The sequence below is a fragment of the Camellia sinensis genome, unplaced genomic scaffold (assembly GCF_055761805.1).
Source record: "Camellia sinensis isolate YWXY unplaced genomic scaffold, ASM5576180v1 Unanchor3, whole genome shotgun sequence".
In the NCBI taxonomy this organism is placed as follows: domain Eukaryota; kingdom Viridiplantae; phylum Streptophyta; class Magnoliopsida; order Ericales; family Theaceae; genus Camellia; species Camellia sinensis.
The window spans coordinates 273709-417887 of record NW_028129178.1 but is presented as its reverse complement, the minus strand read 5'-3'; the positions used below and the strand labels follow the sequence as shown (position 1 = coordinate 417887).

General features: G+C 36.6%; 1 long non-coding RNA gene and 1 pseudogene across 1 annotated transcript; one reads left to right on the top strand and one right to left on the bottom strand.

Moving 5' to 3' along the window:
• Nucleotides 1–57016: 57016 nt before the first annotated feature.
• On the top strand, nucleotides 57017–95651 carry LOC114300172 (xylulose kinase 2-like; annotated as a pseudogene).
• An 11133-nt stretch (nucleotides 95652–106784) lies between these two features.
• On the bottom strand, nucleotides 106785–107915 carry LOC145816146 (uncharacterized). The gene is made up of 2 exons (XR_014358570.1): nucleotides 107186–107915; nucleotides 106785–107094 (listed from the first exon to the last, which is right to left on the bottom strand). It is a non-coding gene; the product is annotated as an uncharacterized LOC145816146 (long non-coding RNA).
• Nucleotides 107916–144179: the final 36264 nt, after the last annotated feature.

The window sequence follows — 144179 nt, the reverse complement described above, 5'->3', positions numbered from 1 at the left end:
TTTAGCAACAGGCAGCTGAAAATTCATATTTTTACTATGCAAGTCAATTAGATGTGGATGAGAGGATTACTAATATTTTTTGGGTTGGCCATAAGATGATTACAGATTATGAACTTTTTGATGATTTCGTGTCATTCGACACAATATTTCAAACAAATAAGAAGTATTAGTCACTAGCTTTATTTACTGGCTTTAACCATTTTAGAAAGACATTGATTTTTGGTATCTCATTATTATATGATGAAACTATAGCTTCGTTTGAGTGGTTATTTGAAACCTTCTTGCATGCAATGTAGGGGAAAAAGCCTTGTAGATTTTTCACATATAGCTAAGGTAATATTTAAAGTCATGCCTAAAATTTTCCTTGGATTGTACACTTTTCATGTAATGCAAAATGCTTTGAAGCATTTATGGTACTTGTATAATAGTAGCTCAAAATTTGGTAATAATTTCAAAGCTTGTGTTTTTGGATACGAGGATTAACATGAGTTAATGAAGCTTGGGATTCTTTGATTGATAATTACAGCTTGCATGAGAATGTGTGGATGAAGAAGACTTGGGGGGAAAAAAAAAGAATAGTGAGCGCACATATACATGAAGCATTTGTTCACCGCAGGAATGTTCATAGCAAAAATGCGAAGCACCCAACTTAGTGAAAGGTTGAATGTAGCATTAATGACGTATTTAAAAGCTAACCATAACATTGTTCAACTCTTTACCCACTTCAACCAGATTGTTCTAGATAAGCGATATGAAGAAGTACAAGCTAGATATAATTCTAGACAACAATTGCCGAGAATGAAGTTGAAAAAGTCTCACATTTTTGTAACACCCCTACATAACAATAACAATCCACCTCTTAATATTCAAAGGAAAAACAAAAATTCGCATGATACTAACCTTTCATTGATTCTATTTCCATGTACAAAAGATGACATATGCATATATATATGTATATTCATAAATCCTAGACCTTGAATCTATAGCATATGATATGTGCAAATGAATGGAAATAAAAGGAAGGGAAAATAAGTTAATGCCCTAATGGCTACATCTTTCCAAGTCTTTGCTTAGGTACAACAAAAGTGAGTTAAACTACATAGAAAGTCCAATCCTTGTACAAAATAATTACACAAGCTATGTCCTCCCAAGCTATGTCATTGGTGGAGGCATATCATCAGCACCTGAAACTTGTTTTCCGCGTAGCGTGAGCTCAAGCCCTGTAAAGATACTTGAACAAAATGTATGAAACTTATCAAAGTCATAAGGTGAATGCATATGTATGCCATTTTCCAAACATTATGATTTCTCTTTTAAACCAATGCAATGTCTCAGTTATAAGCATATCAATTCTTAAAATAATACTTTTTAAATCAGAAAACAAGGCAGCGGATTCAAAATATTGGGAATCTCTAGGTACGTGTCTACCAGTAGGCTATACAAGCACTACCAAGGCCATTTTATTGGTGTAACGCCCCGAAATAAATGACAACAACCCATATAATACGTTAGTAAAATAACAACACATGATGAAATAATTATCTTCCATTAATCCCAATTACTTGTACAAAAGGGTAATATATGCAGGTATACATTCACAAGTCTAACCCTGAATCTATAGCATATGTTACATGATAAGGAAATAGAATGAAAGTTGAACAAATAAGGAATGCCCTAAAGGCTTACAGCTTTCCAAGACAGTGTTTGGTTACAATAAAATGGATTTAAATCCAATACAGTTAAAGCCGTAGGCTTGTACAAAATAAATACAACAAAACAACCAAAACGAAGCTCTTGCTTCCAAGTCCTCCCAAGCTATTGCCTTGGCGGAGGCATATCATCAGCACCTGAAATGATTTTCCCACATAAGGTGAGCCAAAGTCCAGTAGAAATAATCCAATACAGTATATGAATCTTAATAAATATATAAGGTGATATGCATATGCGATACCCGTGCCAAAATATTTTATATTACTTTCCTAAAACCATGCCATGCCAGGGTTATCACAATTATGAAATCATTTCCTTTACAATAAAAAACAGGGCAGTGAATCACACATTGGGAAATCTCAAAACAGTTCCAACCTTTTACAGAAATTTCATCCGCAAGAAATCGTAAATCGGCACCCATGTAAACGTAGGCTCTGCAAACACTACTATTGCCATTTCACAGAAATTTTGTCTGCGTGATCAGCACCCATGTATATGCGTAGTTTTTAGGACTTTCACTATGGATACTCAGGCGAACTTATTTCAACGAGACAATCCGTACTTTCCAAATTCACTCATTTTCTCAACACGATAAACATTTCCAATGCATAAATATAAAATAATTGTTGATCCAAATAGATGAGAGAATAGTGTCAATTTTCCTAATTCTCATGTAATTTCTACAACAGTCATAGTTATTCTCCACCGATAGCCCAAAATAGGTATTTCTAAATAGATAAACAATTTTCAATAATGGTAAATTTTCCAAATTTCAAGATGTGAGTGATAATACATATCCAACTCTACCATCATCATCAATATCAACCCAATTCCACATTTCCAACATCAAGTTCATTTATCTTTTCAAATTCAACATTTCATATATTTAGGGTAAACCCCCATTTCTTTATAAACCAACTAGCCTATCACCCCTGCTATGCACGGAATAATTTTAGATATTTATATTTGTTTGAGATTTTTTTTTAATATGTAAATTATGTTTTTTTAAGATTTTTTATAAAAATAATTTAACAATCTTATCACTAACCATAGTGTATGAGACAAGTTGAAAGGGGTATTGTAGTAATTATACACAGATTGTATCTTTAATTATTTGTATGAGGGGATTTTAAATGCTGATCTGGGGATTTTGATCAAATTAATAAATGCAGGCATGTGGAAAGACATGTGGATTGAAAAAAGTTAATAAATGTAGATCAGGAAATTTGACCAAATCAATAAATGCTGAGTTTTTTTTTAAATAAAAAATTTTAAAAATTTAGATTGGGATATTAAAGCTCTCACAGGCCTTGGGGGTTAAAAGCCCCCTTTTAATTAATATATATACTAGCATATCACCCGTACTATGCACGGATTGTGTTTACAATTATCTATATATGTGAATTGCGATTTTTAAATTTCTTTTTTTTTTAAATGCCTTCCTTTTTTTTTCTTTTTTATATTATATTAAAGCTTAATATTTTGATAATAATTATATGTGTTAAACTTTTCAAGGAATTAAATGTCCTTTTTTTTATTATATTATATTAAAGTTTAATATTTTGATAATAATCATATGTGTTGGACTTTTCAAAAAAAAATTTATGCTTGTTCTTAATGCATTAAAGTGTTATTATGAGGGATAATAGTCATATGTGTCAGGACTTTTCAAGGAATTCACATGTGTTAGATTTCAAAGAATATTTTTTATGCTTGTTCTTAATGCATTAAAGTGTTATTATGAGGGTAAGACTCGGGGGTTGGGAGAAATTAATAAATGCCAAGGGTTTTTTTTTTTAAATAAAAAAATCAAGAAATTTAGATTGGGAGATTGGAGCTCCCACAAGGCTTGGGGTTAATAATCCCCTTTTGCTTAATATATAGTATAGATTTCAATGGTAAAAATCCACTAATTCATCATAACTTAACAATAAATACATTTCCTCAATCAATTCTAGCAATCCGTTTGAAAACAACTCTTTCGATTTTTAACCCAAAACTCTAGATTTGTTCAAAAATTCTCAAATCACAATATTGTTTCAAAACAAAAAAAACTAAGTTAAAAATCATAAGAAAGTATGAAGAAATTCTTACCTCAAGCTTAGAAGATGAGAGAGAGAATGGAAAAACTTCAAAAACGCCGAAACCCAACTTTGTTATGATTAAAACGAAGCTCTAGATAAGCTCTACCTTTTTAATGAAGGGGCTATGGTGTAGAAATGGGTGGATCAAGGTGAATTTGTAGAGAGAAGGTAAGTCTTAGAGAGAGAAGGTCTCAAGTTAGGGTTTTCAGAATGTTTAGAGATATATATATATATGTGTGTGTGTATGTGAAAAAGGGACCTAAAAAATGACTTTTACGAACTGATATACGCGCAGACCGCTCGAGCGTAAGAAGTATCTCTTGAGCGACCAGACACAATAAGTGCGACCGCTCGAGCGCACAAAGTGACTGCTCGAGCGAAGAATGCAAACTCCCAGAAGTTTTACAAATAGAGGACCATCGTTCGAGCTCAAGAAAGGCCGCTCGAGCCAACACCGCTCGAGTGCAAGAATGACCGCTCGAGCGTAGAATGCCAACTCTCAATAGTTTTGCAGGCCTGCAAAAGTATTGAAAGTTCTCAAAGATCGCTCAAGCGCAAGAAGTGTCGCTCGAGCGAAGAAGCCAAATTCTGGACAAGAAACATTTTGAAAAATTAATTCCCGACCTGTTCCAAAACACAACCAAGACACTCCAATAACGAAACTCAATGAGGAATAAAGAGAAATAAGACATGAACAATTGTGTAAGACAATAAAACTCCGATCCAAAATATCAAATAGCTCGGGTCTAAACCAAAATCGTTATAATTGGTAGTAACCGGAAGGATCGGCACCTAACCGCACAGGTTTCTAGACTTTCACCAAGGACACACAGGCTAACATAATAAACCATAACCACATCCCCTAACCAGATTCACCAAGGTATATACCCATTTTTCTTAAAACAATACATTTTCAATATTTAAGTATGAAACAATGCTCAATGCAAGATATATGAGTAATTAGTTTCAATTAATCGTCATTTAATTTGTATAAAAATCAAAGCTATCCTCTACCAATAGTTGTTGCATGCCTAGGGGGTACCCGTGCGCGCTAAACAATTTGGATCCTCAATTTCTTTAATCTAGTCTCATGAATGCAATGTGAAACATAGATGAGAGTCCAAATTTGGCAATTTTTATAGAAATTCCATTTTATTGTAAAATTTTTGTAAAAAAATGGACTGCATCACCAGATCTCAGAGTCGCTACCTAATATTCTGGAAAAATTAGAAAACCCATGACTCGTGCCAAGGCCACTATTTGTCATAACCAAGGATGCTTGGCTTGGAACCTTAGGTATGACACAGGAAGGTCATTAATTGAGCACCCCTACTCACCCGATCAAAGATTGTCCTCTACTAAACCATAATATGAATATTCCCTGATTAAAATCAAGCTCTCAACGAGCTCTACCTTTTTCTTCAAGGAACTATGGTGGAGAAATCAATGGATTTGGGTATATTTAAGGTATTTAGGCAAGAACTAAAGAGGGAGAGAGTGAAGAAATTAGGTTTAGAAGTGTTTTAGAGGAAGAGAGAGATGAAAAGGTGACTGAAAAGGATTTCCCCCCGATTTGATACACGCATAGACTGCTCGAGCAACTAAACCACCATTCAAGTGTCAAACACAATAAGTGACATCGTTCGAGAACACAATGACCCTGTCCCAAAAGTTTAGACCTGCAAAAGACCGCTCAAGCGAAGAAAAGACTGCTCGTGTGAAGATCATCCTACTTCTAGAAGTTTTACAGACTTGCAGAAATACTGAGAGATCTCAAAAACCGCTCGAGCGACCAAAGCATCACTTCGAGCAATCAAGAAAAGCAATGGATAGCAACTCTTCTAAAAAACTAACTCCCAACCTACTTCAAATATAACCAACAATTCTAAACAACCAAACTCAACTAATAACAAGATGATAAGGTATAAACAACAATTAAAGGTACGGAAATTCTAGATGTAAGAGCATAAAAAGGGTCGGGTCTAAACCAGAACCATTATAATTTTCATCCATGTTGTGAATTTGTACACCCCTCTTATCTTTGACTTATTCCGTAATGAATTGGACATGTCCGTTTGTTGTCAAGTGAAGTAATGCCATGAGTTAGAAGGAGAAGTTCGGTATGTGATTAGCTTGTATTGTAATGATAGAAAGTATATTACGGAGGGTGATATGGAAGTTAATGAGTAGGAGGAGACAAAAGTTGTCAAAAAATTCATTGTACTTGTCAAAAGTTTGAGAACTTTAGAATTTTATGCATTTAAAGCACTTGACAGAATGAATGTTATAGAAATTCCTGAGAGGTACGTATTAGGTCGATGGGGATTAGATGCAAAGGATGGCGAAATTAAGGAGGCAAAAGTTGAAGTGGATGAGAATGATCCCGAGTTTGTGATATCGACATGTTATAGGGATCTTTGTCCTAAAATGGTAAAGCTAGCAACTCAATCATCTATGTATAAGTCTGTCTATCAATTGGTTGATGAAGGGATTACAGAATTGTGTAAAAGTGGACAAGATGATGGTATCATTTGGTGATTCAGGTGTTTGCAATAATGGAAGTAACATGGATGTGAGTGCTAAAAATAAGATATGGCTAATCCTAACTTTGCATGAGTTATGGATTTTTTTTTAAAAAAAAAAACAGAAAGAAAAAAGAAAAAAAAAATGTTGGACAGAATGTAGGGGTAGATTAAAACCTTGGCATGAGAAGACTAATAAGACGACAAAAATTATTTCACAACTTATCCACCTTAGTAAGCTATTGTTCACCTACTTGATTTTATTTTTTTCTTTTTGACTTATGCAATATACTGATAAATCTGTTACGATCTTTTTAGAAAATTGGCTGATCGAGTGACACTTTAAATGTTCAAAGTTTCTCTTTATGCCACTCACATGTTAGATTTTATTTCTTGTGTTTAAATTTTCTTATAATAGTATATTTACTTATAATGTTATTTTATGAATTAGGATGTTGGGATATCCTATTGGGCACAATTAATAAAGGATAAATGACAAATACACCCTCTAAAGTTTGCTTAAAATACAGATTACCCTTTGTGGTTTGAAAAATTGTAAATACCCCCTTATTAGAATTTTTTATTTAACATGATTAACTAAAAAAATGAAATTCATAATTGCTCTCCTATACAATAATAAAATTACCTAAATTATTAATTGAAACATATTTTTAATATCTTTAAAAACTGTTAAATGACTTGATGATTTATTAATAAAATGAGTGATTTGTTAAGAAATTAGAAACCTCGGGGGCGCGGAATGTAATTTTCAAAATCACAACGGCAATTCATATTTTAATCAAATATCAGGAGGTGTACTTATAAAATACTCATTAATAAATTATGGATACAATATTTTCATGGATGATACTAACATTCTATATTCATCAAGTTACTCACAGTCTACGCCTTCACAAGTATCATGTAATTTACAAACTTCTTAGATATGCAATTTTCTTTAGTTTGTAATGTAGTTTGTTTTAAATAAAATAATAAATTGATTCTAATATATTCTTTCACACTCATTAATTTTTATTTTTTCAAGAGATGTCATTTGATGGAGAAGAGCACAATCCCATGACAGGCAAGTCATTGTTAAATAATGATATCTTTTAAAAAAAAAATTTAGTCATTCGCAACCACTCTCACAAAATTGAAATATAGTTATTTTATTTTATTTTTTTACTATGATTCTTAGATAATGGTACCTTTTTTTTAAAAAAAAAAATTGGATGTTCCAAAAGAGCTTTATAGAATTTTGTTTGAGGCTTAGATTTTTTTTTTTTTTTTAGTATTGTTTTGGATGGACATGTTGTAGTTTTTGACATAAGTTGATTACATTATTATTATTTTTTTTTTTCTGGTCGTTGGTTTGATAGATTTTTTTGTTTGCTCTTAAATCTTTTTTTTTTTTTTTGAACGACCTTGAAGTACTCACTTTTTTCTTTTTCTTTTTTGTTGTTATTTTTCTTCTTGTTTGGATGAATAAGTTCAAACAAAATATACATATATATATATATATATATATTTTGTTTGATGACACCACTTTAAATAACTAGTGTACGTAATATTTATTAAATATTGATGGTTTGCATAAAAATCATTCCTACTTGTTTCAAAGATATCTGTAATAGGAAAAATTATTTATAAGTCATATTAGGGAGACTTATGCTACATATGGTCTTACTAAAAAATTTATGTTTCCATAAGTCCTGTGTAAAGTTTGTTGACACATTTACCCTCAATATTAGTTATTAATATCATAAATAATGGTAAAACCATATATAGAAAATTAAATATTATCATAGATCATATTTATATGAATGTGAATTTGAATTTCAAAATACACATTTGCGAAACGTAACGTGACACGTACATAAACGTAACGTAACGTGACACCTATATAAACGTAACATAACGTAACACCTATATAAACGTAACGTAATGTGGCACGTATATAAACGTAACGTAACGTGACACCTATATAAACGTAACGTAACATGACACTTACATAAACGTAAGGTAACGTGACACCTACATAAACGTAACGTAACGTGCACGTTATGTTTCGCAAACTTACTAGGTTTTTGATTTTTTAAATTGAATGTGATCTACGGTAACATTTAATTTCTTATATATGGTTTTGCCATTATAGTGTATAATAGTATATTAATACCATTTATTTACAACTCATAGAATCTTGTGGAATATATTCATATCTAAATAGGACTTGAAACTCTATAAGAAATTACACAGGACTTAACATAGCATAAGTGTCCGAAATAGGACTTATAAATAAGTTTCCCTTTGTAATAAGGTAACAAATAATATATATTACCTAATATTAATAAGAGTACTTACTTGTAGTAGCGGAGCTAGGAAACTAAATCGGAAGGGACACTTCTTGATTACAATTTTAATTTTTTTCCATAACCAATAATAAGAAGATAATAATAATTTTTGAATTAAATTAAGCACAAAAATTTAAATAAATTATTACAAAAGTATTTCATAAAATTTTATAATTAACTTCGACTAAAATCGAAAAGAAAATATTGCGTGTAACTAGTGTATCATGGATAATATAAAAACAATCATATATTTAAGTCTTAAAATAAATTATGTAATGGTAAGATAAATCAAATTTTTACAAAATTTGAATAAAAATTTCATATAATAGTGATATCACGTCATTATTAACATATGATATCACCAACCAATAGTAAAGCAACATATGAAGGGTAAACTCCACATGCAAATATAACTAAAACTCTTAGTAATTTTTACATATATATAGTGAGATTAATTATATTTATATATCAATAATGATGGATGCCTCTGTATTGAGAGATTTTCATAAAATTTTTATTCATAAAAATATAATTTGTTGTAGTCACTTCATTTTCGATAAAACAATCACTATTATTTTTATAAATTTAAAAATGCCCTTGACATTTTATTCTAAATATTATTTTTGTTTAAAATTTTATTTATATACATATGTAAAAAAAAAAATCAAATATAAAAAATCTAGGGGGGGCACGTGACCCCCTTAGGCCCCATGTGGGTCCACCACTGGTTAATTGTGTAGTGGCTTAGAGCATCGCCAAATCACCGTCTGTATCATCATATGAAGGAATTTTACCTCCAACCCATCTTGTAAAACCATCTCCAGAAAGCGAAAGATGAGTTGATTCTCCAAATATAGAGAAAGAATGGGAAATCTCCACAACACTATTTATATTTTTAAATATCAATTTTGTACTCAAAACCTTTCCTTTTAATCATATCAATCTTCTACAATCATATCATTTTGTATTTTTAATTATACGTTATAATATACAAATAACTTTTAATATTTATATTTAATTTTTATAAAGTTGATATCATTAAAAAGAGCGAACTCATACTTTTAAAATGAGTCTAATATTAAATATATTTAACAAAAATTTTAAAATTAAATATTTATTAATGAATAAAAATTATTCATTTTTTCTGGAAAATATTTTGGAGGAAAATTTTTAGAGAAGAAATGAAGATATGTGATTGAAATTTGAATGAATAGTGAGATAATCTATACTCTATATTCACTATTTGAATAATATATATTTTCATCCTTTAATTGAAAATATTGAGCTGCAGATACTCTTATGACTTTACTCTCTTCAAGAGGTCCACGGTTCAAAACTCCATGGCTTGCAACAAAACTGATTTAGGTAGTCCATAATTGTAAATGGATGTGCCTCATTTTGTGTGGAGAAATGTATATATATATTAAAATAAAATTAAAAAAAAAATCGGCTTCTCTTTAATTGGGAAAAAAAATAATTTTGTCCAATTGGGAATGTAATTCACTTTGATAATTTAAATTGTTTATTTTGTATGTTATTAAATTATTTTAATAATTTTATTAGATATACTTTAAAAAAAAATAGACGAGCTATTTCAAATTCATGCTTGTCATTTATTTTTAAAAAATAAATCAGATTAAATCATTTCCGTACAATTATATGATCAATGTTATTATTTTTTTTTATGAGTATCTATACATAAGAATCTACAAAATCTAATGAATTACAGAACAAGTAACAAACATTTATAAAGAGCAACAACCTCACATAGGGCTGAGCAACCAAGATTAATTCATTATTTACGGTTTCATAAAAATTGGAACTAAACTAAACTATTAAAATTATGGAACCAATCCAAACCAAATCAAACTATTAAAATCATGGAACCAATTCGAACCAAACAATTTAAACATAGTTCGATTCAGTTTAGAATTACAGTTTCACATAATTTGTTCACAAGAAAAATCATATAACATTTTTAAAAAATTTCAACCTATCGTAAACAATAAAAATAATAATAACATTTCTATCAAACAAACTACTCTCATAATATTTATCAGTTAAGCAAACATTGTTCAACATTAATCTGTTATGATTTTTCGAAACATAAACATACACATTGTTCCATCATTAACATTAAAAAAATATAATATCTAACAAATAAACATATATTGTTTAAGTTATACAGTCCAGTTTGCTTCAAATCCAGAACCTTGGACCTAAATCTAGAACCAATCCGTAGAGACAAATTTTTCAATTTTTCAAATCAATATTGAATTATGAATTTCAAAAATCAAACTAAACCTACCAAATTAGTTTGAACCGCTTCAATTTACAAATTTTCGATTTCCTAACCTAGCCCTACTTACAATTTGTCGTCTCTAGAGTTGTTTTCACATGCACAAGATGTGATGTTTAGAATCCTTGCTATTTGTGCAATAATTACTATTATAGTTTCAATTTTCCTTTGTTAAAATAATATCTATACTATAAATTAGTAAAAAAGGGTTTTTTAACGCCCAACGCCTATAGGCGCTTCAATATCTCAATCTAAATTTTTTAAATTTTTTATTTTAAAAAAAAAATCCCTCAGCATTTATTGATTTGGTCAAAATCTCCTGATCAGCATTTATTAACTTTTTTTAATCCACATGTCTTTCCACATGCGTGCATTTATTGATTTGGTCAAAATTTCTTGATCAGCATTTAAAATCACCTCAAACAAATAATTATACATACAAATCGTGTATAGTTACTGTAGTACCCTTTTTAACTTCTCTCATACACTATAGTTAGTGATAAGATTGTTAAATTATTTTTATAAAAAATCTTAAAAAAACATAATTTATATATTAAAAAAATCTAAAATTATAAAAAATCTTAAAAAACATAATTTATAAATTAAAAAGCATCTAAAACAAATATAAATATCTATAATTATCCCGTGCATGGCACGGGTGATAGGCTATCTATACTATATATTAAGCAAAAGGGGGCTTCTAACTGCTAAGGCCTGTGGGAGCTCCAATAAGCCAATCTTAATTTTCTAATTTTTTGTTTTTTTTTAAAAAAAAAAATTAACCTCAGCATTTATTAACTTTTCTCAACCTACAAAATTTTTTGACTTCTCTTATAATTACTGCAGTACGTTTTCCAAAACAAATAATTTGAATATTAAAAAAAATTTAAAACAAATATAAATATCTATATCTATATGTATCTATTTGTTTATATCTATCTCTAACCCACAAGTTTTGTGGGAGTTCCAATATCTGATCCTTAATTTCATAATTTTTTTTTTATTTTTTTTGAAAAAAAACACTTAGCACTTATTAAATTCTTCTAAGTCTTTTTAACTTCTCTAATTCACACACTCTTTTTAACTTTTCACATGCCTATTGTAAACAGTGAGTCTCCTTTTCGTTTTCTTCTGCTTGACTTCTCACTTCTACACTTTCAACTTCAGTGACCACGTATGCAAACAATAAGTCTTCTTTTTGTTTTCTCCTTCTTGACTTTTCATTTTGTTTACTGTCTTAGTATTGTAGTTAGATAGCGCATAAAAATATTTGTGATTTGTCTAGCGAATAAAAAATTATAATTTGATTTTTTAATATGATTGAAATTAGATAAATATAAACCCTCACAAAGAGAAAAATGTGATTATAATTAGTTGAATGATTCTTTTTTTTAATGTGATTGTAGTTAGTTTAATAGTTCTTTTATTTATTTATTTTATTATGGGAAAAATGTGATGTGATTGTAGTTTGTTTAATGGTTTTTTTTAATGTTATTTAATCTTTTTATTTACTATTTTAATTTTATTTTTAATATGATTGAAGTTAAATAAACATAAACACTCACAAAGAAAAAAATGTGATTGTAATGTGATGTAATTATAGTTTGTTCAATAGTTTTTTTTTTTTAATATGATTGTTGTAATCAGTTCAATGGTTTTTTTAATGTTATTTAATCTTTTTCTTTACTAATTTAATTTTATTTTTAATATGATTGAAGTTAGATAAACATAAACACTCACAAAAAAAAAAATGTGATTGTAGTTAGTTCAATAGTTCCTTTTTTTTTTTAATGTGATTGTAGTTAGTCAATGGTTCTTTTTTTCATTTATTTTTTTTTATTATGGGAAAAATGTGATATGATTGTAGTTTGTTCAATGGTTCTGTTTTTTTAATGTGATTTAATATTTTATTTACTGTTTTAATGGTTTTTCTTTACAATTATTTATGAAAAAAAATAATTGTAGTTAGATAGCATAAAAATATTTGTGATTTGATTTGATTTTTAAAGTGCCAATTATTGATAATGATTAAATTGTATTTTGAAAAAAAAATTGTAATTGATTTTTTTAACTCACTGTGTTTTTTGAAAAAAAAAATTATTGTGTTTTTTTAACTGTCAATTCACTTAATTTGTGATTTGATTTTTAACTCACTGTGTTTTTTGAAAAACAAAATGGATTGTACTCATTAGGGTCACATAATATACCAATTATTGATGATAATTAGATTGTATTTTGACCCCCAAAAAAAATTGTAATTGATCTTTTTAACTCACTATGTTTTTTGAAAAATAAATTATTGTGTTTTTTTAATTATTGATGATGATTAGATAGCATTAAAAAAATTGTGATTTGTATGATTGAAGTTATCTCCTTTTGTTTATAATTTTATTTTTTAATATGATTGAAGTTAGATAAGCATAAACATTCACAAAAAGAAAAATGTGATTGTAATTTGTTCAATGGTTCTAAATAATCTTTTTTATTTACTATTTTAATGGTTATTTTTTTCAATTATTTTTTTTTATTATGAGAAAAATGTCATTGTAGTTAGATAGCATTAAAAAAATTGTGATTTGTATGATTGAAGTTATCTCCTTTTGTTTATAATTTGATTTTTTAATATGATTGAAGTTAACTCACAAAAAGAAGAATGTGATTATAGTTTGTTCAATGGCTCTAAATAATCCCAATATGGATTTTCTAAATTTTTTTATTAAAAAAAATAGCATTTATTAATTTGGTCAAAATCTCCTGATCAGCATTTATTAACTTTTTTCAATCCACGTGTCTTTTCACATGCCTGCATTTATTGATTTGGTCAAAATTCCTTGATCAGCATTTAAAATCCCTTCATACAAATAATTATAGATACAATCTATGTATAGTTACTGCAGTACCTTTTTCAATTTCTCTCATACACTATGATTAGTGATAAGATTGTTAAATTATTTTTATAAAAAATCTTAAAAAAACATAATTTATATATTAAAAAAATCTAAAACAAATATAAATATCTATAATTATGCCGTGCATAGCACGGGTGATAGGCTAGTATCTATACTATATTTATACTATATATTAAGCAAAAGATGGTTTCTAACCCCCAAGGCCTGTGGGAGCTCCAATATGCCAATCCTAACTTTCCAATTTTTTGTTTTCTTTTTTAAAAAAAAATTAACCTCAGCATTTATTAACTTCTCTCAACTCACAAGACTTTTTGACTTTTTTCATACTTACTGCAGTACCTTTTCTAAAACAAATAATTTATATATTAAAAAAAATTTAAAACAAATATAAATATCTATATCTGTATCTATCTATTTGTTTATATCTATCTTTAACCCACAAGTTTTGTGGCAGTTCCAATATCTGAACCTTAATTTCTTAATTTTTTTGATTTTTTTTTGAAAAAAAAAACTTAGCACTTATTAAATTCTTCCAAGGCTTTTTAACTTCTCCAATTTACACACTTTTTTTAACTTTTCACATACCTATTGCAAACAGTGAGTCTCCTTTTTGTTTTCTCCTACTTGACTTCTCACTTCTACACTTTCAACTTCAGTGACCACATATGCAAACAGTAAGTCTTCTTTTTGTTTTCTCCTTCTTGACTTTTCATTTTGTTTACTGTTTTAATATTGTAGTTAGATAGCGCATAAAAATATTTGTGATTTATTTAGCGAATAAGAAATTATAAATTGATTTTTTAATCTGATTGAAGTTAGATAAATATAAATCCCCACAAAGAGAAAAATGTGATTATAATTAGTTGAATGATTCTTTTTTTTAATGTGATTGTAGTTAGTTTAATAGTTTTTTTTTCATTTATTTATTTTATTATGGAAAAAATGTGATGTGATTGTAGTTTGTTCAATGACTTTTTTTTTTTAATATGATTGTTGTAGTTAGTTTAATGGTTTTTTTTTCAATGTTATTTAATCTTTTTATTTACTTTTTTAATTTTATTTTTAATATGATTGAAGTTAAATAAATATAAACACTCACAAAGAAAAAATGTGATTGTAATGTGATGTGATTGTAGTTTGTTCAATGTCTTTTTTTTTAATATGATTGTTGTAGTTAGTTCAATGTTTTTTTTAATGTTATTTAATCTTTTTATTTACTATTTTAATTTTATTTGTTGTTTGGGATGTCTTAAATAAGTGCACTTTCTGACTTTTTGGACTAAAAAGTTGAGAAAAAAATATAATTGTTTGGGTTAACATTTTGCCTTTTTATGAAAAAATGTGTATTAAAAAATTGTATAAATTAGTGTGTATGAAAAAATTAGGATTGAGAGTTGTGCAGCCGTACTTTTTGACTTTTGGTGAATAGTGATAACTTTTTAACTTTTTGAGTAACTTTTGACTTTTTTGGCACATGCCAAGCTTGGCCTTAATATGATTGAAGTTAGATAAACATAAACACTCACAAAGAAAAAAAATATGATTTTAGTTAGTTCAATGGTTCTTTTTTTTTTTAATGTGATTGTAGCTAGTCAATGGTTCTTTTTTTCATTTATTTATTTATTTTATTATGGTAAAAATGTAATGTGATTTTAGTTTGTTTAATGGTTCTTTTTTTTTTAAATGATTTAATCTTTTATTTACTGTTTTAATGGTTTTTCTTTACAATTATTTATGAAAAAAAATATGATTGTAGTTAGATAGCATAAAAATATTTGTGATTTGATTTGATTTTTTTCTGATTTGATTTTTAAAGTACCAATTATTGATAATGATTAGATTGTATTTTGAAAAAAAAAAATTGTAATTGATTTTTTTAACTCATTGTGTTTTTTGAAAAAAAATTATTGTGTTTTTTTAACTATCAATTCACTTAATTTGTGATTTGATTTTTAACTCACTGTGTTTTTTGAAAAACAAAATGGATTGTACTCATTAGGGTCACATACTGCACCAATTATTGATGATAATTAGATTGTATTTTGACCCAAAAAAAAATTGTAATTGATCTTTTTAACTCATTATGTTTTTTGAAAAATAAATTATTGTGTTTTTTTTAATTATTGATGATGATTAGATACCATTAAAAAAATTGTGATTTGTATGATTGAAGTTATCTCCTTTTGTTTATAATTTTATTTTTTAATATGGTTGAAGTTAGATAAACATAAACACTCACAAAAAAGAAAAATGTGATTGTAGTTTGTTCAATGGTTCTAAATAATTTTTTTTATTTACTATTTTAATGGTTATTTTTTTCAATTATTTTTTTTATTATGAGAAAAATGTCATTATAGTTAGATAGCATTAAAAAAATTGTGATTTGTATGAATGAAGTTATCTCCTTTTGTTTATAATTTGATTTTTTAATGTGATTGAAGTTAACTCACAAAAAGAAAAATGTGATTGTAGTTTGTTCAATGGCTCTAAATAATCCCAATCTGAATTTTCTAAATTTTTTATTAAAAAAAAAACACAGCATTTATTGATTTGGTTAAAATCCCCTGATCAGCATTTATTAACTTTTTTCAATCCACATATCTTTCCACATGCCTGCATTTATTGATTTGGTCAAAATCTCTTGATCAGTATTTAAAATCCCCCTCATACAAATAATTATAGATACGATCTGTGTATAGTTACTGCAGTACCTTTTTCAACTTCTCTCATACACTATGATTAGTGATAAGATTGTTAAATTATTTTTATAAAAAATCTTAAAAAAACATAATTTATATATTAAAAAAATCTAAAACAAATATAAATATCTATAATTATGTCGTGCATAGCACGGGTGATAGGCTAGTATATATTAAAGAAAAAGGGATTTCTAACCCCCATGCCTTGTGAGAGCTCTAATATCCCAATTTAAATTTCCAGATTTTTTGATTTTAAAAAAAAAAAACTTTAGCATTTATTAACTTCTCCCAACCCCCAAGCCTTACTCTCATAATAACACTTTAATGCATTAAGAACAAGCATAAGAAATTTTTTTTGAAAAGTCCCAACACATGTGATTATTATCCCTCATAATAACATTTTAATGCATTAAGAACAAGCATAAAAAAAATTCATTGAAAAGTCCAGCACATACAATTATTATCAAAATATTAAACTTTAATATATATATATATATATATATAAGAAGACATTTAATTCCTTGAAAAGTCCAACACATATGATTATTATCAAAATATTAAACTTTAATATAATATAAAAAAAAGAAAAAAAAAAGATATTTAAAAATCACAATTCAGATATATAGATAATTATAAACACAACCCGTGCATAGCATGAGTGATATGCTAGTATATATATATACATATAAGAAAATGGAGAATGACGAGCTCTGGACCGGTCTAGTTCGTGGATTTTTTTTTATTTTCTTACTTATAATTTATTGTGTCTAGAGTTATTTCACATACACAAGATGTGATTTTTAGGAGAAAAATGCTTTGGACCTCTAGTGGGGGTGACTCCCACCACCCCCACTATTTTTTGATTGACTCAATTTTTATTTTATTTTTATAGTCTTGCTCTCACAGCCCCCACGTGGAGGTGGGGTGCTGGGGGTCCTAGCATTATTGTTTTTAGAATCCTTGCTACTTCTCTCTATAGAAAAAAGGAGATATGGTGGCGTTTTTTTAATGACGTTTTTTAAATGTCACATATTCCTTTAAACAAAACGACACCGTTTTATATAGCTTGACGCACCTCCCCTCTCCCTCTGTTTTGAAACCCTTTATTTTGAATCTGAGATGTTAAACGCACAGATCTCTCTCTCTCTCTCTCTCTCTCTCTCTCTCTCTCTCAACCCTCTCATTCTCAAAGCCCATTTTGAAGCTGAGAATGATTGTTAAAGCCTTTTGTAAACCCTTATTTTGAATCTTCACGCCTTCAAATCGCGCCTCTCTCTTGCTCGCCCCAAATTGCTTTTAAATCCTTGAGAGTGATTTCGATTCAGAGCGATTTTCTTTGAGATTCAGATTCATATAGGTTCTTCTTTGAGATTCAAAGTGATTTCGATTTCATCTCAGAGCGATTTCGATTTTGAAGATCTCTCTCTTGATTTCAAAGCTCCACCGACTCTCTCTCTCTCTCTCTAGATCTGATTTCATCTTCGGCTGTGCTTGATTTCTCAGAGATTCATCTTTGAGATTCAGAGATTCAGATCGATCTTAGAGATCTCAGAGCGATTTCGATTTTGAAGATCTCTCTCTTGATTTCAAAGCTCCACCGACTCTCTCTCTCTCTCTCTCTCTCTCTAGATCTGATTTCATCTTTGGCTGTGCTTGATTTCTCAGAGATTCATCTTTGAGATTCAGAGATTCAGATCGGTCTCAGAGATCTCAAAGCGATTTCGATTTTGAAGTTCTCTCTCTCGATTTCAAAGCTCCACCGCAACCACCATCTGCACCGCCACCACCATTTGCACCAGCGAGGTATTGATTTCTCTCTCTCTCTCTCTCTCTCTCTCTCTCGCTCGCTCTTCCTTCCCATCTCTCTCGATGTGGTTATTGAAATTTTAAGCAAGAAACTACAAGTTTAATCAGGATTTGTGACATGAAATGAATGTGCTCTATGTACATTCTTGATGGTGAGTTGGTGACTAAAGGAGGAAACTTATGGTCTATTTCTGAGATGTTTTTAATCAACATGGAGATGGTACAAGAATTTGTATATTTCTATGAAGCTATCTATGAGGAGAATCCGAATTCACTATTTAGATTAGCTTACTATGAGATGATGCTTTGGATTAAAGTTAATAATGAAGATAAAATAACAGAGCTCTGTGATTATATTGCAACTAATGATGATGGTGACAGACCCAACTTTAAAGGTTTGTAATTTAGTAGATCTGTTTTATTGTTTTTAGCTTGTTTAATGAGATCTTTTGTTATATTTTTTCACAATATTGTATTGAAGGTCACAAGCCAAAGTTGGGTTTGACTGGAACAGGTTTGTGTTGATTTATTTCTATCTCTATTTTCTGAAATAGTTTCTATCTGTGAAATGGTTTTGAAATGATATGATTTTGGTTCTGAAATGTTTTGATTTTTGTAACATATGTTCTTTGATTGAAATGAGTTTATGAAATAGTTTCTATTTTCTGGAATGGGTTTCTAAAATAATTTTATATTTTCTGAATCTAAAACGGATTTTTGAAATGGTTTCCATGTTCATTTCGTTTTTGACAAGAGTCGTGCCAGAGATGGAGATGTTAGATAGGAAAGAGAAGCGGGTATTCCCATCAACCTGGGCTCCTCTGCATGCCTCTCTCATATATATATATATATATATATTTTTTTTTTCTTGGATCAAAGCAGATCAACATGGTTGAAACCAGATGAAGTTCAACATACTGGTAGTTCTATTTGGTAATTTATTCTTTTTTATATTTAATTCTCTTCTTTTTATTTTTGTTGACCTCCAAAATCCATATCCACAAATTATGCACAGTACTTTCTCTATTGGCTACTCTTGATTGCATTAGGTAAAATTGTGGGATTGGTCAAGCAACCAACCATTACGTGTTGCATCTAATAATCCAATAGCTGTATTTGATTTCTTTGAGATTATCCTTTTATTTTTGCTTTGAATCTTATTGTTCAAACTGACTCCAAAATTAAGATTTTGCGGAGATAATTGGGGATTTTTTTGATAATATAGGTTGAGCTTGTAATAATAATGTAAAAAGCTGTAATAATCCAATTCATTAACCCTGCACTTGTGGTAAGGTAAAACTACATGCCTGATTTTATATTTGCAAAAGTGGTAAACTGGACGAGTGATTGTAGAAAATAAACTACATATCCTTGAATTCATTAAACAATGCATGATAAATGCACTTGTGATAAACTGGATGCCATTTTTGGAGTAGTTTTGGCTCACTTTCATATTTGATCTGGTATAGCTTGTTAGTTTGAATTTTCTGCTATCCTTGAATTTTTGGTGCTGATACGTCCATTTTTGATGATGTTAAGCACTGGAAAATACTATCACACCATTCTCGTTCATCTTCTGTGGTCTTCACTTTGTATTCCACTTGATACAGTGAGGAGCACCTAACCACCTTAGAGAGGGGACTTGCTTAGGTGTAGGGCTGGATGCTTGTTCAATTTAATGGCGAGGGATATAGCATAAGTTTTTTGTGTCATGTTTGAGGCGCATGTTAAGAAACTGCTTATTATTTGTGTTCCATCTCTTGAATCAGAACTGATCTTGTGGCTTCCATATCTGTTACGTGATGCTAATTTTTTTTTGTGAATTAGGCACATCTGTGAATTAGTTTTTTGCGTCATGTTAAGAAATTGCTTATGATTTGTGTTCCATTATCAGACACTTCTTTTGGAGGTATGTGTACTAATTATGAAAATAAGAAAAATATTATTTATACTACCATTTACACACTTAGATATTGTGAAAGTACAAATTCAATGTTGCAGTGAGCTTATGAGCTTTCAATTAGAGCAAAAAATTGATAGAAAATTCATTCAAATAGAATAATCATTCAACATTGTAAGGGAATGGTCATTCTAATGGGATGCTAAGTGTATGGACTCATCAAATGGGTGGTCTGAAACATGTTTTCTTATTTCCTACTAAACCAAATGGTTCCTTTTTTTTTTCTTTTTTTTTTTTTATAGATACTTACTAAATGTTTCTTTTAAGATCCAACCATTGTTACTAAATGGAGTTGTTATGATGGATAAATATTCTATTCTTAAGCTGCTATTGAAACTAATAGGTTCAATTGATCAAATGCTTTTGTAGTTTGTGATATTAGTTGAAAAGTCCCTATTAACAATTGAGATTTGGATTGTAGACCCATTGGCTATGCTGCTCTTTGCATCAGTAACCTTTGTTTCTGCCTTCTCTATCTGCTACAGTTACAAATCACCCGATCCAGGGCCCAAGAGAAATCCCTCCTACCAAGAAGTTGTTCGGACGATTTTAGGTGAGAGTTCTAAGTTAGTTAAAATAAACGATCATCACATCATATCCCTTTTTAAGGAAAGCAATTCTCTTGATATTCTATTTTTCAGCAACAACTCAGATCTTTATTTTATAGAATTGCATTGAAACTATCTTTGTCTTCTTTATTTTTGGAGTAATGCTATACAAATATAAAAATTATATATTATTTTTATTTATACAAATTGATTGATGTAGTTGAACCGAGATTGTGCTCATTTCAAAATATAACAATCATTAAGTTGACTCTTAATTTCAAAAATGTCATATCGCCACATCATTCTGTATGCACATTTTTTGTATATAGAATAGACATTTGTTTTTGCTGAGAATGAAGTGTTAACATTCTTATGTTAGTTTTGCTTGGAGTCTGTCATAACATTTTTAGTTAGAATTCCACACCACTATGTAATTCTCACATAAATTTTCCTTAATTTAGAAATGTTTTGTAATACACCAATTTTAAGCAATTCTGATGCATGTCAAAGGTAGCCCATGATCATATGCATACAATGACATTTTTTTTTTTTTTTTTTTTATGACTTGAGCTTTATGATGGTCATTTTAGCATCTCTGACTTTTGTTTCTCTTGGTTGCAACAATATGGAACAATACCGTTGTCTTATTGTCTTATTACTCATCTTTTGTAGGGATGCTATTGTGAGTTTGGGTCATGAATATTGTTCCACCTGAGGCCAAGATCAACACCCTTGGAACTATTTTTGAACATGGATTGATCGGAACATACCAGAGCTGGTAATTAAACCTAACAATCAATTCATTTGCTCTTGTTATGTACAACCAATTCATTTGCTCTCTTTTTGAACGTGGATTCATTTGCTCTCAAATGTGTTGGTTTTTCATTCATACAAAGGCATATCTTATATTGGGAATTGTTTATGTTTTTAGTTTGCTATCTGGTATTGCTATGAGTTGGTAATTTAAAGGATAATCCATCTTTTTTTCTTATCCAATAAGAACATTGTGCTATGTGGAAATTGCTGTTGACAAGGGAACTAATGCCTTCTTTATTTTTGTTTAGTGTAATGTTCCTGACATCAAGACATATCTATAATAAGAAATTAAGCAGAAATTAATGGCATACTCTATATGTTGTTGCAGCAAAAACAAGTCTACAAAATTAAAAAAGATTTGGAGAGTGATTAACCAATAAGTTGGAAATTAAGAAGCATTTACCATCACTACAGCTGCACTCTCCATGTCAACTAATGAAACTTGAAAAGTATTGAAGAGGAAGTACCTGTATGCTGCATTGTCCACAAAAATGTTAGCGGTTGAACCCCGGAGTCCAACTACTAGTTTGGGCTTTTGAGGAAGGCACACACTTGAGTTCACACATTGTTCTAGTTCTATCCCCTGCAGTAACACAACTTAGAACTTGCAAACTTTAGAAAAAAAATGAGGGCTTCGTGTAGGCTGAGTTTGGTTACGATGAACGCAAAGCAACGGAAAGTGTGAGATTCAAAAAAATGGAACTTTTCCACGTTTGCCCCTGTTTATTTTTTCTTTTCTTTTATTTTCCAGAACTACTCCTCAATCATTTCTGTCTGTCCAGAAGTCATTAATGGAAGACCAGGGACTCTGGTAATAGAATCCTTTGTAGTAGATGTGCCTGAGGGAAACAACAAGAACAAAACCCCCCCTGAGGTCTTCTGCTGAAGTGAAAAATAAGGATGGAGTATAATCAAATGCTTAATGTGTTTCTGAATTATTTTGTTTCCAATTTTGACAGAATTAAGCTCTATTAATTTATTGTTCTGCAGATCTAAATTTTTTTATGCTATGGGAACATTATTTATTTAATTTTACATGATTCTCATCTGCCTGTATTGTCTTTGGGTATGCCCTTTTCTTTATATGTATTTAGTGCTTCTTTGCATTTATGTTCTTGGAATTGTAGTGCTTCTTGGTATGTGATAAAATCTTCTTGTTAGTGCTTCTTCAAGTTTTAAGTACTGTTTATAAGTATTGGGTACAAATTCTTCAATTTGTGTTTATTTTGGTGAATCTGATTGTAGTTTATGTTCTGATGCAGGCATGTAGACTAGTGAAGACTACAACTTTTATACTCAGACATGATTTTTGGATATATGTTAGTTTGTGGTTAATGTTAAGACATGATTTTTGGACATATGTTAGTTTGTGATTAATGTTAAAACATGATTTTTGGATTTTGGATATGTTAATTTTGTGGGTAATGGTGATTGGATATTAATTGAATGACAAAGTTAATTAATGCTTCATTACAGCTATTTGAATGGGAGTTATTATTTTATATTAGTGCTATTACAATATTTTTTTAGTTCAATCAAATAAAATTAGCACAATTTCAAAAAGAAAAAAAAAGGGATATGACGGTGTTTCTACAAATGCCTCTTAAACCTTACATACTATGATCATATTCTTAAAAAAAGATATGACGGCGTTTTTCCAAAACGTCGCTAAATATCGTCAGTGACGTCAACCTGTGTTTGGTAGGACAATTGGCGGCGTTTGTAAAAATGCCGCCTATACTAATATCACGACGTTTTTAAAATGTCATAAAGTTATAGCGATGGCTGCGTCCTCTGCGTTTGATGTTAAGCGTCACAAAAAGAATTGGCGGCATTTTTGGCACTTATAGCAGCATTTTTTAAACGTCACTAAAAGTTGAATTTCCTGCAGTGTCTGCAATAATTACTATTATAGTTTCAATTTTCCTTTGTTAAAATAATATATATATATATATATATAAAGTGAGAATGATGAGGTTGGGATATAAATTTACAAAAAAATTTGACATTTTTTTAAAAAAAAAAAAAAAAAATTATATGCAAGTTTTTAGAGTGTCACATATTTGTAATTGTAGAGTAATGGATTTGGAATACTTTTTCCAAGAAGATCTCAGAACAATCCTCCTGTAGGCACCCAAAACAATAACAGCTCTGGTTAGGAGTGCTGGAATTAGCACTCCGGCGATCTAGTTAGTCTTCTCTTTTATCTAGTATGCGGATTAGTTTTTCAAACATACCTGAGCATTGGGTTTTCCTTCTCCTTTAATAGGCCTTTCCTTCTTAGGTTTTCTCCTCTACTCCGTACTTCGACTAGATCTCAACACATTATGGCAAGGAATCAGTGTCTAGCCATGATGCTGACTTGTAATGGCGTACTCGGCTTCTCTTAGAAGATATTACTCTGCTTCATATGTGTAGACGCGCCCGCGTGGGCCTCACGCTACAGTTCGGACTCGATTTGTGTCACGGTTCTAAATCTGAACCAAAGAGTCCAAATCCGGCAAATCGTTTTGAGAAAACAGATTTTGAAAGAAGTGCCAAACATGGACTGCTTTGCCAGATACAGAGTCGCCACCTAAATATTTTAAAATCGGGGAATTTAGGAAACCCTGACTCGGTGCCGAAGGCCACATGTCCGTCATCACCGGAGTTGTCTCGGCTCGGGAGCTTGGGTACGATCGGGGAAGGTCAGCTATGAGCACCCCCTTTCGCCCGGTCCGAAGACCGGCCTCTACTAACCGTGATATCCGTTTTTGAAAACTTTATGTGTTCTTAAACCAATTGTTAGCCTAGAATTACTATGTTATGCGCGCAGCAAACAAGTATAGACCAAATCGCCCAAATTGGAACAAAACATTTCATGTTTGTTTTGAAAATGGTTTGCTACTCGCAAGTAGGCTAAAATGCAGATTTTGCCACCCTCAAGTGGGCTTTTAGAAAAGATGATTTTGCCACTATCTAGTGGGCTTAAAACTCACAGTTTTAATGCATTATTCCAATTTAGGTAATTCAACCTCCATCCACAGGCATTCAAGCAGTTATATCACATAAGTAGCTAGCCTCATGGTAATCATGCTATCATGGCAACATTCACACGCATGCGATATGCTAAAGCATAAAAGCTTATCTAGTACTCCGAGCCGAAACAGAAACTAGTTAGTAATCATATGCATGATCCTAGTTCATGTTAAAAATGGCTAATGCAACACATGCAAAGATGCAATCTAAACAGGCTCGGCTATCCTAAAGATGGCATGTGAAATGCTGCAACTAACAAGTACTCAACTTGGAATTGAAACATACAATATAGTTTGTATGATGTACCGAGCCCGGTGCATGTCAACAAATGCATGAATGCACGCATGCATAGCATAAGGTATGCTAAAATAAATATGCCCTAATCTACCATCATAAGCAGGTAAATAAAAGGGAAGAAAGAAGTGGAGGTTGGAAGACATGCACACACGCACCCACACTTATTACAAGTTTGCCCTCGCTCGGAGGGACCAAATAAATATTACAAATTAATTAACTACGCAAGCTAATTAAATATTACAAATTAATTAATTAATTAACAAATTAACTAATCTAGGAAAACAGGTAAACCGCCTCGGGAAATGCGCCGCCATGCATAAGCTGCCTCTGTTTTCTTTCCTCTGCTCCTCTAAAGGCTACCAAAACCTCAGGACTGCTTCCTTGGACACTGAGGAGTGCCACCGACTGAGTAGAATTGCCACCGGCAGTGTGGTGTAGTCACCGGCACAAGATGAATCCATCGGCTGCTTGTTTACTACCGGTCGGCAATATATACTGCCGGTCGGCAAGGAATGTCTGCAGAACCTACAATTGACAGCAACAGAGTGCAAAGCAAAGCATGGCAGCACAATTCAAGGCATATATGCACCATTCATGTCCCTTATCATGGTAATGACTCAAAGGGGCATGTGCCTCGATTCTCGGACCACCAATCGCGCATTTCCATGCATGATGGCCCAAGGAATCAAGTATGCAACTTTCATGTCAAATGAAATGCAAACCAATCAAACAAACTAAAGCCCAACCTCTATCACATGATCAAGAGGCAAGGCATGCATGCCAATGCAATGCAACCTAGGTATGCAAACAAGAATACAAGCATGCTATGCAACTACATGGCATACATGATGCTAACAACATAACATGCGCAACGCTTTGAAACATGGCATACACAATGCAAGGTGGACTTACACCAATGTGAGTGGACCTCAGCCGCACCCACATCAGTGGCCATAAGATGAAAATGAAGTGCCTCGAAATGCGTGCACACGGGCACGCAAATCGAGGCAATGGCATATGCAATGCAATGGCTAAAATGGCATATAGAATGCAACATGGACTTATACTAACATGAGAGAGCCTCAGCCACACTCACATAAGAGGCCGGTGGATGAAAATGATGTGCCTCGAAATGCGTGCGCGCGGGCACGCAAATCGAGGCAATGGCATACGCAATGCAAATGACATGGAAAATGATATGCAAATATGCCAATGGGATTTCAGCACTGAAATGTGGGGGAAAACAGCCCCGAAATGAGGCGAAAACACACCCGATGCATGGAATAGTCCCGAAATGCGAATTTAGGCACCCGAAATGGCCTATAGCTATGCCAAACATGCACGATATGGACATGGAATGTAAAGACAGAAGCAAGGCAGCCCCAAAATTATCATTTTACTAGTACAAAACATGGTCAAACAGCAAACCAAGATAGGGCAAAACTAGCATGCAAGAAATGGCCCTAAACATGAGATTAAAAAGAAACTCATAGGTGCTGGCCCCAAACAGGTTAGGGTCCTTCAAAAATGTTGAAGAGGGACCCAAAATAAGACTATTTACAGTTTATGGCAGCCCCAAAAACAGTATACAAACATATTAGAAATGCAATGCAAAAATGAGGCTCAAAAGTGGCTATAACATGAGGTATACAAAAAATTCACCAAACAAGAAAATACCCTTAATAAAACATGTTCAGGAGGTCAAAATAAAGCCACTTTTAGTTCGGACCAAGGTCCAAAAACAGCAACATCAGGGGCTTCCAAGACATACAAAAATGGGACCAAAAAGAGGATATAAAGGGAAGTACAACATGGAAGTCCCAAACAGCGTTGAGCCCTTCTTCAATGTTGAAGAGGGGCTCAAAATAAGCCTATTTTCAGTTTACATCAGGCTCTAAAACAGATCACACGCAAGCCAAAAATTCTATGCAAGATTATGGCATTCAAGGAGGATATTGAAGCAAGTGCAAGCTACTGTCCTCAAACAGCAAGAGGTCCTCAATCAAACATGAAGAGAACCTCAAAATATGATGATTTACAGTTTGGGTCGGAGCCCAAAGATGCAAGAAACTATGGCTTAGATATGATGCAAGAATAGGCTAGAAAAGGGAAGAAGAGGACTCACCTTTGTAGACCAATGAACCAGCACCTCTTGGACCAAGTTTAGGTGCTCCTAAGCTTTGGAGAACAGCCTCAAGCTGCTGGAATAGGCGTTGGATGCCTTGTGCTATGAGTTGATGAAGAAATGGCCCAAGAACAAGGGTGTTTGATCACTCTAACACACCCAAATGTAGAGAGAGAGGGAGATATAGAGAGAGAGGGTGATAGATATGTTATATGTATGTATTAGGTCTGGTTTTTGCTGAACCAAAACAATGGAGGAGGATGGCTTCCTTATATAGGCAATCCTAAGCTTCTAAGACAAGCTTCAAAGGGTCAAAGGGGTTTAAAGGGGAGGTCAAGGCTTATTGGAGAAGCTTGGACAGCTGGTAGGCTTCTTGAGGAAGCCAAGATAAGGGGTCAAGGCTTCCTCAAGAAGCCTTGAGCAAAGGGTGCAAGAAAAGGGGCCAAAGGGTGTGCAAAGGGTGCAAAATAGCAACATATATGCACGGGGGAGTGTGCTGGTGCATTCCAACTGGCACAGCTGGGATGCACCAGGCTTGGAGGGTGCAAATGGTGCAAACCGGCCAGAAAATTGGTCGTCGGCCAAAATAAAGTGCCGGTCGGCATAATATTTTGCCGGTCGGAAAAATAGATTGCCGATAGATGATTCCAATGTCAAAAAATGGCCAGTGGGTACGCAAATTGAAGCCCCGGAAGTTAGCTTTCCAATGGCGCAAACCTTGCAACAAAATTCCTCCTGTGCAAAAAGTTATGCCCTTTTTCGTGAAGCCGCGCAGATTCGATCCAACCGGGATGATGCCCGACTTCAACTGATCATATCTCCCCCACCCGGACTTGGCTCTAGGAGATTCTTGAGTGAAAAATGAAGCCCCGGAAGTAAGCTTTCCGACGGTGGTGGCCCCATAGCTAAACTCCAACTGTACAGACAGATAAGCCCGATTCAGCGAGGGCTGCTCGACTCGCTTCTACCCGGATTCATGCCGAACTTCTCCCAAACTAGTTTTCTCCTATCCTTTCCTCTCTCTTTTAACTCCAAACCCTTGAACAAAGTGCTTTGAAGGATTTGCCTCTCTCCTTGCCGAAGAAACTGAATCTTTGCCCTGTACATCTCTCAACACCGAGCAAACCATCAGTAGTGCCCAAGTCTTAAGGGCGGTCAAAAATGGGGTGTCTACAATATGTCCGATGGATGAGGCCCACTGGGTCGATTCGCAAGTTGGGCCCGATGAGATTGGGCTACAAAAATTCGGCTTCCACAATTGCCCCCCGAGTAGTCGGCTATCCGCATAGCCGTATAGTCGGCGAACTCAATTTTGAAAAGGCATCGTCATTTGGAAACGTATTGTGAGTTGGGAATGCGGCAAACGCACTTTTTCAAAACTGTCGTGCCAGAAAAGACATGATAGATAGTGATTGTGGCTTCCCACCTCTTCGTGTTCTCTCCTTATTTAATGCATTTTGAAATGCTTCCACCCTTTCATTTCACCTAAGCTTTAGTGTTGCGCAGCATTCGTGACTTCTAACCCTAAAACTTCTATCGTCTCCCTCATACTCTTCTTCTAGCCTGTGACCCTTTCATTCCCGTCCGTAAGTTCTCTGAACTCCATTTTCTCATTTATTTTTATCGTTCATCCCCTTGTACTTGTTTGTCTTGTTACCTTCACTCCGATCCTCCCATGGCGAATCACCTCAAGGATCTTCTTTTTAAAGATAGAGTCACAGCGTTTCGTCGTCACTTTTTTATCCCTAACGACGTTCAACTGTCATTAGTTGGGGATGGTGAAGTGAACATGGAGAGGGCCGACGAGAACACCATTGTGTTCTCCTTCTTGGCAATCGCCCAAGGGGGTGTCCATTTTTTCCTTTATCTAACTCTTAGATCTGTACTACGGCACTGGGGTTTGATTCCGTTCCAACCCAATGTCAATTTCTACCAAATCATGATGGGTGTGATAGAATTAAACCGCCGCCTCCAACTTGACCTAGGGATTTTGGCCATTCAGTACTGTTACGTTTTTGCCAATTCTTCTGGCCGGCAAGGGCAGTATTTCCTCAGGGCTAAAGACACCAATCACCATCTGGTCACCATGCTTGCCAATTCTGGTAAGGAAGTGGATGACATGATGGTGGCCATTCATGGCAACTGGGAGTTCGGTGAAAGAGAAGATCGCCAAACTCTTATTCCTAGGAGGAAGGGCAAACCAGGTTGCCGATTAATCCCAACTAAGTTTTAATCTAATTCGGCATGTATACCATCTAACCATTTATTTTTGGTACAGGCAATAACCTGAAAAGGTCCCTTACTTCTACTAATGAGTCAGTGCTTACTCAAATCAAGACGGTCCTTGCGTTCGTCGGTCGGCCAAATCTTCAAGGCCAAGGTCGGGTTGTGTACATCTTACTTCGGTACGAGTTGACTTATACCACCTTTTCTGCAGCCGACCATATTCCTATTTCGAGAAATGAACAGTAACTTACGGCTCTCATGTTTCCCAGTTTCGCTTATGTGAGAGACATTGGCGTTGGGGGATCATCCGCCAGTGAACAAGCCAATAGTGAAGAGGCTAACTAAGAAGACAACCAAATTTGTGTAGACTGAGCCGTTGATGCCGAGTTGGTCATCCCCCATGTTGAACGACCTAGAGAATTGCTCTTTGACCTTGAGCAAGCCGGCTCTAGCGAATAAATAGAAATTGAAAGTCCACGAGAAGAAGACATTTTTCTAGACTTGGAAGATTTACATAGAGTCGGCTCAGAAGACATGGTGGGTGAATCCCTCGCTCAGTTTGCCAGACGATGAAACGCCAAAAAAATAGCGGCAAGGCGGAAGGTGGCAAACGTCAAAGAAGACATTGAGGTTCCTCTAATAGCTGAAGTCGTTGAGGCTGAGCTGGCGGAGGAGTTGGCGTGAGATGACTTTGAAATTATGCTCGAACCTACGTTGAAGGAATTCATGATTGAACAAAAGGGGGAGAAGCGTGCTGCCGAATCAGTAAAGACGACCGAACAATCTCTTATGGAAAAGTGGCCAAGGATTTCTCTGCCCCCCCTTGACCTTGCGGCATCGTTTGTATTCCAGCTGAAAATCAAAGGGTCACCACTCATAACCGGCGCCTCCACAATGAAGGATCCTACGGTGGCTTTGGAGGTATCTTGTGGACAAGGTTGTATTCCGCGCAAAACCGAATGTGGTTTCCGTTGTTTTGGCCGCACAGTCGGCTACTTTGGTAAGTGTCCGTGCTCTACATCTTTTAGTTGATATGTCCCATTACTTATGTATTTTTGGTTTTGCACCAGGTCGCCCAGCAGATTGCTAAAATCAAACGTCGCCAACCTGATGCCTTAGAACTGATCAATGCATTGAGGGCTGAGGTGACGGTCGAACAGAGCAAAGTGAAATTGGCTATAGTCGATGTGGCAGTTGCCACCCAAAAGGCTGACATCGAAGCAAAAAAGGCCGAGAAGGAACACGCTAAGGCCATCACAGAAGAAGAGAAAATAAAGCATGTGGACCTGTTACACCGTACTACTGAGGAGTGGGCAAAAGTTGCAGACGCTGCGCTTCAAATGGCGCAAGCAGACTTGGACAAGCTGGAAGCTAAACTCCAACAGGCTTACTCGACCGTGGAAGAAGCGAAATCGGCAGTTGCCAAAGCCTTTGACACCGGAGAGTTGGCCTCTAAAGAACAGTACGCCGATGAAGCTCTGAAGTTTGAGAACAGAGGCTTCACGTATGGTTGGCTTAAAGCCTTGGCGGCGGCAAAAGTCACGCTTGACATGCTTAAAATCTTAGCGGCGACAAAAGTCACGCTTGACATGCCGATTTCGTGCGAACAGGAAGAAGTAGAGCCTCTAGAATCGAATTCGGTGGACTTTTGAATAATGTAACTATTTTGAATCTGGTTTTTTTTTTTCTCGACAGTAATGGGGTCATTTTCATATAATGTGAAATGGATGTAATGACTTCAGTTTATCAATGAAAAATTTTGCTACATGATTCTCGATTATTCAACGGCAAAATGGACTCTGATTAAGAAAACTATGTAGCGTGTACAAATCTCCTTAGTTGGCATGCCTCATCTGTATTATTGGGTACCATGAAGTGATCAAGTGGGTGTCTAGAAGGTATGATGCCAAATAGATTCATATATTTGCCCTTGCCCAGTTGATTGTCTGTTGCGTCGAATATGCGATGGGCTGACGCACATAGATCGTCTTGTTCGGCTTGCCCCATGAGTATTATTGGGCACCGTGCAGCGGTCAAGTGGGGCGTGATGTATCTATTCGGTAACATTCATGTCCAGAAGGTGTGATGCCGAATAGATTCATTTATCTGCCCTTACCCCAGTTGATTGCTTGCTACGCCGAATATGCAATCGGCTGACACGCGTAGATATTCTTGCTCGGCCTATCCCATGCATAGTATTGGGCATCATGCAACAGTCAAGTGGGGCACGATGTATTTATTTGGCAGCATTCGCGTCCAGAAGGTGTGATGCCAAATAGATTCATATATCTGCCATTGCCCCAATTGATTGCTTGCTGCGCCGAATATGCAATCGGCTGACACACGTAGATCGTCTTGCTCGGTCTGGCCCACATGTAGCATTGGGCATCATGCAGCGGTCAAATGCGGCACGATGTGTCTATTCGGCAACATTCACGTCTAGAAGGTGTGATGCTAAATAGATTCATATATCTGTCTTTGCTCCAGTTGATTGCTACTAAGCTGACTAGCCGATTGGCTGTGCAAGCAGCATCGGCATCGAATCGATCTATGTTTCCATGCGTGGCATTTATTTAATGAGGCGTTGGATATGGTACGCGCACAATAAATGCCAAGAGATGTTCGCAGTCATCCGCAAGCATTTTAAATACGCGGTAGTGTGGCTTGTCAAGGAAGAGCATTAGCAGAGGAGAGGGAAGCATTTAGTGCTGAAGAGCATATATGTCAGGGAGAGTATTTTACAATAGCAGAGGAGAAGGAAGAATGTTAGCAGATCTTGGCATCAAGATGACCCACGACCCACGCAATGAAGGCATTGGAGCTAGAGGAGGAAGGAACAGATGTAGGTTGCTTGCTGAGAGAAGCAACCCCCCTAGGAGGGATGAACGCAGTAGATCTCCCAGGACGCAAACCAGGAGAAGTGCAAAAACCACAGGCACCCCATATGCCGTTCAAAATGAGCCTGGTGTGTCGCCCCGTCTGTTGTGTTTTTTGGTCTTTATTGGCAATAAACCAATGACTGAGGTAGATTCGATTGTTGATGATCTAAACGTGGTAGTTAAATTTACTCATCAAAAATTTCCTCCCGAAGTTCACTAATCTGTGGCGATGCGCGCGGACTATGACGTATTCAAAGAGCAGATCCATCGAGCTATTAAAGGACTGTACAACTCTTATAAGATCGGCATGCGTCTTCGAACTGCTCATAAAGAAATTGATTACAAAGACGGACGCATATGGAATCTGGAGCGCCGACTGAAGGAGATGGAAGAACAGGCTGAAAATGAAGCTCGAAAAACAAAGATTGTTAAATTCAAAACAGCCTATGTAGTGCACCCTTTGAAAGATATGCTTGCACAGTGCTTGTTGGACCGTGCCATAGCCGACAGAGAAACTGCAGTCATATTTGCACGCAAAGCCATAGAAACTTAGGCTTACAATAAGGGGTTTTTTGAAGGGAAAACGCTGGTATTGAAAAGACGATGGAGAAACTAGAAGATGATGTATGTCGTTGTGAGAATCGTGGCTTCAAACATGGATGGCTCAAGGCATTGTACGCGGCGGGAGTTGACGTGGCAACCCCATTATACCAAGACTACACATTGTTTGAAGCCTATGACTCCAAGAAGACCGACGATGACGAAGAGGTCGGAAATCCGAAAAAGACTTAGTCAGTATCTGTTTGTAGTTAAACTAGCAAAATATGGTTTGTAATTAGAATGACTAGTTTCTTGTACCCCCTAACATGATGAAAATATGAATTTCGCACTTGTTGACAATCTGTGTTTTCTTTTCAAACTTTAATTGACTTGCTTAGCATTCAGCACTACATGCCGAGTGCGAAAGGCACTCTGAATTCCGAGACTTACGTTGGCCCCTCGTGCTGAACATGTATGCAGCACAAAGAGAGCTCTGAATTCGAAAACCTGCGTTGACCCCTCTTACTGAACATGCATGCATGTCGAGCATGAAGGGCGCTCCGATTTCGTAGACTTGTGTTGGTCCCTCGTGCGGAATATACATGCATGCTGAGCACGAAGGGTGCTCAGAATTCGAAGACTTGCGTTGGCCACTCATACGGAATGTGCATGCATGACAAGCATGAAGGGCACTCCGAATTTGGAGACTTGCATTGGTCCCTTGTGCGAAACATGCATGCATGCTGAGGGGAGATCCAAATTCGGGACCCGCGTTGGCCCCTCGTACTGAACATGCATACATGCTGAGCATGAAGGGCACTCCGAATTCGAAGACTTGCGTTGGCCATTCGTGCGGAACTTGCATGCATGCATGCTGACACGAAGGGCGCTCCGAATTCGGAGACTTGTGTTGGCCTCTCGTAGGGAATGTGCATGCATGCCAAGCACGAAAGGCACTCCAAATTTGGAGATTTGCGTTGTCCCTTCGTGCTGAACTTGCATGCATGCCGAGCACGAAGGGTGCTTCGAATTTAGAGACTTGCGTTAGCTCCTCATACTGAACATGCATGCATGCTGAGCACGAAGGGCACTCCAAATTCAGAGACTTGCGTTGGCCCCTCATGCGGAATATAGCATGCTGAGCACAAAGGGCGCTTCAAATTCGGAGACTTGTGTTGGCCCCTTGTACGCAATGTGCATGCATGCTGAGCACGAAGGGCACTCCTTGCGTTGGCCCCTCGTGCGGAACATACATGCATGCCGAGCACAAAGGGCACTCCAAATTTGGAGACTTGCGTTGGCTCCTCGTACGGAACATGCATGCATGCTGAACACGAAGGCGCTCCAAATTTGGAGACTTGCGTTGGCCTCTCATACAGAACATGCATGCATGCCGAACACGAAGGGCGCTCCAAATTTGGAGACTTGCGTTGGCCTCTCATACGGAACATGCATGCATGCCGAGCACGAAGGGCACTTCAAATTCGGAGACTTGCATTGGCCCTTTGTGCGGAACATGCATGCATGCCGAGCACGAAGGGCGCTTCGAATTCGGTGACTTGCGTTGGCCCCTTGTGCGGAACATGCATGTATGCCGAACACGAAGGGCGCTCCAAATTCAGAGACTTGCATGGGCCCCTCATGCTGAACATACATGCATGCCGAGCACGAATGGCGCTTCGAATTCAAAGACTTGTACTCAACTACGGCGCATAGAGAAATAGTCATACAAAAATAGTCATATTCAGCATATATTTAGCATAGAACGTGGTACCATTACATCGTGCAAAAAGAGCCACAATTGGCACACTTTAGTGATAAAATTTGCGAAGATGGATTGAGTTCCAAGGCTGGGGTAATTGTGTGCTGTTCGTATCAAAAAGTCGATATGCCCCTGCCCCGACAATGGAATCAACGTGGTAGGGGCCGTCTTAGTTAGGGTCGAGCTTCTCGTCAGAGGAAGTCTTCGTTGTGGGAAGAAGATTTTTCAACACCAGCTCGCCAGGAATATAACGATGATTATAATACATGGTTAGCATTTATTGATACCTGGCCATGGCGATGAGAGTGCAGTCTTAGCGTTTTTTTAGCAAGTCCGTATCCAGTGCCAGCAGCATATCATTGCGACCGGTATCGAAAGCCTTTGAGCAAAGCGTCAATAAACCGATTTCGATAGGGATGACGACTTCGTTACCAAAACACAAAGCGAATGGCCTTTCACCTGTTGATTTACGAGGCGTGGTTTGGTGAGTCCAGACTACAATGAGGAGCTCTTTGACCCATTTTCCTTTGAGTTTATCTAAACGCTTCTTAATGTTGTCCAGGATTACCTTGTTGGAGGCTTCATCCTGGCCGTTACTTTGCGAATAAGCAGGAGAGGAGAAGTAAGGTCGAATTCCATACATATTGCGTAGCTCACGATAGACTCCACAATCAAATTGAGTGTCGTTGTTGGAGATAAGTTCCCAAGGTATGCCGAAGCAGGTGATAATGTTCTTCCATACAAAACGTTTAACATTGACGTCTCTGATATGGGTCAAGGGTTTGGCCTCCATCCATTTGGTGAAATAGTCGGTAGCGACTATAGAAATTGTTTGTTTCAAGGGGCTCGTAGCAGCTGCTCGACAATGTCTAGCCCCTATTGAGCAAAGGGCCATGGACTAGTGACAGAATGCAACGCTTTGGCAGGCAAATGAGTTAGAGGGGAGAAATTTTGACATTATACACGCTTCTTTACGTATGCGTCAACATCGGCTTGCATAGTGGGCCACCAATAGCTTTGAGTGATGGCTCGATGAGCCGGTGATCTCCCTCATGTATAACCACCACAATTGCCTTCATGAATTTTGACCAAAAAATCTTCTACTTTAACCGAGTGGACACATTCTAGATAGGACCCAAAGAGAGACTTCTTATAGTGTCTTGAGGGTCCAAATAATACTGTAGGGCCCTGTTGAGTAGTTTATGAGCTTCTTTCTTGTCATCAAGTAATTGCTCATTGGATAAGGGGACCCATCCAACTCGGGCAGTGGTGAATAACATGGATAGTGGTACGCTCAAGAACATGGATACTCGACTCTGACAAGAAGCTCGTTTCGATGGTCTGTTTCACTTCCAAATTGACAGCCGAGGCTAAGCAAGTAAGGGCATTGGCATGCGTCTCCTGATCTCTAGTGATCTGGTTGAGTTCATGTTGATCGAATTTCTTAAGCGAAGAACTAGCGATGCGCACATAAGCAGCCATGCGTTCATTTTTAGCTGTATACTCCCCTTTCAATTGGTTGATGACTAGTTTGGAATCACAGAACACTTGCACTTGTCTGGCCCCCATGCACAATGAGTTCCTGAGGCTGACCAGCAGGGCTTCATATTCAGCCTCATTATTAGAGGCGTTAAACCCAAGCTTCACAGACTACTCGATGACGGCCCCTTTAGGTGTCATAATCACAACTCCTACTCTTCTACCATGCTGATTCGAGGACCTATCACAAAACAACTGCCATATGTTGCCGACATACATCCACCACTGTGCTAGCGCCCTAGAAGCCGATAATGGCTATGAAACCAACTTTGATTGAATGGTGAATTCGGTGACAAAATCCACCAGCACTTGACCTTTAATGGCTGTCCTGAGAGCAAACAGAATATCATATTGTCTGAGCTCTACGTTCCATTTAGACACTCGGCATGAGGATTCTGATTTTTGAAGGATTGAGCAAAGATGATGGTCAATCAATACATGGATAATGTAGGCTTGGAAATAGTGCATCAACTTCCTTGCAGCCATTATCAAGGCCAGGATCAGTTTTTCCAAGGGGAAATATTGGGCTTCGGCATCCACCAATGTTTTGCTGATGTAAAAAATGGGTTTCTGTTCGCCAAGTTCATCAGTAAGAAGGACGGCACTGACAGCTTGGTCAGAAACTGCTAGGTACAAAATGAGCATATCTCCTGGAGTGGGGGTGGTCAGCAATAGAGAGGCTTCAAGGTAGGTTTTTAATCCCTCTAAAGCCGTTTGACATTTCAGGGTCCATTGAAATGCCTTTACCTAATGAAGTGTTTGAAAAAATGGCCTACATCGATCCGAAGACTTGCTGATGAATCTGTTGAGCGCTGCGGCCATGCCCATGAGCTTTTGTACCTCTTTGACTGACTGGGGTGAACCGAGCTCCAAGATAGCATTGACCTACTTCGAATTTGGCTCTATTCCTCAATGGTTCACTATGTAGCCAAGAAACTTTCTTGACCCAATGCCAAATGTGTATTTGGATGCGTTGAGTTTCATTCGGTACTTGCAAAGAATGTCGAATGTCACGGTCAAATCAACTAGATGGTCCGTTTGTCGTTGGAGTTCACTAGCATGTCATCGATGAACACTTCCATAGTTTTGCTGAGTTGGTCTTTGAACATGCTAGTGACTAATCTTTCATACGTTGTCCTCGCGTTCTTTAATCCAAACGGCTTGACCTTGTAACAAAAGGTGCCTCTTGGTGTCAGGAACGCCGTCTTGTCTTTATCGGCCGAATTCATGGCAATTTGATGATAACGACTATAAGCATTCAAAAAACTCATACGTTGGTGCTGTGTGGTCGCATCCACAAGTTGGTTAATTCTCGGCAATGGAAAGTAATCTTTTGGACAAGCCTTGTTTAGGTCTGTAAAATCAATGCAGACATGCCACAAGCCTATTTTCTTTTTCACCACAACAGTGCTGGATAGCCATGTGGGATAAGTGACTTCCTGAATAGCCTCGACTTCTAATAACCTATTAACCTTTTCGATTACGGTCGCGGCATGCACTGCACCCGAGTGGTGACTCTTCTGAGTAACTAGTTTAATCGTCGAGTCAACATTCGGACTATGCATTACAAATGTTGAGTCGACGCCTGGCATGCCATAGGGCGTCCAAGAAAAAACATCAATATAAACCAAGGAGGAATGATAACAACTCCTGTTGTTCGGCATCGTTGAGACTTGTGCCAAGTAGAAAAAACTTATTCAGATCCTCATTAATCAGTATCTGATGTAGATCCTCTACAACTTTGTCGGCCAGAACTTTTCCGACGTCTTCTAGGCTCTTCTGGTTCAAGGCTATGATTGAATTCACTTCCATTTCCTTGGGCTTTTTGCTCAGGGCCGATAGATAGCATTCCTGCACAGATCGCTGTGAATCGTGGACCTGCTCAATTTCGTATTGTGTTGGGAAGCTGAGCATCTGGTGGTAGGTGCTCAGCACATCTTGCATTACATGAACCAAGTTCAGCCCATGATTAAATTATAAGGTGAAGGGAGTTTAACGACTAAGAACTTGAAATCTAGTGTTTTGGTGCCCACACGCACTGGTAGCACGATTTTGCCGAGGGAATATTTCGGATTGGCATTGAAGCCGAAGAGAAGGTACTCGGCTGGTTGTAGGTCTGCATTGTTGAAGCCGAGTTTGAGAAATGCCTTGTAATACATGATCTCTGACGTACTTCCTTGGTCAATCAAGATACCCTCGACGACAAACTTATTCATGCGCAACTCGATCACGAGGGCGTCATCATGTGGCGTGGTAATTCCCTGAAGATCATCATATGGGAAATTGATTTCATTTGATCTACAAGGTTGCTTGATCACCTTGCCACACAGCAAGTTAGAATCGAAAGATTGTACATGAACCAAATGCATACTGTCAAACGGGGGTGTGGTGTATATCACATGGATCACACTAGCGGGTGGCGAATCGGGGACGCGTGACAAGCGCCCCTGGTGCTTTCTCTATCTTCGGGTGGTACTCGGCTAATTTGCCTACCAGGACCAACTTTTCCAGATGATCTTTAAGAGCGTAACATTTATCGGTCATATGTCCATGATCTTTATGATATTCGCATCTCTAATCTCTACACCTTTTGTCAGGCAACCCAAACATTTTACTCTGCCATTTGAAAAAAGGCTAGTGCTGAATCTTGTTCAGAATTTTGCTTATCGGCTCGCTAAATTCTATGTACGGTTTGTCCAACTGTCTAGGACGCTTGCTTTCCAACTGATACTATTTACTTCGGCGCAAATCCCGACGATTGTCCCTTCTAGGTCAGCTCCTTGTATCTTGGCTTTTCCTCAGCGGAGTTCTCTCCGGTGGGGTAGAGTTCAAGGGTTATGCCATGACACGAACTGCCATTTCTTCAGCCTGTAGGCTAACTTTAACCCTGATTGCATCATCTTCCACTTTGCAATATTCCTTTACTTTTTTTATTAGGGACCAGACCGTTTTAGAAGGCCTCCGAGTTAATGAGCTTCGGAGTGGGTTGTCAAGGTGCAGTCCCATTTTGAAGGCCATAACTGCCATAGCATCGTTGCAATCATCGTCCACAAGGTTGAAGCATTCCCAATAACGAGTTGAATACTCGCATAAGGTTTTTCCTTGCTTGATCTTCATTGCCCAAAGCGAATCTGCTTGCTTTGGTTGCATTTCATTAGTGATGAATCTGGCCCTGAAGGATTTCTGGAGTTGATAAAAACTCTTGATCGATCCGGGTTCAAGCTTGTAATACCATCTGACGGCCAGTGGTCCCAAGCTACTAGGGAATATTCTGCACATAAGTGCTTCGTCGTCTGCATGTAGTGTCATAGCTTGCTTGCAATGCTGAACATGATCAATAGGATCAGATTTACCATTGTATAATGTAAAGGATGGAGCTTTGAACTTTTTAGGCAAAGTGACCTTGGCAATGCATCGCACAAAAAGGTCATGAGTATCCTTTTTGTGTGAATCAACGCTCCGGTTATTATGCTTGTGCCACTATCATGGGCTATCGTCCGATGACTCTGAGGTATTTGGTTGGATCCGCTTTCTAGGTTCCTCTCCCGACGTCCCTGAATCGCTACAAGCCTCGTTCCTTTGTGGGCAGCGTTACTGTGTTGCCTTTTTCTTTAGTGACCGACCCCTTGTATGTCGTGGTGCATGCTGGGATTTGGACAGTTCTTGGTGTAGGCATTCATTTTCAGCTGTTATATCTTCCATTCGTTGTTCATTTTGTTTTACTTGATCGATCAGGGTTTGCATGGCATTCTCTGCTGAGGACGAATGTAAGGGAGTCAGCGAGTCGAAGTTCAGGGCTCTTCGCGTGGGCATGTCTTTTGGCCCATGCATTGTTCCTGGTGTGTTATTAGCGCCGATGAGGGAAAAATCTTGTGTAAGGTCTTTCACGGATGAGGTTGAGTATTCCCACAAATGGTGCTGATTGTGGAGTAATGGATTTGGAATACTCCTTTATCCAAGCAGATCTCAGAACAATCCTCCCGTAAGCACCTGAAACAATAACAGCTCAGGTCGGGGGTGCAGGAATTAGCACTCCGACAATCTAGTTAGTCTTCTCTTTTATCTAGTATGAGGATTAGTTTTTCGAACATACTTGAGCATTGGGTCTTCCTCCTCCTTTTATAGGCCTTTCCTTCTTAGGTTTTCTCTTCTACTCCGCACCTCATTTGGATCTTAGCGCATTATGGCGAGGAATCGGTATCCAGCCATGATGCCAACTTGTAATGGAGTACTCGGCTTCTGTTAGATGATATTACCCGGCCTCATATGTCCGATGGATGAGGCCCACTGGGCCGATTCGCAAGTTGGGCTCGATGAGATTGGGCTACATAAATTCGGCTCCCACAGTAATCTATGTTAAAATTAAATTTTCAAAAAAATCAAATATAAAAATAGAAGTTTAGAGGGGGATTAGCATCTCAGTCAGAAACATGACACAAAATTACAAAAAAGTAAGAACACTAAAAACTTGCACCCAATTTGTTTGGAAAAAATAATTTTAGAATCCATTTTGGATAGAGTGATTTGAAAAGAAAAGAAAAGAAATGCATTTCTCTTACCACCCTTATTTTGAATCTCAAAATTCGAGAGATTAGGAAAGGAAAAAACAATATTCCCCCTCTCTCTCTAAGAAATCCTAATCGCTCTCTCTTTCTCTACTGTTTAGGGAGGAGACGGTGTTGCTTTTAACCTTTCTCTCCTCTCTGTTTCTTCTGTTGCAACTTTTATCATCATGCTAACCACTACTGCTCTTCTTGTCTCCATCATCGGCTTGCCACTGAGGAATCTTTTAGATTTAGACTCAAATCTTATTCATGACCAAGATCCGATATTATTAAACTTCTTGTTATATGTTGAACGACTAATTCAGATCCAGAATGCTTTATTTTGTAACGTAGAGGTAGGGATTAAGGTACCATAACTACCGGTTGTGACGATGAATAGATCGTGAAGGTGATTGGTATTGTTTGTTTGGAAGTGAATGTTTTGTTTTGTTTTTGTTTTTTGTTTTTTTTTTTTGCAATAAATTTCTCTATGTAAAGGTTTTCTCTTTTCATGGATATTTTCTCCTTCTTACATGGAGATTTATTTTTCTTCTTATGTAAAGACTCGTATCTTCCTTACGTGAAACTCTTTATCCCTTTTGAGATCTATTTTGTACTTCGATATAATTTATTGTACAACTTATTGTCGGATATAAAATATATTAAGTCTTGTGCTTTGTCGTAAATAAAATTAAAAATAAAAAGAAAAAAATCCAAACTAATTTCTATTTTATTATACTACTACAATTACCCTTTATATATACCGAAGATTTTTCTAAAAAAAAATGCTACATCTATCGAATTTGGTCTCGCTCGAATTGCTCAAATTTGTGCATGCTAGTCGTCTGGCAGGTCATCTAGGAGATCATTTGGCTAATCATCCAAGAGGATGCCGGCCATCTAGGCAGATACCAGTTGACACACCAATTGATAAGGCTGACATTGGTGGTTGACAAGATCATCTGGCTAATCGTCTAGCCACGTCATTCGAGTGGAGTTGGGCTCCCTCTATTTAAGTAGACCAAGCATTTTTCAAAAAAAGTGACACCTATATAATGTTATTTTGGTACTACAAAATGAAACAATTATATAAAAATATAGTTTAAGGAAACAAAATAGGAGTTTTGTCTTCTATTTATCCAAATAAGATGAAGGGAAACAATAATAATCTTCTTTTCTTTTCTTTTCTTTTTGTCGTATTCTTCTCGCTTACATAATATATTTTTTTCTCGTCTATAAAGTCCTGAAACTGTTAGGAAACCCAATATATTAGGAAGTCTACTTCTTTTGGATTACAATTTGATCAATTTACTATCTAATCAATTTAGGAAGTGTAATCTGTCACGCCTCGAATTTATACGGTCCAACTCACATAAATAAACCACACAACGATGAACAACAGATAACAACTCTCATGCAAATGAATATATTATAGTCACACAATACGTGTGTTTATCCGATTGTATACATTCCTAGATATAACATTTAAGTCAAATGGATGCTTTGTAACTAAAAACATATACAGATGTCATAAATTAAATTGAACGCCCTGAGGCTTACATCATGTACAAAGGGTGTAACCCTGACAAGAATGGCGTCCGACCAATAAATAACATAAGTAGCCCTTGGCCTACAAATAATAAAACCACCCTACACGGTTCCGAACACATCTTCATATCACAGTCCACAACCACATATATACACTTGAAAAACATTTCAACCATGTAGGGTCAGTATAAAGCCCAATAGAGAATATTTCAAAAACTAAACATGCTCCGCCAACATAAATGGTCATGATGCAATACATATATACAATATGTCCAAATGCATTTTCAAATCCATTTGATTTCTCAACACAATCCTTTCTTTGCAACTACCAAAACCATACATTTAATCAAAATAATTTTCGAGTTCAAATCATCCATTTGATTTAAAATTCATTTTTCGAAAGCCAATCCAAGTATCTCAATACCAACCAGCAAAAGATTGTTAAATCAAATGCGATTACATCGTTGAACAAAAGCAAATACATTGGTCAAAACATTTCGAAACGTCCTACTTGAAAACCAACATAATAGTAAATAAAATGGGTAAATCTCCAAAATAAATACACCTTACATGGAAATTTCGTCTGTGGGAAACCGTAAACCGGCACCCATGTAAACGTAGGCTATACAAGCACTACTATTGCCATTTCATGGAAATTTTATCCGCAGGATCAGCAATCATGTATATGTGCGGTTTTTAGGACTTTTACTATAGACACTCAAACCAACTTATTTCAACGAGACAATACTTACTTTCTAGATTCACCATTTTATTTACCCTTTTCAATAGTACAAAACATGTAACTCAAAAATATTGTTTTTCCAAAACAATGCAAATGGTCCAAACATAATGTGAGAATTTCCAAAATCTCTTTCCAAAACATATGGTTTCAATTTCCAAAATCCATTATCTGCTCTATGATATGAATGATTTCAATTGCTTAATCCACATATAATTTCTGACACACAACAATGCTATCATCCACCAATAGCCAAAATAGTTATCTTTAATCCAATAATTAAAGGATAACAATACAGATATACAGTCCAATAGTTTCAAAAATCACCTTTCCAGAATATTCCTAAAGGAGTATTTAATACTCGGTGTTTTCCAAAACCTCATCATGCTTTTCCAACTAAATCCATTTTCCAAAACATATCAAATTCCCAAAATCAACATCATCTAGGATTTTTTCACAAATTGAGGTTTTTCTCCTTTAGAAAATCATATGCAAGTTTGCATACCAAAAATAGTTTTAATAGCCAAACCATAACTAACAACCCCCAATTCGGACAAATCTTGAATCCACCAAATATACTCCAAAACCAATCTAAGTACCACAAGATCTATATATCAAAATATACCACAAATACACTAACAAACTCACATCAAGTTAAGGAAATAGACCCTACCTCTTGAAGCGAAGGGGAGATGAGAGAGAGAGAGAGAGGAGAAACCTCAAGGACGCGGAGAAACCTCAAGGACATTGAGAACCAACTTTGCTTTGATCAAAAGAAAACTCTTGATGTGCTCTATCTTTTTGTCAAATAGACTATGGTGAAGAAATTGACAGATCTAGGTGTATTTGTATAGAGAATGTGAGTTTTAGAGAGAGACGCTCTAAGTCTAGGGTTTTAGAATGTTTATGGAGAGAGAAATTAAAAAGTGACTCAAAAAGGTGACTCTGTATCTGATATATGTGCAGACCGCTTGAGCACAAGAAGTGTCGCTCGAGCGTCCAGACACAAAAAGTGTGACCGCTCGAGCGTAGCATACAAACTCGCAGAAGTTTTGCAGATAGAAGACCACTGCTCGAGCGCAAGAAAGACCGCTCGAGCAAAGAATGCTAAATCCCAGTATCTCTATAAACCTGCAAAAGTACTGGAAGTTCACAAAGATCGCTCAAGCGCATGAAGTTCCGCTCGAGCGAAGAGGCAAAATTTTGGGCAACAACAATTTTGAAAAGCAAGCTACCAACCTGTTCCAAATGCTACTAAGACACTCCAATAGCCAAACTTAAGGAGGAATAAGAAGAAACAAAACATGAACAACCATATAAGAGAATGAAACCTGGATCCAAAACATCAATGGGTTAGGTCTAAACCAAAATCGCGATAGCCTCTTCGTTTAAGGAATTTCATCCTCGAAATTGAAGATAAGGTCGAAACAGGGCAACTCAATCACAACCGGAAGCACAACCACCAACTCAAAGCTGGACCCAAACTTGGGATAAATTCTCGGATCCCGGTTCAAGACCTCGGGGCCCTAAAGACACCCGAACACTGAAAATACTAAGAACAACTCACAGTTGCCTCTTTGACCCACATAACTCGCTGTGGTCTATGAGACAAGAACAACAACCACCACAACAACAACCACTCGAACAGAAAGACGTCAACCATGCTTGAACCACCCATAACACCGAAATCACCACCGAGTAATCAAGCGCTTGGACACAAAGAAAAGAAAATTGCTCGCATACAAAGCTCCCAGTTAACTCTCTCGTAACTCGAGACAAAAATAAAACACGATTACTTAACAATGTTATGGCATATCAATGCCCAACAATTCTAAGTACTAGGAAAAAAAAGACATACAACATGTAACTAGCAACTCAGGCTAGATCAGAATACGACTTCTTAACACAAGATATAAGATACTCCATTCAGGTTAAAGAAAATGCTTTATTTTTACCCAAAAGGTTTTCTAACCTACATTGTCACAATTCAAATACATTTTCAATTGTCCACAACAAAACTCAGAGATTTCCAAACCGTTTTTCCGAAAACCAAAGATGTTATTTATAAAACCATTTTTTTTTTTTTTGGATTTGTTGGATTCAGCTTTCTGTTAAACCGCAAACTTTATGTTTCAACCCAAAACCATTGAAGAGAAGTACCCAAGGCCACAATACCAAAAAGGAGAGGTTTGTTTTCCTCAAAATCATTTATCAGGATTTCTTCGGTAAATCACAACATAGTCACCCAATAAAACCCATTACTCTCACAGTGATGCCACAATACCAAAACAAAATTTCCACGATGAGAATCCCTAAAATTTTTTGAAATGCCAGCAATGCAATAACATAAGAGAAGAAATTTCACACCCACTAATCACATAATGGTGCAAAAGCACTTATAAGACCAAAGTTTCCAACCGTAATCCCAGACCGGTTACCACAACTCAAAACAACCTTCCAACTATCTATATGGGATTTACGTGCCATACCAAGACACCGTTTAATTACACAACCCTCAATTCCAACCTATTGCCGAGGTGACTATATGTCAACCAACCTCAAATACTAACCAATCAACTATCCAACACTATTCTCCTGCACCAACCTTCAAACATCAACATACCACTTAGCTTCACCTAACTTAATATCAACACCAGCATCTTGCCCAACCTCACCAACTCCAAAATGGACTTCCCTGCATAACCTCTCATGCTCGTTGAATCACTCTGGATTTTTCAAAGTTAACCCACGATACTCAGATTCTCCATCCACCCATTACACGTATGCCTATGTGGCATGCACACCTTCACTTTACATTTGAGTCTGAATTAGACTTCTCAAGTTAAGCATAGTACACCCTCTCATGTCAACACACACACCAGTACCTTACACCACACACACAAGGATCGAATAAGTCAAAACAACTTTGACAGAGCGCACCAATCACTCCACACACTACAAGAAAAAACAATTTTGGCGAACACCTATTTTTTTTGGTCGCAAATAGTCCACTTTCTGCGACTAGAATCTAACTTTTGGCGACCACAATTTTTTGGTCACGGAAAATCACCTTTTGGCAACCAAAAAAATAGTTAGTCGCGGAAAGTATACCTATTGGCGACCAAAGGCTTTTTTGGTTGCGGAAGATCACCTTTTAGTGACCAAAAAAATGTTGGTCGCGGAAAGTATGCCCTTTGGCGACCAAAGGCTTTTTTGGTCACGGAAAGTATACCTTTTGGTGACCAAAAAAATGTTGGTCACGGAAAGTATACCCTTTAGCGACCAAAAAAAAAGTTGGTCGCAGAAAGTATACCTATTGGTGACCAAAGGCTTTTTTGGTTGCAGAAGATTACCTTTTGGCGACCAAAGAAAAAAGTTGGTCGCGGAAAGTATACTATTGGCGACCAAAGGCTTTTTTGGTCGTGGAAGATTACCCTTTACTGACCAAAAAAAAAAATTTGGTCGCGGAAAGTTATGGCGGGATAAATTTTAAAAAAAAATGGATACTACTGTAATTACATGCTATTTTTCTGTTTAGGCATTAAAAGTTTTATAAAATAATATATAACCCAATTTTTATGGGTTATATATTTTCTCTGCCAAATATGAACAAGAAGCATGTTATTGGCAGAGTAGATTGGGTGCATGGTGATTCCTTGGTCAGGAGTTCAAGTCCCAGGCAACGCAAAAGAATTAATTTTTTTGGGTCAAGGTGCTGACTTTTGGGGACCAACTTATCTTTGGTCACTAAAAGTTCCCTAATATGAATTGGACTTTCCGCGACCAAAAAAGTTGGTCGCCAATGGTCACTTTTTTTGGTCGCTAAAAGTTCCCTTTTGGCTAATATGAATTGGACTTTTCGCGACTAAAAAAGTTGGTCGCGAATGGTCACTTTTAGTGACCAAAGGCTTTTTTGGTCGCAGAAAACTATCTGTCACGAGGCTTTAGCGACCAACTCACGACCAACATATTTTGGTCGCAAAAAGGTTTTAGCGACCAAATATGGTACTTTTCGCGACCAAACATGTTCGTCGCGGAAAGTGTTTTTTCTTGTAGTGACACAATCTTACAACTTCACTCGGAGTTACACTATCCAAACTAAACAACAAACACCCATACCAAGGTGACCCAGTACTATCGAATATTAAACTACTCAATCCAATCATTAACTACACTATCGCCTTGCCAAGGAACGCTTCTGGGACCGCCTTGTGACCGATCTCCTTCTACACAATATCTAACAACAATACACAAGCCATATACCATCACACACCGTACTAACAAAACCTCATCACTTACTGCACAACATCTTACTCTGAACCCCAAATGGGTTATCTCCGCACTGAATCCCTCATTTTGCCAATGTACTCATAACCTTGATCGAGCTCACAATAACGACATTCACATACTTACTCTCTTGCAACAAGTCAACTTGGAAAAGCCTACAACGCCACCGTTACCATGTAACAACCCAAACTGAACAACAGCCAAACACAACACTTCCATCCTTCAATGACCAATAAGGTCAACTCTCTAATTTACATTTTATTCGTCACTCATTACATGAGTATAACCAAAATACTAAGTCTCCTAGTCAATCTGCCAGCTGTTGATACTTACTAAACAATTACTCTGAACCAAACCCTGACATTTACACACGACACTTACAAGGCTTTTAAATTCATGCCATCTTAACTCCACAGAAGAACAAAAGAAGTTCTCAATCTCCTCCACCCGAGTCGTAGAATACTACATTCCTAACTACTCTTTCAACCAACTTAGAACGCTACGTAAGCCGAAACACGGCCCATCTCCGAAAATAATCACGTTCTTACTGTCATTCCAAACCTCGACTAATAAGCAATAAACCATTGTGACCCTACACAAAGGTCATGCAACAACCAGGGGTTACATACCCGACCAACCCTTCTAAAAACATCTCTTAACTTAACCAGAATTGAGGTACATACCTCTCGCACCCAAATACAATAAAGGAATCCTAGACCTTAGGAAACATCCGCTATACCACTACTTAGAATATAACACCAGGTATTCAGAACGTGCCACCCACCAAACACTAACAACCAATACTACAATAAAGGACTAACATCCATTCACAAGGAACAACTAACTAGATAATACCAAGATCCGCTAACATTACCTGCCATTAAGGTACAAGTCTATACCCAATGAAACTATACACCATTCTCAAAACCCGAGTAATCCTAAGTCTCTCTATACCTAGAATAAAGGAATACTCCACCTGGCATTCAACCAATTGCCTCAACCAACTATAGGAAACAACCACTCATATTCTAACCAATCATACATCATCTACAATGAACAACTCATGGCCTAAATGGCCCAACTAACTTCACCAATGCTGAGGGGAGTCAAACAACCACACTACATCCCAACCAATCACACCCCACAACATGGGTTTCTAGGTTACCAACATACCCTACCACTACCAACACATACAAGTTCAAACCTAACTCTTCGTGTTCTAGAAATTCTGACACCACCTACATCCCTTCATCGAGTTACCAAACTCAAACAACATACTCAATTGGGGAACAACCCCTTACACTTCTCCTCTTGTACCTGACCGACCACGGTCATATCTTACTCCAACAACACACTAGTCCAAGGAATACTAACCCACCAAACCTACACGAAACTACTCCAGTGAGTACAACAACGCAACCCTCACCTATCTAGAAAGACTCAAGAAACCAACGTCTATCAAAGATATACTAACTGCCACCAAGGCAACCTAATGGCAACTCATAACCTATGGTAATACACAATTTATATGGTACACATAGAGGTGCCCACTCAACGTTTACTACCACCATCCAATATGTCTCTATCAAAGAGAAGACACGCCACCTAAGATACATACCACGAGTACCCTTCATCGAAATACTAACACAGCACCATCATGTAACAATTACTCAAACACCCACATTGGGACTCCAATCAATTCACATATCATCAACCACATAACATGTAACACATAATTGAGCTAAGTCTACAAAGATAGTCATTCGTTCCAGCACTTGCTTGGAGTTCCCGTTAGGAACAACATTGATCGAGCACATTTCGAACAGGACTTCCAAGTTAGTCAACTAGACAACGAATAATATCTATGAGTCTTAACACCACACCCACGTAAAATGCAACACATAAGAATGTTATCACTTAGCATACAACATACAAATGTCCTCATCGAGCATGATAAACCAATTATGGCTAACCACTTCCCACAAGCCCAAGGTTTTCAAACCCTGTTAGCTCTGAGATCAAGTTGTCATGCCCAGGATTTACACAGTCCAGCTCACATGAATAAACCACCCAACGATGAATAATAGATAACAACTCTCGTGCAAATGAATATAGCATAGTCACACAATGCATGTCTTTATCCAATTTTATACATTCCTAGATACAACATCTAATTCAAATGGATATTCTATAACTAAAAACATATACAGATTTCATAAATTAAATTGAACACCCTGAGGCTTACATCATGTACAAAAGGTGTAACCCTTACAAGAATGGCACACGACCAATAAATAACATAAGTGGCCTTTGGCCTATAAATAATAGAACCACACTACACAGTTCTGAACACAACTTCACGTCACAGTCCACATCCACATATGTACAACTGAAAAACATTCCAGCCATGTAGGGTGAGCATAAAGCCCAGTAGAGAATATTTCAAAAACTAAACATGCTCCGCCATCATAAATGATCATGGTGCAATACATATATACAACATTCCCAAATGTATTTTCAAATCCACTTGATTTCTCAACAAAATCCTTTCTTTACAATTACCAAAACCTTACGTTTAATCAAAATGTTTTCTGAGTTCAAATAATCCGTTTGATATAAAATTCCCTCTTTAAAAGCTAATCCAGGTATCTCAATACCAACCAGCAAATGCGATTACATCGCTGAACAAAAACAAATTCATTGCTCAAATATTTCCAAACGTCCTATTCCAAAACCAACATAATAGTAAATAAAATGGGTAAATCACAAAAATAAATACACTTTTCACGAAAATTTCATCAGTGGAAAACCGTAAATCGGCACCCATGTAAACGTAGTCTATACAAGCACTACTATAGCCATTTCACGGAAATTTGGTCGGCAGGATTGGCATCCATGTATACACGCAGTTTTTAGGACTTTCACCATGGACACTTAGGACAACTTATTTCAACGAGACAATACTTATTTCCCAAATTAACCATTTTAATTACCCTTTTCAATAGTACAAAACATGTAACTCAAAAATATTATTTTTCCAAAACAATGCAAATGTTCCAAACATAATGTGAGAATTTCCTAAACATATGATTTCAATTTCCAAAATCCATTACTTGCTCCATGATATGAATGATTTCAATTGCCTAATCCACATGCAATTTCTAACACACGGCAATGCTATCCTCCACCGATAGCGAAAATAGTTATCTCTAATGCAATAATTAAAGGATAACAATACAAATATACAGTCCAATAGTTTCAAAAATCACTTTTCCAGAATATTCCCAAATGAGTATTTAATACTCGATGTTTTCCAAAACCTCATCATACTTTTCCAACCAAATCCATTTTCCAAAGCATATCAAATTCCCAAAATCAACATCATCTAGGATTTTTCCACAAATTGAGGTTTTTCTCCTTTAGAAAACCATATGCAAGTTTGTATACCAAAAATAGTTTTAATAGCAAAACCATAATCAAGAACCTCCAATCTGGACAAATCCTCAATCCACAAAGTATACTCCAAAATCAATCTAAGTACCACAAGATCTATATATCAAAACATACCACAAATACACCAACGAACTCACATCAAGTTAAGCAAATAAACCCTGTATCTTGAAGCGAATGGGAGATAAGAGAAGGAGAAAAAATGAAGAAACGTCAAGGACGCCGAAAACCAACTTTGCTCCGATAAAAAAAAACTTCTGATGTGCTCTACTTTTTTGTCAAAGAGACTAGGGTGAAGAAATCGACGGAACTAGGTGTATTTGTAGAGAGAATATGAGTTTTAGAGAAAGAAGCTCTAAGTCTAGGGTTTTTAGAATGTTTAGAGAGAGAGAGAGAAATTAAAAAGTGACTGAAAAAGGTGATTCTGCGATCTGATGTTCGCGCAGGCCACTCGAGCGCAACAAGTGTCACTCAAGTATCCAGACACAAAAAGTGTGACTGCTCGAGCAGAGGAAGTGACCGCTCGAGCATAGAATACAAACTCATAAAAGTTTTGCAAACAAAAGACCACTGCTTAAGCGAACACCGTTCGAGCGCAAGGAAGACTGCTTGAGCAAAGAATGCCAACTCCCAGTTCTCTGCAAACTTGCAAAAGTACTGGAAGTTCACATAGACTTCTCAAGCGCAAGAAGTGTTGCTCGAGCAAAAAGGTAAAATTTTGGGCAACAACAATTTTGAAAAACAAGCTACCAACCTGTTCCAAATACAACCAAGACACTCTAATAACCAAACTTAAAGAGGAATAAGGAGAAACAAAATATGAACAACCATACAAGACAATGAAACCCGAATCCAAAACATCAACGGGTCGGGTCTAAATCAGAATCACTATAATTTGATCAATTTACTATCTAATCAATTTAGGAAGTGCAATCAATTTAGGAAGTCTATGTTATATTATTTTTCTTATATAAGGATGCTTATTGTAATGGTTTTTTGGGAGGAGATTTAATAATATTAAGAGTTTAGGTGGCTAATTCCAAATTCAAAGGATTGTTGGTTGCTAATCCTCAATCAAAGGATCAATTCAGGGTCTAAGGCCCTATCATCTGGTATGAGAGCATTCAATCTTTGAACTTCCATCTCTTTCTACTCTACCATTCATCATCATCAACATGACAGTTAAGGAACTCGAAGAACAAGTTGTTGTTCTTACTACTAGAATGGGTGTGATGTCTACTAATATGCAAGAGTTGATACGTGATAGACAAACCAATAATACCATTCTTCATAATATTGAAACATTGTTGCAAGATGGGCAAGAACTACCTTGCCTCTAATGTGAAGCTTGCCTTCTCCAACTTGGCATCAATCTTAATCCACCTATACAACGCGATGACGATGATCAGCATGCTAGTCCAAATTTTCAAGGTCAAACTCTCCGAATTGATTTGCCAAAATTTAACGGTACTGATCCTGAAGGGTGGTTATTTCAGGCTGAACAATATCAAGAACTTAATGGTGTTTTGGATCACAGATGGTTCCTTTGGTTGTAGTGCATCTTTAAGGAGAAGCTATTTCTTGGTATCGCAGGCTTAAACAGTCCCTTGGGGTTTTGACTTGGTAACAATTTTCTCAAGACATTTGCACCCGTTTTGGTTCTCGACAATACATTAATCCTTGTAGTTCATTAGCCAAACTGTCTCAGATTCGCACTGTTCCTGAATTTATTACGGAGTTTGAGCAACTTGCTAATATGGTTCTAGGTTTGGCTGAGTCGCATCAAATTAGTTTTTTTTTTTTCTTTCTAGACTTCGTGCCGACATAAGGGCTGGTGTTTGTTTGTTTTCGTCCAATGAGTTTAACCGAGACCTTTGAATTAGCACTTGGCCAAGAGGATGCAATTATAGCAACCATCGCACATAATATGACCAAGACTATTTCTCGTCCATCTTCTTCATAGCCTTCTAACATATCTTATGTACCTAAGCCTATTAACCAATTGCCATCCTTACCTACTGGTGGTGTTAAACGTTTGTCATGAACTAAACAAAAGGAATGTTGTGAGAAAGGTCTTTGTTTTAATTGCGATAACATTTATAAGCCTGGTCATCGATGACAAAAGCCACAATTGTCTCTCTTGGAAGGTGAACCGGAGGTAGAAGTTGAGGACTTTGAATCTGAAACCGTAGTTGGTGGTCTCACAAAACCCCAATTTCTGAAATTTTGTTACATGCTCTTATGGGGTCAACTCGACCTAAAACTATGCGCATCAGCGGCACTCTAAAAAATCAACATATTAAAGTCCTCATCAACTATAGTTCCACACATAATTTTATCCATCCTTCTACTGCTAAACAGTGTGGTTATTCTATTCAAAGGGACAAGTCTTTACGAGTCACAGTGGCTGATGGTGGATTTTTAAATAGCTTGGGTAAGTGTTTTGATGTTCAACCTAATTTACAAGGCTATATAGTTTCCACCAAATTTTTTCTTTGGCTATTAGTGGCTGTGAGGTGGTTTCGGGAGCACAATGGTTACAATCACTAGGTTTAATTGCTTGGGATTTTCTCAATTTAACCATCAAATTTCAAGTCACTGATCAAGAGTTCACTTTGGTTGGTGATGGTTCTCCTACCGTAATGCTTATGGATAATGGCCTGGTACATCGTCTTTTATAGTGTGAGAGCCACGGGGTCCTTTTACAATTAAATTCTAATTCTCTTCTATCTCCAACTGCACCTTCGAAAGTGTCTGTTGACGTTGCCGCTATTCTTTCTTAATTTTCAAATATTTTTGGCATACCTATAGCTTTTCCACCTGTCAGGTCTCATGATCATCATATTTCGTTTATGTATGGGTCTTCACCAGTGAATGTGCGTCCTTATTGGTAACCTCACTTCCAAAAAGATGAAATCAAAAAAGTTGTTACGCAATTATGAGAGGCTGGCCTTATTCGTCATAGCTCAAGTCCATATTCATCTCTAGTTTTGTTGGTTTGCAAAAAAAGATGGTTCCTGGCATATGTGTGTTGACTATTGTGCACTTAATAAAATTACAATCAAAGATTGCTTCCTTATTCCCGTGGTAGAAGAGCTACTTGATGAGTTACGTGGTGCGACTATGTTTTCTAAGTTAGATCTTCGTTCTGGATATCGTCAAATTCAGGTGCAAGAACCAGATATTCCCAGGACAGCGTTTTGCACACATGATGGCCATTATGAATTTTTGTTCATGCCATTCGGCCTTTCTAATGCTCCTGTTACGTTCCAAAGTTTAATGAACGATCTCTTTCATTCTTACTTACGTAAGTTTGTGCTTGTTTTCTTCAATGATATTTTGGTGTACAGTGCTTCCCTCTCAGATCATATTCGCTATTTATCTATCATTTTTGGTATTTTGTGTGCTAATCACCTATTTGTTAAAGAATCAAAATGCTATTTTGCTCAAAGCTCAATTGGATATCTTGGCAATATTATTTCAGCTAATGGTGTGTCAGCTGACAATGACAAAATTGCTAGTGTTTTTGCGTGGCCTATTCCCTCATGCATTAAGGGTCTTTGTTCTTGGCTTAATCGGTTATTATCGCAAATTTGTTAAAAATTATGGCAAAATTAGTGCACCTTTTACCCAACTGCTAAAGGCAGATTCCTTTGTTTGGAATAATGCCGCTACTGCTGCTTTTTCTAATTTGAATTTGGCCTTAACAATAACTCCAATGTTAGCGTTGCCTGATTTCTCTAAAGAATTTTCTATTGAGCATGATGCTTTGGGCAATGGTTTAGGAGTTGTTTTCATTCAAGGAGGTCATCCTATTGCATTTTGAGCAAGGCTCTTTATAGTAAAAATTTGAATCTCTCAATTTATGATAAAGAGAAGCTTGCTATTGTTTGTGCAGTCCAAAAATGACGTCTTTATTTATTAGGTTGTCACTTTAAAATTTATACAGATGATCGAAATCAAATACTTTTTGGAACAACAAAATTGCTTCCCTTGAATAACAAAAGTGGCTGTCTAAATTACTGGGCTATAATTATGTGATTATCTATTGCCTTGAACTTGATAACAAGGCTGTCGATGCCTTTCTCATGTCCATGAGCCATCAAGTCTTCTTACCTTATCTTCCCCTATTTTTTCTGGTATTGATGATATTATTTCTAAGTGCCACTCTAATGATTCAATGTGTGCTATTATTAATGGTCTTCAACACTCTTCTTTGCCTAAGAAGCACTATTCTTACGTTGATGGCATTCTTCGTTATAAAGGTTGCATTGTGGTTGTTCCATCTCCTCCTTGGTGTTCTAAGTTATTCCATGAATTTCATGTAATCCCAACAGGAGGTCATTATGGGTTCTTACACACATACAAATGTCTACATCATAATTTTTATTGGCCAGGTATGAAAGAAACAACAAAAGCTTTTATTGCTCAATGTGATGTATGTCAACGCAATAAGACAGAAGCCATTTCGCCGCTGGACTTCTTAGCCCCTTGCCAATCCTTGATGATGTGTGACTTGATTTATCGATGGACTTTATTGAGGGATTTCCATCTTTGCATCAGAAAACTACAATTTTAGTGGTTGTGGATTGCCTCTCCAAATATGCTCACTTTAGTGCTCTTTTTCATCCTTATTCCGCCACTACTGTTGCTGATGTTTTTGTAAGAGATATTGTTCGCTTGCATGGCATGCCTCGTACAATTTTCAGTGATAGAGACCCTATCTTTCTTAGTAATTTTTTGGAAGCCTTCCTCACTATGCGGGGTATTCAATTATGTTGGAGTTTCGCTTATCACCCTCAATCGGATGGTCAGACTGATGTTACTAATCGCACTTTAGAGTGTTATCTTCGATGTTTTGTGGGTTAGAAACCTCACGATTGGTCTCGCCGGTTGCCTTGGGCCGAATGGTGGTACAATACCACTTATCATTCTGCTATTCAAATGACTCCATTTGAGGCTGTCCACAATCACCCACCACCTTCAATTTCAGTTTATCTTCCTGGTACAACTGTTGTTCATACAGTTGACATTGCTTTACGGAATCATGATCGTACTTTGCAACTTTTAAAGGATCATCTACAATCTGCTCAATCTCGTATGAAATTCTATTTTGATGTCAATTGAACTGAATGCAGTTTTGCTGTGAATGATTAGGTGTTTTTGTGGCTGCAACCTTCGCCAATATACAGTTGCGTTGTAGCATTATTCCAAGCTTTCTCCCCATTTTTATGGACCTTTTCGCATTATTTCCCAGGTTGGTTTTGTTGCTTACAAGTTGGACCTTCTTGAAGGGTATCACAGACATCCCGTTTTTCATGTCTCTGCCTTGAAGTTAAAGGTGGGAGCAAATGTTACCTCAAACCCCTACTTACCTTCTCTTGCTGATGGTTTTGAATAGGTGCCTGAGAACATTTTAGATCGCGGCATCTTCAAGCAAAACAATCAAGTTGTCACACGTTGGCTCATCTAGTTGAATGGTCATTTTGTTCATGAAGCTACATGGGAAGACTGTGGTGATTTTTGCGCTCATTATCTAGATTTTTCAGCTTGAGGACAAGTTGTGATTCTAGGGCAGTCAAATGTTAGGAAACCCAATATATTAGGAAGTTTACTTCTTTTCAATTACTATTTGATCAATTTATTATCTAATCAATTTAGGAAGTGAAGTCTATGTTATTTTATTTTTCTTATATAAGGATGCTTATTGTAATGGTTTTTGGGAGGAGATTTAATAATATTAAAAGTTTAGGCGGTTAATCCCCAATTCAAAGGATTGTTGGTGGCCAATCCCCAATCAAAGGATCAATTCAGGGTCTAGGGCCCTATCACAAACATAGTGTTAATCCTCTATGCTAAAATTGTGTTTTCCCATGTTTAAAAGCTAGTCTACACACTACTAACAACTTACAGTATGGAAGCCTGACTTGTCAACTAAATCCCTTGAACAACCAATTAAATATTTGGATTAACCATTTCTAAAGACTTTCTTTATCGATCCAAATTAGTTTACTCATTTGTTATACAAAGGCCTCATTTGAGAACAGACTAATTTAGTAACTTTTTGGCTATTTGGCTAAAATATGAGCTAAAAAAAACTAGTATGTTTGGGATGACTTTTTGGGTTTTTACGAAAAGATATGCAAAAAGTAGAGAGAAAAGATAATCTTTGACTTTTTGGTATGGGTTGTTGGCTTTTTGGCTAATTTAGTAACTTTTTGACTTTTTGGCTAAAAAGTTCGGTTGCCAAACGAGGCCAAACTACTTAAAAAGTCCCAAAGATATTTCAACTTTGTATCTTATAATCTTTTCTTTGCAGTGTTTCAATTCGGATTCTCAATGTGATTACTTTATTCCAATGGAAGATTGTTCTCTTCCTCAGGACGCTCTTTTCCTTGGATTCGATAGTTCTACTCTGTTAGTCTATGTTCTTTTAGAAAATTCTAATTACCCAGATCAAAATGTCATGCGTTTGGCTTGTTTCTTTTGGTTTTTATCTTGTTTCCTTCACAATCAAATCAAGGAATTGAAAATTTCATGTATCATATTCTCTGTAAGCAAATAATGTAATGTGGGTGCTACTTCCATTATGTTTTAATTGAATAATCATAGTTCTTATGAATTAACTACCAAACTCGAACCTTTTGACTGAATTATATAAAACTTTGATTGTTTAGGTCATTGAAAAGCACTGTGTTCGACGCAAATCTAATTACCCAGATCAAAATTTCATGTGTTTTCCTTGTTTCCTTTAGATTTTATCTAGTTTCATTCATAAATCAAATCAGGTTATTGAAAATTTCATGTAAAGGCATTGTTTGTTATCAACTAATTCGTTGTGTGCGCTATTTCAATTATGTTTTAATTGAATAATTAAGAATTAACTACCAAACTTGGACCTTTGGATTGAAATATGTAAAAATTTGGTTGTTTAGGTCATTTAGATTGCAATCTCAACATTGTTCATTCCGATATTGTTAATTTTGATTCTGAATTGCCCCATTGTAAAACAAAAGATGGTGTCTACAGAGACCCCATCTGTCAATGGACAAATTATTTTGCCCACCCTGATGTGGGTTAAAGCATTGGAACTCATGCTTCATAGACGCTCATCAAAATTAGATATTAGGAAAGTTGCTGTTGTTTCTGGAAGTGGACAACAACATGGGAGTGTATATTGGAAAATTGGGAGTTCTGTAAAATTGTCATCATTGGACCCAAAGAAGCCATTGGTGGATCAACTTCGCAATGCCTTTTTAACAAAGGAATCACTGATTTGGATGGACAGTAGTAGCACATTCTTTTTTTTTTTTTTGGCCGGGGGGGGGGGGGGGGGGGGGGGGGGGGGGGGTTAAGTAAAACAGTAGTACCACGAAACAGTGCAAAGCGATTGGGATGATAGTTGGGCATTGGAGTTATCTAGAATTATTGGGGCACGCGCTCATGAGAGAATCACAGGCCTATAGATTCGAAGGATATTCAAGACGCTGCCAGATGTTTATCATAATACTAAGAGGATCTCCCTGGTTAGCTCATTTTTTGCTTCTCTACTTATAAAGGCATATGCTTGTATTGATGAAACTGATGGTGCGGGGATGAACTTCATGGATATTAAGCCAAGGGCTTGGTCTAAAATAGCTTTGGAGGTCTATTTGCCGAATTTAGAGACAACATTTTTAGTTTTATATTCATTATCATGTGTCCAAATTATGCCCTTCATAGCTTATAATTTGAGTCTTGAGACTTTGTTTGTTGATGAATGCTCAATCTTAACATCCCTTGTTCAGTTAATATTGAATTTCATGGTCATTGCAGACCACTGCATCAGGTTTGGAAGAAAAACTTGGAAAATTAGTGCCTGCATATGCTGTTGTTGGTTTGATTGCTCCCTATTTTGTGGAGGGGTTAGTGAAACAATGTTCATAAATTTGCGCTGCCTTTCTTGTTATCTTGAGATAGACATGGTATGTGAATTTATGATCAAGTGCTCAAGCGCTTAATCATTGAATGAACTTGTTATAACTTACATGAAAGTTTTCTTGATACATTATTTACATATGAATGGTAAACATATATGAAACCAGTTCTTTGAATGTTTAAATGCAAAATATGGAGCCTCTCTGGGCATTGTGATACTTTTAAAATTTCTCGCTCATGTTATTGGTCTAGCTCTAGAAGCTAATACTCTACAGCACAACAATACCAATGAACTCCCCCTTACCTTAAAAAAGAAGAGAAAAATATATAATTTGTGTGCAAAAGATATAAATGTGTTATTTTACGTAGCCTAATTTTAACTATTAACATTTGTATTTACTTAGAATGATCTCAATGCCTGACAACATAGTATACTAGAGCAATTTGACCATCACTTCTATGGTTTTCAATCATTAGTCACTGTATCAATATTTTGTTTGTTGTTCTCAGTGTTGAACTAGGCATGGGATTCCATGCCATGATGCATGAATATAATGTGTAAATTGAAAAGGGAAATATGAAAATCAGGAGCAATTCAAAGCTTCTTGCATTCTTAGAATTGGTCTACGAAATATTAATTCACATGATATAGAGGTATGATTTTTTTGTGAATACTTGCTCTTTTTTTAAGCAATTTGTAAATGAACCTAAGTGAAAAAAAAAAAAGGGAGAAGAAGAAGAGAAAGAAATCTAGACTTAACAAAGGCCGCCGGTAAAAAAATGAAGCAGTACCATATTTCATAACTGGAATTGTATATTTCGTTGTGGTGTTGATTGGCTGCTACTGACTTTTTTAAATTGTTGACTACTAACTCAGTTAAAAACTGAAGCTATTAGAATATCCAACCTAACACTGTATACCCGTATCAAGCTATCAAGCACTCCCTCTTGTTGTATTTATTTGTGCTTGTGTGTGTTTCAAGACACTTTCCTCAAGCCTTTGTGGTTTGCTCTTGTCCCTCATTGATTAGTTACAACTCCTTTGTTCGATTTAGTTATGCTTGTGGTCTAGACAATTGTTACTTCTGGTGTTGGGAAGAAGAGCATGAACTAAGGACCTTACATATATCATTTTCACGCTTGTACTGTCTCGTATCATCATGTGTGATGAGCGTCATATTCATCCTTGAGCTAATGGTTAATCAACTTAAAATATAACTATGATATTAATGTGCTGAAAATTTGAAATTATTGTTGGTTTGTGTAGTTTGCCTTAATGATTAGCGGGAAGGGCAAGTCTCATGACTAAACCTAAGAAGTTCGTGGCATCATGAGTTTTAAACACTTCTTCTGTACAAACTAGTTTTACATACCTAAACTCTGCTTTCAGGTTTGGCTTCAACAAAAACTGTTATGGTTGTTCAGTGGTCTGGAGAGAACCCTCAGAGCTTGGCAGGTTACTATTTTTTTTTTTCTTTTAATTTTTTTCTTCTTTAACTTTGCAACTAATATATTTTCTTGGGATTTTTGGTGAAGCTCCCCTTTTTGAGTATTTTTCTAGGATAAAGGACAACTTAACTAATTTAGCTTCAAAAAGACCCTGAGAAAAAAGAGAGTAGCTCAAGGACATACCATAATTTTTTCTTTTTTTTTATGGACAATATTGCCCTTTCATGTATATATATATCATACATTTGAAAATATGATCCATATATACACGATCTCATATATTTGAAAATCTAATCAGTGAAGATCTCACAAAAACTCGATCTCGAAATCTGAAGATCTCGTCGCCGACAATCTCACCCTCGATCAACAGTAGACAATTTGCCACCAAATTTGCTTCGACCACGTGTTCTCCGGAAATCTCAAAATATGTATCAACGAGAGCTTTATATTTCAAATCTGTACAAATTTGTATCAGATTTTGAGAGTTTCATCAAGATTGGGAGTGTTGATCGAGTTTTAGAGGCTTTACTTCGATCACGTGTTTGATTATTGTTCAAGTTTGATTAGGTATGTTGATTTTTTTTATTTTTTTTATTTTGATTAGTTTTTTTTATTTGATAGAAATAGAGTAAAATTTTACTCTTGTACTATGCGGTCTGATTTTGTTTGGGAGTAAAATTTTACTCTTGTTCTATGTGTTCTGCTTTTTGTTTAGGAGTAAAATTTTACTCTTATACTATGTGCTCTATTTTTGTTTGATAAAATGAGAGTAAAATTTTATTATGATATTATGTACTCTATTTTTGTTTGATAGAATGACAATAAAATTTTACTCTGGTATTAAGTGCTTTTGTGATTTGTTATTGACAGTAAATTTTTACTGTCAACTGATTGCAGATTTGAAAAATGGTTTGAGCTCTTATGTTGTTATGCAAGTAGATCCAACATTACTGATGATAAAATGGATTTACTTCCTATGTTTTGTCGCCACGAAGAAAGGACTTTTGTTGTCTTCTGGATGGGTGAATAGAATTACTCATGTAGGTCAAAGATTTGTTAGAGGTGCAAAGGATTTTCGGACTGCATTATGTAAATAAGCCTTTGAGTTTACTACTGTGTGTTCAATAAAAGACATTTTTACTATGATGTTGAATGATTGTTTATCCAAATTTATGATTTGCTTTGTGGCTGAATTTGACATTTTAATATATATATATATATATTCCATGTGGTTGGATTAGTTTCATGTAAAGGAATTTATAATGGAGTTTGTTAACATGAAAGTTTTGAGTAAAATTCTAGTATAAAAGATAGTAAACATTATTTTTCTTAGCATGAAAGTAAAATTTTACTCTCATTCAAAGTAAAATTTTACTATATTTTAAAGTAATTTCGAATTGAAAGTAAAATTTTATTACGTTGGAGTTTGTTTAATAGGAGTGAAATTCTAGTCTAAAAAATAGTAAAACATTAGTTTTCTTAACATGAAAGTAAAATTTTACTTTATTTCTGAGTAAAATTTTACTTTTTTTTAGAGTAAAATTTACTCTGAATTGAAACTAAAATTTTATTGTGTTATTAAATGTTTTTCTATACAAGTTTCTGATTTGTTTTTTGAATTGAAAGTAAAATTTTACTCTATTGCCGAGTAAAATTTTACTTTAAAGTATGTGAGTCCTATAAGAAAATATTTCCAACATGCACCAAAATTTATAACAATACACAAAGTCCCTGCTACTCATAACGCAATCTTTGCACAAAAATAATATAACACCACAATATATTATCAAAAGACACAAAATATAAACTGTATTATTGTATTCTATCCATTACAATGTTTCATCCTAATCCATAACAAGTATAACCTGCATCATTGTTATCTTTTTAGCATTCTTTCACGTATAATTACTCTTTCAGCATTCTTTCATTTACAAAAAAAAGCAAAATTACATTCATCATTCACATCAGATAAAAAAAAATAGTCCCCCAAAGTCATCCACATCATCATGCTTGAGGTTTTATCATTTGGCTCTTTTTCTTTTGAGGTTGAATTGTTCCTCACTCCATGTTTTTGGAGAATCATTCAAAAATTAATACACTATTGATGCTTGGAACTTGTTGATTTCATCATCTTCCATAGACTTTGCAACAAGCTCATCTCTCATGATTTGATGTATGATAGAACATATAATAATTCCGCAATCAACACCATTAATAGAAATCAAAATCTTGTTAGATTTACTTAAATTTGAAAATCAACAAAATCATAAAGCTTACCATTTCTAACATGTAAACAAAGAATATTCACGAGGCCAAAGAAGAAGAAGAAAAAAAAAAGGTAGGAAAAATGTATAAACATTTTAATGAAATAGTAAATTTTAATGTGAAAGTAAAACTTTACTCTGTTTAGAAGTAAAACATTACTCTCATTGAAAGTAAAATTTTACCTTGATTGATTAGCAGTTTTGTCTGTAACATAAGTCAATAAAGCAACAAACAAGCAGGCAAGCATCTACACTATCACTTACTTGCAAAATTAATGCAATTAAATCACATAAAAGCAACAAGAAAAGCAAAATCAAATTCAAAATCAACTAAACACACCAAACTACATCAAAATTGACCGTTTCTAAGGCTTTAATTCAGGTCAAAAGCAACAAGAAATGAAATGAATATCGAACAAACTCGCATTATAGTCCATACACTACAAAAAAAAATTATTTTTTGCGACGGCAAAACGCCATCGCAAATACCCCAAACGCCGTCTTAAAAAGTTTTTGCGACGGTAAAATGGCTTTTTGCGACGGCAAGTAGGAGTCGCAACAAAGGGGGTTGCAAAAGGGTTTTAGCGACGGCACAGTGCCGTCGCCTTTGTTTTTGCGACGGGAAAATGCCTTTTTTGCGACGGCAAATTTCTGTCGCCAATAATGAATGAAAACTTGAGTTTTTTGCGACGGTACAGTATTGCCGTCGCTAAAAGGGTTTTTTGCAATGGAAAAAATACCGTCGCTAAAAGTGTATTTGAGACGGCAAAAATACCGTCGCTAAAGGCGTTACGTTTCAAAAAAATTGCTTTTTTGCAACGGCAAAACGCCGTCGCTATAGGTATAAGGCGTTTTATAAACGTCACTGATACTTGTAGTGGCATTTTGAACAAAAACGCCACCTTTTTACTTAATTTCATAATTTAATTAATATAAAATATGCTCTGAGCTGGTTATTTACATTCCATTCCCAAAAACATCATAACAGAAAATAAAAATAAAAACAAAAATTGATAAAACCATCAAATTCAATATTTTACAAAGAACAATTAAACTGTACATGTTCATAAAAGCATATTTAAATTATAAAATTCACCCCAATCCTAAAAAAAATAAAATAAAATCTGAAATTCACCAATCAGCACACTTGCATATTTAAATGCTCTTACAAAAAATAAAAAAATAAAAAATTTCCAACAAGATTTCAATTTTGGGCCTATTTCAAAAATCAAGCTGCAAATTCCTTCTAGAATCAGATCTTCCCCTCCGCAAAATTTATCCTTTTGACCTACAAATAAATAGATAACAGTTGCAAATTATAATCTTTTTGAAGAAAATCTAGAACAAAGCAATAAATACCATCAAAATCATGAAAAGATAAAAGCTAATACATAAATCCCCATGATAATAAGAACATGTATAGCAAGATTTTAAGGTTAGTTTCATCAATCAACGTTTAGATAATCAAACACCAAAACACAATTATAGTACATTGCAAATGCTGTCAAGTACTTATTGTCATCTGGTATTCCGGTATGCCATCTGGTATTCCAGTCATAAATTAAGCAAATCACATGTACTTATTGTAAAACAAATTAAAAAAAAGGTAAAATTTATTTATATTGCCTGGATGGAGTTAGGGAGCAACTAATAAGGATAGGCACATATCATATTTTTTTCTTGGTTATTATTATTGGATAGAATAGGCACGTATCGTCTCAATTACAGGTGCTAGGCACATTGGACACTTTACTCTTCCTTGGACCAGATTGTCTGCGCATTTTGAACACGTGCACATGTGCCCACATCTGTGACAATATGGTATACAGAAGAGAGTTACGTAGAATTTTATCCAGTATGCTTCTAATCTATATCAAGAAGTCATATAGATTTGCTAATTTTATACCTGTACAGTAAAGAATCTATACTGGTGTCATATAGATTTGTTAATTTTATACCTTTACGATTCACGATTCGATTCGATTCGATTCGCGATTCGGTACAAGGTCATTTCGATTCACGATACAAATCTCGATTTGACAATTAAGGTTGCGTCCATAAAAGGAGGTGCTTAGAAGTGAATGAGTAATCTTAAGGTCACAAAAATAATTTTCAAATGTAGATATTCTACACACTTCAAGAATTTTATTCAGCAAATATAACCAAGTCCACCAAACATATGTATAAGTGAACAAAACGAACACCGGTAAACAGATGTTAATGAAATAATAGAAATAAAATGGATGATCACATGAAAAATTATAACTTATAATTTCTTGGCATTCCTATGATCAAGGTTTGTTACAAATCTTTAAAACCTGGTCCATGCAAATAGGAAATGGTGCATCACAAAGGAATTTTGGCAAATGAAAAGGAAAAAAAAAAACACAGGAATAGCAGGGATAAAGAAAGAGGGTACATAAATTCTAGTAAGCAAAGAAGGAAATCACTATCTCACCTTATCATTTTGGCAGCACCAAAACCAAGAGTGTCATGGAACAAATCTTTCATGAATTTCTGTTTTACAAGCAGCTGAAGTTGAGGGTTGTTATAAATTGCTGGAAGATAAGCCTCACCAGAGCCATCCTTGTGTTTGTCCCACAAAGCAGTAAATTTTTTGTGGAATAAATTCCAAGTCTCGTCAATTGTCCTCAAGATCCAATCTTTATATGCCTACGGAACAACATGCATTTAATCATAAAGCACAATAGTGGAGTAACCATTAATATCAATGTTAAGTTTAATATGGTGAAACACCTATAAAAGCATGCAAGCACACTTGCATATACACAGACCACTGACACAGTTTCTCAATGAGAAAAATAAAAGGAAAAACCATACAAGGATTGCAAGTTATCCTTTTCCATTACACAGCAAAAACAAATGAGCAGTGACTTCTTGACAAGGAATTACCTAAATGAGGTATCTTCAAGCAAAAGTGATCTACTAAAAAATCAACAAAATGATATAACCATACTTCCTCTTTCTGCAAAATGTTTAATCATGCAAGTCCTACATCTTATCTTAGGTCATATTCCATTGATCATTAAAACTGAGAATACTTCATTTCAGGACATGTGAACATTGGAATCATTTTTGTAGTAAAAAAAGCTTATGCGCGTAGCTCATTGGAAGCTAAGAGTCTTATAGCCCAAAAACGGGAATAGTGGTTTTAGTAGTTCCTTAATACCTTATTACTAATCTATTTATAGTCAAGAAAGCCTTTCACCTGGCTAACACACAAAAAAGCACCAGCTGGGAAAAAGGATGAAACACCGATGCAAGGTACATGAGAGTTATTTGTGGCCAAAAAGAAATCAAAATATAATTACGGAATTTCTGTATATTAATGTGCAACACAAAAGAGAAGGTTTAAGAATTACTAAACATGTGACTACATAATGACATTTACACATCCAAACAAAACATCTGGATCTGATTGAATATTGAGTGATCAAGGAATATAAGGGAAAATACCGCATGAAGCAGATTAAACTTTTTTATACTTGAGGAAATGCATCTCTTACCTGGATCTTTTCCAATATGGTACACAAAGAGCAATATCAACAGGGTAGACCAGCAAATTTCTTCAAGTACAAGAAGCTAGGTAGACAAGTTAGTCACATCCACCTACTAGACTCATCAGTCACCTTTGCTTTGATAGGTGTATTTTCTATATTTTTTTGAAAAGAAAATTCATTCATTTCTTTATTCCCCATTAACCAAAAAGGAGATGGGTCAATGATTAGGAACTTGGGGGAAGTCAGGCTGATCAGGTTTCTCCATTCAAGAAATCATAAAGAAAAAAAGAAAAAAAAAAAAAAAAGTGCAGTGACAGACCAGAGGGCAATGAAAAGTTCCAGATCTATTACACTTGATGAACAAGAGAAGCCCCAAACCAAATCATTATTTGTCCAAAAAGGAAAGTATGATAATAAGATGAGTTAAATGACGAATACGAAAAAAAAACAAGAAAATGACATCTTTTATAGAGACAAAAGCATACAGATAAGAACCCAACTACATACAAAATGCATGCTTAAAGCATACTGTGCATTTCTCTTTGGACAGAACTAGATTTCACAAAGTATAAACCCCAAAGTAAACGTGAACAATTAAAGAAGGCATACTGTGCATTTATCTCAAGGACGTACTTCTCTTGCAATTGAGATGGACTTCAATGTCTTTCTTTAATATCACAAAAAATAAAATAAAACAAAATAAAAACTCTATTAATGCTCAGAATATCATAAGGTCCATTAACAAATGAATTCTAGTAGCCAACACATGGCATATTTCTCCATCCAAAAATATAAAAAATATTTTAAATTCCACAAAACAAATGCAATAAATAGAATATAGGATCCAAGAATGAAGACTCTTACCCATAACCCTCTTCAAATGCACTTAAAGAACCTGCACAATTACCATCAGAATCCAAAACATCTCCAATATTAATCTTCGCTAATGCTTGCCCCTGATTCACTACCAAACTACCAGTTCAGAATAATAATATATGAAGTATAGAAATAACATAATAACATAAAGTTGCATATTCATGTACAGAGCACCAATATTTATGAAACAGACAAAGTCATGGCTATTAAAAGTACTTTTTAAAACCACGTATTCCAAAATCCCTCGGACTGATCGGACGATTTGGAAGAGAGAAGATCAAGCTTGCCTTCAGCCATGAGATTGTCGATGAGTCAGGGAGTTTGGTGAGAAGATCGAGAGCAGGGGAAATGAGTGATTAGGGGTGGAGGAAACAGAGCAACGAGAGAGCAATACACACAGAGCAGAGCTTGTAGAGATATGAGTGAATGAGATTCAAGATTTGAGAGATTCCAAGGGTTTCGAAGCTTTTGGCAGTACACTCGCAGAGAGAGAGAGAGAGATAGCGAGAGCGAGAAGGGTGAAGGTGAAGAGAAGGGCGAGGGTGTTAGGGATTTTGGGTTGGTTTGGATTTGAGATTAGGGATTTTTTTTTGGGGGGGGGGGGGGGGGGGGGGGGGGGGGGGGGGGGGGGGGTTGTGGAAGCGAGAATGGGAAAAAAATAAAGGGGGGAGCGGGAATGGAAAAAAATAAAGGGACGGGAATGAAAAATAAAAATAAAAATAAAAAAAATAATTAAATAAATTTATTTTTTGTAGTTAATGAATTTTAAAAAAAAAAAAATTTTTTTAGTTACTAAGATTGAAAATTTATTTGTTTCATTTTTATTTTAATGAAAAAAAATATTATTATTTTTTATTTTGTAGAAGTAGGGGTAATATATATTTTAATGAAAAATATTTTCCACTAAAATAAAAGTTAATTTTTTGTAGTCAATGAAAAATATTTTTCTGCGGCCTATTTTTTTTTTATTACTAAAAGTCATGAACTAATTTTTTGTGGTAGAGGAAAAGGAGCGGCAGCAGTAGTGAAGGTGGTGGATAAGAGATGATGGTGGTGGCGGTGGTGGTGGTGATGGTGATGGCGAAAGAAATTAGTGGCGAAGTTGTGGTAGTGGTAGTGTAAATGGAGTGGCAGGGGTGAAAGAGAGGTAATGGTAGTAGTAGTGGCAGTAGTGGTAGCGGTGGTCGTGGAGTGGTGGCGATAGTAGTAGTAATGGTAGTCGTAGAGGTGAAGTGGCGACAGTAGAAGTAATGGTGGTGATGGAATGGTGTTTGCAGTAGTGGTGAAGGTGGTAGAGGAGATGGGTGGTGAGAGAGAGAAATGAGTGAGAGACAGATAGAGGAGAGAGAGAGAAAGAGTGATGAGCGACAGAGAGACAAAGTGGTCACTAAAAGTGCATTTTCTTGTAATGGATCGATATTTTTCTACGGCCCATTTTTTTTTTTCTTATTAAAAATCATGAACTAATTTTTTGTGGTAGAGGAGAGGGAGCGGCAGTAATGGTGAAGGTGGTGGATAAGAGATGATGGTGGTGGTGGTGGTGGTGGTGGTGATGGCGAAGGAGATTAGTGGTGAAGTTGTGGTAGTGGTAGAATAGATAGAGTGGCAGGGGTGAAGGAGAGGTAATGGTAGTAGTAATGGCAGTAGTGGTAGTGGTGGTAGTGAAGTAGTGGCAATGGTAGTAGTAATGGTAGTCGTAGAGGTGAAGTTGGTAAAATAGATGAGTGGTGAGAGAGAGAGAGAGAGATGAGTGAGAGACAGATAGAGGAGAGAGAGAGAGAGACAGAGTGATGAGAGAGAGAGAGAGAGACAAAGTGGTCGCTGAAAGTGTATTTTCTTGTAGTGGAGAGCTCAGTAAATAGAGAAGAGATGAGGGAGAGAGTGAGCGATGTGAACACAATGGGGGAGAGAGACAAACAGACAGACAAACACATAGAGAGAAAGAGAGAGAAACAGAAGAGTGAGAGACAAACAAACAGACACAGAGAGAGAAAGAAAGAGAGAAGAGTGATAAGTGAGAGAGAGATAAAGAGAGAAAGAGATATAGAGAGAAAGAGATATAGAGAGAGAGAGAGACAGAGAGAGAAAGAGATAGAGAGAGACATATAGAAAAATAAAGAGAAACAAGAGATGAGAGAGACATATAGAAAGAGAGCGAAAAGAGATGAACGAGAGAGAGAATAGAAAAATAGAGAGATAGAGAGAAGAGAGATGAGTGAGAGAGACAGAGAGAGAAAAAAGAGATGAGCGAGAGAGACAGAAAGAGAAAAGAGATGAGAGAGATAGAGAGAAGAGAGATGAGTGAGAGAGACATAGAGAGAAGACAAATGAGAGAGATAGAAAGAAGAAAGATGAACGAAAGACACACAGATAGACAGACAAACAGACAGATAGACAAACAGACAGAGAAAGAAGAGTGATGAGTGAAAGAGAGAAAGAGAAGAGTGGTGGTAGTTGAATGGCATTTGCAGTAGTGGTAAATGTAGTAGAGAAGATGGGTGGTGAGAGAGAGAGATGAGTGAGAGACAAATAGAGAAAAGAGATAGAGAGACAGAGAAAGAGACAAAGTGATGAGCGAGAAAGGGACAAAGTGGTCACTAAAAGTGCATTTTCTTGTAGTAGATCGATAAATCGAAAGGGAGCTCAATAAATAAAGAAGACAGATAATTCAAAACTCTTTTCAAAACTTAATTCAAATCAATTTTTTAAATATTTTAAATATTTAAATATTTAAATATTTAAAAAATATTTTAATTTTGTGAGAGACAGATAAAGAAGAGAGATAGAGAGACAGAGATAGAGTGATGAGCGAGAGAGAGAGATAGACAAAGTGGTTGCTAAAAGTGTATTTTCTTATAGTGGATCGATAAATCGAGAAGGAGCTCGATAAATAAAGAAGATGGGAGTAAGAGAGTGAGCAAGGCGAACATAGTGAGGGAGAAATAGACAAATAGACAAGTAGACACAGAGAGAGAGAGAGAAGAGTGATGAGTGAGAGAGAGACAGGGACAGAGAGATAGACAGAAAAAGAGATAGAGAGAGAGAGAGATTGAGAGATAGAAAAAGAGAGAAACAAGAGATAAGCGAAAGATAGACAAAAAGAAAGAGAAATAGAGCGAAAAGAGATGAGCGAGACAGAGATACAGAAAAAGAGAGAGACAGGAAGAGAAGAGAAATGAGCGAGAGAGATGGAGAAAGAGAAAAAAGAAATGAGAGAGATAGAGAGAAGAGAGATAGGCGAGAGACACAGAGAGAATGAGAGAGAGAAACAGGCAGACATAGAAAGAAGAGTGACAAGTGAAAGAGATAAAGAGAAGAGAGAGAGATAGAGACAGAGAGACGGAAAGATGAAAAAATGAATGAAAAGATAAATAGTATATCAAAAGAGTAAGATGACATTGTTTTTTTTAATTTTTTTTGCGACAGAAAAATACCGTTGAATTTATTCAAACCATTTTGTGACTGTATATATATGAAGCTATCTCAAAACCACAATCTCTATGCTAGGTTAGAGTTTTTCAAAAACTCTTTTGAGAAAATTATACTTTCTTGTTTTCCGTGTTATATTGTTTTTACTGAAATTTTTTAATATTTTAAGTATTTTTTTAAATTTTTAGACACACCTAACATAAATACACCTAAAAATTAAAAAAATTGTAAAAAAAATCTTTTAAAAATTCACTAAATACGAAAAATACAATAATTCAATACATTTTTTTGTATTTTTATGTGTTTATTAATTTTTAAAAATATTTTTTCATAGTTTTTTTATTTTTTAGATACATCTAAGTAAGGTACATCTAAAAAAAATATTTAAAATTTTAAAAATATTCACTAAAAAAAAACACAAAAACCACTTTTCGCGACGGCAGAAAATGCCGTCTCAAAAAAGCAGAGCATTTGCGACGGCACTATTTGCCGTCTCAAAAAATGAGAGTATTTGCGACGGTAAATAGTGCCGTCGCAAATACTCTGCTTTTTTGAGACGGCAAATGGTGCCGTCGCAAATACTCTACTTTTTTGAGACGGCATTTTCTGCCGTCGTAAAAAGTGACTTTTTGAGACGGCAAGTGTGCCGTCGCATATAGTTCCGTCTCATATACCCAGTTTTCTTGTAGTGATACATTGTAATAAAAAAAAACTATCCATTATTACCAACACAAAATTGAGATAAAATCCATTCAGCTGACATTTAAGCAAATTAAAACATCACAATGCCAACAAAAAGCATACAAAGAGCATAAGAGAACAAATAATTGAAAGACCGGAACTGGAAAAAGAATTCAAGCTCATGTTGGGAACGTGAAGAATGCATCTACGTGCATAAAATTACATGAAATTAGAGATGTTACTCAGCATGTAGAGCCCTCCACGAACACCGCAAATGAGGTGGACCATCACTTTTTTTCTTTTATTACAAACCCAGATGACCATTACCCTAAAAGACCATTTTTCATATCAATTACTGGAGTTATAGATTGGATAATTTTATATTAAATTCTGCACTTTCTTTACCAAACCCTCCTGCCATCCCATCAATTTTATAGCCTTCTAGAGCAAATAAACAATTTCTACAACAATTTTGTTCCCCACCAGCTTTGGACCCACTTAAAACAGTGGACTTTCTGTGGAAGAACAACTCAAGAGGTAGGGGCAATGTTTGGGTAAAACAAAATCAGAAACAACAGATTGATTCTATTTACAATATATGTAAAAAGCATGATCATTGAAATTACTATATTAAACTAACCGCATATAACTATAAAGATATGATCCTAGAGAAATTAATTCAGTTCTCAATGAAGAAAGATTCACGCTCTTGAATATTTTCAATAAAATCATATGAAAATTTGAAACCATACTCTAAACACCAAATCAATTCCAACAAGCACAATTGATTAAACAAATAAAAGAATATCATTGAATTCACAAAAAAAAAAAAAATAGAGATTAGGGATAGATTAAGATGAGAAGTACCTGGAAAACTTGGGGATAGAGAAGGCGGTGGAGGAACGAGAACCAACGGCACTGTCGCACACTGCGATGGAGGAACGAGAACCAAACACAGCGAGAGCAGAATGAGGACCAACGGCGGTAGAGGAACGAGGTTTCAAGGGTTTTCAAAGGATGGTTTTTGAAGGAGACACGATGAAACAAAAGTGAGGGGAGAACAGTTCAACCATTTCACATTTCACCATTTATATGGAAGACTGTTTTAGTCTTTTCATCATATTTTTTAATTTGAGGGACCTTTGGGACCATTATTTTATTGGTTGTCCTTCACACAAAAAAGGCCCCATAAGAGGGGATTTTCACCAAAAATTCCTATTTTCATCACTTGTTTAGTTGCATCAACACTTGTTTAGGATTTTTTTTCTTTTACTTTTATTAAAGAGGCAATTCCTCCACTTTTGTGATTCAATGGAACAGTGGTTGATTGTAACTGTAATTCTTTTGTACTGCTATGTTTGTGCCTTAGTTTTAGTTGACTACCTCAGCAAGATGTGGATTTAGTTTTTTTTTTAATTAATTTATTTTTCTCCTCTTGAGGTGCCATTCCCATACTTTGTCTTAATTTCATACTAACTCGCTCACCAGGTTTCACCCTAAACACTCCAAGGGATTTGGCAATTAGTCTTTGCACTAGTGACACTATAAGTTAAAAGAGATACAATCTTAATTTACTTGCGTATGTACTTGAAATTGTTAATTTACTCAACTCTATTATGCTTCAATCTGGATTCCAAACAAGTTAATTCTCTTTTAATCTCTTCATTATTTTCATCCAGATTTTTGGGATTACGAGTGACCCTCCCCAACCAAGCTTGGAAGGGAATGTATTCTCTAATCCTATTGACACAAAAGGCTAGTGATGTTAATCTATAAGAATGGGTCTTTAACTCATGAAGGTAATCGCTTGTATCTAATATATAATTTAGGGTACTTGGTCCAAAAGTCCAAATTTGATTTTTGTTTGCCCAAAGATCCAGCAACTGAAATAATTTGCCTAGAAGGACAAGCTAAAACAAAATGACCAAAATATCCTTTCATATATATATATATATATTATATACACCACAGTCCCAAACCCTCTCACTCACTTATTAGATCTTTCTATCCTCTGCCGATGGTCCCAAACCCTCTCACTTAGATCTCTACCTCTCTATATCACTCGCCGTTGACCGTCGGTACCCAATCGTCGTCAACCTCCGCCACCACTGCGCAAATCTGGTACAAACGTCAAACTCATCTTTGTCATGCAGATCAGAGACCACATATTGATCATCTCTCTCTCTCTCTCTCTCTCTCTCTCTCTCTCTCCTCTTTCTCTTCGCAGCACCTCCTCCAACGTCCTTTCTTAGACAGCAGCACCGCCGCAACCTTCGAACTATCACGACTATTCTCAATGGCATTTTATTGATCTAGTTTCTAACCGTTTACAGTCTCAGGCATGCCCACACCATCGACCTACTTGAACCACACAATCTCCACCCTATGTCATCCAAATCAACTTCATAGATCGCAGATCCGAGAGATTCACCCCTAAATCCAAGAGATTTAGTTGTGGAAGAGGCCATCATCAGAGATCACGCGAAGGGTCTCACACTGAGGTATAGTCACACAAGAAGAAAGAGAGAGAGAGAGAGAGAGAGAGAGAGAGAGAGATACAAAAACATGCATACACACTATATATAACTTTAGGTCTCAGAATCGATTCTGTGTTGTGTAAATGAATTTTGGACTATTTGTTTGAGTTTTTTAGGGTTTTGATAAGATATGAACTGATTTGACTATTGGTAGGTTCTTGAGTTTTGCATAAGTTATGGGAGATAAGTTGATCAATAGATAAGTTTTATTTATTTATATATTTAAACATGTGAATTTGAACAGATCATATTTTAAACAAATAAAGAGAAATCTATAAACAGATTTTAAATAGATAAAGAAGACAATCAGATTTTGAAAAGACAGGAAAAAATGAACAGATAGAGGAAAAAATTCAACAGATAAATATAAATATAAATAGATTTTCAAAAAAAACTTGAATAGATAGATATAAATTTGAACAAATAGTTAAAATAAAGTCAAACATATGAAAAAAAAAAATTCAACAAATAAATTCAGGGGTAAAATTGGAAACAAAATTTCCTCCAAATCCAACAAAATGATTTCTCACCAAACTATTTCACAAAATGTGGACTTATCACCAACCAAAAAAATCCACTAGACCTTGTGGTGAAGTGGATTTAGAAATACTCTAGTCCAAACAAAGTTTGATCCTCATTTTTCTATAAGCTGGATTGTGTCTCTCTCGATCTTTTTTTTTTTCCTCCCAAGTTTTCCCTCATTTTTTTTTTATTTTTTATTATGGCTCCTTCTTTTATAATGTTTCCCAGGGGCCCTCCACTTCTTTCTTCTGGGCTCCTTCCTCGTCCTTGGGCCTCTATACAGCCCATGGGATATACGGCTTTGACAGCCCTCTAACTTGGTTTTACTCAACTAAGGCCCTTCCCTGATGGACTCGCCATAAGCCGACTTGTATTCGGCCATCCTTTCCATTGGTTCATGCATGGGCCGGTGGGCTGTTTATTGGCTGATTTAGGCATGGCCTTTTCTTCAATTGGCCAGGTTACGAGTTTCCCTTAATCTCATTTATTTGGCAACCATAATTGCCCCCCGAACATCCGATTAATACCTTTTTAGTCGGCATGATCAGTTAACATGTATCCGTTTCGGCCTAAAGATTAACAAATCTCGAAGGTCAAAAATACAGCGCACGCTCATCTTTTAGTACTAATACGTTAAAACAAACGCGACATGAGGGCGGGATTCGTTTCCCCCTACATCTTTTCCTCGGGACTGTCCTGCATTACTGGGGTCTAATTCCCTCTCAACCCAATGTGAACTTTTACCGTATAATCATGGGTCTAGTAGAACTAAACCGCTTACTTGGGTTTAACCTAGGAATCCCAACTATTCGGCATTGGTATGTCATAGAGAAATCAACTAGTGGTCAGGGTCGTTACTTTCTCAGAGCCAAGGACATAGATCACCACTTGGTGACTATACTTACCAGCTCTGGCAAAAGAGTTGACGATGTTATGGTCACCGTCCGAGACAATTGGGAATTCGGCGAGGGAGAAAATCACCTAGACCCAATGCCAAGATAGAAAAGCGAACCAGGTGGCTGCATAAAATTCCTCTGGTTAAATGATTTATTCGGCACTTAAACTCTCTACTGACCAGTTTTGTTACGAGTAGGTAACGATTTAAAAAGGTGCCTCACGTCGATAGATGAAGTCCTTCTTGATCAAGTGAAGACGGTCCTTAATTACAAAGGGTATGCAAATCTTCATGGACAGGGATGCGCTGCTCACATTCTGTTAAAATATGACCCAACCTACTCGACATTTTCAGCTGCATACCATATCCCTATGCCAAGGGGAGAATAGTAACTTACTGCCCTCATATTTTCCTTCTTCAAGAGCTTAAGAGATATTGGTCTTGAGGGTTCAGACGCCGAGGAGGCTAGACCAGAGGGCCATTTAGAGAGGAGGGTTCAGACATCGAAGAGGCTAGACCAGGGGGCCATTTTGAAGAACAAGAACTAAATAAGGAAATTGAGTTAGCTTTCAAGCAACTCAACCCCGAGGGTAACGGCCAACCCTGTACTTCCGGTTGAGTAGTTATTGCTTCCTCGGAGGACAACATCTTTGCCGAATTAGGTGACTTGCCTAGGGCCGAGCCTGAGGAGATGGGCGGCAGAATCACTTGGCCAGTTTGCCATAAGAAGAAATGTCGAAAAAATGACGGCAATGAGGAGAGCCGGTGGTACTGGGGGGGACTTAGAAATTCCCCTTTCAGCGGCTGTTCCAGAAACAGCTCGTGAGCTGATTGTGGCTTATTCATTTCTTGATTAGCAACAAAGGAAAAACTCAAGTTCCGATCAAACCAATCGCAGGGGTGAAAAATGCCCTGCCGAGACTCTTTCCGAATCATCAGAAGAACCAATTGATAAACGGCAAAGAATGGAGGCGTTCTCGCCAGATTTGGCCGAGCCATTCATCATCCAGCCAAGGGTGAAGAGTATGTCGGTTCTGACTAGTGGGTTGGCCATCAAAGATCCCACCGTGGCCTCAAGTGTATCGTCGGCACTTTCTCTTCCGGCAGACAAAGCCACGTTCCAGGCCGAGCTGGACGTGGTCTTCATTGCTTTGGTCACTCAGTTGGCTATATTGGTAAGTAGCATGTACTTGAGATGAATCCATCTTTTCTTTTTATGCCGACTAACGTGCCTTCGCTATATCATGGCGGCGGGAAGATAGCAGAAATCAATCGTCGTCACTATGAGGACACAAAGAAACTCAGCGTGATAGAAGGCCAAGTTGAGGATACAAGAAACAAGGCCGCAACTGCTATGGCCTACTTGATAGCGACGACGACGAAGGCAGAGACCAAAGCCAAGAGAACAGAAGAAGAGTAGGTGAAGGCGGTTGCCGAACAAGAGAAAGCTAAGCACGCCGATCTGCTTTGGCAAGCCACCAAAGAAAGGGAAACCATCATAGATGGCAAGTTGAAGTTGACCAAAGAAGAGAACGCCAAATTGAGGGCCAACCTTGAGGAGTCGAAGAAGGTGTAGGTGTGTGCTGAGATAGATGTGGCCAAAGCATTTCAGGTCGGAGAGCTTGTGGCCAAAGAACTATAAGCAGATGAAGTACTGAAGTTTGAAGATCGAGGCTTCAAGCATGGCTGGCTCAAGGCTCTGGCAGCTGCCAAAGTGACTCTTCATCAGCCAATTTCATATGAGCAATTGGAGGTTGAGCCCCTGGAGTCGAACCCAGAGGAGTTAGAGGATATTTAGCTTTGCCTATGTTTGTTGTTTTACTGTTGTTTGTTGCTTTTCTTATACTTGTAGTCGTTTTGACAAGTTAATTTTTGTATAAAGGTCATTTTCATTGATAAAGTGTGGCATATTCCTGTACAGTTTATGAATAAAAAAATGCATGTTTTCATAGAGATAATGAAAACGCCTAGCATTAGCTAACTTCAATGGTCAATTCGACCAAGTACATATCGCAGCATTTAGATAATGAAAATGCCATGTTGTAGATAATAAGCATTAGATAATCAAAATGCCAAATAATGAACAGTGCGCCGAATAAATGCTAAATCACATCATTAAACCATGAAAGCTCAAGGCAAAAGTAACTAACTTCAATGGTCAAATGGTGCAGTGGAGAAATTCGACCAAACATGGATAAGTCGAATAAATTCACATATCTGTCCTTGCCTTAATTGTACAAGTAGTTCCACCATCGAATAAACGTAAAACTTGAATGGTCAATTGGGGCAGTGGAGCAATTCGGCCAAATATATATAAGCCGAATAAATTCACATATATGTCTGTGCTCCTATTGAACATGCAATTCCACCGCCAAATAAATGCAAGACTTGAATGGTCAATTAGGGCAGTGGAGCAATTCGGCCAAACTTATATAAGTCGAATAGATTCACATATATGCCTCTGCCCCAATTGAACATGCAGATCTACCGCCGAATAAATGCAAAACTTGAATGGTCAATTGGGGCAGTGGAGCAATTCAAACAAATATATATAAGCCGAATAGATTCAGATATCTATGTTTGCCCCAATTGAACATGTAGTTCCACCATCGAGTAGAGGCGGCGGCGGCGGCCGCAGGAGCATCGTAAGCGCTGCACTTTGTAATTAATGAACGGAGGGCATCATTAAATAGACATTGCGTAGCCCATAAAAGGGGTTATCTAACAACAAAGTGAGCAACGAACATACTGGAATAGGAGAGAGCTTTGCGCAGCGAACAGTGTAAGCATATGTCTAGTAGGTTATTTTTCAACAGTAAAGACGAAGGACAAAGTTTAGTGGAATTGGACGCGGAGCTGGTGGCGAAACTACCCGAGTGAGTATTATGGTAGCAGAGGAGCGAGAGAAGCATCGGTCACCCTGACGTCGAAGTAGGTCCCCAAGGAGGAGTAAGGTAGAGAAATCGCCTAGAGGCGGGGTGCAGCAAAGAGGTAGTACCAGGGCTGTGAGTGCACAAACGTCTACATGAAACGAGCCAAGTAAACCACTACGCCCCCTAAGTTTTGTTGTCTTCAGTGGAAAAAAACCCATGACTGAAGCAAACTCGATTATTCATGATCCGAACATGGCGATAGATTTTACTCAGCAAATATTTCCACCTGAAGTGCAGTAATCTATGATCGAGCGGGCCGACTATGAAGTTTTTAGAGATGGTGTTCACGAGGAAATCGAAGGACTCTATTGGGCATACGAGACCGGCATGCATCTTTGCGTTGCCCAGAAAGAGATTGCACAAAAAGATGGGCGGATTCGGGATTTGAAATGTCGTGTAAAGAAGACCGAGAATGAATTGGGAAAAGCTAGGGTTGTTGAGAAGCTACCCGCGGGATTGGTGAATACGGTTGTTACCGATAAAGCGAATCAGTGGTTGATAGATCATGCTATGGTCGATTGGGACACGGCAGCCATTTTTGCCAAAAAAGCGATACGGTCCTGGGCTTATGAGGAAGGCTTTTTTGACGAACGTAAAATCGGCATCGAGAAGACCAAGGAGAAGTTGGCCAAAGATGTTTGCCGATGCGAGAACTGTGGTTTCAAAAATGGCTGGGTCAAGCCTCTTCAGGCTGGGGGTATTGATTCGGCATCACCCTTGTACCAAAACTACAAATTTCCGTTCGAGGCCTATGACGCAGAAAAAACAGATGACGAAGAAGAGGTGGACCAGGGGGAGGCCGCAGTTACTTTATAGAGAGTCTGAGTAAAGAGGAATTGCATGGATTTGTAACAAATTTCACTGTTTATAATAAACACATTGTAATTTATTTTACTTCCCGTGGTATTTGATTTCTAGTGCAGTATGTAATCGAAACTATTGGCGATAATTGCAATACCATTTTATGTCATTTATATCTGAAATTTTTGAATTAAAACAACCCTTATCGGTGTATGAAAACAAACTCAAATGGCACTCCGTCGAATGCGATCTTTAGCAATAGCTGACTGTGCAATGGGCTCTCCGAAGCTAGAGACACGTTTGGTTGGTCTTGTCAAATACGAGGGGCACTCCGAATTTGGAGTCTTTTAGCTATGGCCAATTATGCATAAGTACAAAGGGCCCTCCAAATTTAGAGGCTTGTTCAGCTGATTATGCCGAGCACAAAGGACTCTCCGAATTTGGAGTCTTTAAGCTATGGCAAATTGTGCGCAAGCACAAAGGGCCCTTCAAATTCGGAAACTTGTTTGGCCGATCGTGCCGAGCACGAGGGGGGCTCTGAATTCAGAGTCTTTTAGCTATGGTCAATTATGTGCAAGCATAAAGGGCACTCTGAATTCGGAGGCTTGTTCAACGGGTCGTGCCGAGCACAAGGGGTGCTCCAAATTTGGAGGCTTGTTCGGCCAATCGTGCCGTGCAACGAGGGGCGCTCCAAATTCGGAGACTTTTAGCTATAGCTAAATGTGCATAAGCACAAAGGGCACTTTGAATTTGGAGGCCTGTTCGGCCAATGAGATTTGAATAAGATCCAAGTAAATGAAAGCCACAAGGAATCATTGATTACCTATATAGATACATTCACGAAAAGCAAAGAAGAACACATGATTACTGCATAACAAAAAGCAAATACAGTTTCCACGTCATTTAATGATAAAATTTTCACAAGTAGGTCGCGTTCCATGGTCGGGGAAGTTTTCTTCCAGTCATGTTCAAGAGCCAACAAGCCCCAGCCGTGGCAATCGAGTCAATCTGATAAGGGCCATTCCAATTGGAGCCCAGTTTACCATTTGCCAGATTTTTGATGACAGGAAGCACTTTCTTGAGAAGCAATTCTCCTAGGATGCAAAGGCACAACTACACACGCTGGTTATACAATTTGGCAAGCTGCTGCTAGTACCGCGCCATATACACAGGAGCTCGACCTCGACGCTCTTTAATCAAATTTAGGTCTAAGGCCAACATCATATCATTTCGTCCTATGTCAAAAGCTTCTGATCTTAGATTGGGAAGACCGATTTTAAGAGGAATGGTAGCTTCTGTCCCAAAGCACAAGGCGAATGGTGTTTCACCGGTAGATTGCCTTAGTGTAGTGCAATGAGCCCACAATGCACTGGACAATTCTTTGACCCACTTGCCTTTAGCCTTTTCCAACCATTTCTTGATTCTATCTAGGACCACTTTGTTAGAGGCCTCAGCTTGACTGTTGCATTGTGGATAAGCCAGCGAAAAAAAGTACGGCCGACTTCCATATGTGTTGCATAATTCCCGATAAATACCACAATCGAATTAGGTGCCATTGTCAGATATAAGTGCTCACGGTAAGTCGAACCAGGTTATAATGTTCTCTCATACAAAGCATTTGACATCGACATCCCGGATGTGTGCCAATAGTTCTGCTCAACCCAGTTTGTGAAGTAATTCGTTGCAACAATCAAGAACTGTTTGTTTCCCAAAGCCCTTGGTAGTGGTCCGATGATGTCCAGGCCCCACTGAGCAAAATCCCAAGGACTAGTAACGGAATTCAATTCTTTAGCAAGCAAATAAGTCAAGGGAGAAAACTTCTAACATTGTTCACACTTCTTTACATAGTTCTCTGCATCAGTTCGCATGGTCGGCCAATAACACCCTTGGGTTACGGCTCAATGGGCCAATGAACGCCCTCCAGAATGGGCACCGCAACTGCCTTCATATATTTCAGCCAAAAATTCCTCCACTCTGTCTGGACGAACACATTTCAAATATGGGCCTGAGAGAGATTTTTTGTAGAGCTTTCCATATAGTATCGTAGGGCTTTGTTCCGCAGCTTATGGGCTTTTTTCTTATCTGTTGACAACTATTCTGAGGATAAGAATGTGGTGATGGGATTTTTCCAACTCGGCCCCAGGTCAATGACATTGATACTAACAAATTCCGGGAGGTTGATACTCAGCTCGGGAATGAATCCAATCTCAATGGTTCGCTTAACTTTTGAATTGATGGCAAAAGCCAAACAAGCAAGAGCATCTGCATAGGTATTTTGGTCACGGGTAATCTAATTCAGCTCGTGGTGGTCGAACTGTATGAGCAATGAGTTTGTCATCTTCATATAAGCGGTCATTCGGTCATTTTTCGCTGCATACTCCCCTTTCAATTGATTGATGACCAACTTTGAATCACAGAAGACCTGCACTCGCTTGGCATTGAGGCAAAGTGTGTTACAGAGGTCAATTAACAAAGCTTCATATTCGGCCTCATTATTTGAGGCATAGAAGCCTAGTTTGACTGCTTGCTCAATTATTGTACCATCGGGGGTCATGATCACTACTCCTGCCCCGCTACCACACTGGTTAGATGAACCATTGCAGTACATTTGCCAAATATCCCTGACATACATTCTCCACTCCTGTTGGGGTCAGACGGTTGGCTGCTCTGGTTCAAAGTCGGCATGACATCCTATAAACTCGGCAATGAAATCGACCAAAACCTGCTGTTTGATAGTCGTCCTAGGAGAGAATTGGATGTCATACTGGCTGAGTTCTAATGCCCATTTGGAGACGCGCCCTGATGATTTCGCACTGTGAAGTATTGTTCATAGAGGGTAGTCCGTCAGCACGTTTATTGTATGGGCTTGAAAATAGTGCATTAATTTCCTAGCAACCACCACGAGGGCCAAAATCATCTTTTCTAGCGGTAGGTACCGTGTCTCGGCATCCACCTGTAGACGTCCCCGAACGCCCCGGGAGGATGAATCCCGTTCTGTTCATTATGGGCTCACTACAGTTCAGGACTCAATGTCACGGTCCTGTATCTAATCTCGTAGAGTGCAATGCAAGGCCGATGAAATCATCAAAGAGTCCAAATCCGGCAAATCGTTTTTGAAAACAGATTTTTTTGAAAGAAGTGCCAAACATGGACTGCTTTTCCAAATACAGAGTCGCTACCTAAATATTTTATTTTTGGGGAAATTTAGGAAACCCTAACTCGTTGCCTAAGGCCACGTGTCCGTCATCACCAAAGCTGCCTCGGCTCGGGAACTTGGGTACGATTGGGGAAGGTCACTTCGTGAGCACCCCCGCTCGCCCGATCAAAGATCGGCCTCTACTAACCATGATATCTAGTTTTGAAAACATTATGCGTTCTTATTCTGGTTATTAGCCTAGATTTACTATGTGATGCGCACAGCATACAAGTATAGACTGGATCGCCTGAATTGGAACGAAACATCTCATGTTAGTTTTGAAAACGGTTTGCTACTCGCAAGTAGGCTAAAATATGGATTTGCCACCCTCGGATTGGCTTAGAAAACATGATTTTGCCACTATCTAGTGGGCTTAAAACTCACAATTAATGAATTGTTCCAATTCAAATAACCCAACCTTCACCCACAGGCATTCAGGCAGTTATATCATATAAGCACATAGCCTCATGATAAGCATGCTATCATGGCAGTCACTCACACACATGCAAGGATGGTAAAGCATAAACACTTACCGAGTACTCCAAGCCAAAACAAAAGCTATGTTAGAAATCCATGCATGATCCTAAATATACAGAAATGCCTAATGCAACACATGCAAAATGCAACTAAGATAGGCTCAGCTTTTCTGAAGATGGCATGTGAAATGCTACAACTAACAAGTATTCAACTCGGAATTGAAACACAATGCAGTTAGTATGATGTGCCGAGCCCGGTGCATGCAATACAGATGAATGATGCAAACATGCAAGCATAAGTATGCTAATTGAAACATGCCCTAATCTAACCATCATAAGCGAGTAAATAAAAGGGAGAAAGACGTGGGGTTGGAAGACATACATCACACGCATGCACACTTATTACAATTGTGTCCTCGCTCGGAGGGTCCAAATAAATAATACAAGCCGCCTAATTAACTAGCTAACAAGCTACTTAATTATTACAAAACCTTATGAATAACTAGTTACACCTAATTATTACACAACTTAATTAATTAACAAATTAATTATTACAAATAACAAATGCTAACTAACTAGTAAGCAGTAAAAGAGAATTGCTCCAGCTCTATTTGAAGAAGAGGAGGGTATGCATGCTCGCTTCGGTTCCTTGCCTCGAAACGCCTTCCGGTTGCTCTTTAGAGGCTCTGTTTGCAGGGTGTCTTCCAGTGTTTGTTGCTGCAACTTACCAAAACATTGCTGGGGAATTCACCAGTGGCCTGCCGGCCATGAAAAGAGAGATGCCGGCCAACAACAGGGCACTGCCGGCCAAGGGTGTGACACTGCCGGCCATCAGTGGTGCATTGCCAACCACTGGTGTGCTGTGACACCAAACTGCAACAAAGCACAAAATAGAGGAATGGGAGGGTCTCCCAAGGGTATATACGCACTATGCCACCCCAAATCACCTCAAAACATCAAGGGAGAGGCCTAGTCGGATCCACGACCATCAATCACGCATCTCGATGTATGATGGCCAAAGATCCAACTTGTGCAAATCAATATGAAAATGAATGCACAAATAAAGCAAGTAAAGCCTAGAACTCTATCATGAATCATCAGGAGCTTTGGCGACCGAGAATTGAGACATGTTCCATCACTCGGAGTATGAAGCGCCCCTCGCTCCTCGTGTTCGGACTAACACTTAATCCAAACAATGCAACGCATAAGGATGGCAAACATGCAATGTGAATAACCTAACAAGGCTAATGGCATGCAACAAGCACATAGGCATGATGTGAGGTGACAACCTTGAACAACATGGCAAAATGCAACATGGATATGCAAACATGCAAGGCACGCAAAGGTGGACAAGTATGCAACAACATACAAGATGAAACAAGCATGCGACGACATGGTAAGATGGGCTTACACCAAAGATGGACAGCTCTCAAATAGGTCCAAATCAGTAGCCATAAGTGATGAATTGATGGCATGAAAAGTATGAAATGGCAAGGCAAACATGTATGCCAAGTGGCTCAAGTATTAAGGCACGAAGAGGACAACTCTTGAGCACACTTAAGGAGCAACAAACACGGATGTATGACAATGAGGTAAGCTCTGAAATTTCATGTAAAGTGATGCCAAATCAAATCAACCATGCAAGCATAGCATGTCATGATGCTCAAAGCTCAAGGTAAGCAAAGGGACTTAAGCCACGGCCATACAAGGCAAGCCCCAAGGGGCCGAGGGGACCTAAAACAGTCCTAGGGTAGGTCCAAACAAGACCAAAACTAAGCTCAAAGCTAGCCAACAAAGGCTAGAACACAAAGCCAAAAACATGGAGCATGCAAGGCTTTAAAGAGGCAATGCACTACACCTATTGAAACCAAACATGGCATGACTTGGGCAACATAAAACAGAGTTACATCATGGTATAATAAGACCCAAAATGCGCTGAAATGATGAGCCAAAGGCTTAGGCTTAATGGCATGCACAAAAGCTCATTCTTGAGGCATAAAGCACAAGCTCTATAAAGCATTCAAGGCATGTCAAATGCAAGTGTATGACAACATTTCATGGACTGAAATAGCATATGGAATGAGGGCAAAGCATGCAAACATCACATGTATGGCATGGTAGGGGCCTCAAAACCCAAGACTAGCCTAAGCATTTACACTATAGCTATGCAAAGCATGAGTGATATGGCCATGGCAGCCCAAAACAGTCCTAGAACACTTCAAAATAAGCATAAAATCAAGTTTGAGCAAAGCCAAAATATGCTAGTATGATGAGTCAAAACATCATGCACAAAGGGGCTAGTAAACATGATTTGTTCTACACCTATATGGAGCATGCAAAGGATGATTAAACCAACTATGGATGGGGTCATAACATGCCAAATGATGACCAAATACATGCTGAAATGTAAACCAAACAAGCTAAAATGACATGGCATGGCATGGAGCATATGAAGCTAGTTTAGGGGATTTACATTACAAGTGCATCATGCAAGCATGGAGTGACAAAACCAACCCAAAACAGGTTCATGGCATGGTAAAACATCACCAAAAACCCACTGAAATGGACTCAACAAAGACTATGCACACATGCTACTTTGATGAGCTATGGATGGAGTTACACTACACATACTATATGCATGGAAAATATGACCAAACCAGCCTTGGACAAGGCCAAGGCAGGTCCTAGAAGTCACAAAAAAAGGCCTGGACCAAGCCTAAAAAATGCATAGAGGGATGGTCCTTTGGAAGGCCAAAAATGCAAGTAAAGAGGAACACAAAGAGAGGGGACTACCCCCTCTGATTTAGGACCTCAAAACCACACCTCTACCACCAAAATCCCACTGGATTTCAGTGGTAGGAAGGCCAAACCAAGGCTAGCTCGGAGGCCTCAAGATATGGCTTAAAACAAAGCCAAACAAAGCATGCAAGGGGGCTACACACCCCAAACAACAAAATGACCTTAACCAAACTTAAAAAGCACTTAAAAACAAGACTTTTTCCAGTTATAAGAAAAGCCTAAATCAATATGTAAAGAGGGCTAAAGCAAGGTGCAAGAAAGTGCAAAAATGGGAGAAATGCTCACCCTTGAAGACCCTCTTCGATACCAGCAATTTCAGGGGGTGGAAGCTTGCTTTCAGACCTCAAGAAGACCTCCCAAGAAGCTTGGTTCAATGGTGGTGGTGTATATCTAGGTGTTGTAGTGTAAAAGTGCAAGGAAATCCAACTTCAAAGCACAAAGCTCCAACAATATATAGAGAGAGAGAGAGAGATTTTTCTCTTCAAAAATGATTGAACCTCTGGCAAAGAGGGAGCCCTCTTGCTTATATAGAGGAATGAAAAGCCAAAGCTTCTTCAAGAAGCTTTTTAAGGCTTCCATCCCTCCATACACGTGTATGGAGGGGAGCAAACAAAAAACCAGCTGGCTCAAAAGATCTTGAGGAAAACCAGCTGAGACAGGGGGGCTGCCGGCCATCATCAATGGCCGACAGTGGCTCACTGATGGCTGGCAGGGCTTCACAAGCGGCCGGCGGGAGCAAAGAAATGGCCGGCAGTTCCATGCCATGGCCGGTAGTGCACCAAAAGGGTCACTCTAAAAGGACCTAGCCAAGGTCCAAAATGGGGCAGAAAGGATACAAGGTCCGGGAAGCTCGAACCGGTGACGTTCCGCCGCGACAGTCGAGTACTCGGCGAGCAGTCGAACTAGTTGTTGGGTGTACCTGCAAGCACAACCAAGTCTCGAGGACGGTCAAAAATGGGGTGTCTACACCACTATTACCTTGTTAACATAGAAAATGGGCCTTTGCTAGCCTAACTCTTCCTTTAGCAACACGGCGCTGACCGCCCGATCTAATACCGCAAGATACAAGATGAGTAGGTCATCCAGTGATGGAGTTGCCAAGAGTGATATTGAACGGAGATAAGCTTTCAGTCCGTCTAGGGCGGTCTGGCATTCGAAGGTCCACTGATATGCTTTTCCTTTCCGAAGTCTGTGAAAAAATGGTCTATAAAGATCCGAAGAACGGCTGACGAAACTGTTAAGAGTTGTGGCCATCCCCATTAATTTATGAACTTCTTTGGCCGATTGAGATGATCTGAGTTCTATGATGGCCATGACCTACTTCGGATTGGCCTCTATTCCACCATGGTTCACTATATAGCCGAGGAATATGCCTAATCCAATGCCGAATGCACATTTTGAGACATTTAATTTCATCTTGTACTTCTAGAGAATGTTGAAGGTTGTGGCCAAGTCAGCTATGTGAGTATGTTTTTCTTTGGATTTTACCACCATGTCATCGATATATGCTTCCATGGTATCACCAAGTTCTTCCTTAAACATGGTGGTGACAAGCCTCCGATAGGTTGCCCCGGCATTCTTCAGGCCGAAGGGCATGACTTTCTAACAATAAGTTCCCTTCGGGGTAAGGAATGTTATTTTTTCCTAGTCCTCCGGATGTATGGCTATTTGGTGGTAACCCTTGTATGCGTCCAAAAAGCTCATGCGTTGGTGATGCGCAATTGCGTCCATTAGTTGATTGATTCTGGGAAGAGGGAAACAAACTTTGGGACTGGCCTTATTCAAGTCCGTGAAGTCCACGCATACACGCCAGGATCTGTTTTTCTTCTTTACAACAACGGTATTAGACAACTATGTAGGGTAATTCACTTCGCAAATTGCTCCAGCCTCCAGAAGCTTGTTAACTTCTGTAACAACGGCTGAAGTACGCTCGATTGTCAATTGGTGACTCTTCTGAATGAAAAGTTTGGCTTTTGGGTCTACATTCAAATGGTGTTACGCCACACTGGGGTCCACTCCTTGCATCTCATAAGGCATCCAGGCGAATACATCAATATTGCCGAGTAGGAATGAGACCAACTCTTGGCGCTCATTGGTGGTGAGACAAATGTCGATTAGGAAGAATTTATCTGGTTCATTTGTGATTCCAATCCGATCGAGATCCTCAGTTGCCTTATTAATAGGGGGTTTTTCAACATCCTCGAGGCTTTTCTAGGTCCAAAATTTCAATTAAGTTTACTTCCATCTCCCTTGGTTTTTTTGCTGAAACAGTAAGGTAGCATTCTTTTCCTAACTTCTGAGAGCCTTAAATCTGCTCAATGCCGTGTTGCATTGGAAAGCGGAGTAGCTAATGAAAAGTGCTTAGTATGGCCTGAATTGTGTGCAGCTAGGTTCTCCCCATGATTATGTTGTACGGTGGTGGAAGCTTAACGACTAGAAACTCCACATCAAGCGTCCTGGTGCCTGTACGCACCGCAATTATGACCTTGCCCAGAGGGTATTCGGGATTGGCATTGAAGCCAAACAAGGGATATTTTTCCAGCAGCAGATCTGAATCTTCAAAGCCAAGCTTAAGAAATGTCTTGTAGTACATTATCTCTGATATACTCCCCTGATCAATCAGAACGCGTTCGACAACAAATCTGTTTACTCGTACCTCGATGACAATGGCATCGTCGTGCGAAAGATCACACCCTCGAGATCTGTGTCATAGAAGCTAATCTTACCGGTCTGATAAGGCCATTTGGCTAGTGTGGACGGCTTGGATGGGCATGGTTGTAACTAAATCGTATAAATACTGTTCGACAATGGAAGACTATATATCATATGAATTACACCTAGTGGAGGTGAGTCCAGGCACAGAGCCACCGTATTTGGTGGGTTGACCTTATAGGGAAGGTATTGAACTAGTTGGCCATCCTGCACCAGCTCCTCAAGATGGTCCTTCAAAGCGTAGCATCTGTCGGTTTCATGCCCATGGACCTTGTGGTATTCACATCGTTGATCCCTCCGTCTTGTGTCAGAGGGTCTAATAATCTTGGCTGACCACTTAAAGAATGGTAGACGTTGGACTTTAAGAAGGATCTTGCTAATCGGCTTGGTCAACTCGGTATACTTCTTGTCAGACTGCCTGGGGCACTTGCTTTCCACTTGATATTGCTCGCTCGATCGGCATGAATGTTATTCCCTCGATCGACATTGATCTCAATGACTTTCCCGTTTTGGCCTGCCTTGTAACTCAGGGCTCCTTTCCGGTGATGCAACACTTATCGGTTATACCAAGGTAGATGACACCATTTCCATGACCTTTTAACCAGCTTTGACGTGGAGGGCATCATCATCCACCTTACAATACTCCTCAACCTTCTTCATTAAGGCCCAGACGGTTTTGGGGGGTCGTCTAGTCAACGAGCTCCTGAACGGACTATCGAGGTGTAAGCCCATCTTAAAGGCAGTGATGGCCATGGAATCATTACAGGTATCGTCAACCAGGTTGAAACATTCCCAATAACAGGCCGAATATTCATGGAGGGTTTTTTTCGGCTTGATTTGCATTGCCCAGGGCAAGTTGGCTTGTTTAGACTAGATCTCATTGGTGATAAATCTTGCCCAGAAGGATTTCTGGAGTTAATGGAAACTCTTGACTAAGGCCGGTTCGAGCTTATAATACCATCTAATGACCAACGGCCCCAGGCTGCTTGGAAACATGCGGCACATAAGCGCTTCATCATCAACGTGCAATGTCATCACCTACTTGTAATGGCGAATGTGATCCGTAGGATCTAATTTTCCATCATACAATGTAAACATCAGCACTTTAAACTTTTTAGGCAAGACAGCCCTTATGATTTTTCGTACGAAAGGACCATGTTTGTCCTCTTCATCTGAGCCACCATCTCTTTTTCCTCACCTATGTCACACATATGGGCTCCCCTTAGATGAGTTGGACATGCCAACTCAGCCTTTTTTCCTAGGCTCTTGTGCTGATGAGTCGGAGGTGTTGCTGCTATCATGTTTCTGATGCCGACGTTGTTGATTATCCTTCTTCTATTCTGGTAACCGACCCCGCTCGTGATATGGTGCGGTTTATTGAGATATGGCTAACTCTAGAGCCAGCTCTTTATGTAAACGTTTGTTATAAACCGCCATATCTTCCATACGTTGTTCGTTTCATTTTGCTTGGTCCATCATCGTCTGCATGGTTTCCAGCATCAAGGTTGAATGCGAGGATTGAGCTACTGGGTCAAAATTCAAGGCTCTTCGTCCGGTGATATTCTCTGGACCAAACATGATTCTTAGTGTAACATCGTTAGCAACCAGAGGAGCATCATTTGTTATGTCTGCCATGAACGCATTGGAGTATTCCCACAGACGACGCCAATTGTGTTGAAGTGGATTTAGAAATACTTTGGTCCAAACAGAGTTTGATCCTCACTTTTCTATGAACTGGATTGTGTCTTTCTCGATCTTTTTCTTTTCTCCCAAGTTTTCCCTCCTTTTGTTTGTTTATGGCTCCTTCTTTTATAATGTTTCCCACGAGCCCATTTCTTTCTTCTAGGCCTCTTCCTCGTCCTTAGGCCTCTATACAGCCCATGGGATATACGGCTTTGACAGCCCTCTAACTTGGTTTTACTCAGTTACAACCCTTCCCTGATGGACCTATCATAGGCCAACTTGTATTCAGCCATCCTTTACATTGGTTCACGCATGGGCTGGTGGGCCGTTTACTGGCCGATTTATGCATGGCCTTTTCTTCAATTTGCCAGCTTATGAGTTTCCCTCAATCTAATTTATTCGGCCACCACAGACCTAATACCTTATACCCTCCTTAGATTAGATTTATCACCAATTTTCTCTGTAATTTATGAGTTTCAACCAATGTTTTGGAAACTAGACAATTCTTCAAACTGGGGAAAATGCCAGGTTATGGGTTTAGTAGGGTCAACCATGAAATCATAATGATGTCATAAATACACTAACTTATATATATATATATATATTGTTGTGGGAAGGGTTTATTTCATGTATATATATGTTTTAAATAAGTGATTTATGAATTAAAAATCTTCAAAATTGAATTATAGTAATAAAAATCATTTTTCAAGTACCTTACCGAAAAGCATAGTTGTTACCGGCTAGTACGTACCATACCAAAGAGAAAACGGAATACAAATAAGCCGATACCTTTCTAATTAATTTCTCGATGAATTCTAGCCAATTCCGTAAATACCGGACAATATTTAATACTACACAAGCAAACTGCATATCTGAAATTTTTGTTTTATTTAATATATATATATAATGTAATATGTGTTGTTTCCCTAAGAAAACAAAAAAGAATACAACCTTGGATGCTTAAATTATTTGCTACTACACAATATTTTTAATCCATGTATAATATTTTTTGCGATAAATCCGAAACGATACCCGAAAACATACTGATAACGTACCAATTGAAAAAATGGTACTGTGTCTGGTACGAGATTAACAACTTTGTTGAAAAGGCAAAAAAATCAATAATAGATAACAATAATTGACTTGGGAATACATTACTACGTGCTTTAGATAAAGTCTTCATTTTAAAACAGTGGTTTTAACAAAGCAATAAAATCTGGTAGGTGGTAGAGAAGAAAGGGGTGACGAAAGTTTACATTGATGTGATTTGGGATATGTATAAAGGTGTGGGGACTACTAATTAAATCGCCGACTAGAGAGACAAATGAATTTCCAATTACTATAGGGTTACACCAAGGATCAACCTTAAGTCTTTATCTTTTTGCTTTAGTTATGGATGAGTTGACGAGAAATATTCAGGATGATGTGCCATAGTGCATGCTTTTTGTAGATGATATCGTATTAGTGGATGCGACTAGAGAAGGAGTTAACACTAAGTTGGAGACTTGGAGAAATGCACTTGAATATAAAGGATTTAGGATAAACAAAACTAAGGCAGAATACATGGAGTGTAATGTTAGTAACAGTAACAATGGAAGCAGAGCGGATGTGGCTCATAGAATTAAGGTAGGGTGGCTTAAGTGGAAGAGTGTATCTGGGGTACTGTGCGATAAACGAGTACCCACTAGACTAAAAGGGAAGTTCTATAGAACGGCTATTCGACCAACGATGTTATATGAGATGGAATGTTAGGCAACTAAGAAACAACATGTACATAAGATGAATGTTGCTGAGATAAGGATGCTTAGGTGGATGTATGACAATACTAGAAAAGACAAAGTTAAGAATGAGTATATTCAAGAATGGGTGGGAGTAGTACCGATAGAAGATAAGTTGATGGAGAATAGATTAAGATGGTTTAGTCATATACAACAGAGACCAATAAAAGCAGTAGTGAAGAGATGAGATACAGTGACGGTAGATGGAAGTATTAGGGGAATGGGCAGACCTAGATTGGCATGGGCTAATGTAGTAAATAGAGATATGAATCTCCTTAATTTGACTAACGATATTACCTTGGATAGAGTCAAATTGAGAAGAACGATTCATGTAGCCGATTCCATTTGATTGAACTTAAGGCTTGGTTTGGTTTCAATAAAGCAATATTTGAAATTTGCTGCTATTGACAATCAAAAACTTAATTGATAGATGTGCCTAATTGATGTGTGGATAAATCTTGGGAAATTTTTAGTAAATTTCTATAACAAACGTCACCTCTAAATGGTAAGTAAATGCATCCTTTGAATGAGTTCATCGTAGTTGTTTTTATTTTGTGGTTTCTCATATATATATATATATATATATTTCATAGGTGGAAAGATCGGTTTCTACTACAAAAAGAATGAAATACTTCCTTCCCTCCCAAGTGAGTTATGGCTTTTGTTTCCAATATATTTTAGTGGTCAATCATTCACTCAATTTGTCTAGTAAAATGAAACTGAGATAAAGGTCCAGACTTGTAGATGCTTTTGGCCATGTAGTATCTTTCATTTTGAGTAATGATATACAAACATAAAAAGTGTACAAAATTTGTATACAAAATGATGTGGTTTGGTTGGGACTTAAAATAGTCACCTATTGAAAAAGGACATTTAATTACTAAAATGTCACTACCACATCATTCTGGTGAAATTATGTGAGAATAGAATTTCCATTCTATTTTCATTTACCAAATAATGAACTCAAAAGTTGTTTATGCATCTAGGTGGTTTTCACCGTTATGTTCTCAAGAAACATGAAATGGAGGAGTTTAATCCTCTTTCTGAGGTTAGTAAGTAGTTTTTGGTGAATAGTTCATGAGGTCTTGGGTGAAAACATTTTTCTTTAGCACTTAAAATAAAATCACTTGCAAGTTCGGGCTTAGGTTGAAGGCCTGCTGCTTTCTCTGCGAGGTCATGCTAAAAGATTTGTGATGCCTTCTCCTCCGAAATGGATAATAGCTACTGGAGGAGCATCAACAAATTAAAACATTCTAAACACAATAGCTCGAATATTTGGCTGTAATGTATGTACAGTCCAAAGACCAGGTACATAATGATTTCCTTTTTCTTTTTCTTTTTTTCTTCTGGGTATTGTAAAACCAAACAATAGCCACTGAGATTTAATACACAGGGCACGCTACTAATTCTTCAAAATATTTGTTTGTATGTTCCAAGCTAAACATATTTGCCAGTTTTCAAAAGTATTGCTCAATTTGCTTGGTTATCTCAAGCTTTACAGCCCTTCTCATTAAACTGCCTTTGCTATATTTGTTGTCATTGTTGTTGTTTTTTTGTTTTGTACTTTTTTTTTTTTTTTTGATAATGTGGAACCCCCTAACACCACCTTTGGTGAGAACAGAGGTAAAACCCCGAATATGTACAACTGCCCACTAGCTTCACATATCGGGCAAGGTAGGAAGTCGAACCTAAGACCTTCTGGTTGTCAACTTATCCTTAGTTGCTTGTCTTTCATGATAGAGCAGTCACAATATGAATGCACATTTCGGGACATTTTGTGGAAACCATATAATGCCATGTCGTGGAATTTTATTGTTTACTTTCCTTATTTCTTTCCAAATAGATTTGACATTGTACTTATCCTTGCTGGAGAGAGTCCAAGTGATATCATACATTCTATTCATTTGAGGTTTAAAAGTATTACAAGTGGTAGCTATAATCTCCTAAATGACCCTGCTTCCTTCTCTAGGCCATTTTTAATCCTCAAGGGAAATAATGTCGGCTTTTGAAGATTTCTCCAAATTATGATATTTCATTATTTCTTATAAATGGGCAAGGCCTTTGCTTTTATATAACTGAAACTTTGTGGTTAATAATTGCATACGTACTGTAACGCCCTAAAATTTTAGCCCAAATGATAATACAACAATCATTACTCTTTCAAGGAAAACCGAATATAAATCTCCAAACTTACATTACATGATATAATAGTTCTTCATCCAACAATACATTAATCCAACAACAAGCAAATAAACAAATAAATGCGCCTAAGGGGTTTACAAGTTTCCAAGGCTTGAGCCTGGTTACACAAAACGGTTATTCAAACCCACACAAACACAACCCTTGGCTTACACACAGAGTCACAACAAAATGAGAGCATTGTACTCCCAATACACATACTTCTACGCCCCTAGTTGGGTGGGATCACCACATCTTTTCCTACACAAAAATCCCATAGGGTGAGCATAAAGCCCATTAGGAAATTCTTAACAAATTATATACATTTTATACAAGTCTCAAGAGATGAAATGCATATGCCATGCTATGCCCTTTTTGAAGATAAATCATATTTTCATCTTTTGAAAACCATCATGCTCAATGATATTATGCAATTTCAATTGTTCAAAACTTAACAATTTATTTCAAGGGCGGTAAATATGATTCCAGTAATCCCTAGGTCGGTGTCTGCAAGTAGACTATACAAGTACTATCAATTTGTCATTTTTACCAGCATTGACTGGAAGGCTCGACACCTATAATCTGTCATTTTTACTAGTATTAACTAGAAGGCTTGACACCTATTCAATTTCATCTACACCACCTGTCAAGACTTACCACCGTATTTACCCCAAAACCAATTCATGGAAACTTGTTTCTCAACATTCTTTTCTCAATGCAAGTTTTCAAATCAACTTTCAAAGTTTAATGTAATCAAATGAATTGATATGCCAATAACACAAGATGAATATAAATACTTTTATTCCAATTCATCATCCAAGGAATAACACAATTCCCTCTTCTCAAGTATCCTCAACAATTAGTCATTTCAAGACTATTTCAAAGTTTTGAACAATAATTTTCAAAATGAATAACAATTCTCATATTCCCTGAAATTCATCATTTATATAAATATATATAAGAAATTTTCCAAACATCAATTTATTTTGACACACAAAATAAATATAACAATATCATTCATGGATTTTCAGTCTCTTTAAAAAACATCCCCAAATTCTAGGTTTTCTCACCAAAACTATACAACTCAAATCTTTTGAAAGAAAACTTTCCAAAATCATCTTTTCTTCAATCAACGAAGATCAAAACCCATAAGATCATTTTAAAAGAACAAGAGACAAACCCACTTTCAAAATCGCTCAACTTCTTGAATTAACAATCAATTTTCAAAGCTATCGAAGGATGATTTCGAAAATCATCTAGATCTTGCAAAAATATATATATAACTCTAAGAAAATCCCTACCTCAAGTTTTGAAGAAGAAATGAAATGAAACCCCCAAAATTAACGGTGTCCAAACTCGATCTTCACCACACACAACAAAGCCCTCGAGGAGCTAACCAACTTTGATGAAGAACTTACATCCAAATCCCAAAGGATTTGAAGAAATCAAAGATCTTGTGAGGCTTTTGGTAGGAAATGTAAAGAGAATGGAGAGGAAATGTTTTTAGAGAAAGAGAAATATACAAAAGTGATTCAACTTTAGCCCAAAGAGAGAAGAAAAGGGAAAAAATTTTGAATCTCACCAACCCACCGCACCTCACTCCCGCACCTTCCTTTTTAGTAGTGTGCAAGTTGTGCCCTCCCCTGAAATCCGCACGTGCGGCTTGCTCTCCTGCTCGAGTGGACAAGCAACTTCGAATGCATTTTACATTTTTGTTTTGGAGGCACTGCCCGTCAACCCCGCCAGGGCGTTGTCTCCTGGACCCCAACGAACTGACCGGGCAGCTCGACCCCCGCCAGGGCGCTGCCCCTTGGACCCCCGCGAGCTGACCAGGCAGCTCGACCCCCGACATACTCAACGATGTGGCAAAATTGGGATCGCTACACGTACTCAACTCAACAAGGCATTATCACAACAGATCTTGAGTTGATTTAGGTAGTTAACACCCCACAAAAACATTATGAAATTGTTAATTAATCTGAAGCTTCCTTATTCATACTCTTCAAAATTTTCAATGTAGTCTTCAGAGATAATTGATGATGTGTCTGTGGAAGTTACTATGCTACTTCTGATGAGATTTGTGTTGCTTTTCTAATATTGCAAAACTTTTGTACTTTCTTGACAGACTTGGCATCCCCAGGAGCTGCACATGGTTGTTTGTGCAACAATAGAGGCAACTTTGTGCCGATCTCATGTAAGTAAATAAACAAATTGGAGAAGACATCTCTTAGCAGTAAGCTTTTAGTTATTGCTGGAGACCAAGAACTTGTTACCGGGTATGCTTCATACATGAAAAACATATTAGAAATTGAGAACCGCCTTGTCCAAAATCTAGGATGTTTGTGAGATCAAATTACAAAGTTTAAAAGAAATTTTTAGCAACAATCACTGCTACCTATATCATGGAATTGTCATCTTTTAGGTTGAGGCATCCAATGATCTATATTCTTTTAGATGTGAAATTTTGTTATAGCCCAAACAAACTACTACAACGAGTTTAGTGACTACTATGTATAGAAACCACCCCAGTGATGTGGTATATGGAGGATATGAGGGGAGTAAACTTATGTACTAGCATTGGCTATACAAATTTGCTCATATTTGTAGATAATTATAGTGCATGATCATTGTTGTATCTATTAGTGTGTTCATGATCATTTGGTTCTTTATTTTTCTTTTTCTATGTGTGTATGCACGCGTGTACCAAGCCAGCTTTTATGCATCTCTGCATGGAGGAAATTGTGATGATAAGCAAGTAGATTCAATTATGATGAGGAATGTTTGCAAGTTGGAACGAACACAGGGTTTTTAAATTTAACCCAAGTGTGGAAGTAGCTAGAAGCATTACCTAATGCCATGATGGTAAAATCCATTTTCTTGTTTCAAATGTATTGTTTGGATGTTTCAAGCATAAACATTATTGTGAAATCAATATTTCGTCTATTTTGGAGGTGGAGGTGGTGGCGATGGGTTTGTATAGGTACAGTATGGGGTAATCGATGCGGTAAAATATATAAACAAAAAAAAAAAAAAAAGAAGTAATGTAAGAGTACGCTTATAAAAAAATATTTATATTTAATTTGGAGTAATGCAAAAATTAGTTAAATGATTTAGTTTGTTATGATTTAACCTACAATTCATATTTAATGTGAAAAAGTAAAGATATAAACTAAAATTAAATGTCATTATATTAAATAACTTACAAATCATAACTCAAATTTTAAATTATGTTAAGCATTAAAATAAATAAATAAAGTCGAATGAAACTACTTTTACATTTGTATTAGAAGAAAATATTATTTTGATTAAGGTATTGTACGGCTTGGGTTAGGTACGTTTGGGGTACGACAAAAATTAAGGAAAAAAAATGGTATGTGTTTCGTATTTCGTATATATAGAAATATCATACGAAGTACCACTATCTAGCAAGTACCTGGTATATAACGATTCTAGTTTAGACCCAACCCGTTGATGTTCTGGATCTGAGTTTTATTGTTTTATACGATTGTTCATGTCCTATTTCTCCTTATTCCTCATTGAGTTTTGTTATTGGAATGTATTGGTTGCGTTTGGAACAAGTTGGGAGTTAGTTTTTCAAAATGGTTTTGCCCACATTTTGGCTTCTTCGCTCGAGCGACACTTCTTGCGCTTGAGCGATCTTTGAGAACTCTCAATACTTTTGTAGGCCTGTAGAGATACTAGGAGTTGGCATTCTACGCTCGAGCGGTACTTCTTGCGCTCGAGCAGTATTCGCTCGAGCGGTTGTTTTTCAGCTCGAGCGATGGTCCTTTGTCTGTAAAACTTTTGGGAGTTTGTATTTTTCGCTTGAGTGGTCACTTTGTGCGCTTGAGCGAACACACTTATTGTGTTTGGTCGCTCAACCGACACTTCTCGCACTAGAGCGGTCTGCGCATATATCAGTCCGTAAAAGCTACTTTTTGAGTCACTTTTTCATATCTCACTCTCTCTAAACATTCTAAAAACCCTAGATCTAGAGCTTCTCTCTCTAAAACTCACATTCTCTCTACAAATACACCCTCATCCATTGATTTCTCAACCCTAGTCCCTTTGTTAAAAAGGTAGAGCTCATTTAGAGCTTTGTTCTAATCAGAGCAAAGTTGGGTTTTAACGTTTTTGAAGTTCTTTCATCCTCTCTCTCATATTCTGAGCTTGAGGTCGGGATTCTTCGCGCTTTCTTACGATTTTTAACTTAGTTATTTGCCATTTCTAAAACAAAATTGTGATTTGGGAGTTTTTGAACAAACCTAGGGTTTTGGGTTAAAAATCAAAAGAGGGGTTTTCAAATGGATTCTTGAAAATGGTTGTCGGATTAGAGATAAGGTTGAGTTGTGATAAAATGGTTGGTTTAGATACTTGGAATTGATTGTGGAAGAAAATAAGGTTTATGCCCTAAATATCTGAAATGTTGATTTTATATAAATAATTGGAACTGATGTTGGAAATGTGAAATTGGGTTGATATTGATGAAGATGACGGAGTTGGGTATATATTACCACTCACATCTTGAAATTTGGAAAGTTTATCGTTATGGAAGTTATTTATCTGTTTAGAGATATCTGTTTTGGGCTATCGGTGAAGGACAACTATAATTGTTGTAGAAATTGCATGAGAATTAGGAGAATTAAAATTATCTTCACATCCATGACATTGAGCATTTTTGCATATTTACTATATTGAAAATGCGCATTGTTTTGAGAAAAATGGGTGAATCTAGGAAGTAAGTATTGTCTCGTTGAAATAAGTTGGTCTGTGTATCCATGGTGAAAGTCCTAAAAATCGCGCATTTACATAGTGCCGATCCCGCGGAATAAATTTCTGTGAAATGGCAGTAGTAGTGCTTGTATAGCCTATGTTTACATGGGTGCTAGTCTATGGTTTCCAACAAACGAAATTTCCTAGTTGTATTTGTTTTGACATTCTTGGATATTGTGATTCACTGCCCTGTTTTCTTTTGTAAAGGAAATGATTTTATAATTGTGACAAACCTGGTATTGCATGGTTTTCGGAAAGTGATATAAAATATTTTGGCACGAGCATTGCATATGCATTCACCTTATAACTATGTTAAGATTCATATACTCTGTCGGATTATTTCTGTTGGGCTTTGGCTCACCCTATGTGGGAAAATCATTTTTAGGTGCTGATGATATGTCTCCGCGAAGACAATAGCTTGGGAGGACTTAGAAGAAAGAGTTTCATTTTGTTTATGTTGTTGTATTTATTTTGTTCAAGCCTAGGGTTTTAACCGTATTGGATTTAAATTCATTTTGTTGTAACCAAGCACTGTCTTGGAAAGATGTAAGCCTTTAGGGCATTTCTTATTTGTTCAGCTTTTATTCTATTTCTCTATCACGTAACATATGTTATAGATTCAAGGTTAAGCTTGTGAATGTGTATCTGCATATGTTACTCTTTCTTGCAATCAATTGGAACTAATGGAACATAATTACTTATTCATGTGTTGTTATTTAGTGAATATGATGAATGGTTTATTGTCTTTTATTTCGAGACCTTACATGGTACGTGTATAACATGTTTCTCGAAATACTCATACTTCATAGGTTTGTAGTGATAGTAATAATGGTCGTAAAAGGGTGGTGGTTGTAGTAGCGATGATAACAATAATACTGTGGGGGTGAAATTGGCAGTTGTGATAGCTGAGTAAAGGTGATGCGATCGGTAAATGAGTGTTGCTATTAGCACCCCATCAATTATTTTGGACCCTCTATTTTTTAGTTTTTTTTTATTTACCATAATAACCTCAAATAAAATTACTAAAAAGGACATCAATAATTTTGAGACACTTCATCTCACAATTAAATTCACACACCCATTACATCATGAGTTAGGGTTTATGAGAGCACCCACCTTCATCATCACCCATCCATCTTCCTTAAATCCCGCCTTCAAAACCTACCTACACATCGTCAAACCTTTTGCGGTAATATTCCAGCGGTAATAGTGGCAACCATTTGATTATCTACACTTTTTCGGCAATGACAATGAGAGGTTTCCGGCAATTACAACTCCATAAGACGAGAAGAATACAACAATAAAAGCTCAAAGGAGATTGGTCTTGTAAGAGTAAGTTTCTTGGGAAAAAAAATGACAAAAATAATAAAAACTATTTGTCATTTTTTTAGGACTGAATTCCCTAAATATATAACTGAAATTCAGGAACATATGAACATTATTCATTTGTTCAGGAACAGATAACCGAACATTTCTTATTTGTTCGAGAACGAATAACTGAAACTCGTAGAGATCACAGAACCCACAAAAAGAAAATTTTGAATCAACAACAAAAAATCCTACGTATATTTTCTTAGGACATGAACAAGTATATGGAGATGAAATAGTAATCACTTTCGTGGATTTTGTTAGGGTTTTGGGTAGAGGCTTTTTGGGATGTGGGGCTGTAGGGATGTACAATCAATTGAATGGGTAGAATGTTTTTATAAGAATAATTTTGGTATTATTTGGGAGGAGAAAAAAAATTAAGAATTTTAGAATTTATAAGTGGGGGTTAAAAAAAATTAGAGATCTAAAATAATTAATGGAATGCTAATCACTGTTTTTTGTTTGAGTTTTCTGGATTAAGTTTTTTGAAAATTGACTTTTTTGATTTTTGTGTTTTTTTATTTTTAGTGAATATTTTTAAAATTTTAAACATTTTTTTTACTTTTTTAGATGCACTTACTTAGATGTATCTAAAAAGTAAAAAATTTGTGAAAAAATATTTTAAAAAATTAATAAATACATAAAAATATAAAAAATGTACTGAATTCTTGTATTTTTTTGTATTTTTGGTATTTAGTGAATTTTTAAAAGATTTTTTTTACAATATTTTTACTTTTTAGGTGTATTTATGTTAGGTGTGTCTAAAAAGTAAAAAAATTGCTTAAAATATTAAAAAAATTTAGTAAAAACAAAAAAATACGAAAAATAAGGAAGTAGAATTTTCTGAAAAGTGTTTTGGAAAACTGAAAACCAAGCAAGGTGAATAGCAACACTCTCGTTAAATACTTTAATTCAAAAAATATTTTCCACATTTTAAAAATAAGTAAAATAATTTGTCTGAAAAATGTTTTTTTGGTTAACTTAAACATTAAAAAAAATTAAAAATTAAAAATTAAATAAAAATTGCGAAAGATATATATATATGTATATATAAACAAAGGGAGAGAATGAGAACATTTGTAGCTTCCGTTTGGATAATGCAAGTTCTTGAAAAACTCAATTCTACATCAAAAAGACGTGGATGACAAGTCTGACTTCACTTCACACTTCACGTTATCTTTCAAAGCAGCGATTGCAACCTTTTTGTGTATTCCTCTTGTGAATGTGAATTTTCAACACATTATCATATTCATATCTTTAGCTATAGATATTTCTCACGTGTCCATCAAAGGCAGGCTTTGAAGTCTAAGATGAATTATGAAAATGGAATCGCTTTAATATATATTTTTTTAATAAAAAATTTAAGTATAAACAAATTTTTTATTTAAGTTTATTTATACATATAATTATTAAAATTATAAATTAAAATTTATTTTCATATATTAAGATAGAAAGAAATCAGTACAATAACTTAAAAACATTAAAAACTAGTTATCTCATACGAAACATGACTATAATCACACTTCAATCCACAAATTACAATCCATTGATTATCTCATATCTGATAGCAAAGAAATTATAAATAAATAAAAAACAATTTAATGAAATAAAATTAGGGCAAAAAAATTAGGAAAAAATTATTCAATTAAAACTAATAAAGACCTAGGTAAAAAAATTAGGGCAAAATTATTTATTCCATTAAAATCTGATAAATAAAGAAGGTAAAAAAAATTAAAATTATTTATTTCATTAAAATCTGATGGATAAAAAAGGTAAAAAAGAATTAGGACAAATTTATTATTCTACCACTAATAAAGAAAGAAGGTAGAAAAAAATTAAGACAACTTTATTTAATTAAATTTGATAGTGAGAGAGAGAAGACTTACTATGAAAGAGAGAGTGTGTGTGAGTGTGAAAGAGAGTGAGCCGCCAGTGTGAGTGTGTGTGCGTGTGTGTGTGTGTGTGAGAGAGAGAGAGAGTCGCTGACTCGTCGCTGCTCAGTGCTCTCAACGCTGCTTTATCCGTGGTATGCTTGAGGAATGCTTCATTCATCACTGAGAGAGAGAGAGAGAGAGAGAGAGAGAGAGAGAGAGAGAGAGAGAGAGATCCTTGGTATGCTTGAGGAATGCTTCATTCATCACTGAGAGAGAGAGAGAGAAAGGGGGAAAGAAAGAGAGGGATTGAGAGCACTGAACAGATGAATCATGTATGTATTGTTTTCTTAGGCTCCAAACACTTTTTTGTATATATTTTAATTTTAATAAATATGGGTCAAACCACACTTATAAATATGGACCCAATAGAATATTTTGGAGCCGTTTAAATTGGCCCTAAAAAAAATGGGCCTATAACACTTTACGAAATTTTGGAGCTAATTTTTTGAGACCTAAGGCACAGGCCTCACTGGCCTTAGGCCAAAGCCGGTCCTGATCACTAGTTGGGTTTGGGAAGGTTGTCAAAAACAAAATAATAATAATAATTCACACTTTTGACATAATTATGCTAACTTTTCTATTTTAATTCACATAACACTTAAATCATTTTTTATTAATAATTTGTTAGTCATATGAATAAAAAAGAGGAATTAATATATCAGTGTGATGTTCAAAAAATATTTTTAGATACATAGTAAAGTTTATAAAATTATTTTTTAATATTATAAAGTTTATCATTAATATGTAAATATTATTTTAGAGTTACATTGAAATGAAATTCTCTCATAAAAATTTAAAAAAAAAAAATGATGTTATTATTCTTTCTTACTAAAATGTATATTACTTTTGTTCAATGTCTATCACCATTGACATTAATTTTGGTCATATGAAAATTAATATAATTATATTAAAAATAGCTTGTTTAGTTTTAGTTTTTAAAAACCACTTTTTAGAAAATTCTATTTTTTTATTTTTCATATTTTAGTATTTTCAATGAATTTTTTTAATATTTTAAGTAATTTTTTTTTAATTTTTAGACACACCTAGCATAAATACACTTAAAAAGTATAATATTTGTGAAAAAATCTTTAAAAAATACACTAAATATCAAAAAATGCAAAAAAAAAATATATAAAAATTTAGTACAATTTTCATATTTTTGTCTATTTATTAATTTTTTAAAATATTTTTTTACTAATATTTTACTATTTAGATACATTTAAGTAAGGTGCATCTAAAAAAATAAAAAAAAATTCTTAAAATTTAAAAAATATTCACTAAAAATAAAAAAACACGAAAAACAATTAATTGAAAAAAAATCATTTTTTTATTTGAGTATTTTAAAAATAGTTTGGTTATGACTGTTGATCAAAATACGGATATCGAGTTATGAGCTGTGTGTTTGATTATCAATTATAGGTTGAATTAAGTTTTGAAAACTATTTTAAAAACTCATCACCAAACAAATTTTCTTATTTCGCATGTCACATCAAACTTTCAAAACTCAATTCCACATACAATTCAAAACTCAATTCAACACTCTATTCAAAAACCATAACCAAACAAATTTTGTACACTCAAATCATAATTTCACAACTCACAAACTCAAAATACAACACATACTCTCAAATCATATTTACAAAACTCTACCAAACGCAACCTTAGTTTTCAGAAAACTGAATTCAAAAAATTAAAACCAAACACATTTTTTCCAAGTCTCAAAAAAAGATGAATATATTTTACCTCCAAAAAAATGATAATAGTTTAGAAAAAATATATATATAATAAATAAAAAAAAACTTGGAGAATATAATAAAATTCATGTCAGTCAGTGCCTGGTTTCCTTCGCATGCAATTGGAGACAGATTTGATACGCAGCATGCCAATTCTTAAATGCAAATCGAGAATTGAAAAACAATATTTGTAGGTCAATTTGGATAAATGCTTCCTGGTTCTTCTCTCTCCTTTCTTCAATACAACCAAACTACCAGTTTTCTGCAGGCTATAAACAATACAGTACATGAGCCATCAAGTCCCAACTTAAATATTGAAATTTAAGAGACACTCTTGATGAAGCTCAGTTTCATGCTTGTAAAATATCTTAATACAATTTCATATTTTATAATATATATATATATGGAAAATGCCTGAGACCCCCAGTGGGGATACTGGAGGTCTCTTCCTATTGGCCCAAAAAACTGTTTTTTTTTTTTTTTTTTTTTTTTTTTTTTTTCACCCACGTGGAGGTGGGGGTGCTGGGGTCTCTCCTGCTGGGGTCTCGAGCAGGACCGATACATATATATATATATATATATACAACATGTTTGTTTGGACAAACTGAATAAGGAGAGATTGGAATCCATGGGATTGTAATCTTGGGATTCATAGTTCTGAGACTATTTGATTGGATAAAATATGTATCTCAGGTTTATTTAGTCATGAGATTATATGTCAAGAAATTACTATTTGGTTGGATAGGATATCAATCTTATGTTTGTTTGGGATATTAGGGAGAAGGATAAATGCTCAAATGACTATTTTACCCTTTTCAATTCTTTATTAAGTAATAGTAATATTTTAAATATTTTAATTATTTTTAGCTAGATTAAATTATTTTATTTTATTTTTTACACAATTAAATAATTTTTTTAAAAAAAAATAAATTAATTAAATTAAAAAATATCAATAAAAATATATGCTATTTTTTAATTAAAATTTTAAATAAATTTATTTCAAAAAATAATAATAATTAAATAATGAAATTAAATAAAACATCTATTAAAATTTAAATAATGAAATTAAATAAAATATCAACAAAATTTTAAAATAAATATCAATAAAATATCTATAAAAAATTAAATAAATAAAACGTCAATAAAAATTAAATAAAATTATTTTATTTTAAATTGAGACTACTTTATTAAGTGTAATTAATACTATGAGAAAAAAGATATTTAATACTAGAGGATCAACAATGTAATTTGACAATCTAATCTCATGGGATGAGTTATCCCATAATTTGTGTCCCAAACCCCCAATGAAAATAATAGTCTAACAAAATTAAAATTAATAATTCAATTTAAAAAATTTAAAACAAATAACGAATTATTAATTTAGATAGACTATTAATCCAATCTCACCCTTCAAATCCACCAAGCAAACATGCTGATAGTGCTTTCTATATCATTATCCAATAATATCTGAAATATCCTACATCATCCACCCAGTTGAAAATTTCGCTCACTCCACTGATATTGCTTTTTTGCATGTATGTTTTTGAGAAATTTGGGATTACTGGGTGGTCAACACCCTCAACTATGTTAATGATCACTAATTAAGGACAAAAAAATCCCGATTTGTGATTAATTATTTTCTAATTTCATAGCACCAACTCAGTTAGCTAGTATTGTGCCCGGTACCAATAAAAATAATAGTCACAAGATAAATAGAATCTAACTTGACTCACCTTAGCCAACTAAGTGAGAGACAAGATTAACTCTATCCAACATCATCTGTGAGACTTCACTAAGGGTGTACACGGATCGGAGTAGTCTAACTTTAGAATAAATTAGAAACTGAATCAGTTTCTATGGCTCCAGAAAAAATTGAAACCATAACTAAACCATTAAATATATGGAATTGAACCAGAACCGAGCTATAAAAACCAGTTTGGCTTTTGAAGTGGTAGAAATTTTTTATAATGATAAATATGATATAAATTTATGTTAGTAAATAAATCAACAAGTTTTAAGTTGGCTAAGTGGGTTAAAGTTTTTCTACTTTACAATGACAAGCAATGTTCGAATCTTACAAGAACCTTTTTACATTTTAATTTTTACATATAAAACTATAAAAAAAACATTAATAATAAACAAATATATCACGATCTAGTTTGGAACAAAACAATAACAAAAACCTATTTTAATTTTTACATATAAAAATATAAAAAAAAATTAATAATAAACAAATATATCACACTTTAATTTAGAACAAAACAATAACAAAAACCTAACTAGAACCGAAACTAATAAAATCAGACTAGCTTAGACTACATTAGATCGATTTAACCAGTTCTATCGATTTTTTTGAACCCTACACTTCACTTATTGAAATTACCATGTGCACATCATAGTCATATTTCAAAGACTACTGAACACGTTTTCCGTCGTCTTTTTTTTTTTTTTTCTTAACTAAAAAAACAGGTTTATATCTAAATCTACTTTTAAGGATATGAGAGTCGGGTGAGCCTCTAAGTAGCTGGAGCAGGTGGAACAGATGGGACCTGAAAAAACCATTGCATATCCTAACCTCCCCTCTGGCTAGATTTGAACCCCTAACGTCCTACCTCTCTCACATGAGAAGGCTGGGATAATGCCATTAGGCTAGAAGCCCCAGGCCCGCACTTTGTACCAACCATTTTCACATGGCAATAACTGTAGTACATTCACATACATATTCCTCTTTTGGCTCAATATAAGAGCCATGGAAACTTGTCGCAATTTTACTATTTATATATGTTGTAAGGATCCTATTGTTTTCTAATAACAACCACTCCCTGTTATAAAAAATAACAATAACACTATCAATATCTGTCATGTACACTTGAAATTAGGTGATAGATAATTGTGTTAATAAGCTGATTTGTGATCTGTATGAAATTGTGTCGAGGAACCAATCACAGAAGTAAACACAAGTCTCTCACATGTGATTGGTTTCTATGAGAGAGTTGTGACCAATTCTGTAATCAATTTCCATATTCGTAGACTTTTTTTATGATATAGTCATTTCCACTGCCAACATAACACAGACGCTACAAATAAAAATGAAGGGTGCCCTTGTGCGAAAGGTTAGACGTACACAACCTTGCCTTCATTTTTGGGAGACTTTTCAAATCTCGAACCTGTGGCACCAATAACTCTTAACACCAAGCCTCCATTAGGTCAACAACTATTTGCACATAATAAGACTGCCATGGATTTAGTTACTAACATATCATTATTTCAAAGCTTACAAGCTTTTATCCAAATTTCATAGTATCTCAAGATCAGTCCATGGATCCTTCAAACACAGTTAATGATAATGATGAGTTCAGAAGTCAGTAACAAATCATGATCTCTGAAACATGTCTCATTATATAAACGAGCACACCGTGCTTTGTCCTCGTACTAAACAAAGAAAGAATATAAAGGAACTCAATAGATCAAGGGCAAAACCCTTGTTTGATGATTCAGATTGATCCAGAAATCATGGCAAGAAACACTTGACAGTGACAAACAATGGATATAAAGAAAATAATTTCTCAACCAACCATGTAGAAACATCCTCTCTACATAAAGTGAATAATCAGAGACCAGGAACAATGTCAGCCATTGTTAGTGTTCCTCCGTTTGAGGCAACAAATGAATTCCTGTAATTTCAGTAGGCAACTTTCACTAAAAATATCAAATCGTAAGATATTGATAACATTGAGCAACACAATCAGTAATCTAATTGTGTACTTAGCAGAGAATAAAAAAACTAGTAAGATATTACTATAGCACTACCAATATATCTGGTCAGTAGAAAAAATGGTCTAAACAGTTTTAACCAAAGTTTCCAGGGTGTATGCCGTGTCATTGCTCTGTGGAATATGGACTTTGAAGGCAATATCCAGCCATTGAAGAAAGTGGTAGCCACAACAAAGTTTGGTCAGTATGGGATTGATTTTTGGTTCCCTTCAAACGAAGAAAAAGGAAATAAGGCATCAATGACTGATTCTATAAGATTATCAATCCAAAATAACATTAATAAAGTCAAAATGGCAACCTGAAAGTGGCAAAAGAGCAATAGAGCCATTATCATCAAGATGTAACTCTGCTTTTACAGACTAATAACAGAGTATTCAGAGCCGTGGAAGCATTTTAGTAGCTTCGAAGTTCAATATGTTTTCATTACTTGTTGATTGCTTCAATCGGTAGAAAACAAAAGGGAACAATCCAGAAAGTAATATAAACTATATCAATGACAACAGAAAAAAGGGATAAATTTAATCTAGATTAATTTGAGGTTACAACAATGATCAAATAGCAGCATGCTACTACAAATAGTCTAGAGTCTACACATAGGAAATAAACCTTGCTAATGAAGCAACAAGAGTCCCCTACAGAACACCCCAGCAATAAAGAGGCTCAAGTTCAAGTCTCCTTAATTTATGTATAAAAAAAATAATAATAATAATTGTAAAAAAAAAAAAAAAGAGCAGGAAGTAAAAATTTAGGAGTTTTAATGCTAACAAACAGATTGATCTCAACTCTTCACAGGTACCGTGTCATTGCAAAGATTTCAAAATAATATCGTATGCAATAAGAACACAAACACAAAAATTGCTTATCAAAGTATGGCACCTTCTATGAACATTAAGTGAAGGAAATAATCTGTCGCAGCTCACTCCTCAGAAAGTTTGCCACGAGTATGCCTTCTTCGAAACCAAAAATCTTTGTACCATAAAACAAAAGTTTCAGCAACCGATTATGAGAAATTGATTTCCCAAAGACTCCTGAATATATAATACCAAAAATGAATGTATTTGTGTGCGCAGTACTATCACCTCACAACTAGGAATGCAAACAAAAAATTCAATCTGCACATCCATATTTATCTTATCATAGATCATGATCCAGATGAGGCATAGACCATTCCAACTTGAAAAACTCAAGCAGATAAGAATGCCTAGGTGATCAAAACTAGAACTTGAAGAATCAAGGGTGAAAACACCCAAGAGTCTTAAAACTTGATGAAAATGAATCAGTTATTCAACATCCAGTCACCAATTTTATTACATTACAAAACAAAATTAAACAAGACCTTGAAAGCCTTCATGGTTTGTAGACGATACCATGCCAAAAAATTCAAACAGTTTTCTATTTTTATGTTAATGTCAATGATTGATTTGAACTTGAAGCCTTCTAATTGTTTCAGGTTTTGCAATTCAAACTCAAGAATTTGCTCACTCTGAAAGAAAACTTCATCCCATAAAGTTTACTGATATTCCCAGAAGGTTAAACTCTAAAATCAGCTAGAGACTCGTAACAAAATTGATGGCTAAAAAAGGTTCAGTGCGTAAACAAGGAGCAACTAATATCAATGAAAGAAAGGACACCTCATACGAAAGAAATTTTGGCAAATTTTTTAAAGGATCGGTATTTCCCTCTTAGTGATCGATAAGGTTCAAAACTTTATTTCAACATGAATTACCTAGTGGTGGAATGCATTCCAAGGAGGAATTCAAATAATTCCTTATGTCTTTTGTCAAATTCAAGCATTCCACATTAGATCTTTTTTAGACTAAGACAAAATGGAACAAACTCAGAAAGATGTGAATTTTCAAGTTAATATAGCCCTTTTATGTTAGTTTTTACTTTATAGTCAACAACATTAGATGTACGCATCATTCTAATTTCAATGATCAATCACAACCTTAATTTAAACAGATGAGAAATACACTAAAATTAACAAATTGCCTCTTGATAGGCATGCATTGCACACACAAAACATGTGATGTGAACTGAATTATATGCAAATATGCCAAGATAACCCAAAATAAGATGTAGTACCAAAGAGTATGTGCAATAACATTTGGGTAGCAGAACAAAATGAAATACATATTCTCCTTTTTTTCCCTCATTTATCTAATAAACACATCTCAAATTTTACAAGAACCCAAATGCACTCATCTTCAAATGCTACTAGAAACAAAATGGAATTTGTGCTATTCTCATGTTGACTCCAAAAGCCCAAAGTTTTACTACAAATGGATTAGAACCTGAACTCAAAAAAAATAAAAAAAATGCAAAACACCCACACATTCAATAGTATATATATAGAAATATGACAAAGATGAGCAAAGCGAAGGATTGACCAACTATGTTTTCATATATATATCTATGGAAAATTGGGAAAAAGCAATACATCATCACCATCATCATCACCAATGTCATGCCGGCCATCTAGTACAACATTTTGAATACTTTAACATATATATATACCATCAAAATGCTTCAAAACACTGTGCTTTCCTCCTCTGCATTCCGTGATCGGTGACGAATCCTTCGAATCGTTTGCCTTTTCACCTCTCCTAAAATCTCAGAAAAATCTTAAATACAAAAAAGGGGGGTATTGGGAATATTTTTGTGAGTGAAAAAACTATAAATAGAGATTTAAATATATAAATATAAATATAAATATTTATGGTTAATGCCTGGCTCCATCCTGTTTGCCTTTTTTGGACGCAATGAGAGGAGGGGGTTGCTTCACAAGGAAGGAGAAAAGCGAGCTACTACATTGTATGCCCGTTCTCGTGAATCCCCAAAAAACGAGCTTCGATTGACATAGCAATGGTCAAATGGTACCTCTTTCGGAACAAGGTCAGCTCGGCTGGTGTTGCTGTTGGTGGTAGAATACAAGAACGATAATAGTTTCATTCGCTCAACAAAGGCCATTGCAGCTAACGGAGGAGCTCACTTTTTCTGCAGATTCTAGAGAGTGAGTTTTGGAGAGAGAGAGAGAAGGGGTATGAGAGGGGAGTTAAGAGGAGGAGAGAGGAGAGAGAGGGACGAGAGAGAATTGGATTGGTGGTGGTGGGAGGAGGAGGAAGGAGTAGAGGGAGGTTTTGGGGATTTGGAAACGGGTTGGGGTTGGGGTTGTAGGCCGGTGAAGGGCCATTTTCAACTTTCGCTTTGTTCCTTTTTCTGGTGAGACTCTCCAATTTGTCTCTGTTTCTAGTGTCTCTCCTTTACCCAATGTATCATTTTTGCAAATGTATATCCATTTTTTATTAAAATATTTACTACTTTTTTTGAAAAAAAATAAATTAATTAATCAATGTGTTTAATTTCAATTTTTTAGAAATTAAATTTTTTTTCATATTTTTTATTTTTAGTAAATATTTTTATAATTTTAAGTTATTTTTATTTTTTTTAGATGCAAATTACTTAGATTTATCTAAATAGTAAAATATTTGTAAAAATATATTTTAAAAAATTAATAAATACACAGAAAATATAAAAAAATATACTGAATTTTTGTATTTTTTTATATATATTTTTGGTATTTAGTGAATGTTTTAGAGGACATTTACACATAAATCCTAATTTATGAATTTATACTATATTAAGTCTAAATTAAGATCTTTTAGATCTTCAAGTCCCATTAAATTTTTAATAGTCGGAATTATTTTTCAAACAATGATGGTTTATTATCTATGATTATCTATAAAGGAATATGATAATTTGACATTTATTTTGATTTTCAAAACTTTAAAATATCAACTCTTAAAATGAAAAAACTTTTAAAAAATTAACGTGCCAAAAAAAAAAAAGAAAACAACTAAGTTTTTGTTTTGAAAAAATTGATATTTTAAAATAATGTGGCAATACATAAAATAAAATAAATACCACATCACAAACCAAAACATCAAATCATAGAGTAGGGCTTAGAGGTGTAAATTTGGCCCGGCCCGACTCGGCCTATGTCGGGCCTCGCGGGCTTCCGCCAAAATTCAAGGTGGGTCGAGCCACGGGCTAGAAAATTAGGCTCAGACCCAAGAGGTATTTGGACCTTGGGCCAGGCCTCGAGTAGGGCTGATGAAAAAACTTAGATTTTTTTTTTTTTTTTTTGCAAAATTAAAAATTTTATGTTTATAAAGGATCATGATGATGGAACATTGATATGCAAAGTTTTTTAAAATAAAAAGAAAATAAAAAAACTTAAAAAATGATAAGATTAATAATGTTCTTAGTTTTAAAACTGGAAAAAATCGATAATGTTCTCAGTTTTATTAGATAGTTAAATCAAATCAATAAGTAGAATGACAAAAATGTGTAATCTCATACTTTGTTTTTTTTTTTTATCAATTGGTGAAACAATTATTTAGAACACTACTTTGCAAAATTGATAATGTTTCTAGTTTTAAAAATTAAGAAAAACTGATAATATTCTCAGTTTTACTAAATAGAACTTATTGGTTTAAAACATCTTAGATAAGACTTGAACTATTATAGCATTTGTAAATAGGACTTTTAGATAATTAACTCATTTTTTTAAGTTTTATTTTATAAATATTATACTTTTTAAGTGTTTTTATGCTAGTGTGTCTAATTTTTTTTAAAAAAAACAAAATTTACTTAAAATATTTAAAAAATTCATTGAAAAAAAATAATACGGAAAATAAAAAAGTAAAATTTTCTAAAAAGTGTTTTCTGAAAATCAAAACCAAACAAGCTAAATTTTACTCTTGCTAATTGTGTCTCACCCACAGCTCCCATAATAGTTTAAAGGGAACTTTTTTGATAAATTCCTTTCCTGAGAGTTTTATACCATAAAACCCAAACCTTTTTGATTATCCTATTAGGTCCCATTCAATGTAATAGGACCCAAAAACCCCTCAAGCCTATCGCGCATGTCTGTATGTTTGAATTGAAACATAGAATCAGTTACTCATCAACGACTATCTCGTCGAATATATCTCCCCCTTCCAAACCCCAAACCCTAGGTCATCAATCCCCAATATTCCATCGCTTTCATCGTCTCATCATCACACCGTGAAGCTCGTCGTCTTTGCACCATTCTTCACCATTATCACAATCGGTTCACCAAAAATAGAAATCGTCACATCTTCTCATCGTCGCATCTATGGCAACCTAATCCTCAAAAGCACCGTGAAGCCCGTCATCGCTGCGTTGTTATTACCGTCGATTCGCCAGAAATCTCCATCGTCTCATCGTCGCATTAGCAACCCAATCGTCAAAAACACCGTGAATCCCATCGTCATGTCACCGTTATTACCCATTATTAGTGTTTTTTTGCCAGAATTACCACGGTCTCATTATCTCATTTGTGGCAACCCAAATCATCAAAAATGGTCAACAAACGTAAGTGTTGATCACAAATCTTATATACAAACTATAACCCTTTATTTTTTTATATACTTTCAACTTTTACCTAAATTTATTGATCATATTTTTACAATGTGTGAAGGTCATACTATTGTTGTTATTCCCCTTATTGTTCAATTGTTGTTATTAACACTATTCATCGATGAATATGAAACCCTCACCCAAAAAAAAATTGCAGTAACAGCTTGTATGTTAATAGTAGTGAACATTCACATGAGGAAAAAATATGTGGACCAACACAGTTGTTTCCACTATGTTCTTGTTATATGATACTCACATGTGAACATTCACACCATGTGTAGTCTGATTATCGGCTTTATTCTCAGTTCCATAGTCTGAAATGTTTGTGTGAATATTCACATTGCTCAATGTGTTTCTATGCATGTTGACACTATGCAAGCCACCTTGATTTTAACATAATGGTCTTGTCTTGTAGTAATTGTGCTCAATTAGAGTTTTCTAAAGTTATGACATTATGCACAATATGACTCATGTAAATAGTAGTGTGAACATTCACATTATACTTATTGCTAAAATAATGGTCATATGGGTTTGGTCAATGTGGTTATGTGAATATTGATGATGAGATAGTATGCAAATGTTTCCTTCATGTTGTGAAATTTTGTTCCTGTCAATATGAGAAATCAACATATGTTGGTACTGTCTCAATGGCCTATGTGAACATTCACACATTGATTAATTTCACTATTGCTTTTGTTTTCATATCTATATTCATGTGAATATTCACATCTCTACTATTGATGTTAATGTTAATATTGTAAGTTGTATTTCAATGTTAATGTTAACAATCCTGTCAATGTTCACATTAATGGTGTGGATGTTCTCAACATTGTTGTTGTCACAAAAAAAAAAAAAAAACAAAATACAATACTCCGCTCTTATGGTCTGAATGTTAATATACATGCTAAATAAATTTGTACTAATGCCAACACAAATGCATAATCCACTTCCATTCCATTCAAACATTTATCAGATGTGAATGTTTACAGTATTGTCCATAGATACGAACATTCATACCAGTGCCCAAAGATGTAAATGTTCACACTTGTGCTCAGATATGTGAATGTTCACATCAGTGCCAAAAAAAGTGAATCATGTGAATCTCATATTCTAATTGCACCAATATGAACTTCCACACATAGCTGCTATTTCTATTCGTACAGTGTGTGGAATTTCATATAATTACTGTTCTTGCCCCTAATATTGTTGTTGTTGATACTAGTGAACATTCACATAAAAACAAAGAATCATGGTCCAACTTACTTGTTTCGGATGTTGTTGTTATAGATAATTATGTTGTGAACATTCATAACATGTGTAAAGTGATCACACACTCTATGAACATTCACTACTGTGTTTAGGGTAAACATATCACTTTTGTTATTTCCATGTCAACATTAATGTTTTAAAGTGTATTTGAATTTTGATGTTGAATTGTAATATCTACATTACATGATTGTAATAAGTATGCGCATTGTCATCTAAATTACAAGTGTGGATGTTCACAACATAATTTGATATGTTGGGTTAACATTTGACAAATGCAGAAGTTCACATCCACCAACTGTGAATGTTCACATCATTATGTTGAATGTTCATATCACTGATGTTGTTAGCAAAATATAGCACTTGTTACCTATTCATGAAACTATGTTAATTTTTATGCTCCATTTAGCAGATGTTGCACAGAAGAAATCGTCCAAGTGAAAAAGAGATGAATATCATGTCAAGGAAGAAAGTCCACTTGCAGATAATAGCAACATTGTTGATAGTGGAGTTGGATATGAATTATCACTCCTATTTGGAAATATTGGAAAGTATATTTTGGTTGAAAATTAACTATCTATTTAGAGATATCTGTTTTGGTCTATCGATAGAGGATAGCTATGATTGTTGTAAAAATTGCATGAGAATTAGGTGGATTAAAACTATTTTCTAATCCATGTGCATTGTGCATTGCAACATGTTAACGCATTGAAAATGTTATTGTTGTTGTTTTGAGAAAAATGGGTGAATAGTTTGGTGAATCTAGGTAGGAGTGTAATTGTGGTATTATGTTTGCCTGTGTGTCCTTGGTGAAAGTCTAGAAACTCACGTAGTTAGGTGTCGAGCCTTCCGGTTAATACCAATAAAAATGACAAATTGGTAGTACTTGTAGCCTACTTGCAGACACGTCCTAGAGATTCCCAGTACTTGTATTTACTGCCCTGTTTTCTATTGAAAATGAATTGATTACATGAATTGTGATATAAGCCTGACATAGCATGGTTTTGGAAAGAGATATAAAATGTTTTGACATAAACATTGCATATGCATTCACCTTATAACTCTGTTAAGATTCATACACTGTGTTAGAGTATCTTTACTGGGCTTTGGCTCACCCTATGTGGAAAACCATTTTCAGGTGCTGATGATATGCCTCTGCCAAGATAGTAGCTTAGGAGGAGTTGGAGCTAAGAGCTTCTATTTTGTTATTGTTGTAATTATTTTGTACAAGCCTAGGGCTTTCATTGTATCGAGTTTCTAACGCACTTTTGTTGTAACCAAGCACCAATTTGAAAAATTGTAGCCAATAAGACATTACCATATCTGTTTACTCTTATTTCATATCTTTTACTGATGACACATACTATAGATTCAAGGTTAGGACTTATAAATGTATTATTGCATATGTTACACTTTTGTGTTAAAATAAAACCTTATGAATGAGAGAAGATTATATTCAGGCATTTGTTGTTATTTAATGTCTGTTGTGGGATAATCTTATTGTAATATTTTCAGGGCGCAACATTCATAGACATTGTAACGCCCCGAAAATATAACGATAGCTCATGACATATAACCAAATAAGATAGTGCATTTCCATAAATGAATATCCTTTCCATTCATATATTATTTGAATTATACAAAAGATAACACATGCATTTACACATTCACAAGCTCTAAACCTGAATCTATAGAGCATATGTTACAACAAGAGATATAATATGAAAGTAAAACAGATAATAAATGCCCTAAATACTTACAACTTTCCAAGACGATACTTGGTTACAACAAAAGTGGATTTAAATCCAATACAGTTAAGAACCCTTGGCCTATACAACACATATACAACAATCAAACAAAATGAAGCTCTTGCTCCAAGTTCTCCCAAGCCATTACCTTGGCGGAGGCATATTATCAGCACCTGAAAATGTTTTTCCCACATAAGGTTAGCCAAAGCCTAGTAAAAATAGTCCAACACAGTAGATGAAACTGAACAAAGATATAAGGGAAATGCATATGTAATGCTCATACCAAAACATTTTATATTTTTTCCAAAACCATGAAATGCCAAGTTAATATCAGAATTCATAAATCACTTCCTTTATAATAGAAAAACAGGGCAGTGAATCAAACTTTTGGAATCTCACAACAATTCCAACCTTTCAAGGAAATTTTGTCCGCGAGAAACCATAAACTGGCACCCATGTAAACGTAGGCTCTACAAGCATTACTTTCATGGAAATTTCATCCGCGGGATAGGCACCTATGTATACGCGCAGTTTTTAGTACTTTCACCATGGACATCGGGCCAACTTATTTCCACGAGACAATATATACTTCCCAGATTCACCCATTTTTCTCAAAACGATAAACATTCCCAATGTATAAGTATGAAATAATGCTCGACGCAAATGGATGACACAATAGTTTCAATTCTCCTAATTCTCATGCAATTTCTACAACAATCGTAGCTATCCTCCACCAATAACCCAAAACAAATATTTCTAAATTGATAAACAATTCTCAATAAAAATAAACTTTCAAATTTTCAAGATGTGAGTGATAATACATATCCAACTCCATCATCCTCATCAATTTCAACCCAATTCCACATTTCCAACATCAATTGCATTTATCCTTTCAAAATCAATATTTGATATATTCTAGGATAAAACCTCCATTTTTTTATAAACCAATTTCAAGGTAAAAACCACTAATTCATCATAAACCAATAATAAATACATTCTTTTATTCATTTCCAACAAGCATTTGAAAACCCCTCTTTTGAAATCAAGCCAAACTCTAGGTTTGTCCAAAATTCCTCCAAATCACAATGTTGTTTTATAAAGACAAATATCTAAGTTAAAAATCATAAGAAAGTGAGAAGAATCCCAACCTCAAGCTTAGCGGACGAGAGAGAGAATGGAGATACTTCAAAAATGCCAAAACCCAACTTTGTTCAAATCAAAAGGAAGCCCACGACGTGCTCTACCTTTTTAACAAAGGGACACGGGGGAGGAACTTGATGGATCTAGGTGTATTTGTAGAGAGAAGTAGAGTTTTAGAGAGAGATGGTGTAGATCTAGGGTTTTTAGAATGTTTAGAGAGAGAGAAATGAAAAAGTGACTCAAAAGTGGCCTCTTACGAATTGATATACGCACAGATCGCTCAAGCGCAATAAATGTCGCTCGAGCGAACCGACACAATAAGTTACACTTCTCGAGCGCAAGAAGCTTCGCTCAAGCGAAGAATATCAACTCTCAGAAGTTTTACAAACAGAAGACTACCGCTCGAGCTCAAAAGGGCCGCTTGAGCCAACATCGCTCGAGCGTAAGAAGTTTTGCTCGAGCGAAGAATACCGCTTCCCAGTAATTTTGCAAACTTGCAAAAGTACTGAGAGTTCACAAAGAACACTCAAGAGTAAGAAGTGTCGTTCGAGCGAAGGAACAAAATTCTAAGCAATAACGATTTGAAAGATAAGTTACTAACTTGTTCCAAACGCAACCAACACATCTCAATAGCCAAACTCAAAGAGAAATAAAGGGAAACAAGACATGAACAACTGTATAAGACAATAAAACCCTAATCCAAAACATCTAATGGGTTGGGTCTAAACCATTATCACTATAACCTCCTTCCCTCAAGGAATTTCATTCTCGAAATTTTAAACCAATTATTAAAACCAAGTTTAAACCGAATACCACAATGACAGTAATTCAAATTCATCACCATGTCCCATCCACCGGTTATCCATTCTCATCAACATGATAAACGAGTTTTCAATACTGAATATATAATTCACATTTCCAAAACACATACAATGTTTGTATTACATTAACATAACAAAGTTTTCAATACATGTTCAAACATCAACAAATGGGTCCGGATACTTCTCATGTACTTCCCCCTCACAATCCCAAGTGGTCTCCTCAACCCCGTGGTGTCGCCACAACACTTTTTCCAAAGGAATCGTCTTGCCTCCCAATACTTGGTCTCGACTATCTATAACTCTAACCGGTCTTTCCTCATATGAGGCATCCTCGTTTACCTCTAACTCCGTCCAATCCAACACGTGTGATGAATTCGGCTCATACTTCCAGAGCATACAGTTATGAAACACATCATGAACCCCGGAAAGTTGTGGCGGCAAAGCCAAACAATAAGCTACCTCCCCAATCCGCTCTAGGATCTCAAAAGGCCCAATAAACCTAGGAGATAACTTTTTGCTCTTCCTAAACCTCATAAACCCCGTCTAGGTGATATTTTCAAAAAGACGTGATCTCTAACCTCAAAGGATAACGGTATCCTTCTGCGGTTGGCATAGCTTTTCTGGCAACTGTGAGCTGTAACCAACTTTTTACGGATAAGTGAAACTTTCTCCATTATTTCTTGGACTAACTGTGGACCTATCATAGGTCCATTGCCCACCTCATCCCAACACACAGGTGATCTACACGGTCTATCGTACAAGGCCTCAAACGGTGCCATGCCAATGCCTGCCTGAAAGCTATTGTTATAGGCAAACTCCACTAAAGGCAAATGCCTCTCCCACAACCCCTTAAATTCAAGGACACAACCCCAAAACATATCCTCTAGAATATGAATAGTACGCTTTGACTGCCCGTCAATCTGAGAATGATAGGCGGTGCTAAATGTCAATCCATTGCCTAAGGCATTCTCTAGGCTCTGCCACAACTGAACCATGAAACGCAGATCTCTATCCGAAACAATAGTCACTGGAACCCCGTGAAGTTGAACTATGCCTCTAACATAAAGGTCGACAAGATAATCTACCAAGTCACTCGTGCGTATAGGTACAAAGTGCGTTGACTTAGTTAACCGATCAACTATCACCCAAATGGCATCATTACCCCGTTGAGTCCTCGGAAGACCCACAACAAAATTCATCATGACATGCTCCCACTTCCACTTGGCTATAGACAAGGGTTGCAACAAACCAGTGGCCTCTGATGCTTGGCCTTCACTTGTTGACAAGTAAGGCACCTCGACACAAACACGGCTACATCCTTCTTCATCCCCTTCGACCAAACCCGACGATAAAGGTCGTGGTACATTTTTGTGCCTCATGGGTGCACCGCTATAGCTGGCTTTTTCGTGCTCCTCGAAGGGGTTTAGTCTCTTCAGATACGATAGCCCTACAGTTTGAACTCCCATGGTTCTGAATCTGGTTTCACAAGTGCAATGTGAAATAAAAAGAACAAATGAGAGTCCAAATCAAGCAAATCTAAGAAAATCCAGTAACCATCAGAGATGCCAAAAATGGAGTGCATTGCTAGATTTCAGAGTCGTAACCTAAATATTTTTGAAAAATTTAGGAAACCCGTGACTCGTGCCAAAGGCCACTTGTCCGTTGTAACCAAAGTTGTCTTGATTCGGGAACTTAGGTATGAAAGGGAAAGGTCATGAATTGAGCACCCCCATCACCTGATCAAAAATCGGCCTTTACTAATCATGATGTGATTTTTATCAACATTATATGCTCTTGTTTTGGTTTTATTATGCTAACTTACTATGTGAGGCACACAAGTATAGACTGTTTCGCTTGCTTTGGAAATGACTTGATTTTATGTGATTATTTTAAAAAAGTTTTGACTGCACACAACTCAAAAGGAAAAAAATTAGTTTGTACATACATTTAATCAAAATCATCCCCAATGCAAGTAAAATAACCTTCATCCACAGGCATTCAAACAGTTCATTTCGAGTAAACCCGTAGCCTCATGGTAAGATGCTAAGCATGGAAACAATTACACGCATGAATATGCTAAAGCAAAAAATGTTCACCTAGTACTCCGAGATAAGCCAAAGAAAAAGAAAGCAATTAGAAAAATTCATGACCCTATCAATGCACATGACTAATGCAACAATTAGGTTCGGCTTATTAACATGTCATATGAATTAACTTAAAGTATGCGGTAACGTACGTATTCAAGTGAGTAGGAAATGACAATGATATTCAAGAATGATGCACCGAACCTTAGTGTATGCAAAAATGGATGCAAAACCTGGCAATGATATGAAACAAAAACATGATACTATACATAACAACAGTAAGCATATAAATAAAAGGAAGAAAGAAATGGGGGTTGGAAGACATACAAATATTACAAGTTTGCTCTCGTACAAGAGGGTCCAAATGTCCTAATTACCGGATTATTACAAGCACTAATGAATGAACTAATTATTACAAAATAAATATCAAAACTACTAATCTAATAGACTTGAATGAGCGGCGAGTCGTATGTGCACAAGCGAGAACATCATCCAGAGACCTGTCTATTTGCTGCCAGAAGCTACTCTGTTTCAGTTAGAAAATAGTTCTGTTTTGTTCTAAAAAATCTACTCTGTTTTGCTAGAAAATACCACTGTTGTACAACATCCTTGGCCGGCCGGCCAGATCAAGTCGTCGGCTGTAGAGAATAAAGGCCGGCTGGTCACTATTTCTGGAGAATACTGTGCTACAACAGAACTGGAACAAAGCGAAACAAAAGGTTTTTAAAAGCTATTCATTCTTTCTATTCCCTCCTGTCATGAGGATTTTTAAGTACAGAGTGGGTTTGCTTCCCAAATCATCAATCATTGCAAATTTATTACATGAAGATCTTTAAAGTAAAAAGAAAAGACTTGGCTAAACACAAAACAAAACTATTCACCTTACCTCCTTCCTATCATGAAATTTATTCAAGGAAGAGGTAGGCATGCTTCACTCACAAATCATCAAGTCATAAGATAGTACGTAATAATCATAAAGCAACCAAAATGAATAAAAGTAACAGCTCAAAAAGTGTTGTCAACTCATCTCGCTACTCATGGAATAATGATGAAACATCCCTTTCCATGCTTCAAAGTGGAACTAGGAGAGAGTTTTCAACACTTCTCAATAAAGAGCTCTCAAGGAGTAACAAAGCCAGCAAGAAGAAAAAAAAAAAGAGACAAAAAGCAAGCTATCTATCAAAGTTTAAACACACAACTTGCCAAAGTTGTTGACAACTCCTCTTTCCATGGAACAAGGATGAGAGATCCATTTCCATGTTTCAAAAATGATTGATAAGAGAGTTTTTCAATACTTTGGACACAGAAGCTATTACCTAGCTTCAAGGTGGACAACAGTAATATGAAAGTAAGAAATTTACATTAGATAAGTGAACTTGTGGCGGGGTGGCTAAGCCTAAGTTCTAATCCTCCCATGAGCACAAGGTTCAAAGAGACATAATGAAAGCTAAAAACAATCAACTCAATGGATTGGCCACTATATCCTAAACACGCCAAATTCGAGAGGACTTACAGCAACAAAAATATGATATTTAAAGTATAGGAAGTAAGAGCATATGTAGCGGGGAGGACTAGGACCCTTTGATAAGCCCATATTCAATTTATATCACACACAAACAACCTAAAATAGTGCTAAAGGGACTAAAATTGAACCAAAAGAAGTGAAAAGAAAGTGAAAAAAAATGAAATAAAGCAAAGGATATACAATTACTGAGCTAGCCAATGGAAAGATGGCTAGCCTACCCATTTTTAATGAGGTTTTAATCACATTTTTAAGCTTAAAAACAACTCTAAAATCACTATGTAAATACAAGAAAGAGAGAGAGAAAAGATGATGAAAGAGTTCAAAGATCATCTCTTGAAAGAGAGGATGTTCTTCTTAGTTCACAAACCACAAGCTAAACAGTCTTAAGGAGCTGAAATTGTGTTCAAGAACCTCAGCAAAAGCTTCAAGTTTAAGCTTGTAATGTGTATGTATTGTGTATCTATATTGCAAAGGGGTAGGGAAGATGATTGGGCAAGCTATAGGCTCTTGGGGAATTTTTCTAACCCCAAACCATGTGGGGGTGTTGTATTTATAGCAAAATAGCTTCTCACATCGAAAATATCTGTAAAAGGGACAACTGGGCCAAAGCATGTGCATGGGAGTAGTTGGTAACTGTCAAAATATCTGCTACGCTGAACATGGCCGGTCGACGATGAGGATGTACGGCCAGCCCAATGAGAATGGCTTGCCGGCCATCTGCTGGTCAGTTGTTCTCTAAGTGGTCAGGTTAGAAAAAATAAGGTTTTGGTCCAAAGTGGATACACTATGAGAACCCGTATTTTTTCATATTAAATTATTTTGGTAATTATATTTAGCTACTTAAATTTTGTAATCAACACCCATAATTCAATTCCATAACAACATTTTGTGACGAAATTCTATAATTAACTTTTAATTCTTTAATTAGTGCAATTTTTTATCTTCATAGTATTATTATTATTGTTGTCGTCGTCATCGTCATTGTCGTCACTTTTAAGACTACACAAATCTAATTCTTAATATATATTATTCTATATAATTGTTCTGTATAAAGTTTTGCATTAATAATTTGTGTACAAGAAAATTAACCCATGGAGATAAATTGGTTCAATCTCAAGTCTTTTAATTACATATAATAATATTATAATATTAAGTCAATTAATAGTGATTATTAAATTACAAAATTATAATGTTAATAGCACCATAATTAATACCAATATTAAATTCCTTTAAATAAAATTATTTATCTTGCTGTGATTAAATTTCTGCATCTAAATACAATTGTGGAAACTAAATGAGTTAAATAAATAGTAACTAAATTAATCAGAGGATAGTATGGGGCAAAATATCTAGTAATTAGGTTGTATATATTCATTGATTTTTATCTTTACACACACATACACAAATAAATAAATAAATAATGCAAAGTCAGATTTTGGGCAAAAGAATCTGGCCCCCACCTTCCCAAGAGGTTGCTGTCAAAGCATGCCAAAGCATGCATAGGAGCATACTCTAGAGCTTATACATATAGATGATAATTCCAAGCCTCTGTCAAAGCATGCCAAAGCATGCATTGGAGCATACTCTAAGGCCTATACATATAGATGATAATTCCAAGCTAAGAGAAAATAAAAAATAAAAATAAATAAAATGAAATAAACATACGCCTCCAAACTCCTACATAAGGACCCCATCTTCAGCCACCTTGGAGATACATGGCTGAGCAAAGGAAAAAAAAAAAAAACAAGAGAGAAAGAGTAGAAAAGAAAAGAAAAAGAGAGGCAGAAGAGAGGGAACTTGGTGGTTACCAATTTAAAACTAGTTTTGAGAATTGTTTGTAAAAGCTCTTGAGGTGAGAATAATCAACCTCTTTCCTCCCTTAGATATTCTTTTTAACTGGATCTATATATTAAAAATATGCAAAAATGTGCATTGTTAATACACACATAGTAAGAATAGCTCAAACATGTTTATATTTTGATAGAATGACAATCTTATGATTATATGATTTCTATTCTTCTTGCAAGCATACATTAGATGGTTTAGCTACTGATTTTATCTTCTTATGTACTCAAATATTTTCCATTGTTTGAAATAATCTTGCATGAGGGTAAAATAAGATAGGGTTGGTTCATTTTTACTCAAAACTTATATTTCCTTCACTATTTCAGATTTTATCGGAAATAAAATGCTCTAATAAATTGAAAATAGCTTGTGTCAAAAATCTGTTGGTACTGGGAGTATATATAGGTGTTCTATACACGTCTAAAGTTTTATAAAATCATTGGACACCATTTTCTTACCGAAATAAATATTTGTCCTAAGTGCTGTTCATAACACAACATAAACAGTCACTTCAAACTAGTCCCATTTTCTCTGCAAATAGTGTTTTTCTACACAACCACTTGGGATAGTTAGATATAAGAGTTATCTTTCATTTTCCGCTGATTTCACCAAAAATTGATAAGTCTAAAAGGAGAAATTGTAGTTTTACTAAAATGCGACAGAATCTGTCCAGTTTTCTTAGAAAAATTATTTGACCATCTTACATTGGTTTTCAGTCTTCAAACTCTTCTGGAAAAATGTTCTACTGGTAACGCTTACGTTTTTAGTTTTCTGTTTATATTTACAAAAATTTTAAAAACTCAAATAAAAACTTATTTGGTAAAATTTTTGATTTATAAATCAGTGGTCTTAGTTTATAAATTTGGTTAAAAAATGAAAACACAAACAATGTGTTTCCATTTTGAGTTTTCAGTTTTTTTTTTTTTACCACCCAACACTAGCCACCACCTGCCACATTTCCACCACCGTCTTCCGCCACCACCACCTACCCCCCACTACCACCTGCCACCACCACCCACCACCCGCCACCACCACCCACCAGCCACCCACTAGCCAACACCACCCACCAACCACCAGCCACCCACTCCCCACGACCACGACCACCACCCCCCACCCCTCGCTACCACCGCCACCACCACCACCCACCACCCACCACCCACTTGTCATCCACCCGCCACTACCATCCACCGCCTGCCACCTACTTGCCACTACCACTCACCACCCACCTGCCACCACCAGCCACATACCGTCACCAGCCACCACCACCTACCGCCACCACCACCTGCCACCACCACCACCACCACCACCATCACCCACCACCTACCCGCCACCCACTCGCTACCACCTTCCACCCGCCACCGTCACCCACCTACCCACCACCACCACCATCCGCCACCCATCTGCCACCACCACCCGCCATTACCACCACCACCCACCCGCCACCACCACCCACCCGCCACCACCACCACCACCACCACCCACTCGCTACCACCCACCACCCGCCACCGTCACCCACCACCACCACCTGCCACCTAGCCCCCGCCACCACCGCCCATCCGCCACCACTCACCACCACCCGCCACCGTCACCCACCCACCCACCACCACCAGCTACCCACCACCGTCTTCTGCCGCCACTTGCCACCACTTGCCATTTCTCACTCTTTTTTACATTTTTAAATTTTTTAAAACATTTTGTCAATTACTAAACGTGTTTGTAGTTTATGTTTTTCTAAAAATAAACAAAAATCAGTTTATAAAATTTTTGTAAATATAAACTGAAATGGTATACGTTACCAAACATACTTCGGACCATACCTCTTTTTGACACCATTTGAGGCCCCTTTTTATTTTTCAAACACAAATCACTTGTGCTGGAAGTTATGTAACTCACTGTCCTAGAAAAACCAGTTTTCTTCCAAATTTTATTTCTCCATTTTAAAATCGGTTTTAGCCTTGGTATTCTTCTTGAAATATTTTCCTAACTTGATGAGCTAGCACCAGTTAAAATATTGTAATGGTTGAACTTCGTTTGCTATGGGTTTCATATTTTTTTGTTTGACCATACAGTGCTGAAAGAAGAAGTGAGTGAATTCCTAAGAAACTTTGTGATGAGTCCTAAGACATTCTATCATATTTATTTTGGTTGCCATACATGATTGTGTTGTGCTATATAAACATTATGACACTACGGTTTTCAAACTAAAATGCGCACATGTATCAAAATGTGAATTCGACGAAGTAAAGAAACATGAAATTGAATAGATGCATGAAAGTTTACAAGTGATGGGGTGAGCCCGGTTTAGAATCTTGCGCAAGTGAGTTGCGAACCCTAACATGGCACGGGAAGGTATTTTAGCTCTTATCGGTGCTGGTGATATAAGTTTGGTGGTGCGGGTGTCACAACATAGACTGTTCCCTTAGGGTAGACCGTGATGTCACGACTCGGGTACGTAACCCTGGTACATGGGCATCATTGGTAGTTACAACAAGTAACATTTGAATATTTGACCAAGGGGGAGTTAGAATTGCCTATGGCCATTGTTTAGCAGTTGAGTGGAAATAGTGCTCCGCGGGGAGTTACTTAAACTTATCTGATAAACTAAATCTATGTGAATTTAAAAGAAAAGTTGGCATTTTTCCTTATGATGAAATACTGCTTCCGTTTGCCATTGTTCTTATTATCTATTGTTATTACTTCAACTGATAGCATTCCTGTTATGCTTATTAAATACTGCTTGTTATTCTGTTAACTACACAGTATTCATTAATTGTGAGTATTATTATCGGGGTGAGTATTTTCTGGTTGTAGTATCTTATTGAGCTTGTCGCTCATTGGCATTCACGTTGCCCTAGCGTTTTATGCCAGGTACCGAAGAAACCGAAGGAAACACCGAGGTGTTGGAAGGCAACATTCAGCCCAGGTTAGCTTGAAGCGTGCCAAAATTCCATGAACCATTTTTTTGAGTTTTCTAGTTTTTCTCTAGTTTCTTTTTATATTTGTGTACTAAGACAAAGTTTTAAGTTTGATTGGAGTTATAATTTAAGAACTTTTAGTTTCTGTGTTGTTACTTAATGGATGATGGTAAATTTAGTGGCAACATTGATGAGGATTCTTAATTAAAAAAAAAATGATTTTAAGTTTTAAACCTTATTATGATGTCCTCAAATTTTGGGGCGTCACATACACGGTTTAGGTTTTAAAGTTTGAAACCGAATCATTTTGCTGAAGATGTGAACGATTACACAGCGTAGCATTTCATCATTGAGTGTTTAGAGTGAAGTACCAAAGTCTTAAGGGCAATCAAAATGGGGTGTCTACAATTGCCCCTCTTTGACAGAGCTCGAAGTCATTTCATGACGTGAGTGAATGTCCAAACCCAAAGACGACCCATTTAATAAGGTCATAAGACTTGGGCAAACAAACAAAATATAAAGGCAATTGGTTGAACCTGAAAGTTGCATATGTATCCCATTGTATGGAATCAAGCCAACGTAGTTAAAGAGCAAAATGCAAATGACGTGTTACAAAATGTATTTGAAAATTTGACTTACACGCTTCACGAAGCCAATTATTTTTTAAAATCCATGATCATACAAGACAATGCAATGAGTAATAAGCATAGCAAGATGACAGTATAGGCAAAAAGCCTCACGCCTAAATCAAAACAAGTCCAACCATGCCTCATACGGAAAGGAGTAACCAAACAACAAGTCCAAACATGTTTCACACGAAAAGAGGAAAGATGGTGTAACCAATAGGTATTTCACACGAAAGAGGTACAAAGGTGGCGTAACCAACAAGCATATCTAATCATATCTCATACAGAGAGAGGAAATGTTGTAACAATGTAAATCAACATCCTAACGTGTTTCACACGCAAGGGGTACAAAAGTGGCATAACCAACAGGCATATCTAACCATATCTCATATGAAAAGAGGGAAGCCTAGCCAAACTACGTCTCACATAGAAAGGGTGAACAGAAGCAAGCCAAACCATACTTCATGGGAAAAAGGTAAAAAAGGTACAAGCCAAACTATGCTTCGTGCAGAAAAGGTAAAAGCTTCATGCCAAACTATGCTTCGTGCAGAAAGGGTGAAGGGGTACAAGCCAAACTATGCTTCGCGCACAAAAGGTAAAAACTCCATACCAAACTACGCTTCGCGCAAAAGGGGTGGAGCGTGTAAGCCAAACTACGCTTCGCGCAGAAAGGGTAAAGGGGTATAAGCCAAACTAAGCTTTGCGCAAAAAAAAGAAAAAAGCTCCATGCTAAACTACGTTTCTTGCAAAAAAAAGTGGAGGGTGCAAGCCAAACTACGCTTAGCGCATAAAAGGTAAAAGCTCCATGCCAAACTACGCTTCGCGCAGAAAGGATGGAAGGTGCAAGCTAAACTAGACTTTGAGTAGAAAGGGTGAAGGGGGCCAAATCACACTGTCGGGTGATAAGGGTGGATACAATGAGACGAATGCATATGAATATGAAATACAATGCAGTGCATGTTCCATGCAACATAACATGCAACATAATAGAAAAGATAAACAATAATCAGTGGCTTTGAAAACACCTCATAGGGAGAAGTGGCGATGAATAACCCTGTTCTGCTCGAGATCTTCCTTTTCTTTGTCTATTTTTTACACTTCTAACTTTAATTCCCAGCCAAGGGTTCTTACATGCTAAATAGGAGTTAAAACCTACTTGAACTTGAGGTCGGGACACATTCATGCTTCGAAGAAATGGCCGGATCTAGGACAGTGCATCCAGAATGAAATTCAAAAATTTCTATAATCGAAACAAACTCAAACACTCCAATTTCCCATTTTTCAATGAATACAAGAACCCCCATGCCTCAAAACAAGGCAAAAATCATCACAATACACTTGAACAATCAGCCGGCCAAAAGATGGGCCAGTCGTACAATGTATTGGCCAGTCGGCCAATCGATCCGATTACGGGGGTAGTTACGGGTTTTCAACTCGTGGCTCATTAAAAGCACATTTTGGGCCCTTATTTCACACACACACACATTCCGAAAATCTCTTCCCTCTCTCTAGGTGCTCTCTCTCTCTCTCTCTCTCTCTCTCTCTCTCTCTCTCGATTTTCACTGCACTCGCTTGACCCAACGACCCACGCAAACTTTTTTCATAAAACCCTTTTGGCCCTCTATATTTTGAACTGATTGGATTTTGATTTAGTTAAGTTTTTGGATTTCTTATTCGGGCCCTCCTGTGCAAGGGTAAACTTGTAATATTTGTATGTCTTCCAACCCCCATTTCTTTCTCCATTTTATTTATATGCTTACCGTGAATATATATAGTATCATGTTTTCATTTTATATCATTACCATGCTTTGCATCCATTTTTGCACACACTAAGGTTCGGTTCATCATTCTTGAATATCATTGTCATTTCGTATTCACTTGAATGCGTACGTTACCACATGCTTTAAATTGATCCATATGACATGTTAATAAGCCGAACCTAATAGTTGCATTCTTGCACATGTTGCATTAGTCATGTGCATTGATAAGGTCATGCATTTTTCTAATTGCTTTCTTTTTCTTTGGCTTACCTTGGAGTACTAGGTGAGTATTTTTTGCTTTAGCATATTCATGCGTGTAATTGTTACTATGCTTAGCATCTTACCATGAGGCTACGTGCTTATTCAAAATGAACTGTTTGAATGCCTGTGGATGAAGGTTATTTTACTTGCATTAGGGATGATTTTGATCAAATGTATGTACGAACTCACTTCTTTCCTTTTGAGTTGTGTGCACTCAAAACTCTTTTAAAATAATTACATAAAATCAAGTCATTTCCAAAGGAAGCGAAACAATCTATACTTGTGTGCTTTACATAGTAAGTTGGCATAACAAAATCGGAACAAAAGAATATAGTGTTGATCAAAATCACATCATGATTAGTAGAGGTTGATCTTTGATCAAGTGAAGGGGGTGCTCAATTCATGACATTCCCCTCTCATACCTAATTTCCCGAACCGAGACAACTTTGGTTACGACGAACAAGTGGCCTTTGGCACGAGTTACGGGTTTCCTAAATTTCCTAAAAATATTTAGGTGATGACTTTGAAATCTAGTAATGCAGTCCATTTTTGGCATCTCTAATGATTAATGGATTTTCTAAGATTTTCCAGATTTGGACTCTTACTTGTTCTTTTTATTTCACATTGCACTTGTGAAACCAGATTCAGAACCACGGGAGTCCGAACTATAGGGCTATCGTATCCAAGGAGACTAAACCCCTCCAAGGAGTACGAAAAAACCAGCTACAGTTTCTAGCGACTTTGTTGGGGATTTAGAGAATTTGACTTAAACTTCATGATGTGAAATTTTATTTACATATATATGTTATTTGCATTGCATTTGCATGGTGCTCTTAAGTCATTGTGTTTACCATCCGATATCCTAGACGATTTGCCAGAGGCTTGCCAAAAGGTTGGTCGGACCCTAATTAACTAATTATTAATAGAAATAAAGGCAGGAAACGCAAAGCAGAAAGCATGGTTTATAATAGAATTTGAAATGGAAGTGCTGGATATACCTCCCAGGCTTTCCAGTAGCCGCCAACCATGTTTCCTTTCTTGCGAGAATTAGAGCTCACATAGCCATACAGGGTGGCGAGACCAGTACCACCCTAGCCATAGTAGCGCACCCACAACAATACCACCAGGGCGCTCAGAAGATATAGGCCCACGATGTTCCACCTGTTCGTGAACAAGGTGGTGTTGAGGAGATAGATCAGAAATCTACGAGTGTACTAATCCATCTGCTCCTCAGTCTCCGGTTGGCTCCTGTGAAAGTGGTCGTAGAACCAGTTGTACCTAACCATGGATGGTCTGTCCAATAGAGGGCGTGCTCCTAGAAGATGTACCCAGGCGGCCCACTATTGGCCCATGTCTAAATCGAAAGGGATCAAATCACCCCCTACTCATAGCCCCGTGATCATGGAGAAGTCATAGGCCTCATCGTCATCTCCTTGGTAGTGGAGAAGTTGAAGAAGTTGGTGGTGTCCCACCACCTCTCTACCAGGGCTCCTAGCAAGGGCCAGCTCACCTGCAGCCCTGAGAGCCCGAAGCAGAATAGGCCAAAGCCTGCGTCGTCCACCATCTCTCGAACTCGAGCAGGGATCTCTTGGTACCAGTCTCTCACTATCACTATGCCATAAAAGAATGAAAAAAAAAAAAAAAGCAAAGGATATACAACTAGTGAACTAGTCAATGAAAAGATGGCTAGCCCACCCACTTATAATGAGGTTTTAATCACATTTTAAGCTTGAAAACAATTCTGAAATCACTATTTGGTGCAAAAAACAATATGAATATGGCCAAAGGAAATTAGTGCGTGTCAGATGAAAAAAATGAGGTACCTGATGACCATGGTAAGTGAGCAAGGTCTCCCTTCTCTGAACCATGTGGACCAAGGTATACAATTTTTGAAGCTATACAATTTCTGTACTAGAAAGCAAAATAAAAGAAAAAAGAAATGTGCAAAAGCAAAGTTCGCCAAGTCAGGTGCGTCGGGAATCCCTCTTTGTCCCATTTTATGAATTGGACTTAAATGAGCGGGGAGTACCTCCTGATGTTGTAGACACCCCATTTTGACCTTGGTAGAGGCACAGTTGGTGTAGACTATCATGGCAGAGGATGAGGAGGGGACTATTTGAGTGCCAAATCTATATGTATGATGAACAAGCAAGAATATCTTTCCGGATTGGGACTGGGTAGAAGTGGGAGGCAGGGAAATACTATGGCCAAAGTAGTAAGCCATATCCCCTATGCTTTTGGGTTGGGGTATGAGCCAAATAGAGAGGATTGGAAAAGGAAGAGAGATGGGTTGAATGAGAGAATTAAAGCAAAGAAAGCTGGGAGGCAATTTGAGTTGGTCCACAAGCCGATTAGGGAGACCCTAAAAGGACGCTTTGTCCATGAAGGAGAAGACTTCCCTTTCTATAGATTCCCGAAGCCGTGGGTCGAATGGAAAACAAAGACGAGATACTATGGGCTTGAGATCTTTTTTAATCACCAGTTGTCTGACAGCGAGGAGGAGTGGATTGACCCAAGCATCGGTATAGGGCAAGATAGAAGTACAAGCTTGGATAGCGATGAAGATGAACTATTAGGGATAACAATGGCTGACCTCTTAGCGAATTTGAACATTGGGGCTGAGCCTGTTAACTTGGGAGATAGTGTTATTATCTCTATGATCGGGAATGAACCGGCGGTGGATTACATCGATCTCATTATTGATGCAGCCGAAGCTCTACACCTAGTTTGGCAATTCGAGAGGGCCTCTATTAACAGTTTTGAACCGGATGATGAGCTTGAGTGTGATTCCACTAAGTCTGTCGGGTCGGAGTTAGATTCAAGTCAATCTGAGGTGTTTGAGTTTGGCACTTCCGCGAGTGGTAACGTTGGTGCCAAAGTCTTGTCTAGGTTTTCTGTCAGTTTTTCTTTTGAGTCAATTGTAATGGAGGACCCTGACTTTATCAATGAGAATGCAGTAGACTTCACTTATTTCTCTGCGCCTTTAGTTTGCTGCACTGATAATGATTTTCAAAATTTTGACTTAAACGTAGAGGAAGAAATTCCTTGGGCTTTTAAAAACTTGATTGACCAAGATAAGGAGAGGCGTGCTAAGCCCTGGATGGATGAGATCATTTCAATTAACGTGGGTATTGAGAAAGATCCATGCTTAGTCTGGATTGGTTCTACATTGTCTTCGGAGGAACGTGAGCATTTAATTGTTTTGTTAAAAGATTTCAAAGATGTTTTTGTGTGGTTCTACGAAGACATGCCTAGAATTAATCATGAGATTGTACAGCACAGGATCCCTCGTAACCCCGAGGCTTGAGTAGTCAAGCAGAAACTGCGCAAAATCCGTCCAGATTGGGCTTTGAAAGTTAAAGAGGAAGTCACCAAACTAATCAATGTAGGATTCCTAATTGTATTCGAATATCTAACTTGGTTGGCTAATATCGTTCTGGTTCCGAAGAAAGACAGCAGAATCAGAGTTTGCATCGACTTCAGGGATTTGAATAAGGCTAGTCCAAAGGATGACTTTCTGTTACCACACATTGATGAGTTAGTAGATTTCACCGCTGGTCAAGCATTATTGTCATTTATGGATGGGTTTTCAAGGTATAACCAGATCTTAATGGCACCTGAGGACAGGGAAAAGGCTGTGTTCACCACACCATAGGGTACCTACTGCTACAGGGTTATGCCATTCGGGTTGAAGAACGTCGGGGCTACATATCGGAAGGCTGCAACCACAATACTGCATGACATGATCCATAAAGAAGTTAAGGTGTATGTGGATGACATGATTGTAAAATCCAAAGAGTGAGAAAGCCACTACATCGTGCTAGAGAAGTTCTTTGAGAGGATTAGGGTGTACAGGCTGAGGTTGAACCCACATAAATGCACTTTTGGGGTGGTTGTAGAGAAAATGTTTAGTTTCTTGATTACAAAGAAGGGATTTGAAGTAGATCCATCCAAGGTCAAGACCTTCTTAGAAATGCTACCACCAAGGATTGAAAAGAAGGTGCACGACTTTCTGGGAAAGTATAATTCATAAGAAGGTTTATCTCAAAATTAACCTTGACTTGTGAACCACTATTTGGTCTCTTGAAAAAGGGAAAGAAGTTCCAGTGGGACGATCAGTGTTCGTTCGCTTTCGAGCAAGTTAAGTAGTACCTTTAGAATCCACCTGTATTGTCGCCACCAGAGCCGAGGAAGCCACTGATCATGTATCTACCAGTGACAAAGTCAACCATGGGATGCATGTTAGCAAAAGAATAGGAAGTTAAGGTGGAAAAGGCCATTTACTATCTGAGTAAAAAGATGTTGGATTATGAGATCCACTACACTCCTCTAGAGAAGGCTTACTTAGCTTTGGTTTGGGCTACTAGGAAGTTGAGGCACTACCTGTTAGCCCATTCCATAATTCTGGTTTTGAGATTGGATCTCATTTAATATCTCTTTGAGAAATCGGCACTTATGGGTAGGCTAGCTCGTTGGTTGCTTCTTCTCTCCGAATTTGACCTCAAGTATGTCACTTGCAAGTCGGTCAAAGGAAGAGCTGTAGCGGAATTTCTGGCAGGCCACCCAGTGAAAGGAGAGGAAGATACAAAGTACCTATTCCCAGATGAGGAGATCCTGCAAGTAGAAAAAGAGATGTGAAAAATGTACTTTGATAGAGTGGCTAACCAATACGATTATGAAATAGGCGTGTTACTCATAGTGCCTAATGATTCCCATACACCCCTAGCTTTCAAACTTTCGTTCAAAGTATCCAAGAACGAAGCAAAGTACAAAGTGTGTATTGCTGAATTAGAAGTTGCCCAAAGGGCAATAAGGTTGGACATCATCGGAGACTCGAACCTAGTTGTTTCTCAAGCTAATAGAGATTGGAAGGTCAAAGACGAGAAATTGAAAGTTTATCACTAGACCGTGGACATTCCGATTCTAAGGTTTGAAAAACTGACATTTACACACTTGCTAAGAGAGAACAATAAGTTTGCTGATGCTGGCCAGGAAAATCCTCAAGCAAGGTTACTATTGGTTAACCATGGAGGGCGATTGTATCAACATTGTTCGGCGATGCCACAAATGTCAAATCCAGGCCAATCGCATAAATATCCAGCCATCAAAGCTTTACAGTACGACTTCACCATGGCCTTTCTCAGTCTGGGGAATTGACATCATCGGAGCGATCTCGCCAAAGGGCTCGAGTGGACATGAGGTCATTTTAGTGGCGATCGATTATTTTACCAAGTGGGGGTGGTAGCGTAATCATATTATGTGTTAAAAGCGTCGCATGTGGCCAAATTCATCAGGAGCAACATCATCTGCAAGTATGGGGTGCCAAATGAGATAATAACGAACAATGGCTCACGCTTCTAGAAGGAGGTGGTGGATTTGCTTGAGAAATACAACATGGCTTTCACAAGTCATCAACATATAGGTCACAGACCAATGGAGCCATTGAAGCCAGAAACAAGAATATCAAGAACATTCTACGAAAAATGATGGAAACCTACAAGGATTGGCTAGATAAACTGCCTTTTGCACTTTGAGATTATAAAATTTAAATTCGAACATCTACAAGGGCAACCCCCTACTCTTTGGTATATGGGGTAGAAGCTGTTTTGCCGATTGAGATCGAAGTACTATCACTGAGAATTATGGCCGAGTGATAGATAACAGAGGCGGATTGGCAGCAGAACAGGTTTGAAGAATTGATGTTGTTTAGTAAAAGGAGGTTCAAGGCATAATATCATATTCAGGGATATCAGTGCAGAATTGCCAGGGCCTTCAACAAGAAAGTCAAGTCCAAAAACCTCAAAGAAGAAGATATGGTGCTCAAAGACAGCCGAGCTACCATCCATGACCTTAGGGGGAAGTTTCGACCCAAATGAACTGGTCCCTACATCATCAAATCTATCTGGTCAGGAGCAGCAATCATCCTCATGGATTTAGACGGTTTGGAGTTCTCGCAACTGATCAACATGGACAAGTTGAAAAAATACTATCCCTAAGAGGCTCGCTATGTCGAAAACTCGGAAGGGCGACCTAGGCAAAAGTTAAAGCATGAAAAATTGGAAATAAAAGTAAAATAGAGCTCACAAGGTCGAAAACCCGAAAGGGCAGCTTTGGCAAAAGTTAGAGCGCAAAAAGAGAGAGTAATACCCGAGCAAACCTTAACCGAACTACGTAAGGCCTAATTCCCAACTTTGGGATACGTAGACAACTTCATCTCGAAGTTTGGCCTAATTCATTTTCAACTCAAATGTCCGATCCATTGTTTGATCGATCCATCTCACTATCTGTCGGCTTGGTGGTTTTACCTCCATTTGGCAAAAGGTCCAGTTACAAGATGAAGGAAGAGGCAAAATAATAGCAAAGATGAATGCATTTGTGGGCAGTTATGATCTTCTTGATTCGGGGTTGTACGACTTAAAGATGGATTCCATGTGTAACTAGTAATGACCATTTGCAAAAATTTGTTTTGGAAAGTTTTAATGAAGTTGATTTTCTCAAAATTTTACTTTTTGCAACACAAACCATTCTTTGGACCAAAAGGAAAATTTTCAGTACTCACAACTTTAATTACATGATTTCAACACAAGTACACCCTCTAACTCTCAAGTTAAATCAATGTTGCTTTTACATCATAAAAACTTGAAAAGAAAAGTCAAAATAATAAACTAGGGGCACAGATAAGTCAAGTAGTGGTCCTCTACCTCCTACCCGCACTCGCAAAAGTCTCTGCCTCCAAGAATGGTCTGACCTGCATCTCGTCCTCAAGTCAGGCCAAGCACTCACCAGAAAAGGCACAACTAAAGCTAGTGGCAAGGCCCAAAATCTCTCTCATCCTCCAAGCAGCAAGATATCGAGCCAAGTGTGAAGCATAAACTGGAAATGGAGCAGGGTATTCGACCCCCTCATCTGGACAAGTTTGATTGCACCCAAACTGGCGTCTGAATCGGAATGGAAAGTAGAAAACATAGTGTGTAAGGCCAATAAACTGCATACCCAGTTGGCGGACATGTTGTAGCTTATCTCGGACAAGTTAAGCTAGGGGCATCGCCAAGCGTTGTCAATCGCGAATTTGCTACACATCCAATCGCACTAGTCCCTCTGTGGGAAAGCTCACAAGCTGCAGCAAAAGTAGGATCTGGTCGAATACTAGGGGCAAGGGTCCACCACTTTCAACTTATCCATCAACCACACCTGGGAAGGGATAAAAAGAAGAGAGCCAAACTACGCTTCGCGCAAAAAGGTAAAAGCTCCATGCCAAACTACGCTTCGTGCAGAAAGGGTAAAAGGAGCCTGTCATGACCCAAACCCGCCCCTATGGATTAAAGTCATAACCGGCTAGTAATTAAGAGATTAGCTGTGGCCTCAATCAGAAATCAAATCATATATCATATAATGGGGGGCCAAATTGCGGAAGTAAAATTTACAAAGATTGTCCAATGAGCTATACATACATGGCTCAACCAAAACATTCTCATATATAAAATAACTCACACTATACAAACATCCAAATTATGTATGTATTACTTAAGTCCAGGATCATTCATAAGTTAGTATTAACAAAAACCAAGGGTATACACAGGGTTGGTCATACATGACCACAAAAAAAAAAAAAAAAAAGGAAAAGCAAAATAAAAGTAAGGCCTCTTGTGTGAGGCGACCTTGGTTGACTCCTCAAAACTTGGTTTCTCATTGCTCACTGGGGCTGAGGTTGGACATCCCGTTACTCGCCTATATACATATAAATAAGCAGCAAGCTAATGCCCAGTGAATAATACCGAAGCAAAGGAGTTCATAAACAAAATTCTTACAATCATAATTCACTATTACGCTTGAAAATCAATAATAAAGAAAAATGACCTCGGGTCCATATAGCATACAAAACGACCTTGGGTCCATCATAGGCAAAACGACCTTGGGTCTAACTTACACATAGAACGACCTTGGGTCCATTACACAAAGAATGACCTTAGGCCCAATTCATATACACATTTGTGTGCACACATTTAAATCCATGGTCATATACATATTCTTGTATCCAAAACGACCTTAGGTCCATTCAATTCCTTATTTCAAACGGCCTTCAGCCCATTTAAAAATTATACAAAACGGTCTTAGGCACAATCCACATCCTTACTGAATATACTGAATGACCTTAGGCCCATTTCATACTCATACGTCGATAACTTCGCATAATTCATTTCGAAACAAGTGATTAGAATATTCATTCATAATATCACTTCAAAAGTTTAGAACGTTACCACATAGGCGTCATTTAGAAAATAATGTATATATAAAAATATATTTGCTAAGATATTACTCACAGTATTCCGGTGCTTGATTCGTCCTTGCACTTGACCCTAGAAGCTCCAATCTTCCAAATTCTAGCAAATTCTTGAGTGAATTCTTTTCAATCCTCTAAGCTTGAGCTAAATCTTTCAAATTAAGTTCTCTCTCTCTCTCTCTATAATCGACTCACTCACTCTCTCTAGAGTGTATTTTTAGATTTTTCAGCTCTTAATATGAGCTTAAGCTTATATATATATATATTTCCTTAATCAAACTTAATTGGAACTAATTGATTGTGCTTACTTTAATCAATTTAATCTAATTAATTCGATCCGAATCAACTTTTAAATAAATTTCACCATAGGCTCTAAAAATTATGCTAAGCACAATGGTACAATCAATTTTGGTTTCTAACGCCTCTACGATCCTCAATTTTCAATTTATAAAAGCATACAGAACAAATTTTCTTATGGTGGACAAATATAGTTTCAAAAACACATATAATCGTATAATTAGCACGCAAAATCATGTCAAGCGCATAATTATCAGCATAATTAAAATTAATTAGCAGAACACATAGTAGGGTTGTTACAAGGTCGAATCACACCGCCGGGTGATAAGGGTGGATACAATGAGATGAATGCATATGAAAGTGAAATACAATGAGGAGCATGTGCCATGCAACATAACATGCAACATAATAGAAAAGATACACGATGAGCAGTGGCTTTGAAAACACCTCATAGGGGGAAGTGGCGATGAACAACTCTATTTTGTCGGGGATCTTCCTCTTCTTTGGCCCCCTTGAACCCTGTTAAAAAAGAAGGCCTATGAAATAGAAGAAAAAAAATCTACAACCGTATGTAGCGAGGAGGACTAGGATCCTTTGATAAGCCCATATTCAATTTATATCACACAAAAACAACCTAAAATAGTGCTAAAAGGGACTAAAATTAAACCAAAAGAAGTGAAAAAAAAGTGAAATAAAATGAAATAAAATAAAGGATATACAACTAGTGAGCTAGCCAATGGAAAGATGGCTAGCCCACCCACTGTTAATGAGGTTTTAATCACATTTTAAGCTTGAAAACTACTCTAAAATCACTATGTAAACACAAGAAAAAGAGAGAAAAAATATGATGAAAGAGTTCAAAGATCACCTCTTGAAAGAGAGGATGTTCTTCTTATTTCACAAACCACTAGCTAAACACTCTCAAGAAGCTGAAATTGTATTGAAGAACCTCAGCAAAAGCTTCAAGTTTAAGCTTGTAGGTGTATGTATTGTGTATCTATATTGTAAGAGGGTAGAGAAGATGGTTGGGCGAGTTATAGGCTCCTAGGGAATTTTTCTAACCCCAAACCATGATGAGGGTGTTGTATTTATAGAAAAACAACTTCTCTCATCGGAAATATCTGTAAAAGGGATAGCTGGTCCAAAGCATGTGCATGGGATCAGCTGGTAGCTGTCAAAATATTTACTATCCCGAATGGTTAGACAACTACCAATTGCTCCTATGCACATGATTTGGACCAGCTGTCCCTTTTATAGATATTTCTAACGTGAATAGCTATTTTTCTATAAATACAACACCCCCCTCATGGTTCGGGATTAGAAAAATTCCCCAAGAGCCTATAGATTGCCCAACCATCTTCTCTACCCTCTTGCAATATAGATACACAATACATACACCTTATAAGCTTAAACTTGAAGCTTTTGCTAAGATTCTTGAACACAATTGTAGCTACTTGAGAGTGTTTAGCTTGTGGTTTGTGAACTAAGAAGAACATCCTCTCTTCCAAGAGGTGATCTTTGAATTCTTTCATCATCTTTTCTCTCTCTTTTTCTTGTATTTACATAGTGATTTCAAAGTTGTTTTCAAGCTTAAAATGTGATTAAAACTTCATTAAATGTGGGTGGGCTAGCCATCTTTCCATTGGCTAGCTCACTAGATCCACAAGCATTCAAACAATTTATTTCGAGTAAGTACGTAGCCTCATGGTAAGATGCTAAACATAGCAAAAATTACACCCATGAATATGCTAAAGCAAAAAATGCTCACCTAGTACTCCGAGGTAAGCCAAAGAAAAAGAAAGCAATTAGAAAAATGCATAACCCTATCAATGCACTTCACTAATGCAACACATGCAAGAATGCAACTATTAGGTTCGATTTATTACCACTTATTGTCATGTAGTTGATCTCTCCTATGTACCATGTATTGGTAGGGATGTCAGTTCCCCACCCTTCATCGGTGTAAGCAAAGCTTAGATAATTCTCCTCCCACCATTCTCCCCGTGGTCATTGTTGGGCCACTGCCTAGCTCTACCCGAATCATGTTCACATTGCACCTTCCGCCATTAGGTTGATATAGCGAGTTTAGGTTGATTCTTGAAAGGATCTCCTTCTTTCTTGTTTCAGTCCATGCTCTGTCGGCACGCTGCTTCTCCTTCAAGGTTGATTCAACTTCTGCCTCTTGATAATGTTTTAGTTTCCTTGGCATATTCTCTTTGTTATTGGATTCCCATTCAGACTTTTCTTCAGTTTTGACATTGCTTTCCCCTAACTCAACGTCCTCTTTCTCTTTTCCTTTCACCTGCTCATGAGCTAGTTTTGATCTATGTATCTTTATGTATCTCCTCTATTCTTTTTTTTTTTGAAATTGTTCCAGCACCTATTCCCTTTCGGCGATAGTCATGTCCTCAGACTTGCTATTCTCGTCAATTTTTCCTTCTTTTGGACCCTTTCCTTCAGTCTTATTTCCTTCAATCTTGATTGTCTTCCTTTTTTATCTATTCCTCTATATCAGATTCCTCTTCACTGCTTAACCACCCATGGCAAGATTTAGGTTGGCTCGGATCCCACCATCCGATTTGCACTCTTCCCACATCCTCTTCCTCAAAGAAATAGAGGTTCTCTAAGTTTTCCTCCATCTCTGCTAAGTCATCAAGACTTTGTTCAGGGCCATTTTCTCCAATAACATTGATGTAGAGTGAGTCCAGCAGTATGATCATTGGTTTTGGTTGGTCAGAAGCCACAATTTACTAACTAGGATCATACTCTTCCATGGGTGTTGGTCCCATCTCTGTAAACTAGGTAACAGACAACCTTTTTTCAGTGAATTTATGTTCTCTTCAACTGCCGCCACCACAGGCTTTGGCTGGGTTGTGGGTGTTATATCCATCATGCACAAGTTCGTGCCTTCCAGAATAACCACCTTGGGTTTAGGAAAATGAGATGGAGAGATACATATGCTGGGGTTAAAGGTGGGTGATAATGTTTGGATAAGGTTGATATTTTGGGGTGAAGGGACTTGGTTGTAGACGGGGAGTAGATTGGTGGTTACATTTGGCTTTGGGGGTAGAGCTATGATCTTATTGTCAATGAGATCTTGCATCTCATGACGAAGACGAAAGCAACGGTCAGTAGGGTGACCATGCTGCTGGTGGAAGATATAATATTGAGTGGGGTCATGTTTGGCTGGAAGTGGGTCAAGGAGAGGTCGAGGATCAAGGGGCTTAAGGTGCCCTTTGTCCATCAGAACCTTGAGAGCACGAGTTAGACTCATATAAAGAGGGGTGAAGGTTCTAAATTTGTTTCAGGCTGGGCTAGTGGTTCGTGAGTGTAGACACCCCATTTTTGACCGCCCTTAAGACTTTTCGCCTCAGGTTGATCACTCAATAATGAAATGTTACGCTTTGTACGCTCAAGTTTCTCAGCAAGAGCTTCCGTTTTTCATACTTCAGAGCTTAGAATTGTGCACATACTTGATCAAACTTGTCTTGGTTTCCAAAAACCTGTCTGTTTCATACCTAAACCATACTTGACTATCTAGAGGCCTACAGGCCAACAGATGGCTGGCAGGCATTTCATGGCCGCCTGGCCATGTTTTCCAACTGGCATATATTTTACTGCCAGCTGCTACCAGCTGTCCCCCCATGTGCATGCACCACACCAGCTGTCTCTATATAGATATTTCTGACTGAGGCACATGTTTTTCTATATATAAAGGACCTTCCCTCTTGGTTTAAGTTTACAAAAAATTCCAAAATCACCAAAACTTAAAATTCTCTCTCTATGTCTATCTTGCAACACACACAAATTACCCAAGCACTTTCTAAACCAATATTTGAGCTCTCCTTGCTGAGATTATTAAGTCCAAATTTCATCCTTTAAGAGTGAAAGCCTTGTGGTTTGTGAAACAAAGAGCTATCTCTCTTCAAGAGGTATAACTTCTTCCTTCTTTGAACTACTTCTCCCCTCTCTTTTCTTACTAGTTTTGGACTATTTTTTACATTGTTTTTATGGGCTGAAACTTGTGGCTTAAGGCCATTATAGGTAGAGGGGTTAACAACTTTTTTGAACCTTGGTTCCTAGGCCTTTACCCTTGTGTTTCCCATCTCTTTCCTAACTTTTTTTGAGCTTTTTACCATTGATTTTTAGAGATTTTTAGAGGATAAAAATGTTATTTTGAAGTCCCAAAAATAGAGGGGTTAGCCTTCCCTCCTTATGCTTGTGTGCTAGCTTAATCCCTCAATATGTTAGCTTGTTGTTTTAACTATTTTTGTCTTAATTCCAGCGCTGTTTAGGACTGTTTTAGGACTATTTTCGAGTTGTTCATTGCATTTGAGCTTTGCATGGTTTGCTTGTAGTGTAATAGTCCTTATAGGTTTGGTGTTTTAGGCATTAGACACCAACCTATTTGAGTTGATAGCATTTATTTAGTGCTTTCCATACTTGTGATCATCTTTAATCACCTTTGTATCTCTCTCATTTCTTGGCTTTTCGTTTCCTTGAGAGTTGTTTTAACTGATTGGTTGTTTAAACTTGAGATGGAGATCATTGTGCATAATGGTTTAATCTCCTCGGAGGTTCATTTCCAACGGCATGACATCTCTCTCAAGCCCAAAACAACCCTTTGTTTGGTACTCTCCCCATTAGTGGACTCAATCTTCATTATTAAACTTAATTGACTAATGAATGGAAATGTAATTAAAATGGAGTAATAAATTTGGACTAAAAGAGCTGCAAGATAATAAAATGGTTTTGGGTTCAATCAGACGTTAATTGAACCCATTGAGTCTTGAAGCATTTCATACTAACTAGTGATAAAAACAGTTCAAGAGTCGATGTCAACCGCTTCCCTTGATCAATGTCATGATAGAGAGGACGTTCGTGAGTCTTTAATTGTTCATTTATTGAAATTGTACCCTTGGTTCATAAGTCATCATGCAATGAATTTGCACCGATTGATGACTTGCAAATCAAGCCTACCCCTCCTTTGAGCTGTTTGATGATAAGGAGAGACAGGGTGGACAGACATCTCCTGAAAATGCTCTGTTTGTTGTCTGTTGCAGCAGGGCAATACCACAAACTAGTTGCCGACCGACCACTTTTTCTGTACGGCTGACCATCTCTTTTGGTTGGCCGACCACCTTTTTCAGTCCGGCAGTGTCCCGTTTCTCTACAGAACAGAGCAGAGGCTGAGGCAAAACAATGCAATTTTCTGCCTGCAAAACAGAACCCTTTTGACAGCAAAATAAAGGCATTTTCGAGTGGAAACCGCCAACACACATGAGCATTCCTTATGTCTCAGGGCTGATTAGTTAGAATAATTAATTACTTAGCTTAATTAATCCTATAGTATAACTACCTAGTTGTCCTTTATGTTAATTATATTTGTGTTGTAATCAATTAATTTAATTCCAATTGTAATAAGAAGTTTGTATAGTTAATTCATTTCATTTGGTTTGTAATAAGCTAGTTAATTAGCTTAAATTAGCTAGGACATTTATTCGGACCCTCCCGCGCGAGGTCCAACTTGTAATAATGTGTGTATGTCTTTCAACACTACATCTTTCTCCATTTTATTTATTTGCTTATGATGGATAATCTCGAGCACCATATTTCATTTAACATTTCCCATGATTTGCATCCATTGTCTTACATGCATTAAGCTCGATGCATTATTCTACCTCACATAGTTATTTGTTTCTTCCTTGAAAAAGTGCTTAAACTGCATGCTATCAAATTGATTCACATGTCATAACTAGTAGCCGAGCCTATTAGTTGCATTATTGCATGTGTTGTATTAGTCATTGTACATTAGTTAGGAACATGCATGTTTTCTAATACTTTTACTTTGTTTGGCTTGCCTTGGAGTACTAGGTGAGCCTTTATTGCTTTAGCATATTGCACGTGTGTGATTATTGCCATGTTGAGCATATTTTCCATGTGGCTAAATGCTTAAGTGATATACCCTGTTTTAATGCCAGTGGATGAAGGCAAATTTGCTCAAATTGGAATAGTTTGATTAGATGTACATATGAGATCGCTTTTTCAAGTGGTACATATTCAAAACAATTTTCAAAACAAACATAAGATCAAAATGTTCCAACTTTTGCAAATTAGTCTATACTTGTGTGCATCACATAGTAAATTAGCCTAATAATCAGAACAAGAGCATATAAGGTAAATAAATATCACACCATGATTAGTAAAGGCCGATCTTTGATCGGGCGAGTGGGGTGCTCAATTCATGACCTTCCCCTCTCGTACCTGAGTTCCCGAGCTGAGACACTCTAGATAATGATGGACAAGTGGCCTTTGGCATGAGTCACGGGTTTCCTAAATTTTTCAAAAATATTTAGGTGGCAACTCTAAAATCTAGCAAAGCAGTCCATTTTTGGCATTTGATTCAAACATTGATTTTCCAAAAAAAATTTCCAGATTTGGACTCTTTTGTGTTTTCATTGTTTCACATTGCAATTGTGAAATTAGATTCTGAACCACAAGAATCGAAACTGTAGGGCTAATCATATCCGAAAGGAGCATGAAAAGCAAGCTACAGTGAGGTTATGCCAGCAAATGGATCGGCTATCTTGGCTATTGTGGTGACGGTACTGATTTCGACAGGCCTAAGAATAGTGCTATTGCTAGCATTGGTACCCCTAGTAAACTGCCTATTTGTCGGTTCACTTGTTCTCTGGATAATTCCCTTCTTGAAAGCACTCTTAATCTGAACCCCCAATTCATGTAAAGCAGCGAAAGTAGATAGTGGCGCGACTATCATGCTCTATAACATGTCTGGTTCAAGGTTTTGAACTACCAATCAGACCTGTTCCCTTTTTGAAGTCCTGTTTGTCATTTGGGCTGCCTTTGCCCTCTATCTAGCAACAAAGTCGATAAAAGGTTCCATGGGATTTTGAGAGGTTACTTCCAGTTCGTTGATGGTTACTTCAATCTAAGTATTGTAGGAATATTGATTAACAAATCCCTCAAATAGTTTTTCCCAGTTTCGCTTGGTCGAGTCTTCTAGTTTGGCATACCAGGTGGCTGCCACTTCTGATAAGGTCCTTCTAAATAATGACAATTTATGAGCCCGTGTCAAGCCTATTGGTTTCCAACAAGGGTGTGGTGGTTCTTGGGGGAGGGTGGATAGAAGAATTTCCATAAACAGTCGCAATCCCCCCTTTGAACGAATACTTCACTAGTTGGTGTACCGTTGAAGAAACCGCCTTCATTTGGTGCAACCAAGGTCTGCCCAAGAGTAGATTGAAGGCTGTTGGCACA